Source organism: Falco cherrug, chromosome 1 (genome assembly GCF_023634085.1).
Source record: "Falco cherrug isolate bFalChe1 chromosome 1, bFalChe1.pri, whole genome shotgun sequence".
Classification (NCBI taxonomy): Eukaryota; Metazoa; Chordata; class Aves; order Falconiformes; family Falconidae; genus Falco; species Falco cherrug.
The window spans coordinates 125,848,271-125,989,701 of record NC_073697.1 but is presented as its reverse complement, the minus strand read 5'-3'; the positions used below and the strand labels follow the sequence as shown (position 1 = coordinate 125,989,701).

The 141,431-nt window shown below is 49.0% G+C and overlaps 1 protein-coding gene and 2 long non-coding RNA genes across 8 annotated transcripts; 2 read left to right on the top strand and 1 right to left on the bottom strand.

The window, feature by feature from the left end:
• Positions 1 to 39,900: 39,900 nt before the first annotated feature.
• On the bottom strand, positions 39,901 to 45,554 carry SOX9 (SRY-box transcription factor 9). Its single transcript, XM_055699558.1, has 3 exons — positions 44,632 to 45,554; positions 43,279 to 43,532; positions 39,901 to 42,674 (listed from the first exon to the last, which is right to left on the bottom strand). Exons 1-3 carry the CDS (start codon positions 45,060 to 45,062, stop codon positions 41,887 to 41,889), a joined length of 1,473 nt encoding a protein of 490 aa, XP_055555533.1. The 5' UTR covers positions 45,063 to 45,554; the 3' UTR covers positions 39,901 to 41,886.
• A 5,339-nt stretch (positions 45,555 to 50,893) lies between these two features.
• LOC114015156 (uncharacterized) lies at positions 50,894 to 82,590 on the top strand. 2 transcript variants are annotated; one of them, XR_003558920.2, is made up of 7 exons: positions 50,894 to 51,093; positions 71,377 to 72,495; positions 74,207 to 74,460; positions 75,717 to 75,763; positions 80,579 to 80,705; positions 80,864 to 80,984; positions 81,573 to 82,590. It is a non-coding gene; the product is annotated as an uncharacterized LOC114015156 (long non-coding RNA). The 2 variants fall into 2 exon arrangements; XR_008730333.1 differs by lacking the exon at positions 50,894 to 51,093 and adding an exon at positions 66,696 to 67,191.
• Positions 82,591 to 87,445: 4,855 nt separating this feature from the next.
• On the top strand, positions 87,446 to 112,202 carry LOC114015162 (uncharacterized). 5 transcript variants are annotated; one of them, XR_008730659.1, is made up of 6 exons: positions 87,446 to 90,893; positions 100,527 to 102,075; positions 102,792 to 104,790; positions 105,835 to 106,018; positions 107,329 to 107,600; positions 107,717 to 112,202. It is a non-coding gene; the product is annotated as an uncharacterized LOC114015162 (long non-coding RNA). The 5 variants fall into 5 exon arrangements; XR_008730660.1 differs by having other exon boundaries at positions 100,527 to 102,985; positions 104,577 to 104,790; XR_008730661.1 differs by having other exon boundaries at positions 100,527 to 104,790; positions 107,717 to 108,077; positions 108,727 to 112,202.
• The last annotated feature ends 29,229 nt before the right edge of the window (positions 112,203 to 141,431 follow it).

The following is a 141,431-nucleotide window of genomic DNA, read 5'->3' as shown; positions in this document are numbered from 1 at the left end:
CATGTCAATTATCACCTAACAAGTTGGCATATCTGAGAGATGCATCAGAGGCTGGATGTGCTGGTTTCCCACCTAAGGTAAGAGAGGTCACTTGCCCTGCCACCAGTCAATGGATCTTGCCATGTTTAAATATAATCTTGCTCGGGTACAAGAATGTGTCTAGCATCATGGGGCTGCAAGGTGAAGTCCTCCGGTGTAATGAGATGCAAAATACCTAGCAGTTTAATCACAATTTTTTGTGTCTCTTTGGAACCTTCTAGCATCTCCTGATTGCTTCTGACATCAGAAATGTTCTCAGGCTTCACCCCTCCACCCTGATCCAGAACAGCACTGTGTAAGTGCTTTGCTGGATTTGAGCTCTTCATTGCTAACCTGCAGCGAAGGCTGTGGGAACCGATGTGATCTGCTGATTCAGCTGCTTAAGAAGGAAATCTAAAGGCACCCTATGCATCCAAGGTAGCCAGACAGCAGGATTACAACACCTGGGCTTAAATCTGCATATCATCTATAGCTTTGAGTTGTAGTTCAAATGCTATTCTTCACTTTACTCTCTGCCCTTAAACCTCCTATTCCAGGGTGCGTCTTATTTCCATCTGTTTTTGGAGGCTGTTGCAGAGCTGAGGTGCCTGCATGCTGCTGAAGCACCACATCTCATGTATGTTCAAACACTGTAAGAATTTCAAAATGTGAGAATTTAGTGTGTCCGCAATCTTTATTATTTAAAAAGTAAGGAGAAGTTAAGTATCTGGAATCTAAAAGAGTACATAGCTTTGACTTTCTTGGTGCATACTAGGAAAATTATTATTTTTAAAGTTCAGGTTTTCTAGGAACCTGCATGCAGAAAAGTACCAGGGAACACGTGTTTGCTTTTGCCTTTTCTCTGCAATAATTCATCTGAGTTTGCTCAGGCTGGCAAAAACTGAAAGGGGGTTGTGACATCTGGACTAGCCTGATGCCTTTGCTCTGAGACCTCCAAGCAGAAGCCCCTGAACGCTCGGGAGAAGGCTCAGGAACGCAATGCAGATGGGCTGCTTTTGGGGGTTGAAACCCATGATTTTGTATCAGAAATAGCGTGGGCAGCAGGACTAAGGAAGGGATTGTCCCCCAGTACTTGGCATGGATGAGGCTGCACCTCAAATACTGTGCTGGGTTTTGGGCCTTTCACTACAAGAGGGATGCTGAGGTGCTGGAGCGTGTCCAGAGATGGGCAGTGGGGCTGGGGAAGTGGCTGGAGCACAAGTGCTATGAGGGAACTGGGAGTGTTCAGCCTGAAGAAAAGGAGGCTCAGGGGGGACCTGATCGCTCCCTGCAGCTGCCGGACAGGGGCTGTAGGCAATGGGGGTTGATCCTTCTCCCAAGCAACAAGTGATAGGAGAAGAGGAAATGCCTCAGGTTGCACCAGGGGAGGGTTACATTGGATTTTAGGAAAAAATTCTTGACTGAAAGGTCTGTCAAGGACTGGAAGAGGCTGCCCAGGGAAGCAGTTGAGTCCCCATCCCTGGAGGTATTTAACAGACGTGTAGCTGTGGCACTGATGGATGCGGTTTAGTGGTGGGCTTGGCAGTGCTGGGTTAACGGCTGGACTCGATGATCTTAAAGATCATTTCCAACCCAAACAATTCTATGAAGGCTTGAGGGAACACTGCAGCCTGGAACAGCTTCTCTGCCAGTTCTTTGCAAAGCCCAGGGCTTCCCGAGCAGTGGCTGCTTGACAGAAAGTGTGTGATGAGAGCAAGGCATGATCTGAACTCAGATCCTGCCTTTGGAATAAACAGTGGGCTGCTGTGCTTAAGCGTTCGCTGGGGGTGCAGTCACCTTGGGAGGCTTGTCCATCTTACTTAGAAGAGGCTTTAGCTCACAGATGACATTTGCACTGGGAGGCACTGGAAATGAGCCGGCGCTGAGCTTAGAGGGAAGCAGCAGTTCAGCTGGTTGCTGACCTCAGCTTTCTGACCAGGAAGTCTGCTAGTCTGCAAGATAATCTCCTGCTTGTGCCGACCGACCGGGCGAGGAGATGTACCAGCAGAGGTGGGACAGCTCAATGTTTGAGCCAGCCCAACCTCCACTCTGGTGTCTCTGAAGCTGCTTTTCTATTTCACAACATCACGCTGAGCTTCCCTGATGCCAATCCCAGGCTGAAGCGCCAGCTGGGAAGTCCCTTTGCTTTCTTTGCAGTAGATAATTGGGTTTCAGTTTGGGGTGCATTTTTCAATCAGGGCTGTGGTAGTTCATTCCCACATGGAAAGCGGATCCCGCACCTTCATTTCCCACTCCTTAGCAGGAGAGAGGACAGAGCCTTCACAGCACTGTCCCCTGGAAGCCAGTGAGAGGTTTTCTGCAGCTGGAAGGACCGATGCCCTCAGGCTCTGCAGGTTGTCCTGTTTCCCCCTTCCAGAGCAAGCCTGGAAACCCGGCTGGGAGCAGAGCAAGTGAGGAATGGTCCTCCAGGCTGCCCATCCATCCCGCCTGTCCTTGTCCCACAGCTGGCACCCCCCTTTCCTCCAAGCCACTCCTGTTCCCATAATCCAAATTTAAAGGAAGGAACGCTCTGTCCCTGGCAGAGGCTTGGCTCTTCTCGCTGAGGGGGCGCTGGCCAGGGAATGCCCTGGGAGAGGTGGCTTGCACCCATCGCTGTGCCTTGGCCCTCTGTGTGATGGGGCTCCACTGGTAGGTCTTACGCTGGTTCTACATCTGGCTTTTTCTTGCTTACCTGCTCTGCCAAGGTCCCCACAATTTACCATAGATACTGCCTGCAAGAAAGTGCTTGAGGTTCCAGATGTTCAGGATTTTTTGGGTGTAAAACTAAAATACTTCTGTCATTCTCAAAAGATTTTCTGCTTCAAAACACCTGAAAGCTGCTGCAGGTGCCAAGTTGCTCATTTATGTTGTGTTGTCTCTGAAGCACTGTGACTCTTTGCACTCTGGTGTACAAGCATCCAAAGCTGTCCTTTGAGAAGTTTATTGTCTATATACCATGGTTTCTCGGGATGAGTAACGAGCGCTTTTTGCAGGAAGAGGCAAAGAGCCTGCTGCAGCTGAGGGTTTGGTGCTGTGGTAGGGATCAGCTGTGCCGACTCCAAGTGTGAGGCTTTCCCATCTCTTAAGCAGTTGTTGGCTGCCTTTGCCATGTGCTACGGAGGGGAAACTGCCTCATCTTCCTGAATTTTGTACCTAATTAAATTCCAATTCTTGACCCATCAGATTCCTCTGAAGACAGCACTTCTCCCCTTGGCATCTTCCACCCAAGGCACCTTCTTCTCTGCTCCTCAGATGTTTGATCTGCCGTGTGGCTGCTTTGCCTTGTTCTTTCCTTTTTTTTTGTCAGACAATCAATCATGTTTTGCTTTCTTCAGACATGTGGGGGAGATCCCAACAAGACTGATGACAGAGAAGGGTGGCTAGTATTTCCCCACACAGAAAACAGTTCTGTGCAGTGCAAAGCACTGAAGCGATGCAGCTACTTTCTTGCGGGACGATGTGGCACACTAAGTAAGGGAGATCGTTCTCATCTCGCCTCCACCTGTGAGGCTGCAGGGTGGGAGGGAGATCACATCTGCTGCTGGATTAGGGTGCTGGAGGAAAGGGGGATGCTGTTGGTGCTGATCCTGATGCTACCATCAAGGCAGGCATTCTCCCCAAACCACACCATCCTGTTCTTGCCCATGCCAGGTCCCAGCATGTAGCTGGGGCAGAGCTCTGGTCTACCTACACTGAGGTGCTGTTAGGCAGGGGGTGCCAGATGCGTGCTGGGGAGAGGGCACACTGTGCTGTGTGGGATGCTGGCAGATGCTGGTTGCAGGTGGGAAGGCAGGGATGGAGGGTCTGACAATGTGGATGATGATTTGAATCAATGCAAAAAAAAAAAAAAGGAAAATATTGGGGTTTTTTGGTTTTTGGGGGGGTGGGGTGGGTTTTTTTGGGGTTTTTTTTGTTTGTTTGTTTTTGTTTTTTTACAATCTGTGTTTGTGTCCATCTCAGTGCTGAGTCCATGCTCAGCCTGTGGCAGCTGGAAGCAGCCGGTGCGGTGTCCTGCCATGCCGGCAGCGCCTGGACCTGTGCTGACACAGAAATACCAGTTACGTTCGTTCCTTTCTCTCTGCTCTGGCAGGCAAGTGCGGGCACTTCCCAGCTGCCCATCCTTTTTCTCAACGGGCTCTGGTGGTCCCTGCTTGGAAGGAAGGAAAGGATAAATCTGTGTGAAGCCCGTATTGCCCTTGGTCCCCAGCCCGTCCGGCTGGAAGCGGGACAGTGGGCGATTCCCATCCCCCTGGCCCTGCAGCCCGCTCCCCCTCCACAGCCCTGCCTTGCCCTTTTGTGGAGATTTATAGGGCTGAGTGGGCTGAGAACAAATGAGCAGACATTAAGGCGATGTGTTCTGCATACTAATGACAAGATACTGCTTCTGCACCTCGGGGCAATACTGGGTCAGGCCAGTTTAGCTGTAAACTTTATTTATGTGCTTATTACATTGAAGCTGCAGTTTGCTGGCCCGGGCCAAGGGTTTAGGGATGTGTCCGGCAATAAATTTTGTTTGTTTATTTGAAATGAGATGCCCCTTCCCTCCCAGCTCTTCCTCTCTTTCCTTCTTGGAGGGGAAAAAAATAAAAATCCCTTCTTTGCCATCACAGATTTGTGAGCGGCGTGGGGAAGGTGGGATGAAGAATGAGAAAGGAGAGGCGATGAACAAGCTTTGTGGGGAGCAGCTGGATTTATTTAAGCCTCGCTGCTGTAAGGAGGATTGTACCCTCCTCAGCAGGTAGCAGTTGGCAGAGGAGAGGAAAGGTCTTTTCATCAAAGCTTTGGGAAACCAGGAGTCCATCCCTGGCTCTGCCACTGAACCCTCTGGCCAGGCACGCTTAAGTCCATTTGCCTCCAGCCCCATCTGGTACCCAGGGCTCAGACATCCTTTTTTCCCCTCTGTCATTTACACCAGGGATGGGTTTTGTGTGCTGCGCTGGTGCAAGGCGTGGGGAGGTGGGTTTGGTTGGGGAGGGGACTTGCTCTGTGCTCCTGAGATCAGTGGAGAGATGGGTGGTGATTTATGCCCACAGCAAAGACGTTCTAAAACACCCTATTTTTATGGTATCCCCGCCGGCCTCCAGCCTGTTTCCTCCTCGTGTTACATCTTGTCTCTTGTGTTTATAAGCGCTCTGGGGGCAGGGATCGTCGTTCTCTCTTGTCCTGGCTCCGAGCTGCTTTCCGCCTCGCTCCATCATTCAAGGCAGTAAAACACATGGGGAACATGATGAATTTGGAGCAGGAGCTTTGCCCGCTCCTGCTCTTGTGCAGAGAAGGTAGGAAAGGCTCAGAAGAGAATAATTAGCTTCCGTGCCTTTTCTAGAGCCTCCTTTGAGATCCTCAGCCTGGCTGAGTCTTGCTGGTGTTGCTGTGATATAAATGAAGGATGCCCTCTCTGGGCTGGTGCTGGGACTTTTAAGTGGTGAGTCCTTGCAAGGGTAAGGGGTTATTTCACTGTCAGCCCCAATGGCCTCTCATTCCTGGAGCTGGATGCAGTCACCTGGAGCTGGGGAACAGTTGCATCAGGGCTGGAATGGAACTGAGTCAAGGCACAACTGCAGGCAGGGCTAACTGGGGAGGTGGGTGGAAGAGGCTCTGTAGGCCCCCCTCTCCTGTCTGGTGAATCCACCTCCAAAACCTCCCAGTTGGTGCCCAGCTCTAGGATGTGGCTCCCTGATATGATCTGATCTGCTGTCAGATAAGCCTGGCTGGGCCAAAATTCAGCTCAGCAAGCAGGCAAAGCCTCTCTGTACTGCTGCATCGACAGAGGTTGCAACAATAACCACGTTAAGCATCCAGCCCAGCTCATTTCTCATCTGTGAGGGTCAGAGAGAGTTTAGATTGTGGTGGGGCATCACACGCCTGGTAGGGGACAAACAACTACTACTCGAAAAAAAAAAAAAAAAAAAAGGACCCCCCCCCCCCCCAAAAAAAAAAAAAAACAACCCTCCCAACAATAAGAAAAACAAAAGAGCCACCTGAACTCTCCTAACCCTTCTTTTTGTTCCCTGGACAGAAACCTCCATCCCTACCAAGTCTTCCCCGGGGGAAGCTGTCCCAGCACTGTGGCTCCCCATTGCCATGCAGTAGCCTTGAGCTTTAAATTGGGGTGGACTTGATTTCCCAGGCCCTCTCGCCTGGCAGGGGCTTCAGATATCCCCGAGGTGATGGAGCAGGGCTGGGGCGCGGCGGGACAGCGGCAGCAGGAGGAGGGTCTGCTCGCCACGGGACGTGTCCGGGGGCCCTGGCAGAAGCGCTGCTGGAGCGGGCTCTCCTGGCTCGCAGCCTGCTCTCTCAGCCGGAGGTAACAGTCCAGCCACGAATGCCGAAGAGGAGATCAACAGGGGGTGGAGGAGGGATGAAAGAAAACAACCTTCAAAAGAGCATGCCCTGCTTTTTAAATTTTTTATTTATTTATTTATTTTTTATTTATTTTATTTTTATTTTTAAATTTATTTTAATTTTTTATTTTTTTATTTTATTTTTATTTTAATTTTATTTTTATTGAGGGGAGAGGTACTGGACTGGTGAGGACTTCTAATGAGCTTTCCTCCAGGAAGGCTGTTCTTTTGCATTGAATCCAGAAATGCTCTTGCTTGATGAAAATATCTGTGTGTGTGTGGTGGGTATGGCATTGCATATCGCTTTGTTTGTGCCTGCCCATTCTAACACCAGAAGACCGTGCAGCTCATAGGCATGCTGTCTGTCTTCCAAGCCAGTCCCTGGAGTGTTGTCTCCCTTCTTCATTCCCAGCTTGCTCCTGTCTACCACCTCTCTAACAGAAAATAATTTTGCAGCTGAGGCTGAGGTTCTAGACAGAATTAGGGAGGAACCCCTCTGTACTAAGAGTTTTCTGAATGCATCTTTTTAAGAGCTGCCCATTTTGTGTGTGTAATCCCGTGGCTGGGCCCGGGAAGGAGGGGGGTGTGTAGGGGAGCATCGCCTTACCGGTGTCCTGGAGTGAGGGTGGGTAGCACAGCTACTGACTTAATTCACAGATGAATCCTTTGCCACTTCTGCCATGAAACCTGAGATACGATACCTTTTTGAAATGGGCAGTTGGGTGATTTCATGCATTTCATATTGACTACTGCTCTGCAACATCTAAAACTAGGAGGTTGGACGTCCAGGGTCACTGTCCCTCCCTGACTACCTTCTCAAGTACATAGAGCTCAGTTTCTCCTGCTGCCCATCATTTGCAAGTCTTTCCCACTGACTTAAGTAAAAAATGGGCAGGATTTGTGTGTAACAAGCCCTGGATGAACCTCTTATTTTTATATTCGCTGTTGACCCTTAGATGCCCTATGAATTGGTTAATTCTCCAGGTGCTCCCAGAGCTCAGGGTGTCTTGGGGAGGTCCCTGGAGGGCTGTTTTACCTGCCATGAACTCCAGGCATGGACTCAAGCCCTATGCAAGAGATGGCCTGGTGGCTTTATCATTGTGATACCTCATCCCTGTATTGCCATTGAGACTGGTTGGCTTCCCAGTTAAACCCATAGGTGACCCTGCTTGTGGGGGAGAGGAATGAAGAGGAGGAGCATAGACAGGGCAGTTCAGGGCAGGATTGCAGTATCAAGAGCCCAAGGTGTGCTGATGGATGAGACTGGCATGGGGAAACAATGGTGGGGCAGAATTCAGGAGTCGGCAGACAGTCTCCACGGAGTCCTGCTCTCTAACTGCTCCTCATTACAGATCTAGAAAGCTCCAGTTGGGGTTTTCAGTTTCCCTCTCCCAGCGCACAGCCCAGGGCTTTGGCTGGGAGCCTCCGTCGGCTCATGTTTTGAGCATGAAGCTGTGTTTTCAGGTGAAACCCTACCCTGAGGAGGCTCTCCTGCTCCCCTCCCTCCTCGGCTGGCTGAGGGTTTGCGCTTTCCGAGCGGATGTAGGAGTTTCCTCCTCATGGCCTTCAGGTAACTTGCCCACCTGCAGCCTCTGAATTAAACTCAAACCTGTTTTTGCAACAGCAATTGCGGAACTAGGCTGGGTTTGCAGGAACTCCGCTTTCCAGCAAATCCGCCTGCTCAAGGAAACCTCCTGGCACCACCCTCCCCATGAAGCCCCAGGGGCTGTGCTGGGATGGGAATGACTGAGCATGGATTAACCCTTCCAGCTTTGCTTATCCAGCACATTTAGGCAGCCATCCAGGTCCACGTCCAAGGTGTTTGGTGCAGGGGTGCTGTGGCTGCACCCATTGCCAGCTCTGCACCCCGCAGCCTTCAGGGTGCAAACTGGGATGGGGAGGTGACGGCAGGGTTAATGTATTTTTGGAGAGGGAAATTTTCTGCTTTGTTGTTGGATGTTGGCCTCTCAGCCCCACTGAAGGGAGCTTTTAGCATGCAAATGCACTTTGCCTCATGCTTTTTAATGTTTTACTTCTCGTAATTGCCGAGACCGGTTGTAATTTTTGGACGTGGCTAGGTTTCCGAAAGGAGCTTCCCCTTGAAAGTGGTTCCCATTGCTGGTGAGATTTGATTTCTGCCCCCTCTTTTTTTGTCTACCAGGCTGAAGGAAGCACACAAGTTGCCCTGGCTGATGCTAGTGTCGGAAAGTCCTGAGGCACGATAGTGAAAAATAACACGTGTTAACCTTTGAGTGTTGTGTTGTATTATATTTTGTTGTTGTGCTTCTAGTACAACTTTGCTGGGAAACAATAAACATTTTGGGCCAGAACAGCTCATCAGCTGTGTAAGTGGCTGGAGCAGGTCCAGCGGAGCTGCACGGCTTTGCTCTCAGCGGAGGCTCCTGCCCCTCCAGCCGCCTGGGCGCCCGTTGGACATGACGCCTCTCCATGACACTCCTCGTAGAGATGAGCTTTCCAGAACTCCAGCTCTTAACCCTGAGCCTGGATTGCAACACCACAGCTCTCCCCAAAACCAGAAAAATATCGGTGCAAGCTGTCAAGATGTTATCGTGGATGTTGCACAACATGCTATTCCATAGAGGGCTTTCCTGGGGAAGCTGGGTGAGAGACGTGCTGTCCATCCATCCGTCTTCCTCACCGTCAAGAAAATTTTAAGTCTTTCTGGGCAATGTCAGCAAAATTTGCTGGTGTGTCAGGGGTATAAAATATATCCAATTCCAGCAAGTTGTGTGTAGGTGGATGAAGGTAGAAGAGAAGGTCCCATTTGAATTCTTGCTGAAGGGAAGGGTACAGCTGTATTTCAGCTCAAGCCTACTGGACATCAGAGAATCTAAGTGTGATGTGCCATACTGCAGAAAGCCAGTCTTCATGGGTTCCCCTGCTCCTGCTTTCTGCCTTTTCCCTGAAATCTTTGGCTCCAGAGCATCGAGAATCTCAGCTTTCATAAAAACTCAAGCTCTGACTCTCAAGGTTACAGAGAGAAGCATGAAAATGCGACTCTCCGAGGACTTGAAGCTTGCAAAACTCAGCAACGCTTGCAGGAAATTTGGCTCAAATTTGGTCCCTGGCAGTCAGGCGAGATAGACGTGGTGTCGAAGTTTGTTAGGAAATTTGCACTTGAGTGTTATGCAGATGGATAATTTGTCTGTCCTTGGTCTATGTGAGCTTGTGACAGGACCAGCACTGTGCAAAGTGAGTCGCATCAGGCAAGTGGCACTGTACAGGGTGTGAAATAATTCTCTGTTAATTGAAATGTGCCCTTTCCCGGTTGTTCCTCCGAGTGGGGTTTTGAGCTCCTGGAAGAGAGGCTGGGGGTCCTCCAGCTCCTTCCCCAAGATGCATTTTGCAAACTGAGAGCAGATGATGGTGCCTGCCCCAAGGAGCATGTGGTCCATGCAGATGGAGAGGGGAAAGAGGCACAGGGAGGTGAAGGGACACGCATGCAGTCATGGTGCTGCTCCGTGGCAGAAATGGGATGAGAAGTCAGTTTTGCGGGGCTCCAGCTGCTGAGCTCCCCGGGATGCCGTGCTGGCTGGCGAGGGGCCAGGGTTGTAGGTGCCTGTACTCTCGACTGTATTACCAATTTCCTCCTCTTTACAGTTATTGGCTCCGCCATCTCGATGCTGACCTTGTTCTTGTTTAACTTGGCTTTTGCTGTGGCTGCTGCGTGTTCCCGAGTGATGGATTTTTACCTTCGTGCCAGTTCGTTTGGGGGAAAGGACATAGCTTCACTGGCTTGTTTGGGTTGTGGGTCTCTCTTCTAAGGCCTGGAGAAAAAAACATCCCAGAGTGCTCTCACTCTATAAAATACAGCCCGGCAGATATTTTCTGTCCATATTGTGTTAGTGAGCCAGCACTACATAAGCTGGGATTCTGTACAAGGTCAGCATGAGCCCTGACTTCTCTCTCTTGGTGTGAACATTCAGCTGAGGCACCCAGATGAGCATGTTTCCTTTTTGCTGGTGGGCACTTCCAAGGTAATGCGGTCCTGAGTGGTCTGGGATCCACTTGGAGCTTCTGCTCTCCTAGGGATGACACCATCGTTAAGCACCTGAAGCTATGAGGGATGGTAGCGGTTGGTCTTCTAGCCAGGCAAAGGTTTGGAAGACCATAACCCTATGGGTGCTTGTATAGGGCTCCCAAAGGGATGACACCCATTGCACTGACCACAACACCTGCCCTTTGCTGGGAAAGCTGCTTGCTCCAGAGACACCCCCAGCACGTGTGTGCACCAGAGCCAGCACCCTGCCTGCACAAGTGCCAGTCTGAGCCCAGTCCTTTGATGCAACCTGTGACAGGAGGGGGGTGAAGGGAGAAGAATAGCTGTGTCTGCTGGACGAGCTGCTAAGGGTGGCGTGGAGAGGATGAAAGAGGGGAAGCTGCCATCATGGCAGTGATCACAGGCAGGCCAAGTGGCTGTGTGGGCAGCTGGGTCATGCGGGCAGTGACTCGGACCTACAGGGTGCTTCCCCCCCCCCCCCCCCCACTCTGGGACCTTTGGAATATGCAGTTTCCAGCTCAGTGGAGGTGGAGACAGAGAAAGCCCTGGTGAGGCTAAGCTGGCCACAAACAAAGTGTTTATAAAGATAAAGGGTGAAAACAGCTTTTTGGTCTCCTGTCGCCTTGTACAAATTCATGGCAAGTGCATAGGAGACAGGGGTGCAGGTCACCGTGGCCCTGTGGCGAGGACCTGCCCTGTGCACCCTGAAGCCCAAATGAAGGGGGACAGGGCATCGTCCTGGTGCCTGGGCAGCAGGGACCGTGCTGGTTGGTTGAGCCACCGGCATTTCCAGTCTAATGGTTTAGGGCCACCAAGTTCATTGCCTGGCGAGTGAGGACCTCAAAGCAGCAGCCCCTTGCCCTGGGCATCGCTCTGTGCCGCGGTGGCCGTGCTTTGCAGGAGGGTCCCTGCGGAGCCCAGGTGCCTCCCCGCCACCTCCGCCCCTACCCGGGCGTTTTAACTTGTTTCCTTTTGGCGGAGGAAACATGACTTTTCCCATTGATGGAATTCAGCCCCGACAATGCTGAGTGACACAGTTTCCCACTCCGAGCATGCCATCGTGCTGCAGCCGCTGCTGGGATGCTGGGTAGCCCTTTTCGGAGCCATCTGCATGACAATGCGGCGGTCTGTGCTACCATTAGCTGCCCTTTTGCTATTAGTACCTAATGAAAATGTAACCATGTTTAACCCCCCACAGTCCGAGATTAGCGAGAAAGAGGCCTAAGTGGATTTAATTCTTTTGTATGGTGAGCATCAAACTCTCCATTTTGATTGCTCTGTCCCCTCTTCCCCTCTCCAGCGGGAGAGGGAGGCAGGAAAGCTGTGTAAGGCTAACTCTATCCTCTCAGCTGTCCCCGGCACAATGGGCAAAGTATCTTTTGTGGCATTAACGGCTTTGGCTGGGGGCTGGGGGGAGCTGGGGTGGAGAACAATGTGTGAGAAGCTGAGACTGTGGGTTTCCCACACGGCCCAATATGTCTCCCCGCACCCCCCTCTGGGACAAGCAGACCTGCAGCAGCCCAGCCCACAGCTGATCCCGGCTTGATTGGCTTTTTTTTTCTATTTTTTTTTTTTTTTTCTTCTTCCTTCCCCCCTCATTGTGCTCTTGAGAGATGAAAATCCTTTCCTGGCGTGAAAGGAGAGGCGTGCCTTAAATCCCCTCCCTCGGACGGACCGGGCATGTCATATGACGGCCAAATCCACCGGATTAGTGTGTGTGTGTCTGCGTGCGTGTCCTGCCGGGGGCTGGAGGCGGGGGGCGGGATGCCCGATATCTATATTCCTTCCCTTCCCCCTCTCTCCATATTGATTTCTGCCGGGATATTTATTCATTGCACCTGCTGGCTGCTGGCCTCCCGCTGCCTGCCGGCCTTTCGCTGCGGTTTTGAAGATCCAACCTTGGGGCAGCGGAGCACAGTAAATTCTCGACCCTTTTCCCGTCTCCCATCCCCCTGTGTTTTCCCAAATCTGAAGTGGGACGGGTGGGAGGGGGCGTAAAGGAGCCATTGCTTTGGCTTTGTGCAATGGAAGGATCTTTGCGTGAAGAAGACCTTTTCCAAGGCAGGTGGCTTGGCTGGTGCCTGGGCTGGTTGCTTGGGGCTGGCCGGCGTGCCCTGCTCTGCTGGGAGGCTCTGCAGGACCAGGACCGCAGCCTGGCCCTCAGCCCCACCTCGGTGGAGACCCTCAGGTGCCCCAGCAGGCAGCAGGTCCAGACAAGCTGGGCGCAGTGGGAGGACAGTCCTGTCGTGTTTGTCGTCACTTGTGGGAACGCTGATGTTAAGGATTTGTGCCTGTGGGAAGTAACTACTTAGAGGGTCACCTCCTCCTTCCGCATGGGAAGAACTGAGGCAGAGAGTTCTTAATCGACAAAGCCAATGTCATGAGCAAAGTCAGATGTGGAGCCAAGAACAGCATTTACTACAACTTAATTCCTGCATCTGTGTTTTTAATGTCCCAAATTCACAACTGTCTTGGTTTCCCTTCAGGTTTTTTGACTTGCACTGTGTCATTTTGTGCTGGAATTCCTGCTTTTTCCAAGAAAACGGTTTTTACAGACCCCACCAGCCAAACCAATGTCTACCGCCTGTCCGCAGCGCAAGAACTTGTGTGCTCATGGAGGAGGTCTGCCTCGGTTGAGATGAGTTTAGCAACCAGGTCTGGAGCCTCCAACCTGTTTCTGTGTGCACAAATTCTTGCTTAGTAGGAAAGAAAAGCCTCCGTGGGACAAACACAGGGATGAGGGTGTGGGTGATGATCTGAGTCAGCATGGGGATGTCTGGCAAGTCTCAGTCCCCCTGTAAGGAAGGGGCAGTGGTGCCACAGCCCAGGACTGGAATGAAGTCTTTGCAGGTAGTTAGGTCTTGCTGCAGGTGAGGTTTGCTATATGTGCACATAAGTTCACTATATGTATGGAAAGCACCTTATTTCTAAAAAAAAATCGATCTGTTTGCAGCAGCCAGCCTGCCTGTCCGTGATGAACCTGGCACGGTGTGGCTGGCATCCCTGGGGATGGCAGGCTGGTGGGGATGGTCTCGGGGTGTGGGTGTGGAGGCGGATGGCTGTGGTGGTCAATGCTACCATGGTCAGCGGCCGAGGAGAGGCCAGCAGGGACAATGCTCTGGCCATCAGCTGGGGCGGATGCTCGGTGGGGATGCCAAGTAGCAGCGCTCTCTGGGATTACCTCCTCCAGTGGTCCCGCTGCATTGCACCATGGCAGGCACCTCTGGGCACAGGGCTGGGAGCTCCTGGGGCAACAGTTCCCCACTGAGGAGATGCTCCAGCCTGGTGACTTACAAGACTGGAGGCTGATCAGGGATGGAGAGCCAGGCCCTGGAGCAGCAGATGTGCCCATCACCGCCAGAGCAGGGAGGCTGTGGTCCTCAGCGGGATGTAGAGGTGAAGTGTTGCAGGGCTTGGTTGGGAGGAGAAGTGTGCGAGGGGGTGGGGAGGGCGGAGGGGGACGGAGGGGGCTGCTGCTTGTGTGAATGTGCCCCTGCTCATTGTTCTGTGGCTTTATTCTCCCGGCCTCGATGGGACTGATTTAGAAATCCTAATCAGGGAGCAGTCTCCGTGCCTCCCGAGTGTGACACAACTCGAGCTGCTCCGGGGCGCCTTTGTTCCCTAATGACAGCTGACTTCATGCAGCAGTGGGAACAGTTTGAGCATAACTCCGCACCGCCGGGGCTGGCAGCTGCAGCCTTAACTCTTTCTTGCCCACCTGCACGGCACAACGGGATGGGGATGGAGGGGGGGCTGGGGGGAAGCGTAGCTGAAATGCACGTAGCCCGTACAAGGATGCTTGGCTTCACCTCTAGCATCTCTCCTGAGAGTGATTGCAGCAAAGGGGGACTGGAGAGAATAAAGGTGCAGATATACAGTTCTGTTGGAAGCAGTAAGGGGAAGCAGCAAAGTCATTTTCCAGGGGCTGTCGCTGCTGCGTGGTTATTTTGGGTGCCTGCTGCAGGTATGCATTGGGAAGCAACTCTGACACCTCCCAGGGCAACGCTTGCTGCTGCCTTGGAGGAGGGAGGCTGAATTTAAGAAACTGCATGTCCAGTTTTGTTGATGCTTCGCGTTGGAGAATGTCTGCAGCCTTGGGTGAGCATGAAGTGGTTCCGTGCTGGCTGTGGGGCATTGACATCACTTGCATTGAAAGTAAAAGACATTGAGTCACTCCAAGATGTTCCCGGAAGAGATTTCTGGCTCTGCCAGCAGAAAGCTTGAGAGCAAGCGTCATCCTCACTCTCTTGGCCTCGGTTTCTTCCCTGGCAAAGAGGGGCTCGGGATACAATGTCCAGCACAGAGCTGTGTTATTTAGCATTGGAAATGTGCTTGGTGATGCTCGCTGGGCCAGTGCTAGCAACGGTTAAACCCTTTCCCCCTTTCTGTTTGTTGTCAAACCACTACTCTGACCTGGGAAAATACTTCTGGAAAATTACCCTTATTAAGGAGAGGCAGAGCTGGCTTGGCCTGAAGAGTTGCAGTCCTCTCTCCTGCACCAGGGCTTGGTGCTCACAGGGGCTGGGTGAGCCCACGGCAGCACTGCCCTCCTTGGCTCTGGCAGGTTCAATTAGCAAATGTGTCCATACCAGTTTCCCAGCACCTGTGTCCTCCCTGCCATCCCAGAATCCTGGCCGCCCATGCTTGGCCAGGGTCTCCCTGGTGACGGGGCCACGGGATGCTGTGCAGTCCATTTGTCACCAATTGTCACTGTTTTGTTCTGCCTTGTATGCGCACTCGATTGTGTCACGGGGGAGGTGAGGAGGAGCAATCAGGCCTTGTCTAATGGGCTGTGGTCTCCCGCTGTGGGGAAAAAACCGATGGTCTGCCTGCAGAGGGAGGGGGAAAGGGAAAGGCAGGCGCTGCAGCTGTGCCTGCCAGGAGCATCCCAGGTACTGCTGGGATGGGATGGCTCCTGGCACGGCTGCAGGGCTGGCACTGGGCAGGAAAATATGTTTGCATCGATTAGGTGAGAATTTAGGTCAAGGATGAATTTGGCTCTCTCCAGCGTGGCTGTATCCCTGCAAAGCTGGGGGTGGGTGGGAGGGGGTGTCAGCCCTTCTCCTCATAGTGCTGGCAGGGCAGTACAATGCACCCCCACCATCTTCTGTGGTGATGTGCATGGCTGTGGGATGGGGTTTGTTCCCCCTGGATCTCTCCTCATCCTAAGGGAAGCGGGTTTCCTGCCGGAGAAGCCCACCCCAGGCTACCCCTGACCAGTAAGGCTTGTGAGCTGCAAAGTCCTGGGGGGGTCCAGCTTCCCAGGTGAGGCTGCAGTAGGCTGCAGGCTGAAGATGGATTAGCACCTCGTTCAGACCTCAGCTTCTGAGCAATTCTTATTTCCCCCAAGTGTGTTACTGAAAGGCATTTGATGTATTATGGATTTTGGTATGCCTCTGTTAACATATGTCAGTTTTTGGCTGAAGATGTGACCTCGTACTAAACCATATACATTTCTTTCATTATTTTTTTTTTCTTCCCTTCCCCCTCTGCTCTATCGTCCCCAACTTACCCAAAGTGGCATGATTCATCTCTCCCTGCTTGGCTTCATCAGCCCCCTTTTTTTCTTTCTCGCCTTCCAACCTTAAAAGCCACCAGGCCTAGCTCAAAGTAGAGCTGTGGCCAACTCCGAGCCTCAGCACCCACACTCAGGTTTTTCTGTAAACCCCTAATTCAGACAGGCTGGCCAAAACGTTTACGGGAATTCAGGGAAGCTGTTCAGCATAGCTGTGAGGAGGTTGGGAAAACTTGAGCAGTCAACCCCAAACCAGGCAAGCTGAGGCGGTTCCAGTTTGGCTTCCAGACCTGGAGCTCGGCGTCAAATACCGCATAGGGAAGGGAAAAGAGGGTGTCCTTGGCAAAGCGTCAGTCGAGGCAACTGAAACCGCTGAGCTTTTCCAATGTGTGGTATTTGGCAGGTTGCTTTCCTTACTCCCTGGTGGTCATTGGTCCACGTCTCCAAACCACTGCGCGGTTCAGCTCACTTGGCTGCGTGGGTCAGGGGAGCCTCAGAGGATGGCTGTGTGATGGTACCATGGTTCCCTGCGTTGCTTTTTGGTGGCATTTTGTTTTTGGGTGTTGTGCCAGTTGCCCACCCAGACTTTGCCATCTCTGAGCCTGGCAGGAAGCTGCTGCTTGAACGGCCCTTTGTGGTGGTTGGATCCAGCTGAAACATGGCCAGGAGAGCAGGTTCTGGCCTGGAAAATTGATGCTAGTGCTGTTGACAGAGGAGAAGATATGCAGGGAAGAGCGGGAGGCTCAGGTGAGGTTGACTGAAGGATCAGGGGGAGGCTTGTGAGATTTTCAGTGATCCCTGTAAGCTCACCATCCACCAGTACCACGCTACCTCCTAGCGAAGACCAAGGCAGGGGGTTGAGAGAGCACCATGGGGCAGCCCCTCGTCCGCAGAGCTGGTGGGCTCCCTGTGCCAGGGAAGGGCACAAAAGTCCAGGAGCTTCTGCAGAAAATTAGTATTTTCTCTTTCATGCTGTAACTGTGCAATGCAGTAGAGCAAGTAAGGGAAGGACTTCCAAACTTCCAAGCAGGGATCATTACAGAGGATCCCAGGCAATGGTATATTTTCGGTCTTGGGCTTTTTCCTAAAGGAACAGGGATGTGATTGCTCCCCGGCCATGCTGTGGAGCCACATCTGCTCGGCATGTACCTCTCTCAGGTGAGGGCACAGGGACCTGCTCCCTTCAACCTCACAACTGCTCAACTGCTTGTGCTCGCTGTGGTGGAAGGAGAAAGAGCACGTAACTGCTCTGCCCTGGGGGGAGTTTTATCTCCCTTTTGGTCTGGGGTGAGCAAGGTGTGGAGCAGGAGAAAACCAGGCTCCAGCACTCCTCAGTATCTAAGTCATCGCTGAATGAGAACAGCTGTGAAAGTAGCAAGTTGAGCTCAAAGGTGTGACTTGTCATTAAGCGCATCGGTGTCTCCAGGGTATCTGAAAGGTAATGAGGTTGCCGAATTACACCACGTGTGTTGTATTAATCACACACTGCAGGGTGCTCTGGTTGCTCAATATGGAAGGACCCTCTCTTCTCCACTACTTTGTCCTCTGGCATATTGTAAATGTGACTTGGGGCCTTTTTTCCTGAATATTTTGGAAAGTTTGGGGGACTAGAGACACATCCGTTGCATGTACTTGGTCTCCAGTAGCTCACTCTGTGCCCTGGGGCTGGTCCAGGTGCCCTTGGTGCGGAGGGTGGTTGTGGGGCTGGGGGGTGCATGAGTGTGCAATGGGAGGAGGCAAAATGGAGTTTGGCTACGATTAAGTTCAAAAGGGAGGAAATAAGGTTCATATGGGCTGTTTTTTGCTTGTTGTTTTTTTTTTTTTTTTTTTTTTAATTTTAATAAAGGAAACTGCTGATGGTGAGCAGTGCCAACCTGGCAGCCTAGGCTGAAATTTAGAGGAGCTCTCCTTTCTCAGCCCTGTTTTTCCACCAGGTGCAGCACTGGGAAACTTGCTTTCTACCTGCGCCAAGCTACTCCCATCCCGCTGCTGCCAACCTGGTGAGGGCTGCCTGGGCTCATCGCTGCTTTTCAGGATCTCGAAAAGCCTTGGGTGATACCTGTCCCATTGCTGTGATGGCTTTCCACCCCTTTGGGCTTTCTCTTTCTGCCAAAGACAGCTGTTTCTCAAATTCCTCCTCAAACCATGGGTGGATACCTGTTGCAATACCTCGTGTATGAGAGGAAGTGTCAGAGATGATGCAAATGGGTTTTGTCAAAATATTTTTGGAGGGAATAAAAATAGCTCTGGAACCAAAATCTATTTCTGTTCCTGGGGAGGAGTGCCTGTTTCGGCTGTTTTCTACAAGTGCTGTCAGAACAGGGATGGAAACTGGAAATGCTCAGTTACGTCTTGCTTTTCAGATGACAATCACTTGGTTTCCCACAATGGTAGAAAAAGTACCAGAAGAAGAGGCTGGTTCCTCTCTGCGAACGTGGCTCCCTCAGACACAGCTGAGTCTCTGCCTCAGCTTCTGGCCAACCTCTTCCCTGCATCCCAGGGCAGAAAACTTAAAACCGGTTTGTTTTCAAAACTGCTTTTGCAAAGATAATGGAAAAACACCCCTCTGCGATTGTCCTAATCACACAGATAGAGAAGTACATGCATGCAGTAGGTCTGTGCAGGCTCAGCAGTGGCTGCCCAGCCCCAGGGCAGAGGATGCTGTGCTGCAGGGGTGGTACTGCCAACCCGGAGACACAGAGTGGCTCCTTGTGCGAAGCCCTGAGGCTGTTGATAAAAATGCATTTTTGTGGGGTCTTTTTAGCCATTTTTCATATGGTTTTTAAGCCATTTTTATATAAGTTTTTATACGTATCAGTATTTTGTCATCTTTTTTCTTTTGAGGGTTGGGTTATTTTTTATTCTGGCAATGTGTTCCCACAGGCAGGCTCCGTGTGCCTCCCCCAGCTCTTGTTGCAGGCAGGGGGGCAGCAGCTCCCAGCCCAGCTTGCTGGGACTGTGCACGCCGGCTGGTTGTGTTCTCCTGGGACAGGCGTCATCAGGATATTGTCCTTGGGGGGGATGTCAGGAGCCTTCCCAGCAGTCACCTGCATGTCCATCTCTGTGACCACCCTTCAAGGGCCATACCTCGTGTTACCCTCCATATGGGTGCACAGACAGGCTGAGGGCAAGGACTGTAACTCCAAAGGGCTCTCTGCATCCCAGGCTTCCGAGTCCCAACTGTAAATGAGCATTTTCTTTTTCCCCCTCTGACTTTTTATTCTGCCCGGGGAATTTTGCTGTGCATCCTTAGGAGGTTCAGAGGAAGGGTTCTTGGTGTGGACTGATTCAGGGGAAGCTGAAGCTCTGTGTGGGTAGTCCCAGATCTGTGACATCTAGGATGGTCCCTGCAACATTAAGGGTGGCCAAGCATTGGAACAGGCTGCCCAGGGAGGTGGTGGAACCACCATGCCTGGAGGTGTTTAAAAAACTTGTAGCTGCAGTGCTTAGGGACATGGTTCACTGGTGGCTTTGGCAGTGCTGGGTTAATGGTTGGACTTGATGATCTTAAAGGCCTTTTCCAACCTAAACGATTCTATGATTCTATGTAGAGATGGGCCCTTGTCCCATGGAGACAAACAGGCTGTGATGTCTATTTGGGAGAGCTGGGCAAGTGGCCTCCAGCGCATGTAGCTCACTGGAGAAATGATGGGCAATGGCTGGCTTGGTCAGAGCTCTGAGGGTGACTTCAATGCCACAGGTGTATTATCTTGAAATATATTTTATCTCTGGGGTAGAAAGCAAATGTTTTTTGCCCGTGACAGAACACCATTGGATACAAAGTGAAGGAGGAGGTAATAACAGGGTTTCAGGTGCTTACAACAGATTGATGCTGAAGTTACCCTGCTATTTCCATCGACACTATGGGGGGCTGCACCTGGGGTGGAGGGAGGCTGTGAGGGTTTGATGCTGGAGGAGGTGGGTTTGCACTTCCAGCTGTGGAGGCATAAGCCCAGCTGATGATGGTTTATGTGGAAGTGAGAGCCCTGCTCTAGGGCACGTGGATGCTGCCAGGAGAGCCTTCTGTGCATGTGGCCTACGGGGATGATGGCAAAAAGGGGGTCCCGAAGGATGTGGGCTGCCAGCTTTGTGCAGTTGCTCTCCCGAGAGCCGGCTCCAGGAATCTGTGTTTGCTTTGGCTGCGCGCTTCATGCAGAAATGGTAGTAATACAGTGCTCCGGGAGGAAGGAGGGGAGAGAGAGGAGAGGTCTTGCCTGTTTCCAAACATGATAATATGCCTTGTCCACGTGGAGCTGGAGCTTTTGGGCCATCCTCCCATAGGGCTGCAGCTGAGGTGTGTGACTGCGGGACGTGGACCTTGAGGACCATCCCTGAGTAAAAGGCTCGCAGGTTATTTTAGTTGACCTGGTTGGAATTTTTCAGCCAAAGCTTTTTTTGTGGAGAAAACTCTGGATTTGAATTTTCTGATTTTCAGCTGTGAAAATGGTTTCTCCTCCATCCTTCCTCCGTCCTTGTGGTTTCCCTTTTACTTCTCCATTTTTTGTTCCCCTTCTGTTGTCTCAGTAAAGGAAAAGGGGGAAAAATAATCCCAAGAACTGAAAAAAGCAAAAATCAAGAAACTGGAAAAGTTTGAAGATTTTCATTTGGCTTCTTATTGAAAATGAGAAATATTCCTTCATTTGAAGAGCTGGGAGATTTTGTTTCCTGTCCAGAACAACACTGACCTGTTGCTTCTGGTTTTGCCCATCATTTTTGAGTGCTGAGCAGGGTTAAGGCATCCCTTTTAACAGGGATGGCTGGAGGTAGTCTTTGAAAAAAAGCTGTTCTTGTAAGCGGCTGCCTCTGCCGTTTCAGCCCCCCTGGAGACCTCTGGGGAGAAAAGCATGTGATGTGGAGAAACCTGCTGGGATTGGGACCTCCGCACCCTGCAGCCCTGCTGACCTTATTACACTAATGGTTCAGGGAAAAGTAGGTGCAGCTAGGCTGAAGCAACAGATGCCTGGGATAAGTCCAGTTCAGGGAGTCTGCACATTGCAAAAGTCTTAAAACTGGGATTTGAACCCAGTTTATTGTCTTGATTTCCAGTCTCCTGACTCCTCTGTGGCGTCATTCGTCCCTTGGGGACACCTTGGGCTTAGGCAGTTGCTGACACTCTATCCACTTTGTTGTTCAGTGCAGTCTCTGGAGCCAGAAAGGAGCAGAAGCGGTAAATAAAAAAGGGAAAGTTTTTTACTCCTCATTTTTCAGTGGTATTTTTATGTCTGGCGCCTTGTACGAGCAAAGAAAGTGGTGGCCCATCTGTTTCTAGCACCATTAAAGGTATTTGACTGCATGCAGCCCTCAAAAATAAAATAAAAATAGGACCCTTTGGTCTGAAAATGTCAAACGCCCTTTCATCTTAGACGAACCCCAGCTGGGACCATATCCTCCCAAAGCTGAGAAGCAGGAGTGGGTTCCCACCAGCGTTCATCCCAGCAAAGGCATCTGCCCCTCTCCCCTCCCCATTTTTTTTTTTCTTTTCCCCAGAAGGAGGAAGTCAGGCACTTGAGGTTCATGCTGGCTGGTGACCTCTGAGTGCCGCTCCCCTGGACCTCTTCTCCGGCTTCTTCCCTCCTACTCAGCAGATGTCTTTGGGACTCAGGAGTGAAGAGGTTAAAGCCTCTTTAACAAGTGTTTGGAGGAGGGAAGTGTGTTTGACATGTTTTAGGACCAGACTTAGAGAGGGCTGTGCCAGCAGGATGCAATTAATGACTGGGAAGATTGCTACAATATGGGGTTGCTTTCTCCTCATCTCTGTCTTTCTCGCTACTTGAAGCCATAGTCTGTGTTACATCCTGCTGGGAGCCCATGTAGGCCTGCGGAGGCTCACCTCCTCTAGGATGTTCTGTAAAAAATTGGTGTTACCTCTGCTAATTCGGCAGGAGTGCACCTACGTGAAGAAAGTTTGTGTGTAACTTCAGCCTTTGGGAACTTGTGCTAATTAAAATAACATTTTAAAAGTTGTTTGAGATACCTACATAAATACATTTCCTTCTTGACATGAAAGATCTTTTTTTTTATCAGACTCGGGGATAGTGTAAGTCCTGCTGTGTTGGAAAAGGGAAGAAAAGGATTTTAATTTAGGAGAAAAGGCTCGTTATTTCCTTCATAAAATCTTTGAAGCTTATTGTATGTTTTTTGATACCATTACATGGGGGTTAATGTTGATACAAGGCACTTGGGTGCATGCTGTCCTCGGAGCAAGCGCAGGAGTGCGGGGCTGGCACACTGTGGGGTGCCTCTGCTGCTGCCCTGGCTGGTGGGAGAGAAATGGGGCCAGATGTGCAGACCTGCCCCAGTCCCGAAGGATGGCAGGGGCTGTGGGCAGTGCCTGGCAGACAGGCTTCCTTGGCCAGGTGAGGCAGCTCCAGCCTTTCTCGGCAGAAGAAGGAGGGTGTCAGACGTGACTGTGCCAGTGGGAGTACTTGCAAGAGTGTGTTTCAACTGTCCCTGTGTCTGATACCCGCAGAGGATGCGGCGCTTTTCCCCAGACCCAGGGCAGAGCCGTGCGGTAGCTCACCATATTTGCTCTGGAGGTGTTCAGTTCATTGTTTGGTTTATTGACTAAGGTGACAGCCATGACACTACCATGACATGATGCTCTTGCAGAAGAGTGGGGATACGTGTTGTGCCATCCTCCCTTGCCTCAGTGGAAAATTGTAAATCCAGAGATACTTTTCTAATTCTTTTCCTGTCCAAAGTGGTGTTGATCTGTTGGGTGAGGTGGCCCCTGGGACCAGCGTTGGCTTGGTGGGGCTGTGGAGCATGAAAACCCTTGGAAAACAGGTATGTAGGCAGCTGTGTTTCTCCAGCCTAGTTTTTAAGTAGGAAGGGCATGTCAACTGCTCCAGGTACAAGAAAAATAATTCTGTTTAAGACCTTCCCCCCCAGTATTTGAAACAGAACATTTTAAGGGCTTGTGAAGTTCAAAGGAGCTTTGCCCATCCATTCACACAACTTGTGCGTGTGTTTCCCTGCCGCTGGGTTCCTTCCAGGCCTCGAATGAGTCAAACCAGCTCTTGGACTACAGGACGGGTTTCAGCCGAGGACGCGTGCAGGTTGCATGTGTGGTCCAAGTGCCTGTGCTGCTATTCCCAGGCTGTTGGGCTCCTTACCTCACTCCTTGGTTTGGCCCCGATGGCTTCCTGCACTGCTGAGTGGATGGGTCCGGGAAGTGTGACCGCAGCTGGGGGCGCACAGGCAGTCGCTCTTCTCCCTGCTCCTTTTCATTGGAAACAGCCCTTTGAGCCAGGGAAGTGCTTTTTCCTCCTTCAGGCATTCAGACCTTGGAAATTTAGATCCAGCTGAGCCATGGCCACCCATTATGGGACCGGGTGACTTCTTTAGCTACTCTGTGCTGCACCTCCCAGCCTGGGGAGGACAGTCCTTCCTCCTCCTCACTCCTTGTCCGGCAGCCTGCATTCCTGTGGGGCTGGGTGGCTCCTCTCGCTCCATGTGGGGCTGGGTGGCTCCTCTCCCTCCACATGGGGCTGGTATGCCAAGGGCCTGATCTTGGTAAGAATCCCTTGGTGCTACTGGTAGTGTATAAATAAGTGGAAAAACCACTTGGTCTCCCTGGAGATGTGCTTAGGGTAGGGTATTATTTTTTTTTTGGCTAACCAGTCCTACACAACAGCTGTTGAGCAATCGTTCGTCCTCTAAAAACAAATAAGGAGCAAGTCTGGTGGCCAAATGTTGCAGGCACGTTGTAATGACTGTTAGCAAATTGCATTTGCAGTGTGGGGCTGCTTAACAAAACAGCTGCTAGGTTTGCCTCTCCTCCTGTGTAACATTAGTTGGTCACTGGTGTTGCTGAGCGGGGAGAGGGGGACTGTTGTGGAGCAGGCTGGAGTTCCCATAGGATGGTGCTTGAGGTACAAAGTCATCGTACTGGCCATGCTGTTCTGTAATACTAAAGGTCTGAGGTTTTGTATCCCGTGAGCGGAGGCTGTTTTTCTCCCACCTCATCTTTGCGCAGCCTGATGGCTCCTGGGGTTTCTGCATCTGGCTGGGAGAGGGATGTGGTGAGTGGCAGCAAAGTGACCGCATCCCATCGCGGTCCTCCTGCTGGAGATGGCACAGGAGCGGCGTGTGCTGTGTCTCATCTTCTCCTCCTCTCCTGCTTGAGCATGGCTCTAAGCTTCAGCTCCCAACCTGCCTGAAGAGCTTCCCAGGTGACAATTAGCCAAAGATTGGGTATTGCTTAGCACTGCTATGAAACAATAACTCTATTACTGGTTCACTCAAAAAAAGGCCTTGGAAATTGAGCCTGGGTCTGGTAAGGATTCTTGGTGTAACACCTGACATCTGGGTTGAGATGGAAAGTCTTTCCCAAGATAACTCTGCTACATATGGTGTTGAAAATGTCCTTAGCCATTTTCCCCTGATTATTTTCATTATTGTTATTATTTACTGGCATTTTTTCAGCCTGGATAATGGAAAAAAGCTGAGCTGATCTTGTTGTAATTTCCAGCCCACTGCGCTTCTTCGGTCCAGTGTACTAACAAGATGCTTTGAGGGTTTGCAGGTCTGCAGGCGATACAAGATTGATAGTGAAAACCATTTCTATTGTTTAGATTTGTTGGAAGCATTTTTCAGTTGTGAAAATGGCTTGGTTACAGTGTTGACAAACACTTCTGCTTTTCAGTAAAAAAAAAAAAATACTTAAAAAAGATGAGGGGAATGAATGTAAAAGCCCCATGCACAAGGTTGAGCTCCAAAAGTCTGTTCCTCAGGAATGGACCTGTGTGTCCCAGCGGCATTTCTTTCAGGATCTCAACACCTTCAGCTGCTGTAGTCCAAGTTCCTCCCTGGGGTGAGCAGAAGGTTTGCAGTGTCTCCACGTAGCACTTGCAATGATATTTGGTTTGGTGCTTGCAAGGGGCTCAATTAGAATTGCAGTGGGATTTTCTCTCATGTAGGAACAGTTCCTGATGGCCAGGGCAGTGGCACGTGAAGGGATTTGGGATCAAACTGATTTGGGATCCAGAAATCTGGCGTTCAGTCCCCGCTCGGTGACTGGGGTAAATCCCTTAAGCTCTCTAGGTCTGTGTTCCCTGCCTGTCACGGTTTCTCACACCCTTTATCAATTTTGCTTATTTAGACCAGGAAATATTTTAAATTAAAAACTGTTTGTTGCTTCCCATTTGTGCCTCTACTACCCTGCAAAGGAGAGCCCAGATTTCAGCCTGCTCGTGCTAAATGTACTGCTCATTAGCAGCACCCATCAGCAGCAGAGGCTACGTGCGAAACTCCCACAGATCCCATTAGTGTGGGTCCATCAAGCTGTTCCCTCTGCCGGGGTGTTGGAGCTCATTGCATTGTCCTTCCTTGGCACCACGGCCAAGCTGCCACATTGGACTCAAGTCCTTAGCTCCGCACGGGGCTTGGCTGGAAAATGATTGTATTCTCTTTGTGCTTTCTTGTACCAGGCGGTCCTAAAAACACACACAGGGCCTGACCCAAAGCTTGTTGGAAAAACTATATGGTGGCTGAGCAGAATTCTTGTTATTTTCTGTCTTTTGTGGTATTTGTTGATGCAAATTCAGGCTAAAACTTCAGAGGAGCGAGGAGCTGGTCAACAAACCCCAGCTCTGGGGATACGCTGGGTGTTTGCCTTGAGCGGTGGCTGGTCACCTCCAGAGCCCACGTGGAAGTGACTCCATTCTGCAGTCACCCACGGATCAATGAGGGTGATGGCGCTGCTGGTGGTGCCCAGCACCCAGGGCTTGCTGGAGGTGAGGGTAGTGGCTCTTCAGTCCCAACCTTGGTGTGGGGTACCGGGGGTGGGACATCTGCTGCTCAGAGGCGTTGTCCTGAGCTTGGGTCCGTCCGCTCCAACGTTTCCCTTTGAGTCTTGTGGCCCGTGTTCAAACAACTGATGCAGTTGTGTGTTTGCACTGTCAAATAACACATCTCCGTCTCCAAACACCCCTCTTACGCAATCCGTGCTCTCCAGTTTCCGCCCCGAGCAGGAGCAGCTCTGCCAAGCTGTGACCTAACTGCACCCAGGTCCTGGCGATGGGAGAAGCTGAAGCCTGTCCATGAAGTGGAGCTGGGGCTGTTTAACACTTTCAGTGCTGCTCCCACCTGGGCAGGGGTCCTGAGGCACGGGGCCATGGTGCAGAGCTGCTGGGGATTTTTGTGCTGGAGGTGGGGATTGGCAGTGCAATGCTTTCCTGCTGCAGGTTTGCGCTTAGGGAGAGTAGCGCAGCAGCAATTTATTCAGGATTGCGCTACTAATCCTAATATTTAGTGGTTTTTTTCTCCTTTAAAAAGTTGCTTTGATTGTTGCTTGGATTCTTGCAAATGAATTAAAAGCACAGAGTCGTCCTGTTGTTGGTTGTTCAGCTTTCAGCAAGCCTTCAGCATGCTGTGACGAGATGACCCTTAGCCAGGTGCCCATCTTTTCTAGGCTGGTACAATTTTTTTTTAAGCTCAACGTGAGGCTTGCATAAGGCTCTTAAAATTAGTGTTGCCTTTCAAGCCAAAGGGCCGGAATAAGGTTTACAAGCCATAAAAGCCTCTTATCAAAGTTGATTTCCTCCAACGCACCTTTCATCTTTTATAGTATTTACTTTTCAAATCCTTGAACTTAAAAGGATTAAACAGGTTAAAAGAAAAAAAGGAGGGGGAAAGGGAAAACAAATAAGAAGGAAGATGGATTGAGTATGGATTATGAGAGGCCTGTATAAAATATGAATTAGGAGAAAGTCTAAACAAAGAGTTGTCATTTTGTGAACTGCTGAAAGTTAAAGTGTGCAGGAGGTTTAACTTTAGGGAATATTTAATTTTTCTGGGTTATTTTTTCACTTTCCAAAATGAATGGAGAAGAGAGCAGCTGACTAGGGGGTGATGGGGAATATGCGTCGTTCTACTCTATCTTCCAACCTCTTTCTGTTCTGTGGTGGGACGATCCTGGGTGATCTACCCCAGCGAGCTCTTGTCCCGCTGCAAAATCATTTCCCATTCAAGAAACCTTGCAGGAAGGAAAACAAAGATCTCGCTGGCAAAGAGTTGCTAAAATAACAGGAGCTGTGAAAGGGATCAGTGATCTCTTCTTCTGTCAGGGAACTGGAAAGGCATCCTGGTGAAGTTGGGGACATTTCCAGGACACTTCCCTGGCCATCAGCTCCCCGCAGCAGTGGTCGGGTGAAGGGGCTCTGCAGGAGCAGGTACGGGCAGCCAGCCTGGGTTAGTCCTGCGGCTCTGCTGCCAGCTCGCCTACGGTGGCTGTTCCTGGAGAAGTGCCACCCAGCCCCGCACGCAGCCTTGTCCCCCTCCATTGTTGCTCTGTGCCTTTGTCCCAGCTGTCGACAATGTCCCCGTCCCCCTCCCCAGGCCTTTGCTTACCGCCCCTCCAGGGCTGGGCTACCACCGTGGCTGAATTGGCACCTATAAATGCTCTGAGATTTGCACCCGGACACTGCGCTGCTGTACCTCACCCACCTTTACAGGAGATCCTTGTCAACTGAGCCACCCAAACACGGAGGGGAAGCGCTGCCGGCAGCTCCTCTTGGCATGCTCCCCATGCCGCAGGAGCGCGTTAAACCTGCTGCCCCCGCCAGAAGGTTGCAATCAGGGGCTCAGCCGGGCTGGTTATGGGTCAGCGGCCGGGTCAGCCCCAGCTGCCGGCTCTGCCCACCTCGCTGAGGCAGGGTCTGGGGGCAGGCAAAGCAAACACGCCGCGGAGCTCCAGCCAGCAGCAATGCCTGACCTCCCCAGCCCCCAGCATCCGCGGAGGTGGGGGCTTCCTGCAGCCGCCAGGGTGGTGGACGTTTCAGTGGCTGCCTGTGTGTGGCGAGCAGAGCACAAAGCCACTGGAGATGGCCAAACAAAACGATGCCACCTTCAAAACAGATCCGTCTCACTTTTTTGGAGTGTTTTTTGGCTGAAGTGGTCTCCCCTTTGCTGCTCTAGCACCGTGTCCACCAGGCAGCTCCACCAGCAGCTGTGGCATCGACCAGTTGATCAGTATCAGGCTGGTCACAGCGTCCCCTCGGCTGAGCTCTCATTGTTTTAGCGTGGGTGGGAGCAGGCGAGGACATGGGGAGGAACATGTGGGTGTTGGTACCACCCTCAGCTCCTCCACTGCACTTTTTTCCTCTATTCCTGTTCAGGGAAGGGTCACGCAGCAGGAGGTTGCACAGGCACACACAGCCCCGCGGGACTGTTAATGAGTACCAGATCCTTTAACAACCCACTGATGTACAGGGTGGCCCTCAGCTGTTTTTTTGGCTGAAATCACTGGTTTTGTGACCGGCAGAGTTCTGCAGAGTTGATCAGCCAGAGATGTGGGGTGTTGGCATCCTCCAGGGATGTGGTTGGGGGACCTCCCCATCCTCCTCTCGCTGACTCACGCCTATTCACTTCTGCAGCCACATTTTAAATGCCACTGCTTTGGCCTCTGCTTTGAGGGAGGGTGAATTCTCAGGCTGAAACCAAAAAGCATAGCTTGGAGGTTAACAGTTAAGACCAGCACACCTCAGAAATGTCCCAAATACCTCCCCTGAGACTGCAACTGCTGTGAGTCAACCTGCTGCAGCGGGATCCTGAGTCAGGGTGATGCCTGTGGTCTGAAGGGTCACTGGCATCATGAGGAAAGCTCTGGGATGCTTGGGTAGTGTGAGGTTGTGTGCATTGGGAAGCCTCCTGTGATGTATATGCGTGATGTTTGCAACCCTGTCCTTTGCCGAGCAGGAATTACTGTGAGGGAGAGCAAAGAATGGCAAAAATAATAACCAGAAATTGGCTTAAAGCAGAGCTATCCTTCCCCGCAGCCCCAGTTTTCCCACAGGTTTTCTCTTTAATTTTTCTATCAAAAGCATTCTTGTTACTGTTACAGAAAATGCTGGCAAAGCATGTCGAGGGATATGAAAAGACATTGAAAATTTGGTGCCAAAATACCTGTCAGCTGGTGGAGGAGCAGAGGAGCTGGCATTCAGGGAGGAAAGTGCTTGCAGGGTGCTGCTCTGAGGAAGGATTAGACCTTCCAGGTGTGTTAATCTCTGACCATCCCAGAAGCATCCCAAATCGTTTCAACACATTTCAATTACCCGACTGCACTGCCTGAACAGCTCTAAACTCAGCCGCCTTTCACTTCTTGGTGGCTCTTGTTGGGGGCTTCTTATTAGATCTCAAGGAAGTGGATGGGAACCCAGGCTGGGATACCTCTGCCTCCAATCGGCCCCTGCTGCAACACTGTCCCCCCCAGCCCTGCTGCGAGCTGTAGTGCTTGCTGGAAGTATGGCAGTGCTCCAGGACAAATTACTGATGCTTCAGGAGTGGCTGCGGAGGCAGGATTTGGGGTTTGCTTTGTTCTGTTTGTCGGGTCTGGAGGAGCCCCTCTGGCCTCTGCTGCTTTGCTGGCTGTGGATCTTGCAGGGATGCACGTTTGGGACCCCAGGCAGCGAGCTGGCAGGAGAGAGGCTGTTTGCCTGCCTGTGCTGCTGTTTGAGGAGGGGCAGCTGCCTTTTGCAACAGATGCGCACGAGGTACCTGCCAAAACTGCTGGGGGAGGCAGGACCAGTGCAGGTGCTGCTTGGCACAGACAGAGCAAGGATGCCCGTGCCTTGGCTCAAGGAGGGGCAGTGGCGCAGAGCAGGGTGCCATCCCAGGCAGGCAGGGCACGAGAGGTACCTGGCTGGAGGGAGGCATCGCCCGTGCCAGGCTGCCCTCTACCTCGCTGCCTGTGCCCGGGCTGAGCTCCTTGCAGGCAGCATGGAGCAGGACCAGGAGTGCTCTTGGCTCTGCTGTCCTGGGGGTCCTGACACTGCTCGGTAAAACCCCCTCCAGCCAAAAGCAAACCTGGCAGTGGTGAAAGTTAAAAACTCAGTGGCCACAGGCAGCTTGGGTTTGCCTGCAAAGTGCTGGAAAGCAACCCTTTCCAGCCAGGTGAGGGGCAGGGGGGAGCAGACATGGCATGTTTTTGTAGTTAATGTTTTGGGGGTGGTGGTGATAAAATGCTTCTAAATATTCTCCCTTGGAGCAAAATGCTCTGACAGGAGGTTCTTAAGCTCTTTGCAAGAGTGACTGCTGCACATGATGCGCAAATCCCACTGCAAGTGAATGGGACTTTGCCCGTTAGGAAGTTAAATCCCTTCTGAAAATGGGAGTTGGGTATTTCTTAGAGCCTAGTTAAAATTTTACCTTTATTCTCCCTTTATGAGCTGATCTTTTGCTCTGCCATATGGCAAATGTGGCTGTTCTCAGTGGGGTAGGTAGATAGGGGTGTCTTCCCCTGGCTCTGCTGAAGGTATTTGAAAAATCTGCTCCTCTTAATTTATAGCGTTTCTGGTCCTTGGGAAAATGTGTCCTTATGCCTTTTACGTGCACCCACCAGCTCACATCTGCTGCCCAAGGAACAGGGGGGTGGTAGCTGAGAAGGGGAAGGTTCCAGGAGAGGGTGGGTTTAGCTGAGCAGGGCTCAGCACCAGGCACATCTCTGCTGAGCTGTCCTGGGCCAGTTGACCCATCGTTTCCCCAACCATCGTTACGCTGCATGAACTCTCCCAAGGGACACCGCCAGTATCCAGCTAGAGCAAACCAGACCCACTGAGCCAGCAGACAACCCCTGAAGACATTGACCTGGGAGCAGAAAAAGCTTTTTGAACCTTTTTGGCCGCATGTGAACTGTTAGGGAGAGCAGTGAAGACAGAGCCCATCAAAGATACATTGCTGTGATGGAGACTCTGCTTGAGCCCTGCTGTCCCTCGTGACTGGTGAGAAATGATTCTGTGACTGCCTGGGGTGGGGGTTTTAATTTATTTTAATGAGCTAAAAGTATTACACAGAAATGTGAAGCCCATGGTGGGATGGGTGCAGGGGAGCCCATGGGCAGATGGGGCTCTTTGCTCGGGCAGTGGTGGGACTGCGAAGGGAGCCCAGCACCCATCGATTAATTAAAATCTCAAACCCGTGCGCAGTCCAGTTTGCCTTGGCTAAAACCAGTGTGAGAAACTTCCTCGCAGCATTGCTGTGCTGTCCAGGCTGAAGTGTTGTCATCTGAGGCTGCTTTGCATGACAATGCCTTGGGCTCTAATTATGCACAAGGATGCTAATAGGCACTGAGCGGGCTGGATCTCCATGGGAAAACTATCTGTTTGCAAGGGGCGGGGGGGAGAAAAGAAAAAGAAAATCCACCCAAACAAAATAAACCATGACAGTTTGGGAAGGGAGGAGGAAAGGGGGTGAGGAAAGGGGATGGGAGGCAGCAGAGGGGTTGAGGAAGGCAAGTATGAAGCTAATAAGGCTCAGCTTTGGCTTTTTATTGGGGTCTTTTCTCAGTGGTAAGAGACATGCCTGTGCTGTGCCTCAGCAGCTCCTGCTGCCCGCGGGACTGAGGCGACCGAAATCATGTCTGCCATGCTGATATCTGCAGTGATCAATGATCTCGTGCAAACCTGGGTCTTTCTGGTTTCCAAGCATCAAATGAGAGTTGCTCTTGCAGTGCAGTTGGATCTCGGGTGGACAAGCAGGGGGGAACTGAGGCGTGGAAGAGCTCAGATTTGTCTGGGTGCCAGAGGTGTGCGTGGGAAGGCTTGGGGGATCCAATTCTGCTTTTCTTGTGTTTCCAGTGTTTTGCACTGCAGCATTCACATTTCCTCCTTATATTATCATCACTCCAGCATAGCTACGAGGAGCAATTGTTATTTCACTACTGAAGAGAAGGCAGCTGGAAATGAAGGGTCCCCCCCCCCCCAGCTGCATTCAGAAGCTGATCTTCCCAAGTTCTTTTCCAGGATGCCTTCTTGGCTTTTCCTTCCTATGTTTGCTAAGAATGTTTTGCAAAGAGTGGGATATGGGAGGAAGACAACATCCTCCACTGTGTCCTCCCAAGCCTTCTGGGCATAGTTTTCCCTTTTACTCTCCTACTTTGAGAAGGTTGAGGTGGCTTTGGAATGGGGAATGTTTGAAACTGGTCACGGATGGAGCTGCCTGAGCTTGGGTTTCCAGGACCATAAAGCAACAGAGATGGTGGCTATCCATCCGAGGTGGGGCAGTGGGACCTAGAAACCCCACGCTACACCAGCATCTGTCACAGTCTCACAGTAGGGCAAACGGGGTCTTGAGGCCTTAGGCTTGGCATCTTCAGAAGAGCAGACAAAATTCCTGGCTGTCTCTGAAGAGCTGTGGAAGGTGCCTGATGACCACACACCTGACACCTGCTCTGGGTTGTGAGAAAATATATGACAGACACATGGATGGAGGCTGCTAAGTGTGTAGCGTTGTTATTAGCCCTCATTGAAATGCTCTCACTTACTGAAAATGGAGAGCGTTAAAAGGGCCAGGTGCAAGAGTCTAAGGAGCTTAAACCTTTCACTCTCTGTTGGTGTTGATGGAGTCATCTGGCTTTAATGATACTGGCGTTACCCACTGTCTGCGTTTAAAATGGGGGATGGCTTTTTCATGTCCAGCTTACAGGGATTACTTCTGTGTTGTTTCTTTCTAACGTCCTTGTATACCATGCGAGTCCTGTGTGAGGACAGTCACCACCCAGCCACCGCCACCAGCTGCCACCAGAGAAAACACAGCTAAAAATACCTTGACAGCTTTTGCCTTGATCAGACCCCAGGCTCAGCAACCTTCTGTGGAGAGTGGCAGGGATGGAGCACGCTTACTTTACTGGGGTGGGAGGTTCTGCACACCGGAAGGCTCATCAGGCTGATGGCCAAGGTGAGCTGGGGACCAGAACAAGTGCTGGATCTCCGAGACTTCCCCCCTGCTTTGATAGGCAGGTATCTTACCCTGTTTCAGACACACAGGGGTTGTCTTCCCTGTCTGAAGTGTGGTCTCCAGATGCTGTCGACATAGATGCTGCTTGTGTCCATGAGACATCTCATCAGGGGGAGGGCTGGAGCCATGGGATGGCCCAGGTGCTGGGGCAGGTAGCTCCCATGGGGGATGACATGCATCTACCCACCCTAACCCAGTTGAAACCAGTAGGATCTGCTGGGCTGAGAGTGACTCTGAGTCCTTGAGCCATTCTCATGCCATCATAGGATGCTGGCCTGTGAGGAGTCACCTGCTTCCTTGAAATCACCCTCCTGCTATCTCAGTATCGCTGCATAATCCTTCCCCCCCAAACTGAGTGCATGCCAGCCCAATGCTAATGAGCTTGACTGCTCCCCCTTGTTTTGCATTGCATCACCGACAGGAAAAACTGAGTCTGGTTTGCTCCAAATCGTTGGGGTTTGGGGGAGGGAGAGGAAGATGTAAACATCCAGGGTGGAAAAATAATCATCTGTGAATGAAAAACTCTGGGTTTTACCCTGAGAAAAGGGGGATAGACAGACTGACAGACCTGATGACAGACCGAGCTCGAAAGCACCCTGGCCCCACAGTGCGGAGAGATGCCTTATTGTTTGATCTGGCTGTGAGACAGATTAGCAGCCCCAGGTGGAAAGTCATAATCTGCATTTAAATGGGCCGGTTATAAAAGGTAGGGAGCCCAGGAGCCCGCAGCATTATGCTGTGTCTTTAGGACTCCGTAATCTCTCTTTATTTTCTCCGCAGTCTGACCTGGGGGCACAGTTTCTAATTACCAGGTCACCCTGCTAATATTGTCATTTCCAGCCAGTGGGTGTGAAACCATAGCAACGCCACATTTGCTTCCAAGTTTCTAGAGGAATAAAATTTGCCTTTTAATCACAGAAAATGACTGGGTGTCTCCCGCCGCCCCAACTTACTCCTCACTAATGCAATTCACTATTGTTTTGGGTTTTTTTACAAAAAGATATTTCAGATGGGACCTTTTTGAAACTTCACCTTGTGGCTGTGGCCAAAGTCTTGGTCTGTGAGGTTGTAGGCTGTTTTGGGTGCCCAAACTTCCCTAAACATATGTGCTGGTCACCAAAGGAACTCCACGTTTTCTTCATAGTATGCTTTTTATCCTTAAAAAGTTGTGAGTGAGCTGGTAAAAGAGGGAGGAGAGGGTTTTGGACACAACTGAGTTCTAGGGATGTAACTCGTCATCGCGCCATAGGGATGTCCATGTAGACCTGGTTAGCTTGGCTCAGTCGGGAGGTGACCGCTGGGATGGTGGCTCCAACTCATGGATTCCACCTCCCAGCTTGGACGGCTTGGGAAAAGCCCATGGAGAATCAGGACGCAACAGGGCTGGTGTGGTGAGGATGTCCTATGCTCCGTGGCATCCCCTATGCATCTCTGGTAGTTTGGGACTTCAAAATCCACATCTCCCTCTCCCTCACCTGCATTGCAACTGCTGAATCAAAGCTGTGTTGACCCAGGTTTTTTGTCCTTTTGGAGCAGAAGGTAAAAATGTGACTGGGGTGGGTCCAGAGAGCTTCAAAATTTGGGGAGGTTGGTTTCCAGCTCCCAAGGGACAGGCTGGCAGCCCTGCGTGACACCTGGTGACAACCTGTCCCAATGTTGGGAGAAATTCTGGTCAGGTCTGGGCTGAAACTGCCCCTCAGACCTTCCTCCCAGCTCTGCACGATACGTTTACCGGGTTTCAAAAGCAGTTTCTAACTCTCAAAGTGAGTCAGACGTGAACTGGAATCACATTGTAAGGTGATTTTCCAGCTGACAGGAGTAGGTTAATTGTAAACTGTCTACTGAAGCTTTAAAACTCCTGTCCAGCCTTATTATTAGCAGTTTAAAATTTATGGAGTGAGACTTTGCTTGGTGATAGTTGGTTTCTGCCCAGACAACGTGTGCAATTAATCCCCACGCTGGGGGAAGGAAAATCAAATGTAAAGCTTTTGGTTGGTGGTTATTTTTTTCCCTCTCTCTGACACATCTCAGGGCGAGCAGGGGACCGGGGAGGGTGGCTGGGCAGAAGCCCTATCCTGCCCATGCTGAGCTGGAGGACCACGTCTAAGTCGTCACGTTGAGCGACGAGGGTTTCATCCTTTCCACTAATGAGGCATGTCACTTTGTATTGAAGGAAACTCCGGTCTGGGGACTGAAACTGTCCCCTAAAATGCTGGGAAAATAGACTGTGGATCTGAACTCCATAGGGTGCAGATCCCGATGGGGTTTTTAAGGAGGATGATGAAGGTGACGCCCAATCCAGGGGTTGGAGCTGACCTGCTGCAGGGCAGGGGACAGGGCCAGGTTGTCACTGTGCTGGTACCTCTGCAGCTCTGACTCCACGTGGGTGTCTTCTGCACGTGGCCATCTCAGGACGGCCACACGTTACTCAGCCTGTGGGTTTCCTCAAATCAGAGCTACGACCTTGTTAAAAATTTACTTGTTTCCAGGCTGAATAGCTGCATCTGTCTGGCTTGGGCAGCCCTTGGACCTGGTTATGCCTCTCTCTGTCGGGCTGAAGAGCTGTTATTGCATCTCCGCTCCCGGAGCGCTGCGGTTACAGCGCTCGTAAGCTGCACAGACTGAGCTCTCAGACTTTCTCCCCGTAAAATGTTTCAGTCACTAAAAACTGAGAGCAGCTCCCAGGCAGGTAATTAATTAGAAATGTGAATTTGGAGGCTTGTTTCCCTTCCCTTCGAATAGTTGCCGTTATTTCTTATTTCAAATGATTTTTATTGAGCCTCTTATAAACATGACTCTGTTTTAATGAAGAAATAACACCCCTCCCCACCCCAGCTCTACAAACAAGGTGTCTCAAAGCTCAAGCTACTCGCCATTGATGGCCTCAGCCTCTGCGTGCACATGTGTGCACGCACACAGAAGCACGCACACACACACATGCAGAATTAAACTGGCATTTCACAGCCGCAGGGTTGGCTGAGCAGCTCTGATCCAGGTCCCCACGCATGGGCCAAGCTCCTGTTGACTTCAATAGAGCTTTGCCTGGTTTATGAGCCTTCGGAGCGCAGCCCTGAGCAGGGGCTGCTTGTATAACGGCTGTTGCATGATTAGTATTTGTATTACAATAGCACTTCAGGACCCCAATTGCGGCTCAGCGCCCCATTAGAGTAGTCCTTGTACAAACATGTAGTAAAGCGGTGGGCTCTGACCCAAGGAGCTAACAATTGAGGTCTTTATGGCCCCTGAGACACCTTAGGATCAATTATTTATATTGCAGTAGCACTTACGGCATGTCTGTGCCCACGCTGATGTGAGCGGCTGTGGTGTCTGTAGCCTGTTCCTGGGAATTTTGGGATCTGCAGGACAGGTGGGTGACACTGGGCTTTGCTGCTTGACCTGCACTCGGTAACAACCCGTTCCAGCTCTGGAGGGGTTAATTCTGCACTGGAGGTGGCTTTACCTTCCTCCCTGGGGAGGAAGGTTACTGGGGGAGGAGGAGGGGTCCTCTGGAGCCTTCTCCTCCACTCCCTCGCACGTTGTTAGCATGGTCTTGGGTGTGATGGGTGCTGTGTGACCACTTGCTCTGGCCACGTCCAGCCCTCTGCCCTGGCACCACGGGAGCTGGTCCTGCAAAGCCAAGGCACGTGGGTGCAGGAGCGGTCCTTGCTGGTGGGTGCAGCCCCTGGGTGACAGCGAGCAGCCAGGCTGGGGGTGGCAGAGGGGACAGCAGTGGCTTAGTGGCCTGCAGCATTGCACAGTGCATCCTTGGCACCTGCTTCCCGAGCGATCCCACCTGCACCCCCAGCCACTGCCATCCTGATGGTGTGAGACAGCCTGAAAGGCAGGAGGCTTGTGCTAGAGATGTTTAAGGCTTTCCAGCTTTCCTTCAGTATCCTTTCCAATTCCTTGGACCCGTTTGTGCCTTGTGTCACTAAGCTCTCTGCTCTCTCCATCTTTTCCAGATGGTTTTATCTTTACGGCATTGAATCCAAGCACCTTAGTCAAATCTTGCTGATATCAGCCAAGAAAGCAGGGCTTGCATTTCGTCCCCCACCTTCCTAAGACATCTCTCCTGTGGAGGCAGCAATTCCCGGCCAGGGGTTGGGGAGTGCCAGCTGCTGAGTGTGGTCCGGGAGGGGCCTGACGCTGAGATGCTGGGGGGAACCCAGCTTGCGCTTTTCACTTTGACATATAAATCTCCACCTCATTTAACCACCTGACTCCTGGAACTGGCCCCTGAAAAAGGAAAAGAGAAACCCTAGCAAATCTCAGCTGACTCGCCGTGAGCCCGGCTCTGCTGTGATATATCGCTGTTCCATGTCCCAAACGCTACAGCTGGGCAGGAGCCGCGGCCGATCCCAGGATCCTGGCGCACAGCTGGCTGTGATCTTGCCTTCTCTCTTGGAGAAAGCTCCGGCTTTAATACGATGTCAACATGAACAGCTGGCTGAGGAAATGCAAATTGAAGCTACATTTCTGAGCAGCTGACACCGCTGCAGGCGGAGCTGTGTGTGGCTGTAGCTGGCCGGGCATAGAGCCCAGCCCAACGGGGCATTACAGGGACCCAGGCAGAGGAGAAGGGGTGTGCTGTGGGGCTCCCCAGGGCTGCTTTGAAACATTCCCCCCGTTCGTTTTGTTTTTTTGTTTGTGGGTTTTTTTTTTTATTTGCTTATTATTTTCTGACCCGATGAACAAAAAGCAAACTCCTTGCTAAGCCCCGGTACGGCACGGCAAAGGGGAAAGCAGCCAGGTGCACGGCTCGGCCTCGCTCTGCCCACCGCCACCCCAACCCTGTGGCTTTCTGCAGGAGCTGGGGGGGCTCCACCGGTGCCCCCCCACCCTGCCCTGCCCGCAGCGCTGCCCGACCCGCCGCGCAGCATTGCAGCAGCCCTGGTGCACATCTGTCCCTGCGCCCGCTTTACCTGCTGCGGCTCAAACCTGCCCTGCAGCATTGTCAGAGTTCCCTTGTATTCATTCCCCCCGCCGCCCCTCCTCCTGCTCTGCTTTCCAGCACAAAGTCCCCTGAAGCTCTGCAGCTTTTCCAGCATTTTTCTCTCCCCTTTGGCCCCCTGTGCAGAAAGCAGCCCACCCCTCCACCCCCATCCCCCGTGGTGAGGGGCACAGCCTTGGTGGTGGGTGGGCTGGAAGCTTGGAGCTGCCCGGGACCGTGTCCAGCTTGGCTTTCGCGAACGGAGGCCAAGAGTTTTAAAGCCCACACCATAAGCAAACAGTGCAGAAATTATAGGTCCAGGGTTGGGTCATGAGCTTTGCTCTTTTGGTTTCTTCCAAGGAAGATATCCCTAGGATGCTTCCGGCTGGAAGGTGGAGCTGGCTCATGGAGCGGGAGAGAGAGGGAGGTGAGCATGGCTGTGTTGGGACAGAAATGTCACCACAGACCCCAAGAGCAGCTGGGGCTTGCTGTGGCTCATCACAGCACTGCCTGCTTGCGATCATCCCAGCTCTGCCCTGTGCCCACCCTCCGCTTCTTACTGGTGCCAACCTGGGGGATGTAGACCCTTGGAGTTTGCAGGCAGGCAAAGGCTGTCCCATTTTTGGGATGTTTGCTGTCCTGTCGCTGGGTACTAGCCCACCCCACCCCCATGAGCATCAGAAGGACATTAACTGGTTTATTGAAGTGCCTACAGCTGGCTGCCGCTCTCGGTGCCCTGCCGGTGGTGCCGTGCCGGTGGTGGGCCTGCCAAGCTCTTCCTGGGGCTCCTGGGGCTTCCTCACCATAACTCCGGTAGTTATATTTATTCTTCTTTCCAAAGGAGCAGCAAAGCCCAAACTTGCAGCGGGCAAAGTCTGATCAGGGCAGGGGAAACCTGCCACGTGCTGCAGAAAAATGGCTGGGACCAAAGCGTTCCCACCAGCCGTGGTGGCTGATTGCACAGGTAAATAGTGACACTGACCCTAACTAATGCACAAAGTAAATGAATCTCTTTCAGTTAATTGGCTTAAGTGTTACTTGTAGTGAGAGTAAATATTTTACAACGGTGCAGAGGCTTTGCATTGCAGTCGTGAGCTCCTTGTGCTCTGCGCTGGGGCTGCTGCGAGCAGCATCCCTGCCCCGAGGTGCTGAGCTTGGCTGCTCTGGGGAGCAGGTCTGGCTGCTGGGGTCAGAGATGGGCTTTTTGGCCAGGTAAAGAGTATGGAGAGAGTAAACTTGGTGATGTTTGATCAGATCAGTCTGACGAAGTTTATCAGCGTAGCCCCTGTTCTGTGCTGTGCCCCGTGGGAGCACCCTGAGGTGTCCTGTAGCCTGCTGGGCTCGTGGCGTGGGGCTGCCGCGTGGTACCTGCGTCTTCCACACAGCCTGGGTCAAGTTATGACATCCTGGGGGAAGTTTTCATATGTGCATAACTGTGCCCTTGGAGGGAATGGAGGGGAGGGGACTCACACAGGTTTGTGCCGTCACCAGTGACCTCTGCAAGGATGCCCGCAGCCGGTGCACACTTCTCAGTGTTGCAAACCAGCGGGGCAGAGGACTCAAATGCTTCTCAGTGTGAATGCTTCTCAGTGTTGCAAACCAGTGGGGCAGAGGATTGGCCAAGCTCAGCACAGAGGTGCCCCAGGGCAGGGGTATGGCAAGTGATGCTGCAGGTTAAGGTGGGGCAAGGTGGCAATGGGCTGGATTGCCTGGAGCACAGCGAGCTGCTCCCAAGGAGCAGCAGGGTTGGAAATCAGGCGGTTTTGGAGCAGTGGTTTATCTGGGATGGGATTGATAGGAAAAGTAATGCCAGGAGGTGGGGGTGGGCTGTGTCTTTCCTTGCTGAGGTGCCTGTGCTGCATCTCTGAGACAAACGGTGACATTGGTCTTTGAGGATGATACATGTCCCACTTGGCTGTTTAGGGGATTTCAGCTTTTTTGGCGAGAAATTTTATAAGAATGACCTGAAAGCTCAGACCCCCTTGGCAGCCCCTCTCTGCCCGCTCACCCCAAACCGGGACGGCTCAGAGCAGACAACCCCCCGGCGCCTGCGGCCAGAGCCAGCATGGCTTGGGGACAGCCAGAGCTCATTTGTCACCTTTGGAGATCACCCCCAGAACAGCCAAGTCTGGTTTTTCCCATCTCCAAATCCCAGCGCTTCCCTACGCCCTGCCAAGGCTTCCCTCGCTCCGCTTACTCTCCGGCTGGCTCTGGGGACCTGCACTAGGGAAAGGGGAGGGACATACCCAGTCCCCCCCAGTGCAGCCAAAACCATCCTGGGGCTTCAGCTCATCCCCAGCTTTGCTCGAAGGCTGTTAATAAATCAGACACAGGTGGTCTGTTTAACTTTTGATACAATGTATATTTATTGCAAACAATAATATACAAAAAAAACCAACCAACAAACAAAAGGTAAGTTTCACAAAGAGAAGGATCTTGCAAACAAAACAAACAAAACAAAAACTTACCTAAAGACAAAATATGATTTAAATGACAGGTCTTTTAAGTTACAGAAATACTTTAAAAAGATCCGCTTTTATACAGAAATAGAAGGATGCCATATTATAAGAGTGCTTTAAGATTTTTCTTTCTTCTACTGAATCCCTAAAAAAAAAATGTTAACAAATATATCATTTTTTTAAATAAAAAAAGTTCGCTGTCTTTTTTAAAAAGCAATCCTTAACTGTTCAGCCACAGCTTCACCAATGTCAGTGTCCCCACGTCATGCCAGTTTGGGGGTGGAAGGCTAAAACGGGGCCGCCCCCGTGGCACAGCCGGGGCGATGGGTCTCGTCCTTGCACGAGCTCATGTGTCCCAGAGAGCTGAGGCAGAAAACAAGGCAAATGATTCAGTGATACGCTACATTTGCAATCTTTAGTTTGTACAAATTATTTTTTTTTCCAGTTTATCCTTAAGACAAAAGAAAAAAAAGGAAGGGCACAAGTTTGTACAAACCCAGGACACAGATTCCAAAAAGAATAATAATAATAATAAAAAAGAATTAAAGAGATAAATAAAGGACTGGTTACAGTTTAGACCATAATTTAACAGGCACGGTTACCTTCCAAATAATGCTCTGACAAATGCAATTGCTTTTGAAAGGACTTAAAATAGAAGGGAGGTTAAAAAAAAAAACAAAACAAAAACAAAATGAAAAAGAAAATTGTGATTTAAAACTGCTCTTCTCACAAAATAAATAATTTAAAGTATCTGTGATGTTCCGCAAGCAGAGAGGAGCCCCTGGATGGGTTTTGCATCAGGCCTGGGGCGGGGGGGGGGGGGCTGCACGGAGGGGGTCGAGCTCAGCCCCCCCCAGCCCAGGGACGGGCAGAGCTGGGGACAAGTGATTATCGCAGGGCTGCTTTAAGGCTTCGGGACAGCACTTTCTGCTGCGTGTGGGGGTTTGTTTGTGTGTGGGTTTATTTATTTTTTTTTTGTAAAAAAACCAACAACCACCACCTTTCTCTTTCTTAAGGCTCAAGGTTTTAAAAAATAAAGTTAAAAATCTCCTCCTGGCTGGTTTTGCTATGAGTTAGAAAAATAAAGCCTCTCCCACGCTCATCCCCACACAATCTCAGCTTGCAGAGCTGACCATCGCCAAGCCTGACGCCGGCCACTTCACAGAGCTTTGTTCCCAGTTAAAAGCACGCCGTTTCGCTTTTTTTATTTTTAGAGAAAAAGACACTTATCTATACAAAAATACCTCTGCAAGAAAACCTAGGACTGCTCCACTAAGTGTCATTTTTTAGCTGATGGAAAAATAAGAGCATTTAAAAAAATTCTCTAAAAAATATGTATAAATCCCCTCAAATTGGTAACGAATCATACACAGTACATACTAAAAAATATTTAAAATAGAGAATATTCCTCACAGAGGACTCCGAGTTTTCTCTTTTCTCCCCGCCCCCCCCCCCCTTTTTTTCTTTTTTTTTTTTTTTAATTACTGCTAAAAAAAATCATTACAAAAGTCCAGAGAATAAGACAGCTGAGCTGGTTGGTTAGAAATCTCATCTCCACACCGCGCCCGGGAAGCAAAGTTAAAGTCCAGTCCTTGGCAAGTCTGTACCGAGTTCTGCCGGTTCTCTAGAGCGGTCTGGCCGCTTCCTGGAGGATGCTGTAGCTGTAGTGCAGAAGGCTCCAGGCGCTCTCTCCTCCCCGCTAGCTTGAAGTTTAGCGTATTTTTTTAATTATTATTTTAATTTCAAAGAAGGAAAAAGTCTGCAGAAGTTTTCCATTCTTCTTGCTTCTTTTTTTTTTTTTTTTGTTTTTTTTTTTTTTTTAATTACTTCTTTTTCTTCTTTTTTTTCTTACTTTTTGTTTAATGGCTTTAGGGTCTGGTGAGCTGTGTGTAGACGGGCTGTTCCCAGTGCTGTGGGCTGTGGGTCTGGGGAATGGAGGGGACCCCAGAAGTGTCTGCAATGGGGGTGTACATGGGGCGCTGCGTGGGGTTCATGTAGGTGAAGGTGGAGTAGAGGCTGCTGCTCTGGCCGGCGGCGTGGCTGTAGTAGGAGCTGGAGTTCTGGTGGTCGGTGTAGTCGTATTGGGAGCGGGTGATGGTGGGGTAGGAGGAGCTGTAGTGCTGGAGGTTGAAGGAGCTGTAGTTGATCTGCTGGGGGGAGTGCTGCTGCTGCTCGCTGTAGTGGCTGGGGCTGAGCTGCTCCGTCTTGATGTGCGTCCTCTGCTGCGCCTGGCCCTGCTCACCGCTCAGCGCCGGCAGCCCATGCTGTGCCTGCGGCTGGGGCTGCGGCGGGGGCTGCGGCGGCTGTGGCTGCTGCTTCGACATCCAGACGTGGCCAGCCCCAGCGGGCGAGCCCGACGTGCTGCTGATGCCGTAGCTGCCCGTGTAGGTGACCTGGCCAGGCTGCCCGTGGGTGGCCGGGACCCCCGGGTGGCCGTTGGGGGGTAGGTATTGGTCAAACTCATTGACGTCAAAGGTCTCGATGTTGGAGATGACGTCGCTGCTGAGTTCGCCGATGTCCACATCTCGGAAGTCGATGTGGGGCGGCTGCCGGCCACCTTCTTGCAGAGGGCGACCCTCCCGCTTCAGGTCCTGCTTGCCCGGCTGCGCGTCCGTCTTGGGGGTGGTGGGGGGCGTGGGGGGGCCCTGCGATTGCCCTGCGGGAGGAAGGAAAGGGCACGGGCATGAAGGGGGTGTTGTGGCTGGGCACCCCTGTGCCCACAGCTCCCTGAGGTGGGGGGTGCTGCCGGACACGGTAAGGCCATTAATAGTTAACCCACGGTCTGTGGTTAGTTAACCCGGCTGGATAACAGCGCATTTGCTTTGGAAAGCGGTTGTGTAGGGTAACACAAACATCCTCAGGTGCGAGGAGCACAGATACGAGCCCCATCAGCACCGATGTATCGCGTGGGGTTAAATAATCCAACCTTCAGACCTCAGCTGCAAAAGTGGGGCTGTCTTCTGTTCCATTTTTTTTTTCCTGTTAAATACGGGTTTGCATTTCTCATGGACAGAGGGGGTGGAGGTGGCTGTAGGGGCTGGCACACAGGGGTGAGCATTGGTGTGCCCGTGCTGCAGGCAAGGCTTGTGGGCAGCTCTGCCCCTCCCGCGGTGCAGCCATCCCCTTCTCACCATGTTTCTGGGTCTCTCGCCTTCCCCACCGCCTCTTACCTCATCCCAATTTCCCCTGGTTTGGGATGCGACCCTCCTTAGGTAGCCGCGACTTACGCCCCTGCCCCACAGCACCCCCTGAACACCTACCCGAGTGCTCCCCGGGGGAGTGCACCTCGCTGATGCTGGAGGACGACTGCGGGGAGTCCGCCTGCAGCGCCTTGAAGATGGCGTTGGGGGAGATGTGGGTTTGCTCGGAGCCTTCCTCCTGCTCCGACTGCCCATTCTTCACCGACTTTCTCCGCCGCGGCTGATACTTGTAGTCGGGATGGTCCTTCTTGTGCTGCACCCGCAGCCGCTCGGCCTCCTCCACGAAGGGACGTTTCTCACTCTCGTTCAACAGCCTGGGGGGGACACGGATGGGGTGAGAGGTCAGTTGCAGCTTGGGGGGGCATTAGCAGCTCCCCCCCCCCCCCATGGCATTAACAGTAGCCCAAACCTTTCCCCTGGATCCCCCCCGAACAGCAATGCAATCCCCCCAAATGTTGAACCCCCAATCTGGGGCACATGCCAGTTGTTGCCCCCCTCTTCCTCTCCCCCTGCCCCCCTAGATTGCATTGGTGGCCAAACAAGAGGTGCAAGAGGCACGGCAGGGTCTGGCCCTTGCCCTCCCCACTCTGTCTGTCCCTGCAAGGGCACCCGTCCGGTCCCCGGGGTGCTTTCGGCGAGGGCCCCGTCGCTGCCTGCCAGGGCAGCTTTGCTTACTGCTTTCTACTCCTGCCGCAAGAGCGGCCGCAAATTTAGGATTTCCAGCCCCCCCCCTCCTCCTCCCTTCTGCAGTCACAGAGTAAGAGGCGGCCAGGTGACTCACTTTCCTTCTGTTTTTCTCCCCTCCCTGCTTATTTTGGAAGTTGGAGGGCACCCAGCCATGCACCACTCATCGCAGCCACCCACCCACCCACCCAGGGCTTGGCACAGCATCCCCGGCGCTTGCCCTGCGCCCGGCTTCTCCCACCCCCTCCCCTCGCCCCGCATCGCCTCTCCTCCCAGGCCAAGCTGATGCAATCCAGAAAAACCATCATTTCCCCTGGACAAGAGCACGCACAAACAAACAATCGCCAAGGCAGGCCCTGCTCGCCCAGCTGTGGAGGCTGGCTGGGTGGCAGTGGGGGGTCCTGCCAGCCCCCTGCCCAGCCCCCTCCTGCCCAACGGGGCCAGCTTCCACCCCGAGCATTGCTCAAGGGAAAGAAACCACTTGCAAGATCAGAAGGCAGCCACAGGGAACCACTTTCCCAACTTTTTCCCTACTATTCTGGCTTCTTCTATGCCAAACAAGTTTGCCAGCACATGCAAAAGTTTTCAGGGAGTTTTCCAGCCTTGCAGCCATCCTCTCCTTCCTCCTCCACCTCCTCTGGCTGCTGGAGTGGACTTTGCAGGCTGCAGCCTGGTCCCCCAGCATCCCCCGTTGCCCCGCCACTGCCCGGTCTCAGCCTCCGCACTCACCTCCAAAGCTTGCCCAGGGTCTTGCTGAGCTCGGCATTGTGCAGATGCGGGTACTGGTCCGCCAGCTTCCTGCGGGCCGCCTGTGCCCACACCATGAAGGCGTTCATGGGTCTCTTCACGTGGGGCTTGTTTTTGCTGGATCCGTTCACCCGGACCGGCATGGGGACCAGGGTCCAGTCGTAGCCCTTGAGCACTTGGCTCACTGCCTCTCGGATGCACACCGGGAACTTGTCCTCGTCACTCTCCTTCTTCAGGTCTGGGTCACCCTTGGGGAAGGTATTTTCTTGGGGTCTGGTGTTCTCCGTGTCCGAGCCGGATCCAGAGGGGCAGGGGGACCCGGCCGAGTCATCCGACATGGTGGGGCTGGGGGCATCGGAGATACATTTGTCCTGTTCTTCTGTCATTTTCATGAAAGGGTCTAGGAGATTCATGCGAGACAGTGGCAGAGGGGGGAACAGGGGATGAAAAAATAATAATAATAAAAAAATCAGGTGGCTAAAGGGCAGGGAATGGTTAAAAATGTAAAACTAGGAGTGACCGGAGTCTCCACCAGTGTGAAGCCCAGCTACAGAGAGGAGGGAGAAAGCTGGAAAAAGTTTGCAAAAGTTTTTTATTATTATTGTTTTCCCCTACTCGTCTAAGTTAAAAAAAAAAAAAAAGACCCAAAACCCAACAAGGGTAGGAGGAGAAACTTTTGAAAGTTGCAGGAGAGAAAAGTCAGGGGGAAAAAAAAAAAAAAAAAAAAGTACAAAAAAAATTAATAAAAAACCCAAAACCCCGGGGTGGCGGGAGGCCGGGGCTGGCTGGGCAGCGCGGGGCCGGGTGGTCGTCGGTGGGCAGCGCGGGGCCGGGGCGGCCGTCGGTGGCAGCGTGGGGGCGGGCGCGCCCCGCCGGTCTCCAGCGCGGCTCTGCGGCCCGCGCCGCGGCGCGGGAATAAATACTCTGCGCGGCGATTTCGGCTCGGGCGCGCTCCGCCAATGGGCGGCCGGCCCCCGGGGGCTGGCGCGCACGCCATTGGCTGCGCCGCGCCGCGGGGCGGGGCCGGCGGGCGCGCAGTGCCGCTCAGCGCCGCGCAGGGGGCGGCGGCGAGAGGGCGGGAGGCGGCGCGGCGCCGCGCGGCCCTTTGCGCGGGTGCAGGGTCGCAGGCGCGGGACCTCCGCGCCCCTGGGCTGCGTTGCGCCCGCCGCGGTGTTTTCTGGTTTTTCAGCGGTTGTGCGGCCAGCACGGGGGACGACACACGCGCACGCTCTCCGCCGTCTTTCCGTGGGTTTTCCCGTCGGCGCGGAGCGGCGGCGGCGGAGCGCGGCGCCGGCCGGGGACTCCGCGGAGCGGAGCGCGGCGCGGCGGGACCCGCGGGCGGTGCGCGCTGCTGTCCAGAGGGGGCGCCAAAAGCCCAGGAACGGCGCGGCGGGGGCGGGTAGGGGGGTGGTGTCCGCGCCCGCTGCGCCCCCCGCCCCCGCTCAGCGCAGAGTCGGGGGGGGACACGGGGGGCGTGGAACCGAGAACACCCCTAAACCCACGGGGGTTGTGTCGGGGGAGCTGTCGCGCATCCCCCCGCGTCGCCCCCGCCCCGTGTAGCCCCCCCGCCGATATTGCTTCCATAACGTTATTCTAGCCCGGCGGGGCCGCCCCGTTGCTCCCCGGCCGGCCGGACTGCCCTGCTGCGGGGCGAGGGAGCGGGCTCTGCCGGCGGAGCCCGTGCGGGAGATCCGCAAGGGGAAGGAGGCTGCCCCCGGCCCCCCCCCCCAAAAAAAAAAAAAAAAGAAAAAGAAAAAAGAAAAGTTTTCCCGGGGTGACCAACTCTTGGCATCGAAACAAAACAGCGCGGGGGGGTCTCCAGGTTATCTCTAGAAAAATGCAAATATTTCTGTTCCCAGCGAAGCGGGCAGAATGTGCCTTCTTAGCTGCCAATCGCTTCCCCGAGCCCGTCAGAACGCAGCTTCGGGGTGCTGGCAGAGGGGAGCGGGTGCCGGGGTGGCCGGCAGAGCAGATGGCATCTCTCAAGGTTTCCAGGAGCGGGGGTCTCTGGTGAGGATGGGACCTGGGCGCCCCCGACCCGCGTCCCTCCCCCGACGGGGCTCCGCCAGCCCGGGTCTGGGGGCAGAGACCTCCACCGCCTCCCCCGGCACCGAACACGCAGGGCATAATTTTTCATTTCAACTCGAGCGTTAAAGTTGGTGCTTTATCGAAGCCGCTTTAATTTGCTGCTTTAATTTGCAGGCTTTGTCCTGGTGGACAAGCCTGGGGCAGCGGCCGCCTCTGTAGCCGGTCCCTGGTGTGGATCCCTTATCACGATTGTCACCGTGACCTTAATAAGTGGGTTTTAAAGGTATTGGAAATGGCACGTAAAAAAAAAGTTTGGGTTTTTTTTTTTTTTTTTTTTTTTTTAATAATGCAAAAGGCAGTGGGGGAAGGAGCTCTGAATAAATGCGTTTGAAAGCAATCACCCTGGTAGACCCTGCTTGTCCTTGCTATCTTTCCCTGAGATTTTTTTTTTTTCCTTGCAAACTTTTGGAAACTAGTTTTCTTTGGGTGAGTTTAAAGGTAAGTGTCTGTCCTGCTTCCAGAGCCTTTGTCTGAAAGAACAGGGGAATGAGAGCAGAGGGTGGTTTTTCTTCAGGAGCATTTGGGGTTTCTCATGCCTGCGACACTGAAGACGGTTTTCACAGCGTTACATGCCTTTCACTTTGCTAAATATGCAGTAGCCCAAGAGAAGATGTGCTGAATTGTGTGTCGTTATTTGCAGTGAAAAAGGTAAAGCTATAGCAATGCTTTAGCTAAATGCTAAAGGACATAATTTTGAAATATTTTCCCTTGGCAATTTTAGCTCTAGGCTAGTGCGTGAGTGGAATTTAGCTCAACAAATCTCTTTTAATATATGTATTTGTTATAGGAACATCAAAGAAAACTCAGGCAGTAGATTGTTCTTATCTCAGCTGGAGCTGCTGTAGCAAAAATCTGAACAAATGTACCTGGAGGAGAAAAATATGGTGACAAAAGATTTTTCCATGGCTTTACTGCTGATTGGCAAAGATAAACAGAAAAACAATTTGGGAGGATAATTGATTTAATGAAAAGCGTAATAATTAGAACGCTTTTCATTCTGAAAGTCCATCTGCTGAAAGGGACTCTGCCTTTTCATTAGAAAAGAATCTGTTTTAAGAAAAGAAAGTGGTTTGACAAGTATGAACAATAAACAAAAGAGAAATGGAAATGAGCTTTCCAGTTATGTTATCACATGTAATTTTATGATTTCTGAATTATTATTTCTAATTCCTGTTCTATGGGCTATGTAGACAATATGGACAAGTTGATTAATCGCAGTTGTTTTGCAAGGCTAGAAGTTTCCTTTCAAGTGATGAGCTGTTGCTGCTTTTACATCAGGATGGAAGTTTTCTTTTCTTTTTAAAGAATTAACATTGTTTTATCATAAGTGGCAAGCTCGGACCGTGGCAAAGATTTTCAGCAAGAAGCGCGTGGATTGTAGCCCTTGTTTGATGGGGTTTTCTGCCTTGTGCTAAACCAAATCACCGGTTTTTAAGAAACAATCTGTCCCGGGCTCTGAGCAGAGAGGGAAGGAGACAGGAGTCTTGGTAGCGAAGGGAATAGCACCCACCTGGGGTGTTTGGGGAGGTTTTTCTCTTAAACATTTAAAGTATGATATTGGTGCGCATCAGATCTGCGGTGCTGAAATCAGTTATATTTTACTGGTGTCTGGGGGGATGTGTGTGCGTGTGTATTCAGCTACCCCTTTGAGCTGGATTAAGTTTGCTCCTTCCTAAAGTTGTGTGCCTCTCCTCCCCGCTGCAGGGGGTCTTACACCCCCCCACCCCCCAAGGGATGGGTGTTGGATGGGTGCTGGCTTTGCTAGGGAGGCTGTGATGTCACCCCATCCCCTCTGACGTCACACAGGGCCAGCAGCACCTCTGTGCTCAAGTCCATCTCCCCCAGTCAGTGAGAAACCCAAGGAGAAGCTGGGGCTGCTTCCCCCTCCAGAGAAACGCTTTCCCTGCTCACATTTGCCATGGTGTGAAACGGGGGCAAACCTGCAAGGTTTGGCTTGTAGTGGAATTCTCAAAAAAAAAAAAGGCATTCCTGCACCAGATTGCTTAATTTTGATATCAAAACTGTTTTGATGGCATAAAACACGAACACCACATACGATAGTGCCTTTGGATTTTTCTGGGACCGTCTGCTCTAGTGGTTTTGGATGGCGGCTTTCGGCAGGCAGGTCCTGGGGGTGGTGCAGCGCAACTAATTGCAGCGTAATTATCGCTCCCTCCTATAAAAATCACTCCTTCCTCAACAATGACATTTTATTAAAAATGAGAATTAGGCTGCATCCCACCAAGCACCAAATAATTCCAGCAGCCAAACAGCCTTTGCGTGCTCTGGGTTTTTCCTCTCTAAGGAACGAGGGTTGTGAGCTGGGGGGGGGGGGGCAGTCACCCCCTTGGCTGCGGCTCAATGTTTTTACGTGCAACACAAGATATTCATGTTTTAGTTTTCTTCCATCACCTTTTTCAAGTCGTGGTCAGGTCTCCAGGGCATGTATCTCCCATATTTCCGATCCAGGTGTTCCTGCGTTGAGCGACACGCATTTCTTTCCCATCTCAAAAGCTTTACGGATGCAGGAATGGAGCTTGCACCTGGGTTTCCAGTGTGACCTGCCCAAGGGCCATGGGATCAGCCATGGTCCCCAGGACATGAGGCTGGTGTCGAGCCCCTTCCAAGGGGACCCTTGATGCCACGGAGGAGTTGAGCTGGTCCAGAGGTGACCTCGCGTCGGGGCTGTTGGACACGCCTGCCCCGGCCTCCTGTGCAGGGTTTGCAGCCTCCGCCTTGCGCAAAGCTGTGGTCCTGTGGTCATATCTATTTATTTTTCAAAAGCCCGAGCATTTCTCAGGCACATTCTGACATGTCCTTATCAGAAGGTCATTGTACAGTAAAAAAAAAAAAAAAAAAAAAAGAGAGGGAGGAAGAGTGGTAGGGGGTAGGGGGTTGGTGATGTACTGGGGGCAGAATTGTTATGCATTTTGTAAATTTAGCTAAGAATTCCTTGACACTGTATACTTACATCATTATTCTACTTAAAAAAAAACCCCACAACTATCTGTTTCTCCAGCTTGTCATGATAATATACCGTCCTCAAAAGCTTGAGCTGGAGACAATAGGGTGTGTTGATTCAAGCTTGGCACGTGCTGACCTGGGAATGGGTGAGGAAGCTGAAGGATGGGCATTTCCCGCCCCCCCCCCCCCCCCCCCCCTCTTTTTCAGCGTGTAAGGTAACAGAGAGTCTGAAGACTCTGAGGCAAGTGCCTGGAAGATATTTGCTTTTACAGTGTTTTAATTCATGCCTAAAAATACTGTCTCGATGGACTCACTCTATAGAATAAAACGAAGGAAATTCAGAAGTTTCGGAAGAACCTCAGCGCTGCTGTAAAATGATTCTGATTATTTACAAGGGCTGAGCTGGGTGGCAGTGTTAATTTGACCCTGTCTGTCTGTTTTAGCTATTAAATAACTGCACACTCATTGTGGCTGGTGAAATAGCATCACTTTAAATAGCATTAAGATTTACCACTTAAAAAATAATCCTGGGAACATGAAGCGCCTGGGCGCCAGATCCTGCTGAGGTGCTCAGGGTTAGGCTGAGCCTGAGGGACGGCAGTAAAGTCATTGTCGTCTTTTGGATCAGAGAAAAGATTCCCCCCCCCCGGAAAAAAACTTTGAAAATGCTGAAAATATGAGAAGCTGAGAAAAGGAGGGAGAAAGATGGGGATTTTTAACTTTGCTACTAAGAAATACCAGTGCTGATGGGCAGCTCCCCAGTTTGCTGAGCTGCTTCCCCAAAGGAAAATCCAGTGACGGATTTATCCTCGCTCACATTTTGGAGTCCGGATCTCCGAGCTGAGCAGCGCCGGAGGAGTTGGAACACTCCCTGGCTCCGGCGCAGGCTCCACCATAGCAAATAGACATAACCTCGCCGTTCTCTGCTGCTCTTTCTCCCACAGCTGGAAACCACCGCGCATAACCTTGTACTTCACAAATGCTCTTTGCTGGAGATTAAAGCGATACGTTTTTGGGTTATTTATTTATTTATTTATTTGCTTGCAGTGTTTGGCTTGAAGCTCTGCAAACTTGAGTAAATGGAAAATTTATCAGGCTTAGTTAAAGTGGAATGGAAATACCCTCCCCAAAGTGCTGGGTGTTTCTCCTGGGAGAAAAAGAGGAGAATTATTATTATTAATTTATTTTTATTTTTTCGAGGTGCACCTTTAATGCGTGTGAATACTTTTGGCCTGATCAGTGATGTCTGTTGGTCTGCTGCTGGCTGCGGATTTGCCTTGTTTGCCAGCCCCGGCATCCCCCGGCCGTCCCTGCGGAGCGGTTGTCAGCCAGAGCTGGAAGCAGTTCTCCATCAGATGCTAAGATAAATCAATCTGGTTCGAATCACTCAAGGTAAACTGATCAAAGCCAAAAGTAAAGCTCCGGTAATGAGGACAAAAGACGTAGTTTTCATTCATAACAATACCGAGCTCTCCAGAAAAGGAAAAATGCCCTAAAGGAAACGCTGGCAACATGTGGTCAGCAGCATCTTCTACCCATTTTTTCCCGTTTTTTCTTATAAGTGCATGAGTGCCCCGCTGTCAGCATTGCCAGCACCGCACATGTCCCTGTGCCTGTGCAGGGACGTGCATGGCAACGTGAAAGCTCTTAGTGAGTTTAAAGAGAAGTAGGATTGCTTTAGAAGGTATAAAAGCTGCTTATAAATTAAAAAAAATAAAATATTTCTCCACCCAATTATAAACCCTGGTGGATTCTAGTTAATATACATATATATATATTGTTTTGTTTTGAACCATTAGTTCCTTACAACATGCTCCTATAGGCAGCAGTTTGGGTATAGTGTGGAAGCGAACTAACACGCTGTGCAAATCGTACATGATGTTTCATAGTCACATACAGATAAATAAATGGCTGTAATTTTAAACTGGCCCTATTATGTTTTCCAAGCAATAGTTCAAATTACACAGCCCAGCAACAGCTTACAAGAAATCCATCAGAATTGGAAGGGGGAATAAAACTGCCATTCTCTCTACCTGTTTGTGCAGCTCCTTGCTAATGCGGGGAGAGCCTGACTGTTTATTTGGAGAAGTAAAGTTGTGGAAATATACTTGGAGGGTGTAATGTGGACAGCACGTGTTTCTGGGAGCTACCTGAAGTCTGTGTCCTAATGGCTTGCAGATGTCCCTGGGTCACTGATTTCCTATGGGCCAATGAATGCGGCGATGCCCAACCCTCCCACTCTTCAAATTAAAAAAAAAAAGAAATTATATGTAAAAAAAAGGGATGGTGGATATGGTGGTGGTGGTGGGGGGGTGGGTGTGCAGGCATTTGACTTCTGGAACTTGTAAAATTGTTTGTTTGGGTTGTTTCCAGCTCCCATCCCACCGCTGCTCCTGAGTGATTTGGAAATTCTAGCTGCCAGGTCCATGTTCGGGTGGAACGATGATTTATTTGAAAAATAGAGAAATCTGCTATGGGATCACTTTTAGTTTGCTCAGGGTGGGGAGTTTATTTACACTGGGATTATTTATGTAAAAAACCTGCAGTTTTCTCTACTGAGTAATAAACAGGGATTTGTTTTAGTTATATGTATATATCTAAAGACAGACTCACGTATGCATGCACTCACATATACCGAAAATATGTATATCTGTGCCTTGCTGTTCCTCTTTTATGCCAAGTGCGTAGCTGTGTGCCGGAGCGCTATATAAATATTTTACTTTACATAGAACAAAAATCTTAAGACGTGTCTAAGAATTTAGATAAAAACTTGTTTGTGTTTTGTGTTGCATTTCTTCCTTGGGGCTGCTGGAAGCGGGGAGAGCCAAGGGTGTGCTCCGGGCCACCCCGGTCCCTCACCGCTCGGTGCCTGGCTTTGTGCACGTCCCTTCGGGGATGGGCACCCACTGCGGGGCATGCTGAGACAGGGTTTGCTCTGCTTAAATTTAGTCATATTTTTGCCCTGGTCTCTCCGCCATTGGATGTGGCTGTGTGTCTCCATCAGTTAGGGACAGGATGTGGCTGGGAATGAGTGCTGAGTGTTTTCCTAGCTCCAAGGATGCTGCTGAGCATGGGACATCATTTTCCAGTTCCCCACAGATGCTGAGGGTGCTCCGTCCCAGGGAGAGAGGGACACATCACTGAGCAGCTCCCAGGCTCCTTTTTCCATGGGAAAAGCTTTTCAAGCCATTTTTAAGGTGACTGGTTTTGATGGTGGCGGCTGGACGGCATTGCTGGGCACCCAGGGACTCAGGGCTGGCACCATGCTCCTGGCAGACCAGCACCTCTGAGAGGTTCACGGTTGCTTCACCCATTTCATCCTTTTTTGGCCCGTCCAGGTGATTAAGAGAGTTTCGCGGGGTGGGTGTCCAAAGGGACTGGGGTAAAGACTGTGAGCTTTATTTAAAAGGCACCGAAATTAAAGGCTGATTTTAAATACCTGCCCTGGGGCTGGACCGAGGTCCAGGTCCCCATATGGACCCACCTTGGCTCTGGTGCTGGGCAGCCGAGACAGAGCTGCTGTTTGAATTTCTCTGTAAATCACTATTTGATCTGTAAACAGAACTAACTTTTTTTTTTAAAAAAATATTTATTTAACAATGAAATTTTGCAGCAGTCTACAAGTCTGATGAAGAGCAGCTGGGGGCACTGGGGGGTTCAGCCTGGAGAAAAGGAGGTTTGGAGGGGACCTGATGGCTGTGCAGCTGCCTGACAGGGGCTGGGGTGTGTGTGTCGGTCTCTTCTCCCAGATAACAAGGGACAGGACAAGAGGAAACAGCCCCAAGTTGCACCAGGGGAAGTTTAGTTTGGATTTCAGGAAAAATTTCTTCACCGCAAGGGTTGTCAAGCACTGGAAGAGGCTGCCCAGGGAAGCAGTTGAGTCCCCATCCCTGGAGGTATTTAACAGACGTGTAGCTGTGGCACTGGTGGACGCGGTTTAGTGGTGGGCTTGGCAGTGCTGGGTTAACGGCTGGACTCAATGATCTTAAAGGTCTTTTCCAACCCAAATGATTCTATGATTCTGTGATTTATTCCATTTTGCTTCATTTATGTACCAAAAAAGAAGGAACAGCTGTCGCAGGCATGGTGCGCTTACGGTTAAAAGAAAAACCAGCATCACACTCAGTGCGTTCAAAGCAATACAGCAAGGCGGAGTGTGATAGAAAAACAGAAATCGGAGGGCAGGGAGTACTGGTTTTTCTGCGTCTGCCTGTCTACCTGCCTCTCCTATCTGTGACAGATTAGAAATATGCACTGGCCATTTAGCTTGGCAAAAATCATACTTTTTTTGCATGAACATGAGAAAAAAAATCATCCTGCTGCTAAGTGGGAAAAGTTTATTCTGAGAATAACACCATCCAGCTCCCAGTTTTTTACCTAGAAATGTTTGCTATGTCTTAATAATAACACAGAAAGTCTCAGACTCCATGACAGAATATCATTATATTTTCTGGTTTTAGGAAAAAACCTATTATAAATATGTCTCCGAATGGTGTATATATACCTTGGCTTGCAGTTTAATTTGCTGTCAGTCTGAAACCACTCTTTATCGTAATCCTGGGTTCCTACTCATAACATACGAAATGATTTTTAACTTTGAAGAGAAGGATGAAAACAGGTGCTACCTTCACAAAAGACAGACAAAATGCCGCTTTCCCGTATCCCGTATCCTGGGCGAGGGAGCGGCAGCCTGCAGCTCTTTGGGAAACCCCAGTAAAAAAAAAAAAAAAAAAAAAGACATCCCCAATTTTAATTTATTTTTATTTTTTATTTTAACATTTAATTCTGAAGCCTGCACTTGAGAATTTAGGGCTACAAATTCTACTTGCCACACTTATCCAAAATAAACTCTGGCTGAAGAATAATATTTTAGTGGAGTAAGTGAAACGGCCGCAAAAGTAGCATCATGGAAACGTACCTTCGTGTGGAGCATGACTGCCGGCTTAGTCCCGACTCGCTAAGCGCTGTCTTTTACAGCCACTTACGCTGGAGAGACTTTACTGGGAATTCAAGGGGATCCAGGGAGGGAGATGACTTTTAATGTGGTGTTTTTAAACACAGCCCAGGTGCTCGCAACCGACTGTTGTGATCCCCCACCCAGTCTGTCCTCAGGTAGTTAACATTCACCAAAATATTGATGGCAGTTACCTTTCCTGCCAGCTCTTATCTGAGTGGGCTTGAGTAGGACTTTGGCAGTGCCTGAAAGGAGGTATTGTTACCTTAGGGAAAAAAAAAAAAAAAAAGAAAAAAAGAAAAGAAAAAGGGGAAAAAAAATAAGCAAAGAAAACTCAAAGAGCCAAGTTGAGAAACAAAGGAGGATTTTGGATCCGTGCTGGCCAGGACAGCACTGCTCTGCCAGTCCTGGGACGGGACTGTCCTCATGCCACCGGCCCCGGGGCCTGGCAGTGGGGAGTGTTTGCTCTTTATAAAACAGTTGGGTTGGCTTTTTTTTTCATCCTCCTGTTACTGAGGCTTCTTAGCGTCCCTTTTGTGTGCCTGAACTCAAACCAAACAAAGTATGAGCGTGTATGTGTGTGTCTCATCCTCCTTCACCAGCACCCTGCATCCTCCTTTTGAACTCCTGCTCCAATTTCAGCCAAATTCGACAAAGAGGATGTTGAAGAGATCAGGTTTTTTTGGTAATTTGTGAAGATACAGTACAACATTGCTGAGAAGAAGAATGGCAACGTGAGCTTCCCCTGTACTAGACCTCAGAGAATCCACAGATGCTGAGGACTATCTGTAGGAAGGCAGGCACCTGTCTCCTGCTGCCCGTACAACTCCTCATGGGCTTTTTATTTAGCTACTTGTCTGTCACTTTTATCTTTTGGGGTCTAACGGTCCAGGTTTGGTGTCCAGACTGAATAATTTCCGAGATGCTCGTTCTCTGAGACAGTCTGAGCAACAGTCCCTGAGAAAGTGATGAATCTGAGGTCTCCAAAATTACCTGAAACTACACAGATAATGCCTACATTTTTTCTGTACTGCTGGGGTTGGAGAGATATATCTTGGGATAGGAGAAAAAAAAAAAATATCCCCTGAAGAAAATAAGATCCAGTCTTACTGGTCTGGCAGCATTCGTGGAAGAAAAAGCCAGGAGTACAACTGGGTGGCTGTGGAGTGTGTCCACACATGAGAGGGGACCTCTCTGCCTTGGTAAGGCTCTTAAGGCAAATCCCAGAAATTATTGGACTGTTTTAGGGGAATCTGGTGGATTGCGCTAAGGAAGCCCGTGCTGTGACCCATTCACTGCCTGCCTGGTGCTGCCACCCTCAACTGGGAGCTCTGCCAGGGCACTCAGTGCATCCCTCCCGTGCGGGCTGAGCCCTGGCAATCAGCACCTGGAGTTTGACCTTGCAGGATGCTGAGTGCTTTCAGCTGACTCTGTGGTGGGATTGTGACCACTCGGTGCTTTATAAGCCCTTTCTTTTGCAGGGGCTCATGATGGCCCCAGGAAGGCTTTTTAGCAGAGCATTCAAGGTCCTCGCCTCAGCTGAGAGAATGAGGCTGTTTGCTCCCACCACGTGCCATTTCTGCAATCAAGCTGTTCCCTGCCAGCCCCAGATGCTGATTAATTTTCAACATCTTGTGCCTGACTTGCCTGATCTGAGACCGTTGACTCACAAAACAGGAAAGGTCAGTTTGAGTAACATCTAACCCAAGGCACCAGGCTTCGCATCCAAAACAAACAGCTGTCGCAGGGATGCGGGCTCGCTGCAGCTGATTCCCATGTGAGGAGAGGGCAGGTCTGTGTCCTTTCTCACCGTGCTGGCATCCCAGGGCCATCCTCCCCTCCAACAGTGGGAGGGGGAAGGTGTGGAAACCCTCCTGGGTTGAAAAACCGGGAACATTTTTGCAGAGGGATTGTTTCAATTAATTAAAAAGGGGAGGGAGAGCAATGATTTGCACAAATCTAGGAGACGGAGAGCTTCATTGTTTGTAGCGTAAGATCCTGGCTTCTAATCTCCTTTGCACAAGGTGAGACAACAGCCTGTGGCTGTGGCTTGGGGAGTGTTTTGTGTCCCAGCACCCTGTGGGACAGCCAGGCTGATGGGCTCACAGGTCTGCAGAAAAGGGGGGGACAGGATTCTCAGCACAGTGTCGGCTTTCCCCTGTGTTTTTCTGGCTTACAAAGAGCTTGGCCAAGGAGATCTACAGTGCTTTGCAAAATGACCATGCCCTTGCTTGCCCTGGGATGGCTTGTTTGGTGGAAAGATGTTGTTAGGGATAAGGGAGACCGGAGTGATGGAGGGATGCGGTGGTAGGTGTCAGCTGTGGAGTGAGTAATTTCGGAGAGCTACCTGCTCTGCGGAGGTCCCAGCTATGGTGGTCTGGGGCTCTGAGTTTCAATAAGCCACTGATAGCTCCCTGAAGCCCAATCAACCAGGTGGTTCCTTGCAGTCTCCAACTCATCGAAACAGAACGCTAATTATTAATGTAGCCCATCTACAAGATAGTGCGCTTATAAAATACTCTATACATGAATTATACCTATAGGGTATAAAATACCCTATATGTGAAACACTGGGTTTGGTTTGCATGGAATTTTAAAGGAACTGTTTTGTTGTGGAATCTCTGGACATGACGTAGTCACAGCAATCCTTCGCTTTAATGGCCTGACAAGATCCACGGGGTTGATGACCTGTGATGAATCTCCAAACTGTAGTGTGAGTGCGTCCTCCTCCTCTTGCCTTGTGCTTAGAGCTGCATCAGTTGAGCAGCCTTGGTCTGGCCGTGTTCCTGCGGGTAGCTTGGGTCTGTGTTACAGCAATGTTATAGGAAATGGATATTGGTGTTTTATGATTTAAGGGAGGCAGAGATACCAAACTCACCCCAAAGGTTTTTTTCCTGATCCAGCTGCTAATGCAGCAGCCTGGGAAGGACTGCGTATTGCAGAGCTACATTTGACCTGCTGCAGAATAGGGCTGGAGGAAAAAATACATCCACGTTCCTTAGCTTGGGAACTTGGCCTTGGCCTGATGAATAAGGAAGTAACCGAGTCACTGCCGTAATTGTGCGGTGTTTAGACGTGGAAAGGGATACGGCATTTCCACAGTAATTCCTGTTAGTGCTCCTCTGTCCCTCCCACCGCCTCCAGATTATATTTCTAAATGATCTAGGATGTTAGAGCAAAATCAGTAGCTGATTAGCCAGCCTGCTTGGCTGCAATCACACCTTTCAATATTAATTACCCACTCCTTGAATCTGATGGCGTTGAGCATCTGTGGTGAGGACTGCTCAGTGTTCGGTGCCGTTGGCTGAAGACGAGGATTCAAAGGGACAAAGTGCCGGCACTCGCCCAGCCAGCGGGAAATGAGGGCTTGTTTGCAAACATGATTGAGGAACACGACCAGCAATTCCAGTGGTCCCAGCCTGGAAGCGGCCGGTCTGATAACGCTGCCCTGGTTGAAGGTCACGGGGGAGGCTTTGCATTGCGAGGGAAGACAGAGAAACAAAACTGTCCCCTGAGGGGCTGGGGTTGCTGAGCTGGTGGAGCATTTGGCATCAGCAGAAATGCTGCTTGTCGGGGTGTTTTTCTAGGGGAGGCAGTGGGTTTTGCTGGTGCCGTTTGGCTCTGGGTGAAGGTGTTCCGCAGCTCAGGCCGAGCTCCTGGAAATCCGTTTGAAGTCCGGTTGGAAAGAAGTGCTCCAGTGGGTCCTCTCCAGGCTCCAGCCCTCCCTCCTTTTTTTGTAGGTTGAAGCAACATCTTTTTTTATCAATTTTGGTTCTTTTACTAAACAAACTCCAAAACTGGGCAATACAAGAAAGACTAGACGACCGTATTCACAAAGTTTTCCCCCAAAGCCCAACAAGATTGCTGTATGCAGACTTGAGCTAGCGTGGGTTGCGCCAAACTGATTTGGTGTCTGACCTCATCCTGCTTCTCCATGGTAAAATTTCTTCCATGGCAGAAGACCAAGAGCCAGCCCCGGGCTTGTGGCCACTGCAGGGGACAAACCTGGCTGGTGGTGCTCACGGTGAAGGTCCAGGACACTGATCTTTCTGCTTTTGTGCAGCCGGGAGCGGGGATTTGAGGTGAACGCTGGCAGGCTGGGGCTGGGGGCTGGCGTGGAGCTCAGGTGGTGCTGAGACCTGCACATGGCATGTTCCCATCGCGGGGTTCGGGCAGAGTTCGGTGCTGGGAGCTGCGGGAGACAATGCAAATCCCACCTACTCCGGCCAGCTGTGTGTTTCACCCCTGGTCTAACTGCTTGTCTGCATATCACAATGAGCCTCAAAGCTCCTGCATAAAATAACATTTTATTATTACTACTAATAATAAGTAGAGGTAATTTGTGATTCTTGAAACTAGCCCAAGCCACCGAATTCAGATCAAGATCTGACTTCAGCCTCCTGAATGTGGGGGTTTGGGCTCGTCCCTGTGCGTGTATGGGACCAGTTGTGAAATTTGGAGTTCAGCTCCCAAGTCCCTTCCTCCTGCCCCTGAGCTTTCAGAGCTGCGGTCTGGCTGCAGGCCAGTGCTTAACCATTACGAAAAACCTCTCTATTGAAGGGTGTGCCACCTGTCTCTCTCTCTCTTTAAAATTATGATCTTCAGGAGGGTGAATTGCATTAATGAGATCTGCCGGTAACTGCAGGGTGATCAGTAGGGTTGGCTTGCAGTGGCCGGGTTTGCTGCAGTGGAGAAAGCCATAGGGGCTGGTGAATGCGTGCGAACGGCACGGTGTGACCTTGTCGGTCTCTTATGGCCATTTTTGTGTGCTTTGTCTGCTGGAGAGTCCCAGCCTCTGCAGTGGCATTGGCACAGGCTGCAGGAATGTGGTGAGCGGCAAATGTAAGAGGTTATGGCTGGACTTTTCAGAAGAGCTGAGTGCTGGGTGTGACACAAGACCATGCTCCGGTGCTGGTGTGCCACTACTGCGCACCTGGCTCAAGATCGCTAGAAATAAATTGCTCCCGTCCTATAAATCCTGTTCCAAAGGTGGGGTGAAGGGTGGAGAAACCCTTACTCTGTTAGCAGAGTAGATGGGTGAAAGCTTTTCCCATTACTGGGGCATTCACAAAAGCTTTCTCTGGGTTAATTCTCTTCTGTCCAATGCATCTATGTGACACGTGCCCACAGGGCAGTCCTTTCTCAGTCACCATGTCCATAGGCTTCTCTTCCTCTCCCTGATCATCTTCTGTAACAGCTCCATCCTTTAGCAGCTCCTTCTTTTCCCAAATGGGCTTGAAACTGGCCAAAGGGTCGGCTTATCTAAATAACTTTTGAAGCTATCAGAATGACAGATCCATGGACACACAGAGGAAAACTCCACAACTTTTAGAAAAAAAGTAAAAATAAGAGGCTGAGGTTGCAGGTTTTTTTGTTGCGGCACCTTTCAGGTTGGGTAACCAGCACCTTTCTGGTCTCGTCTTGGGGTTTTTTTAAAGATCCAGCAAACAGAGCAAAGGTGTTACATGTTCAAGAGCTGCTGGGGAGCGGCTGTGTGCTAGCGGGGAGCGCAGTGCAGAATCTGCCTGGCCCGTTTACTGTACTATGGACTCCACGTGTGTACTGGGGTGTCAGTGCCAGCACCCCCTAGGAACCAGTTCGGTGGCAATGGTGCAACCATCAAGCATGAATCTCTCCTGCCTTCAACGGCAGAAATAAGCTACCACAGGAGAAAGCTGAAACAAGCTCTTGCAGTCATGCAGCAGGCCCATCCCAGAGGCAGCTCAGTGAGTTTTCCAACCTCCATCCTTACCCAAAACCCTGGCAGATCATGGATCATTCCTCTGCAGAAAGCAGACTCCACCATTGGCAAATGTGTGGTAGATGAGCTTTTGCAATACAGGAGGGTTTGTGTCATTCAAAACCAAATTATTTTTTATTTTTTTTTAAAAAAGCCATGACCAACCCATTGGCGTTTTCATTAATAATTTTTAAAAGCTGTGAGCGTACAGCCTCTTCCTTGTTCCAACAAGCGTGGGTGGGAGAGGGTTTGCAGCCCAGCCTGCACACCCGGCGCAGAGGTGGGCGAATGAGTGCAGGCTGGCTCTGGCCGAGCATTGGCTGCGGTGCAGCTCTGCTTCCAGGGCTAAGGAGAAGCCAAGCCAGTGGGAATGCTCTCCGGCATCGTTTTCTGCCATTCACAGTAATTTTTATTTATATGTTTGCTTTTTCACATGCAGATGGGCAGCATCAATGGCTCAGAGCTGTGGTTTGCATCCCAGAGCCAAGCAAGTCGTCTTGTCCTGGCTCAGCCTTCAAATGAGCTGGCTTGCCCATGTCTACCTGGGCTGTTGCTATCTCTGCAAAGTGGGTAGTTCGTTCCACAAGCTTCCAGTAGTAGGTTGCTGGCTGTTTGCATCATAAACTAGTGTTTAAAGTGTGGTTACAGTCAGAAAAGAGCCAGAGAGCAACTGTAAATTTGACATCCTACAGGTTTTTTACTATTTATCCCTTGTCAATGGCTGTCCGTATCAAATTTGCTCCGTTTATGAGTCATGGTGAGATTTCTCCCTCCCAAACTCAGCGTGGCAACTGGAAGCTGCTTCCACTTTTTGTTTTGCATGGCAAAAGGAAAGCATTGGAAGGCAAAGGCACATGCAACCATCATTGTTTTGAGTCACCAGGCTGCCAGGGCATGTGCTGGACCTGGCTTAAACCAGTGCCTGCTCAACCATGCCCTGTCTCAGTTTATGTGGACTGGGTGACCAGGACTCCTCTTCCAGTGGGTGTGGGTTTGGGCAGCTTCTGAGATGGCTACAGACTAGGTGGTAGGTGATCCGAAAGAAGACATAAACCCACATTGAGCTGGCAGCAGAGGTCTGCCCATCATGTTTCCAGAGAGAAGTGGCTTTTCCCCAGGAGCAATCCAGCTGGGAGGCTGGTGACCATCCCACAGCAGAGGGCTCTGCTGTGGGAGCTTTGGCTTGGAGCAATGGAGACTTGGACTCCACTCCACCATCAATGGATTTTATTGTCCTGTGGGGTTTTGCTCCAACACTTAATTCAGCAGCTCCATTCATTTTGATCGGTACGTACATATATACCTTGGCACTTGGCTGCCAGGACAGGCCAAATGGTATTACGCAGTCCCGGCCAAAAAGTACAAGGGCGAGGGAGGGAGGTTGCAGAAAAATTCCTCTCTTGCTCGGGTGAAGTTCCTAGAATCTGCGGGGAAGTACGGGGCAAGGGTTGGCACCGGCACGGCGGCCCTGCCAGCTTGGACAAGGGCTTGAGAAACTTCTCAGCTTGACTTCGAACTGCTCCGTAAAAAATTCAGGACAAACGTTGGAGGTAAACTGCTAAATCATGTCTTAAATCCCTTCCTCCGGGGTCAGATTCCACTCCCGGCTGCTTACCCGGCACATCTGGAGAGGGGATGCGAAAGTCTGAAATTCACTCTGAACACCCCTCCTTTCCCTTCCCACCTCCTCCCTGCCGACCTGAGGCCTCCTTGAGCGTGGGCAGGGGTGGGGGGAGGACACACACGGTGCTAATTACTGTCCAAAATGTGGGTGAGTTACCGCTGCTGAGCGCACAGGGCTGGTTTTGTGCACAGAGTTGGGTGTGGGCAATGCTCTTTCTTCACAAAGGTGAGACCTCAAGGGTTTGAAGTCAGAAAAAGCCCCAGCCCAGCTCCTCAGATCCTTCCTTAGTGTTTTCCCTTAAGATTTGTATTTTCTGAATTGGAAGGACTTGTACAGAGAAGATCCCTATGTGGGTGTTGGGTGGTGATGGGACTCTGTGGCTGAACTTGGTTTCCACTTGGAAGCAGTCAGGTTTGAAAAAGCTACTGTAAAGAAATGGGTTTGGCATTTGGTGATAATCAGGGCAAAATCAGCAGCAGAGGCGACAGATCTGGGGAAACCTTATCCATGGTGCAAGGTCAGATAGTTTTGGTGGGGTTTGTTTATGTAGTAGTGTGGATGTTTGGAACTGAGGGACATCCACACATCTTGTTTTCTGTTTGCTTTTAAGCTGGTACCCAGTCCTTATTTTCTATCTCTTTAGAAACTGGATTTTTTTGGCATCATTGCCTGTACTGCTCCACACACATAGCGATGCAATGAGATTCCCAAGGACCTGCCATCTAGTCTCTAGACAGAAAAAAAGAATTACAGATGCTGTGTTGCTCTGTGGGATGCAGCAGATGGGCAAAGCATTTTCTGCAGGTTTCTGTCTGTGACTGAACAGAAAGCGGTTCGTTATTATAGGTCTGCAAAAAATTAAAGCCGTCATTTTTCCTAGTCTGCCTGAAGTTCTGAAGTCACAAATTAATTTTTCTTTGGCTTAGGGCAAATTGTTGGCCTCCTGGGGCTCTGTTTGGATGGGCTACTGATGGGGACAGTAACCAAGTATGACAGGGCTGCATGTTGCATTTCCATCTTCTTTACAGAGCCTTGCTTTCTAAAAATTAGGTAAGATTTATGATTGCTTCTTTGATACACCAGCCAATAAGGAAAAGTGTCTTTAGCCCAACTTAAGAAACAATGAAAATATTTTTTTTTTTTTAGTAGAGAAGTTTCACTTTATGTAGTATTTCTGTCCCAAAGAATGCAGGTGGAATGGCCTCACCCCCTCAGTCCTGGGGAGGATCAAGCCATGAAGTGAGGAAAGTTGGTTGGTTTTTTTTTTTCCTTGAAAACCTGCTGATCCCCCTCTCTCTCCCTTGGATAGAATATTTTTATGCCAAAGGTGGATGCCTCATTATTGAACAAATGTCAACAAGGTGTCCTCCAAAGAGCTGAAGTCCCGTTTTCCAAAGGGTGCCTGGTCAGGGTTGCATCGGTGGCTTGGGATTTCTGCTTGTGGGTCCCACGGCAAAGCAAAGTCATTTTGGAGCAACCTCAGGCTTGGATAACTTCACAGCCCGTGTCTGATTGCAGACTCCCCGTTTGAAAATGGCTTCTCAAGTCTGAACTTCTATCCAAATTTTGAACAATATTTACATCATTTTTTTTTTTAATTAAAAAAACAGAGGTGATCTGATGTTTCCCATCCGTTTGGCCCCAGGTTGTTTGGCACTGGAAGAGGATGGGCCAAAACACCCAGAGAAGGACAATTCTCACAGCACCAGCTTTCCGGCCTGAGCGCCAGGAGGAAGTATGGAAATCTCCTGGGAAATTCTGTTCTCTTCTCATAGGATTCCTAGCCCAACTTTCCATTTAGTCCAAAGTTCTGTGGGAAAAATTATATATGTATCCTTATGTGGAAAAAAAATAATATGTGCAGACGCTTGCATGTTGCCTTTACTGTGTTAATGGAACTGGCCAGTTTTCGAGTGCTGTGGGCAAGACCCGAGTTCACTACTGATGCCTTTTGTTCCAGTAGTGCTTTAAGATAAATGTTGCAAATATTTTTACGCAGTTTCTTGCCTTTTTTTTTTTTTTGTTGTTTTGCCTTTTTGTTCTGTGAGTCTTAATTTTAGGAGCTGCCATAAGAAAAAACTTCCTTTCTATCCTGCCTGTGTCCCAGGACTTTACCTGGCAGGGATGAAGAGCAGGCTATTGGAAGTAGGTGCATGGAAATTGGTGAATATTGTGCGGGTCTGGGTTGGTCTGTGCCTTTTGGTAAACAGCGAGGAACTGGCAGGGAGGAAGGGCAGCGGTGGGCGTACGGCTCTCCAAGCAAGTAACCCCCTGTTCCTCCAAGAAGTTCCCTCCCCTTAAACCTTCATCATCCTCCTGCCACTGCCAGGCTTTTCGTTTTGACTTTTCCTTCAAGACCTGCTGCAAAAAGCTGGAAATCCCGCTAGAAACGAGCAGGGAGAGGGAGCACAGCCGTGGGAAGAGGCTGCATGTGCAGAAGAGGGTGAGGAGGAGGATGGGGTGTGATGAAGGGTCAGTTGCTGGAACTGTTGGCTCGGGGAGGTGTCTCTGCTTCTCCCAGGATACTGTGTTAAACAAACTGATAGCCAGCCGGGCCCCTCCAAAAGCCTTTTGCTGAAACAGGGGCCATGCAGGTATTTGGGCACTTTGCAGACACTCCTCCCGGGGCTGTACCGCCACGGTCCTGGGGTCCCGATGGGGTCCTGAGCCTGTTTAAGTGTCCAAGGAGCTTTTGTTTGCTGTTACCCCTCCTATTACTGCTGCTCACCCCCTCATATGTGGGGGACCTTTTTCTCTGCCCTGGGGCTGTTTTGCAGGAGCTGGTGCCGGTGGGTTGGACAGTAAGGGGGGGCTGCTGGCTGTGGGGCTTTTTTGGAGTATTTTGCTCCCGAGGATGGCACCGAGGTGTTCCCCCATGTCGGGTCCCAGAGCTGCCCTGGATCCAGCTGCTGGGTCAAAGAGGGACCCCTTGTAGGAAGGCAAGTTCTCCCCAGTGCCACCCCATAAGGCCAGAGAGGCACCTTTGGCACTGTCCTTGACATCTTTTGTCACAGTGCCGATAAAAAGGGATCATGGAAAGTGTGGGAAAGTTGCCAGGGCTGGCTGAGCCTGCCCGTCCTCCCCCGGGCACTACCACTACCTGCTCGTGCTCCTGGCAGCTCCTCTCCCATGTTTGGTTTGAGTGTGAAAGTCCATGTGAAGAACGAGAGGAATCCTGCTGGGTTGGGATCCAGGGACCAGCTGGGGCTGGGACGCTGGAGGTCCTCCTGCGCTGCCCAGGGCAGGAGCTTGTAGGACCACCCAGTGCAGGTGGGGCATGATGGCTGTTTTGGGATCATATCTTCAAAAGATCTGGTTTTCATTGCTCCCCTGAAGGGCAATAGGGCTGGTTGCTGGAAAATGGAAGCACCCTCTATTGTGTGCTACTGAAAAATATCTGCATTTATAAGCAGTCAGTGTGTTCCTGGTCCAGAACTGTTTGTCCATCTCATCAGGGTCTTAAAAGTGTTAGGCAGGAGTCCCAAATGACTGGCAAAACCTGTGAAGTCCAGGTGCAAGGCATCTTATTTTGCAGCTATTATGTTTTTAAATCAAAGTTCTTTCAGTATCTGTATCTGCCTGTGGTTAATGGGTTACAGATGCAAACTGGCACTTCCAGCTCCTGACCCGAGGTGCCCCGGCCAGGTCTCATGACTGAATCGAATGGGGCCAAGAAATATCAACAGGCTGGAAAAGCACCAGGCTCTCCACTCCGAGGATATTTTCTTTAAAGCTCCAGCTCCTGGAACCGTGTGAATCCCTATTTTTTCCTACCTGAAAGCTGGATTTTGGTGGAGGCGAGCCACTTCTCTATGTGAACATGAACTGTGTGAAAGCCAGATGCCTTTTCATTTCTTTACTTCCATTTAATGAAGGAATTAATTATATTCTAAAGTGACTGTTTGATGAAATCTGGGGTCAGCCTCCAGCACCAGCCTGAGCCCAGATCCTTGGGGCTGTTTGTGCATCCGCATCCCATGATGGGGCTTGAGGAGTTGCTAAAGGTGTTGAATCACCCGGAGCTGTGTCTTGCTGTGGGGTACAAGGCAAAATTCCTTCCCAAAGCACGTGTGGTGAATCTCCCGTGTTTTGAAGGTATTATCCCCAGCAGGCCGGCACGGCCAGGGCAGGGGTTGGCCTTCGTTGACATAGAACTGGTTCACGAGTGCTGAAACATGCTGGTGCGTGGTGGGGAGCACTTGGCTACATGAGCTAATTCTCATCATACCCTGCAAGACTCGGCTGTTTTCTCAGGCTCCTCTGGGAGTGGTGGATTAAGGGCCAGGGTGTGTTTGGTTTGGAGGGTGTAACTGTTTATGGACATGCGTTAGAATGGGATATTCGGAGATGCCGAAGTAAGCACAAGTCCTCTAGAAATCAGCTGGGGACCTGTGCTCCTAAGTCACTTCGTCCCTGGAAGAATCCCATATTTAGTGGATATGGCTGCTTGGGGATCAGGTTACCTCTTGGGAGGTAATTTTTATTTATTTTTGTCACAGATGTTGCTTTAAATACCCCCCCACTCCCGTCGCGTTCCCTGGTTTTTGTGAATGTGTCTGCAGCACAGCTGGGTGCTGCTAATAAATCTAAAATAAATGAATTACATTATTAAGAAAAAACACTTCATGGTAGACAGCTCCTGATGTGCTTTTGGGCATTTCCTTTTGGCTCAGGCTTCGCTCCCTTTCTCAGGGTGGAGCCTGAAGTTGCTGCTGTTTAATGGCAGTTTTACAGCGAGGGAGGCAAGGAGGGGCAGGGGATGCTGTGCAGGGTGCTGGGTACAGGGCACGGTTCAGGTGTCCCATGTCCTTGTTGCATCATCTCAGTGTAGTATGGCTTTGCAGAGAACAGGTTATGGAGAAGCAAAAGGTCGTCCATGGAGTTTAGCAGGAAGTAATGTGAAAACACAAGATTTTTTTTCCTCCTGGTTTTACCAAAGTCATTCCAGGATGGGGTCTGTTAGCTTTACAGCAAATGAAAGCAAGCCTGCATCCCTGTGCAAACTCACTCTTGTTTAATTAAGGTGGCCAAATGGGCATAAACTCCTGAGCCACTTGCTCTTTATGAGCAGCTGATTTCACTTTAGCTTAAGCCTGTTCCTACCCAGCTGATGTGAAGGAGCATCCCTGGAGCCAGTGGTACCAGGACACCCAGCACGGATCAAAGTCACAGGTGAATTTAGAAAGCTTAAATGGTTTTGTGTTTAGACCGGCAGTGAGCCGTCGGGTTTTGGGGCATGGCTTTGGGGACTGGGTCTAGCTGGAGCACTTGGTACCTGGCTGGCAGGGGCAGCGATCCCCCCTGCCCCTTGCCTTGGTCTCCCTTTGAGGAGTGTTCAGGCTCCCCCGTGCAAGCCTTTGCTCGTTCCTCTTGTAACTGCACCCACAAGGAAACCTTCAAAGGCTCTGTCCTATCAATTTTCCCCACCATATGTTCTCATTAAAAACTTTATTGTGCACTTTATCTTAGGATTATTTGCCATCAATTAATAAAACATGTTGCAAGCTTCAAATGAACATTCTCCCCTCCCTGCTTCCCTTGAACGAAGGAAAGGACAGAGAAATATGAAAAAAAAATTACCATGACAGATGGTGTTTTTTAACCTTTCTTTTGTCCAATCTGGAAAAAAAGAAGGTTCTCAGAATATTGACATGGGTTTTTAATTATGAGTTACATCACTTGAAGACCTAATATGAAGCTTAGTGAGCTCAGCAGACAGACTGTCAGCTCGAGAGACGTTCACGTGTTAAGGTACATGGATGCTGACACACAGGCGCGTGCCGGAGCAGGGCTGCGGGGTGATGGTGTGGGTGGCTGCAGGGTGACAGTGTGGGTGGCTGTGGGAGTGGGTCCCCCTCCTCCTCCAGGCACCAGGATGGGCAGGGAAAACTGCAAAAGCCACTCCTGGAAGCAAACATTTGGCGACTGCTGTGGCCAACAGCTCCCAAAGGCATGCGTTGTTGGCAGCCAAGATGTCCTGCCGTCCTTGGCAGTGGGTGCCTGGTCTTGTAGGTGACGGTGGGCTGTGAGGGAGTTTAAGAAAGTGGCATTTGGGTTTTTTTAAAAGAGTTCCTGAAAGGAGAGCACCTCCCTGCTGTGCTGCTTCACATGGGGAATATAAGGGGGAGGAAGGGTGATGTGGAGGGAGCCTGATGACCCCAAACTAAAGTGTGACCCTCCCTCCCCTTTCCCACTTGATGAGATCAGGAGCGTGGCTTTTCCCTCCTGTTATTTGCAATTTTGAACCAGCGACAGAAGCTGATTCCTGGGGCCAGCAGCGTTGGTGGTGGGGAGATGGGGTGGGAGGAAAAGCAAATACAACGTCTACCAGCAGTCCCCGTGGATGCTGCTGGGCTGGTACACCGTGTACCCTGCGGAGCATTTGCTTTGTGTCTGTGCCTACCAGGGGAAAATAAATATAAAAATAATGCGTACAGATGGGTTTCTTATATAAATAAATGTCTGGGGAGAGACCTGGCTGTGGGTAACCTGCTGGGAAAGGCCTGGTCAGATGGGAATTGTAGAGTTAAACACTCCAGTCTCACTTGGATGTGTCTGGGCTTTGATTTATACTCCTGATTGGATGTTTGCCTGGCCTGATCAGAGAGCTTGGGCAGCGGCTCGTGTTGACACTTGGTGTTTAGCTCTGGGTAAAGTTTAAACAGGACTTATCATGGCTCTGACACCTCGCGAAGGCTTCCCTGGTTTAATAGCATGCTTCATGCCATCTCTTGCGTAGACTTTTTACCGCGTTGCTATTCTAGATATTATAAAAAAAAAAAAAAAAGGTAAACTTGCAAAATGAATTCATGGAATATCTTATTTGAGGCCTCTTCTAATTTTAAAATAACACCATTGCCCTTGAATCATGTGGCCGTTTCTCTACTGGATTACGCTGGTAAAATATAAAGGCAGGAGGAGTGATCTGAGGTCAATGAAGCTGATCCAGCCTTCCAGAAACCGTTAACTGCACTGCTCATATTGCTCACATTTGCCCCAGAAGCAGTGTTGGGCTCTGCTGGGACTAAAGCAGCCTCGCATGGGATGAAAGGCTCGTTTTGGGTCTCTAGTGTTGCAATGAGACTTCAGCTGGGGTGGGTCAAAATGGTAACTCTAATCTGTGACCATTGCATATTTTCCCCCCCAGACTGTAAAGGTTTTATCCTTTTTTGCTTTTGATGGGAATTGCTCAGATTAACAGCTGTCAGTTTTTTTTTTCTCTCTCCCTTGTTTCTCCCATTAGTAGCAGGATGCTCTGGGTACCTGCTCTGGGTGCAGCTTTGGGGGCTCAGATGGCCAAGGGCTGCCCCTAGCTCTGCTTGCACCCTCCTGCGCCGGCAAAAGGGGATGGGTGACTATATTTATCCCACTTACCCCAGCTGCTGTCCACCTAATTTCAAACTCAAGGGCCAGCAGAGAGGTGCATTGGCAGCAGAGTTTAACACAGCCATTCTCAGTCTGACATGGGCTCTGGCTTTGGACAAAGCTTGTGCTAAGTAACATTGAACTAATTTAATTTTATGCTTTGTTTTTTATGAGTAACAATTAAGAAAAAAATCAGTGGAACGTAATTACAGCACCTTGAAGTGTAGCTTTACTGGGACAAAGGCTGAAATGAGGTTACAATATGACAGCCTTTTATCTCAGATCTGATAGGGGTGTTATTCATTGTATTAAAAGTTTGCCAAGAGAGGCTTCAGTGAAAATTAACCCGTGTTATCACAGTGAGTAATATCCTGGTTTTATCATGTGGAATAAATAAATAACATAGACTTTATGCTTTTGCTTAATGAGGTTACACTGAGTGCAGAGCGAGGAGACACTGTTAACTCCGATGCAAGAAAGCAGTGATTAAGGCAAGATGAAACTGGAACAGAAAGTGCCCCCAGTTTTCTTGCACAACGGCAGAGCTTGTATTACTATTAATTATATTATGCAATGGGAATAGGATGGAATTTGGCTCTATCTAGTAATAGACTGGGGTCAAAAACTCTTTGCAAACATTTCTGTGATGCTCCTGACACCGTTTTCTCACCTTCACCGGTCATGGTTGTTTGGCTTGGAGCCATCCTGCCAAAACAACCCATCTGGGCCAGCCTGGGGAGCCTTCTCCACTGGGTCTTGCTGCTGCCTTTCCCATCTGTATCAAAGCGATGTGGTGTATCAGCAGTGCTGATGGCAAAAATCGCAAATTGGGGTCATAGGGTCTCTCAAACTGGAAAGGACCCATGAGGATCATTGAATCCAGCCTGTGATAGCTGCGGTCTGCTTGGTCACAGCACATGGACCTGGCTTGCTTGAGCATGTACGATGGGCCAGGAATGCTGGACAAGCACTTTCCCCAAGGAACTGAACTTTTTGAACTGAATTGTCTTTAGGTCAATAGTTAAACTCCATGGAACATGTCTGTGATAGCAGTGGGAGCAGGGCTGGCAAAGTGGCTGAAGCCAAGGGAAGGAGAGGGCTAGTGTTTGGCTGGCTGCCGTGGCACGGTGCTCAGGGACATCCCAACTGATGGCATGTGCTGGTAGGGAAGGAGGGGATGCTCACTTGTGCTGCCAGCCCAGGTTTGGGAATCAGTTAGCCTGATTAAGAGAGCGTTGCTATGGGCAGAGAGATGAATAGCCCGATTCTGGACTTCATTAGCCAAGAGCTTGAAATTGTTTCATGTGAACAAAAGGATTGTCCGGGACGTTAATCCCTTGCACCTGTCTAGCTTTGCTCAACCTCGCTCTGCCTCAGCCAGGGTTGCATCAGCAGACACGACACTGCAGGCAAGAAGAAACCAGCCGCAGCAGAAGAATTAACCATGCTTTTCACTCAACACACTCGTGGGATGGAGAGCCGAGCCATGCCAGATGGGTTTGAACTCCTGAGCTGGCAGAGGAGAACCTTGGCACCTCCTGGGCACATCCAGCCTGTGGGTTGGAGTGGTCTGGAGGGGGGGGGGCGGGGGGATGGGGTGGCCGTGCCCCCGGGGATGCCTGTCCCATCGCCGCAGCTCTGCACACAGAAAGCACGGCAGAGCCTGGGCTCAGCACCGCTCCTGGCTCCAACTGCACCCTGGTTTCCCTTCCAAAAAGGAATGTTTTATTCCCCCTCCAAAATAATTGAAGAGCTTAAAAAAAGCAAGCAAACCGCTTGTCCCTTCGTGCCAATGGATGTTAATAATACCAGGAATACTGTTATCCTCTGGGCTATCATCATCTATAATACCTGCAGAAATCGCTTGGGTAGTTTTAATTATGTTTGTGCCTTTTCTTTCAGCTCTTGTTATCTCTTGGGTTCCTTAGGGCTGGGGGAAGGGTCACAGCATCGAAGTAACTTCTCTAAAGCGCCTTTGTTTTCCCTGCGCAGGTATTAAGTTGATGGCACAACAATCCCCAAGTACATTAGATTCGCTTTCCTGCCCACCCCTGCCTGAATGCAGAGCTTGTGCGTCCCCCGTGCACAGAGCGAGCCTGGCGTGGGCAGCCCGAGGAGCGGGCCCGCAGGAATGCAGGTGAACAGAGCCAAATTGTTCCAGCCGCGAGAAGAAGGGAAGAGAGAGGAAGAAGGAGAGAAAGGAAAAGCAAAGGAGAGAAGGAAGAGCTGGGAGGAGGGGAGTGGAAATAATCCTTGTCTGTGCGTGGTGGAATTTCTCTGGAGATATTTGCAGGGCAGTGTGGTTAAAAAAAAAAAAAATCCTTAGAAAAATAATAAAACGTCCTGCCTTCCACACATACCCGTGAGGGGAGGTTTTTGTCAGTGGCCTCCATGGGAAAGTGATGTTCGAGAGAACAATTGCTGGGCTGTTGTACCGCGCCTGCCTCTATGAATGAAGCTTAAGAAAAGGTGTCCTTGGACTCTTGCTAAAACCCATCATCTTCTCCATTCCCTGCGTGTGCCCGCTCGCTGCCGCTGCCTCCTGAAACAGGCCAACAACTTATAAACAAAGCAGTATAAAAGATGAGATGGGAGTGCGCTCAGCCTCATTTCCTTGCCGGCAGCCGCCAGTTAGCTGCTCGTCCCTGCTGCACTGTGGTGGGGTGCCAGGGCTGCGGCTCGGTGGTCCCTGCTCTCTGGGGAGCTCTGGCGTTGCAGAAAGCAAAGTTGAAGACAGAGGCAGGGGGAGGGGGGGCGGGGAAGCTGGTCCTGAACGGGGTCTTTGGGGCAACTTGTCCTTTGAGGTGGGCCAGGCAGTCCACGTGAGCAGCACAGGTGCTTTCTTGCTAAGGAGCAAATATCGGCCATGCCTCCGCCTGGCGTGCTTGCATGGCTTGCTGCAGCGTGCTCTGAGCTGCAAACTCACCGGTGAACAGGAGGGTTTCTGTAAGCACTGCAGGGACATGGTCCCTGTGACAGCCCCGTGTTGCTCCGGGGAGGCTGGATGTCCATGGTCTGCAGAGGAGCCCTGGGATCCCCACCACAGATGAAGAGGATAAAAAGGAAAAGCATGACTTTGGAATGGCTTCGCATAAACCCTCGGGTGTGTAGGTATGTGTATGCCTCTGTGTGTGTGTGTATGTGTGTAAGTACAGCACGTGTGCCTTCCCGTTGTTCCTGGCCTGGCTGTATTATGTTCAGCCCATGCAAAGACTCTTAATACCTTTCTCCAACCTGGAATGGGAAGTAAATCAAGTTTTTCCTGCTGAGAGTTTAGCTTGTTCAAAGGATGAACTATAGGAGAGCATAGTTTGTCAGGAGACCATATAGCTGCATAGGGTTTCAGCAGCATTGCTGTTGGATCCTCTCTCTAAGCGTGTCTTCTGGAGCAGGACTGAGGAATGGAGCTGCAGGGGTCCAGGGGGAGGAATGGTGGTGGCAGAGTGTCACCTGGTGCCTTCCCATCCTTACTGAGCTTTCCTCTCCGGTGTGCTCTGTTTTGTTAAAGGGTTTGACTCATTTCCTGAAGTTCAGCAGGTATTCAGAAAAGATACAAGTAAAATAAAAGCTTTATTAATGACATAAAATACAGATTGGTGTCGTCGGTGTGCAGGTAAGCAGCAGAGTGTACTATAGACTGTGCAAGTGCAAAGCTTTTATGTAATATAAAGCAAAAAATTTATGGTGATTGTAGTTTGGGGCCTTGCATATGTTTTTGGCTAAGAAGAATTTAAGTTGCAATGAACATTTAGAACTTCAAGATTTTTTAAATATCTCCTTGTAGATTTTGAATATTTTTTCTTTTCTTCTGATATCTGTTACTTGGTGTTTACTCAGTGATGGTGCCTCTCAGTGCTGCACTTTGTGTTACGTATTTCTACAAAATAGTGAGGTTAAAGTTGTTAGAAATGTATGTCCTCATTAGCAGAATGGAGGGATGACCCTGGGCACCTAGGAAAGCCTGGCCTGGGGGTTAAACACAGGCTCAGGTTCAAAAAAAATATTTTCCATTTCTGCTTATGTCTTGTGCTCACGGCAGAATACGTCACATGTCCCTCTGCCTCAGTTTCCTATCTATTCAAGAAGAATTACGGTAATTATGGACACTCCCAGCAGTGGTGAGATAGGGGCGGTGGGCAGAGTCTGTGCGGTAAGCGTTGACGTGTTCACTTGGGCGGTAGCGATGGAGCTGCAGTTACTGAAGTGCCTCAGGGGATCGCACTGGATCTGCGCTGTGCTGAATCCAAAGGATCTGTTCTGAGCACCACAATGAACAGAAACTGGTAGTGAATGAATCAGAGGTGGAGGGAAAAAACAATTTCCTTTGAGTTTGTCATTGGTAGGTGTTGGGGGGAAAGTCTCCCGTTGGTTTTGTTAAAAAAAGAGAAAGAAGCAGATGTAAAGGATGCTTCTCACACCGGATCTGCTAAAATACCGCATGCAGCGCTAAGCTGAGAAATCATCTGTCATCACACTCCCATACCTAAAATCTACGCAGGCCATAAGCTCTTCAGGGCAGGAGCACCTTACCCCTTTGGTGCTACTTGCTGGGTGCAGTGCACCACAACTGTGTAGCTGGTCACACCTCGAGAAGCAGCAATGCCATCTCAGCGCAGCATCGCTGCGTAAGGCAGCTGCCGCTTGCGCCCAGGGGGAGCGTTGCAGGGGTGGGGGATAACGCCTCCCCACTGGGAACCAGATGTTGGCAGGAGTTTATTTTTCCCTCTATACAACAGTGGGCATCCCTTACCTGATACCTGGCGAGTGGGTTTCGTTCTCACAACGGCCGATAAAGTTAAAACAACCTTTTTCTGTTTTACAGGGAAGAAACCAAATCAGAGGAGCAGCTGTGGGACTTGTGCAGCCCCCTGTGAAAAATGGGAGAGACCACGGAAAGGAGAAAAGCCACCGGGTTCCACTCCAGCCCCTAGTTTTTCCCTTTATAGCTGGAGGGATGAAGAACAGGCACGAACAGCACAGATAAGCGGCTGAGAGCCCTGCTGCCCTGTTCAGCCTTGCTGCACCCCTGGCAGCTCCTCTGGCCGAAGCAGGTTGGACCCATGTCTGGCACGTGGGGTGGGTGCAATGTGGACCTGAGGCTGATGCTGGCTCGTTGCCATTTTCTGTTGGCCAATAACTCCAATATTATTCTTCTGTAGCGTATTTATTTACTTCCCCCCACCCCTGCCCCACTGGAGAACAGGCAGCACTGTGAGAGAGTTGAGGGACTTGCTGCAGAGTGGGTTGGGTGACAAGGGGAGCCCGACTGGCAGAAGCCCGAGGCTGTCATAAAAGAAACTGAAACAGGAGTGTTAACGCTTTAGTTGAGTTATGGAGAAATGGGTTTACTGTTTGAGAAGAAATTGCGAGAGTAATACATCTGGGAGCATGCTGCGTCCCTTCAGAAGCTTGGGAGCAAGTGGAGGCTGGAAGGATGCTTGGGAGCACTGGGGGTGTGTGTGCAGAGAGATGCAGAACTGCAGATAATTTCAGCTGGAAAGGACCTCTGCAGGTCTCCAGTCCAACCCCACTCAGAGCGGGGCCACCCATGTTGGGCTGCTTAGGGCATGTGCAGTTGAGGTCTGAGTATCTATGAGGATGGAGATCCCACCACCTCTGTGGTCATCAGGACGGTATCTGACCACCCTGATGGTGAAAACAATTTGTCCTAATGCTTGTGACCACTGTCTCCTGTCCTGTCCAAGAGCAGCCTGGCTCTATCTTCTCTGTACCCTCGAATCAGACAGTTGAAGACAGCAATAACTCACCCTCTTTCTAAGGCCAATCAAACCCAGTTCTCTCAGCTTGTCCCCTCCTCTCTTGATGTCTTCTACTGGACTCAAGCCAGTGTGTCCATGCCTGCCTAGTACAGGTGTCGCCCAAGACTGGGCAAGGTACTGCAGGTGTTGCAGACAGTGAACTGGCTTGGGTGGGCTGCACGGGGCTCTGTCCTCCTCTCTGTTTCACAGCTCCAGTTCTTCCAGACACTAAATGACATGCTGGCAATGGCAGCCCTTGTGTGTACTTGAATCTATGATGCTTGACATTGTTGCATCATGTCACATGGAGGAGGAAAGGAGATGTCCTCTAGTTTAGGTTTCTCAATCCACATGATCCTTCAGCTGGTGCCTACCTGCACCACATGGACTTGGAGTGTTTGGTTTTGGTGTTCTGGTCTAGTTCCTGATGCCTTTAGGAGAACATCTTCAGCCAGCGTGGTCCTCTGCTGGCACGAGTCAGGTTAACTCCACTCAAGTCAAAAGCTCCTAGAACAACAGTCTGCTGGGAATTATGAATAAATGCAAATAGTGTTTGTTTGATTTACTTTTCAGGTCTGGCCAGGAAACCTTCAAGTAGCAGCACTTTCCCTTTTAAGCAGGTAAGTGCTTTTTTAAAACATACACGGGAATGTCTGTGCTTCTCTGTTTATCACTATAAATCTTTCTGTGCCTGAGCTTTTAAATAACCATTTGCACAGTAACTTCATGCTCCTGAAATTCATGAATGTGAGGAGCTGATGGACCGAGCGGCTGCCGTACATGGTGGGACACCTACTCCAAATGGGAGAGGGGGAGAGAAACCACGTGGGGAAGCGGGTGATGGGGAGAAGAGGAGAATGGGGCTGGAGGAGACCTGGACAAGCAGTAGATGATGGTTGAATCTCTGGTCCAGGCTGGGGGGCTGATCCCCGGTGCTGATGCATGGGAGGTGGGGATATTGGTTCACGGGAGATTTATTTCATCTGGGGAATCTGAGCTGTTGGGGTGAATGCGAACGTAAGGAACTTCTCTGGGAAAAGATGGCGAATGACCAAATCAGCTGAGATTTTTGGCTGAACTGTTTTGTTCTAAAATTCTATAATTTTTTTAAAAAGTTGGTTTTTTTTTTTTGTTTAGTATTCATTTTTTCAACATTTTTCCATAAAAGGCAGGAACTCTTTCAGGGGAGGGGGAGAAGTAATCCAACCTCCAATTTTCTGTCCCAAACCAGTTTTGACCAGCCATACCAACAATGTAACCATCAGAGAGTTTTTTTACCCCCCCTTCCTTAGCAAACAGCAAGCCAAGTATCATTTAAAAAAAAAAAATCACCAATAAAAAAACATAGCAGCCTTTTGCCATCCATGGCTGGTGTATTTTTCCTTTGGAAGTTGGCCACCCCAAGCACACACAGGGCTCTGTGTGAGCCTCCCTCACCCTCCGAGAGAGCAGAGGAGAAAAACTCCCTGTGACTTGGATGGGTTCCTTATGGGGGGAGGTGGGCTGGCGGGGAGGGGGGCGAGCGCGAGGCAGCATTTTGAACTAAGTTCCTTTTTCTATTTTATTTAGATTAGGTTCTGCTCAGCAGGGTGATTTCTTAATTAGAGCAGCCCAGTCTTGCAGGCCTGTCGCTCCAGACCCCTGCTCTGCCTTCTTAAGTTTCACGAGGGAAGTTGTCGTGCCTGATTTCCTGAGCTCTAATATTCGAGCAGTGTGCGGTGATTTCAATGGGAGGAAAAGACATGTAATTTAATCGTCTTTATTAGATTTTGGGCGAAGGAGGGGGCAAAGCAGTAGGAACCGTGTCCTCTGCTTGTCTCTTGACTTTCTCTTCTGCTTCTAGTGGCCAGAGATGAGATTTCAGGGGAGAAGCAGCAGAAAATCAGTGATCCTAAAAGACCATGTAGTGATGGACTTTTTGTCCTGAGGTTACGAGGTTTTCCTGAGCTGTAGCTGTTATCTCAGTCTCAGGCAGATCCATGACCCTGCATGGGTCTATCATGGGGTTATTAATGGCAAGCTGTGATTAAAACTTTGATTTTTAATCCTCTTGGTTACGTGAAAGGGAATTCTGTCCCTCCAAAGGGTGTTGCTGGAGTGGGGTGAGAGGCTGGTGGAACGGGTTCAAGCAGAGTAAATGGGGGAGCAAAATGTGGAATTTTGTGAATTTCAGGTGTCTTCTGGGAATCCAAGGTAGGCAGGCAGCGTGTTCCCGGGGGGAGCCTACCTCTGCCGGGAACGTGGTATCGCCATTGTGCCACGGGCACAGCTCTGTGCAGCTCTCTCTTCCAGATAGCAGGTGAGAGCTTCCCCCAGCCCCCTTGGGCCAAGGCAGGGAAAAGTTTTAAGAACAAAAATGGGGGGATTTTTTTGAAACTAGAGGTGGTGAGGAAAAAAAAGGCTTCATTCCATGGTAGTGGCTCAGGGGGTTGATTCTTCCTGTCATCCTTGCTAGGCAGAGGCGATGTGGGACGGCAGCAGGGATGTGCTGAGGGGCACTGGGACCTCTGTGTTAAGGTGGATGGTGGAGGAAGAAATATGCCTGCGCCAAGACCTGTTCGTGCTGACTGCCTGCACATACACACCATATATGCCCAGCCTTTACTTAATGTAAATCAACGCTAATCCATTGATACCAGTGAGGCTGGGCTATTTTAGCCACCGAGAGCCTAGCCTTCCGTATCATATGCACTCAGCTGTGACTTCGTAGCTTAAAAAATATTAAGCAATGCTCAGCGGGGAGCAAGGGGTGTCACATTCACATTTAATTCAAATGAAATAAAATTCTGGATTTTTTAATAAATCCATTTTATGGCTGGAACAATAGCGAAAGAAGACCTGGAGACACCGTATTCTCTCCCTCTTACCACATGGGTTTGAGTTATTATTTTTCTAGCTGGCCTTATGAAAGGCTGCCGTGGAGGATGGGAGAGGTTTATAACTCAGTAATGGGCTTCTCGCCTCAAAGTGGTTCCAGTCACTCTCAGCTGGGTTTGAATGGGATGGTTTTGATTACCTGCCATCAGCGTGCGAGAGCCCATTGTGATTGTGGGCAGCACCTTTGCAGTGGGCAGCAAACGGGTGTGGGGTGCTGCGGGTGCAAATGGGGTGATGCTGAGCCATGGAGGAGCTGAAGCACAGGTGGCTGCTCGCACCCTCCTGGTACAGGTGGTGCTTGGGGAGAAAAGCATCTCCTGCATTATCCGAGTTTGGCAGTAACTTTAAAAAAAGCCCCCTTGTTTGGCTGAGGGGGTCACTTTGCATTTGAAGAAGGACCTGCATCACTGCAGCTGTGACTGTATCAGGATGGTGTGTTTAAAGTGTTGCATTTGGTGGGTTGCATGGTCTTAATCATGGGTTTTAGCAGCTATTTATCTGCCTTTGCTGTATCTCCCCACATGCAGCTGCTCTGTGGGCAGCAGTGCTGCGGTGGAGCTGGCTCCCTCGTTTATTCAAGGAGGAAGAATTACTTGGAAAGCTGCTTCTTTGGGGACGGTGATGTGAGTCAGTAAACCACTGCATTGTCGCCTGTGGCACAGCAAGGATGGTGGCTCCAGGGGGTGGGGTATGGTGAGCAGTGGAGGGTGAGGTTTGTTGTGATGCTGGTGCAACGGGAGAGTCACTTGCCAGATTTAGGGAGTATTGTTAGGTCTTGGGGAAGACCTTGTGTAAATGCTGTGTGGGATGTGCTTGTCTGAGGACATATTCACAGTCCTTCCCCCCGCTCCCCCGGCATGGGAGCCAGCACAAAGCTGCCCTGTGGAGCAGGGATGCTTTTCTACAAGGTGTTGCTTGAAAAGCCCATGATACGCTGTCCCCAGGCAGGCAGGCTGTGAAAGCAGCTGCAGGTGCCAGGGAAAACTTCTGGTAGTACATCCTACCTGTGTGTCTGCATCATGGAGGGACCAAAAAAAACCCCACTACTGCTGGTAAAATAAGTTCCTTCAGTTGTAAGCTGTGTTTTCGGGGGAGGCTGGAGCAGCTTGGTGCTTGGAAAGCAGCATGCCTCATGAGAGAGAGAAAGAAATTACAAATTAAAACCAGAAAGCCCTTTTCCCTCCATCTCCTGATGCCTTGATTCAAGGTATGCATAATCATAATCATTATTTTTAAGGGCAGCCCCCCTCCACCTCCCAGGGTCTATGTTATCTCTAGAACCACCCTCTGACTTTTTATTGCAAAAAAAAGTCAGAGGACACTGGAGAGAAACTGTATCTGCTGGGAGGGAGGCAGCTTCAACCCCTCCTCCTCCTCCCTGAGACCATCCGAGCTGCAGGGGTAGGAAAGGAAGAGGAGGGAGTGATGAAGGTCACCTTCCGCTGCCCCGGGAAGGTAACGAACCCCACGCAAAGGCCCAGGTCGAGCTCTCCAGAGTCATTATCGCAACAGGCTGCGAAAGGTTAGGGAGGAAAGAGCTTTTCGGAAGTCTTTGCCCACTAATTGATTGCGAAGAGCGGAAGGAAGGATGTATCGAAAAAAGCAAAAGCCCCTGCGCTGTTTGTGACCCCCTCCCCCCTTCCCGAAACGTGCCCAGCCAGGAGGCAGCAGGTTGTAGTTTTGACTGTAACAAAGAAGAAGGGAAATCAGATTCAACAGGAGCAGGGTCTCCTTTCAGTCTAATGGCAGATGTGGAAAATGTTTTCCAGCATCATTAGAAAGGATGAAAAGCCCTAAAGGCTGGCTGGTGCCCTGTCCCTGCCTGGTGAAGAGCGCAGGGGGGACGGCTGCACCGGCTGCCCTGGCTGCTGCCTGCAGCTCTTGGCACGTAGCACAGCATGCCTCCTGCTCGCCTTGCCTTGCCCACTGGCACCTATGCCAGTGTGCTCCAGCCCCTCCGAGCCACACGTGGTGGTCCTTTAGGGTAAAAGCTGCCCCAGCATGAGTAGATGCTCATGTAATGCACGGACCAGGGGGCTGCTCTGATAAAACCCCATTTGAGAAGGTAAGTGATGGTTTTAGCGTGAGTGGGTGGGAGTTGTGCCCACAACATTTGCAGCTAGGTTTGCAGCTAGCCTGAAGCTGGGATGAAGCACTGAAATGCCAGTTTGAGTCACCCTCAGCCCATGCACAGACAAAATGCGCTGCAGCCACAGCACAGGGGCTGAGTTCTCAGTACCCATCTATGGGCTGAAATACGAGGGGATTAGTACAGAGCTTTTCTAAGAATTCTCCTTCCCTGCAGTGCATCCGCCCATATGTTTCTGCAGCCTTGAGACCAGCCCATGGACAAGGTCTCAAGATGTTTGCCAGGGAAAACCAAAGTACTAGGTGTTCCGCGGAGTCCCTGGGGTGGTCTGCCTTGCATGGACTGGACAGAGGCTGAAGAGGAGATTTCTCCTTCTGGTTTAGCCTTAGAGAAGCTGCTCAGCAATATGCACTGGAGGGGACTGTTTGAGAAGGAAGTCCTTGCAATGATTGGGGCTTTCTGGCCATAGGTGAGATGGTGCCCAGAAATGAAAGGCAGCTGCAGAATTTGCCTCCTCCCAAGACTGGATGAAACCAGAGCGCTTTAAGACAACACAGCGCAAGAATCAATCCGCTCAAGTGGCACCAAAGGGTTGTGTAAGTATGTTGAGTATCTCCTGCAACAACATTGGGTCAGTATCTACACCAGGAAGTCTAATTTCCTACTTCCTAATCAAGTTCTTTGAAAAGAAAACAGACAATAAATGCCATCCTATAACCGCTACCTCTTCTAAACCTTTCCGTCTGCCTTCCAGACCCAGGAGAAAATGCAGTGAAAGAGATGAGCCAGGCTTCTGGGGAGCGACCTCTTTGTCAATGCTAATGAGTGAATCCTGGTGCAGCCTCAGGACAGTAACTATCATCATTGTTATGCTGGTAAGGAAGGAAAAAAAAAAAAAAAAAAAGGGAAGATTTTTAAAGCTGACAGGATTTGCCCAAGTCACCTGGATAAAATTGGGAACACTCCCTGACCGATCAGGAACAGACTGAGACTGGAAACCAGTTGCCTTGATGCCTTGCTCTAACCACTAGACGACCCACCCTGTATGAGCAAACGGAATAAAATTTGAAAGAAAACAAAAATCTGACTTGAAAAATGTGTTCCGCATAGAACCAGAATGTTCAGCGGAGAAAAAAGGATGCAGTCCAAAGTTTTACTTCCAGGCAAACATTTCAAAATGGACTTATAATGTACCCTTTCATTTAGACTTTATATGAAGGTTTTACTTGAACTTGTAATGAAGATGGAAAAATCCGAGGTTACCATGGCTACTGGCACTTTGCCTAATACACTCAAATCTTTTTCCCCTAATAAAATAGATTTCAGACCCCCCCCTATAAAAAGGGAAGAGTTAAAGACCCTATAAACAACTGTAGGACTAAGAATACTATTCCATGTAAAGCAGGTTCTGAACATCACGGCAAGGTAATTATGTTAATTCTTTTTTTCTCCTCACCAATTAGGCCCCCAAAAACCAGAGTCCAGCTCTAGATGGTTCTCCTGCTGGTAACTAGGAAAATACCAGGAATGAGAAAATTGAGGAGTGGCGAACGAAGTGCCTGGTACTCTTTCTGGGGTGTTCTCCTGTTGGTTGGAAATGTAGGAAGAAACCTGGTTATTTTCATGGCTCTTGCAGTCTGCAGCTCCATCCCAGCTGTGACGGACCCTCTTGGGAGGTATTTCAGTTGTGCTGGGTTCTGCTCAGCACTCATGCTAGCAAAATTCAAGACAGCTCAGGCTCCCCGGTGCTGTACAGCAGTTGCTGCTGGTGAGATGATGCCTATTTGACCTAAATCAAGGACTGGACTTGAGATCTTGTTTGGTTAGCATACACATTTTTTATGGTTTGGGTCTTGGCTGGGGGACAGAGCTTGATGCACACCTTGGATATAGGAGGCAGAAAACAGCTGGGAAGAGGTAGAAGAGGCAGCTTGTAGCCATCTCCTCCTGACTATTTGCAGCTCCCTGGCTGAGCCAGGAGAGTTGGATCCAGCAATGCTGTTCTTCAGCTTGGGCTGCTGCTTCTTCCTGGTGTCCCTTCAGGTACATGTTCTTTGTTGGCAGGAGCAGAGGCTCTGGCCATTCCCTTGTCCTTTGCAGAGCAGGTCTCTTCTTTCCCTGATGAATTCTGATGGGCTTTTGTAGCTTTTGCTGTTGCAATTTCCCCTGGAGATCTTGGTGGGAGCTGATTTGGGCCATGCAGGAAGGTGGCTGGGCTTTGAGGTCTTCTCAGAGGAGACTGAGGATGCTGAAGTTTCAGGGATGTGGATGGCCAGTGTGTGCACATAGCTATCACTGGGGCTGGTTGAAAAATGGTTGTGACATTTATGTGGGTAGGAGACAGGCACAGGCTGTGGAGATGAATGATAAAACCCTGTGGAGTTGTCCTGGCCCTGTCCCTGACAGGGAGGTGGAAGGATCCGCTGATGCTCTTGTTCTCTTTAGGCTTTCGGGGGATCCTTTTAATGCAGCAGCTCTTTGGCTTTTGAAAGTGGTGGCTGTCCGCCAGCCCGATTTATTTTAAACATGTGTTTCTGATTTGAAAATGTCCAGATCTTGAAATCTTTAATCTTCTCACACCTAGGGATTTTTTTTGTTTTGTTTTTGTAAAAGGCTGAACCACGTGCACAGGTTAAAAAGCAATACAGACTATTTAAAAAAAAAAAAAAAACACCAAAAAGAGAAACAGTAAAAAATAATAAAAAAACCCCAGCTGGCAGTCTTGTATTATCAAAGCAAGATGCAGCATGGTGATTCAGTGATGCCAACAAATAAGGCTTTTGTTTGTCTCACCACCGTAATCACCAATGAAACTCCCTGAACTTAGTGCTGAAAAAGATCCTAATGGATCCCTCTCAGATGAAAAAACCCCCGAAGTATTTGTAAGGCTGAAGCAGGTTGTCTTCCCTTATGTTTAAATCCAGTCCAGTTCTGGTGTAAAACTGGAAGGGTTGGGTCTCCCAGCTGCTGAAGGCTCAGCAGGGCAGGAAGGCTTTCCTCCTTGACCTGGGATTTGGGAAGGTCGCTTGATCTTCCCTGCCTCTGCCATGGAGGCGGAGAGGGGAGGAGGTCAGGTCAGCCCGGGGAAACCTCTCCTGGGGAGGGGACAGGAAGGACTCGGACATGAATCACAGGGAGGACTTCAAAGGAGGTTCCTCCCCTCCCAGCACAGGAGGAACAGCTTGGGATGAGCCCTGCTCCACGCCGAGAGTCCCCAGGACGTTTTGCATTAGTAGCATATGATGGAAATCAAAACTGACAGATTTAAAATGTGCAAGGGGAAAAAACTTTTTTATAGCAACCTACAATTAACGTGCGGCTCAAAGGGGCTATATATACAAACGTCTAACCAAAGACACTTGCTGCAGAAGGATGTTTTTTTCTGGCATATGGCTTATTTAAGATCTAAACAAGTGATTAAACTTTTAGCTCTGCAGAAATGCTCATCACTTGCCAAACTGTTCTGGGAGTGCTACTGCTGGCCTCTGCAGCCTCCCTCCTGCTGCATTTTCATGCTCGTTTGCGCGCTGCTCCTTGCACTGCTGTAGCCTCTGGTGCAAAGGTCTGGGCAGAACAGAGTTTAATTCAAAGCGTGTCTGATAGATGGTGTCAACAGCTGCCTTGCGTTCTCTCCTCCACCATCCAGAAACATCCCTCTGGCCCCTGAGCACATCGCACTGTTCTGCTGCTGCCTGTACGGTTGGTATGGATTGATGCTAAGAGAGGATAAGTGCGAGGTGCTGTGTACCTTTGGCGGTACAGCTCTGCAGCCCATGTGGACACAGCAGCCAGCATCTTCCTGTACATCTCCTGGGGATGGTGGGAGGAGAGAGCCATGTCCGTGTTCCCTCCATGATACACACATGGATTGGGGATGCTGCTTCTTCCTCCTTCCCATTTCACTGCGGCTCTCCTCACAGCAGAAGGGCTTTTAAATGTCTCCCTGTGCACAAAGAGTTAAGGGGACTGTGCAGCTCTGAAGATAAGAAACAGATGATAAAGGTTAGAGGACGGATCCCATTTCCATTATGCAGCCTATAAATGCAAACTAATTAGAATGCAGCCTTGTTTCCAAGAAAATGCAAAGAAAGGAAAAAGAAAAAAGAAAAAAGAAAAAAGAAAAAAATCCCCCTTTCCTCCCCAGGAAAGAAGCCGACTGAGCACCAAGGGGCTGAGAATATGGAATAACTCAGCTTAGAGCTGGAAAATACACATCAGCCAAAGCGTGCAAGTGGAAGATTGCTCCTTAGCGCTTTCCTGGGAGTGCTGGGAGGTGGCTGAGGAGGTGCTGGGCTGTCCCAGCCCTCTCCTGGGGAAAAAAACTTTGGGATTTACCCTATTCCAGCTGCCTTGTGGGTCTGGTAGCAGCTGATTCCTGCCTAGGTCGGACCCAATGCTTCATTGTGTTGGTCTAACACTTAGCTGCAGAAGGGTGGGAATTCAAGCAAACACGGTGGGTTTTGGTGTGCTATGAGATTTTAGAGCACCAAATGCAGGAGGCTAGCACAGATTCAACGGAGTTGTTGCCATTTAAAAAGAAAGCACTTCAGTGTGTGCTAGTTACGCATGTTTATTGCTGTTTACACTGACACACATACCTGCTGGGCTCTTGTCTTACTGAGGCAGAAGGGAAGCATGCCCCTAAAATTTTTGCTGACCTGGTGCCTAGGGTGTTTTTGGCAAAAAGGGTCTAAATACCAGTTATTTCTGGGACTTTAACGCCACCTATCCTTAACCATTCCCTGAGAAAAGAGTGTAGGGAGCTTACCTAGTGACTTAGAGACACGCTGCAGTTTCCCTCTGCGGATCAGCTCAATGTGGCTGTATGACCACCATTGAGTTTAATTTTTTTCTTTTGTTTTCTTTTTCTTTTAAACTTTATTTTTTCTCTCCTCTGCAGTTCATTAGCATCTTCCCTTTCCTTGCTTGCTTTCCCCCCCCTTGCTTTCTTCTGGAACCTAGAAGTATTTCACTGTGGCTTGCCAAACGATTTCTATCTCAGTGAAAAAGAACTTGCTATTTCCTGAAAACCTACCACTGTTTTCTCTCTCTCTCTCCCTCTCTCTAATACATTCTGAGTATTGAAACAAATCCAGGTAACTTGATAAGAAGTTAATGAAAACAAATGAATTCTGTTTTGCGAAGGTGCGTTGAGGAGAAGGGCAGCAGTGTTTGCGAGGGAGGGAATTGTCTCTGCTGAAAAGAGATTTCAAGGGACATCTGGCTTTAGAATCCTCCCGTGCCAAATTCTGAAGAGGAGAAACGGCAAAAGAAGAAGCTCTGTAAATTTCCACTTGTGTGGGTTTTTTTGTTATTTTAGACATTGTTTGTGAGAAAACTCTAGGATGATGTGGTTTGGTCAATATAATGTGATATGGTTTTGCAAGAGGGACCGCACTTTCCGCCTGATGAACCCCAACCTCCCAAGGACCTCGGGATCGATGCTTCCAGCATCAGTCCTGGCAGCCCCCTCCAACCACTCATGGCACCCTCCTGCCCAGGCTCCCCACAGCCCAACCCACCCCAGCACCCTGTAACAACCCAAGGAGAACCATGGCCATTACTGCTAACGCCAGTAAAAATCCTAATGTAGCCCTTATCCCATGGACGGTTGAAGAGCTGAGTCCCCCAGGGATGCAGGGGATGTGGCACCCCACCGTGCTCTGGCTATTGCTCTCAGGCCAAAGCGTTTCCAGCGCGATGGGGATGTCACCATTTCAAGGGGCATATCGGTAGGCTTTCATATTTTCTTTTCCACTGAGCTATTTTATGAACTGCACTGGAGCACACTGGGCAAAAAAAAGAAAATTAAAAAAAAGGAAGAAAAAAGGTCTTCATTTAACCAGCTGATTCTTTTATTAGGCTGATTTTCAGCTGCATTCTACCTTTCAGCACACAGGAAGTTTAGATTTTAAGAAGTTTATTTCTTTATCGTGCATTCATTTCCGAAGGCTTCGCTGTACTTCAGGGTAGATTTCTGTTTGGTTTGGGACTTGGAGAAATGAGCTTTTGAACCGATCAGTTGTGGGATAAGGTACTCTGTTTGTTAGATGGGTTTCTGTGTTGCATAACTCACAAATATCATCCAGCATTTAAGAAAATGGATGATTATTTTTTTCTTCACCCCCTCCCCCTCTCTAGTCGTCCCCATCTTCTGTGTGATTTTTTATGGTCCATGATTGGAAGCAAAAGGTCTAAAAGAGAGAGGAAATCAAGCCCGTCAATAAATGCTAAAAATATTTAGTGTGGCAGCCTCTGTATTTTCTTTTTTGTGAAACACTGATTAATATTCAGTGGTTGAAGGTTAATACCCCATTCATTTTATTCCCTTTACATCCTCTGCACAGCAGTTGCTGCTCCAATTTCGACTTCTAATTCATGCAAATCTGGTTCCAATCAGGATATTAGTAACTCACTGCATAAGCAGGAGGAGAGTTTAAAAAAAAAAAAAAAAAAGAAGAAATCACACGATTGTTAAACTTATCTTTCAGTCCAAGCCTATACACACACAGGGACACCCCAAATCCTGAAGGCTGCTGTAATGAAAGAGTGTTTATTGTGCATTTCTCTTCTCCTTTAAAATATAGAGAGAACATCCACGTAGAATTTTTTTGGCAGGCTTAACTAAAAGTTATTGTTTTGATACAGGAGTGAAAGTGTCTGGCCTGGGTTATGAAGGAGATGGATAATAATAATAATAGCTCATGCTGAGCTTGAAATCTAAGATTCAATGCAGGGACAGGAATGATCCAAGCTCAGGTGAGTTTATTGAGCCTAGCTTTGTGTGTGAAATGTCGAGGTGTGTGAATAATGCAGAAAAAAAGTATATTTGTCACCTCTCACCACCCACCACCCCCTTTTTTCAAAAAAAACCCGTGAGTGCAAAGCACTTTCCATTGGTGAAGCGGCTATTTCCAGCCCTCTGGTGAAGGCTGTGGCTGCCTGTGCCCGGCTTTCCATCCCCTTTGGAGGGCGATGGGGTTCTGCATCCCTGTGGTGCTGTGTTGTCAGGATGGGCTCCACTGAGGGCTGCAGGGGCTGGATGCGGGTCCTCGGGTCCTGTGAGGTGAACCCCGGCTTTGCCCTGGTGATTGCACCACCGGGGCCAGACCCTGCCGCGGGCTGCCTGTCCATTGCCTCCCCACGGGACAGGGGGTGCCGGCAGGACCCGCAGCCCGGGGAGCACCACGCTTCCAAGGCTGGCACGCTGCTCACTCGCAGGGTGGTGGCACACGGTGCCACGGCACTTCCAGCATCTGGTCAGAGCAGACAGGCCACAGCAAAGGGCCTCCATAGAGTAAACTGCCTAAAGCCCAGCGTATTTATCTTGGAAAACAGGCAGGGTTCGGCCTTCCCTACCAGGAATCCCGGTCGAGGCCAGGAGCCAGGGTGGGAATGTCAAAACCTGCTGCCGGTGCCTCTGGGGGTGAGGGAGGATCGGGGTCGCCCGATGCCGCAAGCCCAGGGATAGGGGCAGCTTTGCCACTGAATGGTTTTAACCAGACTCAGGGTGCTGTGAGAGCCATGGCACGCGGCCGTACATCCCCGTGGCAGCGTGCGGGCGCTCTGGTCCCTGCAGCGGTCCCTGCGGCTGGGCTGCAGCTCTGCCCACCACTATCCACTCGCGAGCAGTTCTGCTGCCCTCGAACACCTCTCCAAAGTGGGACTGGGGGGAGGAGCGGGGTTATGATTTGATTTAGATGGGATAGAAGGAAGAACTGTTTTGTGAGGATGGTGGCGAGGCGCTGGCACAGGCTGCCCAGAGCAGCTGTGGGTGCCCCATCCCTGGAAGTGTCCCAGGCCAGGTTGGACGGGGCTGGGGGCAACCTGGCCCGGTGGAAGATGGCTTTGCCGAAGGTGGGTTGGACTAGATATTCTTCGATGTTCTAACCCAAACCATCTTACAATCTATGGCAGGCCTTAGCCAGTGACCAGGAAGAGGTGTCAGTCCAAGGTCTGATCCTCACCCATGCACTGTTGGACTGGGAGGCACCCATGCATGCTGTGGCCCCCTCGGACCCCCAGGAGTGGCTGTGCTCCCTTCTTTTGGAAGATGCTGCTCCTACAGCATCTTCCTCAAAGGCAAAAGCATTTTCTGCCTCCATGGATCACTGGTGACTTCAAGTTTTAAAAATAAGCAAAGGCTCCAGCACAGCCCTGCACGCGATGTCTAGCCAAAATGCAAAACTTTACCACAGTGCACAAGTGGGCTGTGTTTTTCCGACCAGGGAACAACGTTAGGGCCCTTTCATCACCTTTCCTTTGCACTTCTTTTAAAAATGATTTAAATTGGAGGCAATAGTACTGAACCTCTGACACTCAGACAAGACTCCCTGAATCACACACTTAAACTGCATCCATTTTCTGTAACCACTTTGCTTGCAGCTTTTGTGGTTTGTCCTATTTTTTTCTCCCAAGCATTTGTTCTTTCCACTCTGTTTGCTATTTGTGCCATCTTCGTGAGATTTCATTTGATTTTTTTCCCTCAATATAGGAGAGAGTGCTGGTGACCGCTGGGGTTCATTTCCCAATCCTAGTGTTGATGCACTCCAAAAACCGAGGCTTGCTTCCAGCCCTTCTTGAGCACTGGCGTTAAAGATGTTGTGCTGAACCCTCAGTCCCTGCGTCTACCGCTGAGGAGAACACACAGCAGAGGAAAGTAAAATTCCAGATTGCTCAGCAGAAAGGAAAAACCTGCTTGGAAACCCCTCTGAAAAGGGGCCAAGCAATAATCTCATGCTGTGTGGGTGAGAATGGCAGTATCTCCCTTGGATTTAGATGGAGCAAGAGCTGCTCGCACCCACTCAGCATCCAGCCTGCTACATTTACAGCCCGGATTTTGAACCAGCTGAATGAAAATACTTGTGGGCAGCAAAAATAGCCAGTGCTGAAAACTGGTGTCTGCTGAGGGTGGAAATTGCTGGGAGTTCCTCCGTGGCTGCAGCCGATCATTAGAACCTGTGTCATAAATAAGACGCGGTTGCGTGGTGTGCCACGGCCGGGCTCCCTCCCGCTGCGGCGGCACAGAGCCCGTGCGCCCCGGCCGCAGCCCCGGTGTGCTCGCTGCCCCTTGGCCAGAGCCCTGCTGCCGGGTGGCTCCGGGGATGCTGGTGAATGGCTCCCTGAGAAACAGGCCTTTTTGGGGGGCTAAAAAAAGATGCATCGTGCATTTTTCCATTGCATCAGCACAGTATGCAGTGTGATGGAGGAGTCTGTCACCCCAAACGTTAATGTAATTTCTACTCCCTCCCTGGGAGCACAGCTCTTAGTCTTGCGATGCCAGGTAGGAATGGGATTATGTGAAGCCACTGGGGTTACTGCAACTATGGTGTGTTCACAAAGCAGAATTTAGCCCTTATGTGTATGTAAACGTGCCATGCAAATGTATGCAAACTCAAATTTTATATGGCAAGTATATCAGCTGGCAAGATATAGTTAAACAATGTAATCTGGAACTCTGAAGGAAAATGTTAATGCTGTGCAAACCTCCTGCTCTGGCAGTGGGAAAGGCACTGGTGGCAGAGTGAGCACCAGCCTCCTGGAGCCTCCTCCTGTGGGAAGGACAAGCGGGTTCATCCCCTGCCTTCAGGCACGATGCCCTTCAGAGAGCAAGGAGGGGAGAGCTGCTGGACGTTGCTGTGGGGATGCAGAGGATGCTTTTGCATTTGAAGAGCCCAGCCTGAAGGGTCAGAGCAGGACCATGGAGCAGACCCCTCCTCGGGCTCGCATGGGCTGGCAGCCACACGGGAAAGCGGCTCTGCTCCCCGCTCTGCTGTCGGGGGTCCTGGGAGCAAGGGGTGTGCAGCGGCCACGGGCCAGCAGCCAGCAGAGGGAGAGTTGGAGCGTGAAGCGTGGCTCTTCCCAGGGTTTGTTTCCCAGGAGTACTGGTTTTGAAAGCTGTATGTTGCCTTTGGATTTTAGCAGCTGTAAGGAAGCCCTTTGCCTCTCAACAGATGCTGTCTCGTGCAAAAAATGGTGATGCCATCACCAGTGTTTTAGTTGGCAGAACCCAGTGCCAGTAAACTGGGTGATCTGGTACACGTCCCAGTCTCATCTCCTCCCGTCTCCTGCTCTAGGAGTGGAGGGAGGAGGGATGGGTGCATGTGCCCTGTGCATGCAGCAGCTGGGGCTGCTGCCAGCGCTGCTTTGCCTTAGCAATATGAAAGAGAAGGATATGCCTGGCTTTCACCTGGAGGTCTCTGGGGTCCTTTGATGGACAGTGCTGGGAAGCACAGGATGACACAGCCACACCAGTAGCCACATCGGTCACAGGGGTGCCTCAGGCTCCCCCCTGCCTGGGCTTCACCTCTCCTTGCAGCACAGCAGAAGCACTGGCCATCAGCTGTTGGTACCTCGGTACTGACTCATTCATTTTTTGGTGCTTCCAGGGCTGGCTCTCAAAGCCCATGTGGAAATGCTTGAGCAGCCATTCTAACCTTTGGGCTGCAATAATTAGCCTCACATGGCATCTGATCTGCAACATGTGGCCTAGGCCATTACTTTGCTTTAGCTGCTTGTTAGGCCCTAATCTCTGTTTGATTTCAAGGTGAAACCGATTTGAGTTTCCTGGAGTTTCTCAAACGAGCTGCAGGGGTGCTGCCCCCTTCAATCCTGCTTGTCTCCCCCAGCTGAGCCTGTGTCTGGAAGGAGGAAGGAGTCAGCGATCACCTGCTGAACCCGGTCCTCTGGGTGCCGTCCCCGTGATGCTGCAGGGAAAGGAGGCGACACTTGGTTATACTGGGTCCTTGCTGATCTGAGGTATCCGTGGGCTCACGAAGGAGCAGGTGAGTCACCTCAAGAGGAAGGTTTGAATTCTGCTTGCACGGTCCTAGGTGGGTACATTGTAAATTAGCTACTTGTTGTTACAGATGTTTGAAGCTTTCCATGTCAGCTTTGCATTTGGTTTCCCTTCTGCCCTAATTGAGACCAGAAATCCAATTAGACAATAATCCTTTCCTTTTTGAAGTCCCTGGCTGCAGTGTCACATAATCTGAGATTGTGGGTGTTGTGCTAGTGATGGGACCAACTGGCCGCAGTGAAATCCTTCCCTGGTACAGATGATGAAATGCATTTTTCAGATCCATCCATCGCCATCCATGTCAGGAGTCGGCATGTGCTGTACTTTGCCGTTCCTATTAGGGCCAGCAGATGTTCAAACAAGGGGCTGTGGCATGCACAGCCTTCTTGCTGTTACTGATTAGGCATGAGCCCGTGCCCCATGTGGAAGGGACGGCTGCTGCTTGAAGTGGCTCGTATTTATTTGCACAGATGCTCTGGGTGAAGGGAGGTGGGGCAGATATTTCAGCGAGGCCCCTTTAGGCAAGTTCCCCGAAAGAAGCTTGTTTATAAATGGCATTTCTTTGATTCAGAGGTCTTGGGGGCAGTTATGAGCAGCTCCTCTTAATGCCAGCTGCAGAATGGCTCTCCCTGACTGTGGGATGAGTCTGTAATGCCTGTCCGAGGAGCTGGACATGGCTTTGTGGTTCAGCACAGTGTTGCTGTCAATTAGTCGGCTCCTTAAAATATAGTAGTGCCCTGGAAATTGCTATCCTTACAATGCATTCAACATAGGTGTTATGTATTTTTAGTAGGAGTATATATATATGTAGCGTATGTGTATATATGCAGTGTGTACCCACCTGTTTACAGACATACACTCTTGGTTTGGTGTATGTTTTGCAGAGACTTTGAGGAGTTCAGATATGTTTAGAAGTTTTTTTCAACATTAGAAGTTAATGCTCGTGTATCAGGCTTAAGCACCGTGCCCCCAGTGGTTTCTGAGCCTGAGGGATGTTCGCAATGACCATTCGGAGCTGGAAGGGGGTTGTGCAAGCCCCGACCTGGCCAGTCAGCTGCAAAACCAGACTGCTGCCCAGAGGTGCAATCAAACCCCATCCCTAGGCTTCCAGTTGCAAAAGCCAGCTGGTAGCTTGGGTAAGTGTTGCCTCGCAGTAGATGAGCTGCTTGGGGCTTGCTATTAACCATGGGTTGGAGCTGGGGCTCTGAGTGTGCTGCGCGGAGCTTTTCAGCCCAGAAGCACAAGAGCTGCAAAGCTCGAGCTGCTCAGATCAGCTGCATCTCCCTTCCCTCCTTCTCTCCTTCTGTCTGCTACAGAAAAACAGGAAGCTGCACCAAATTAGCTCGGCAGCTGAGCCTCCCGAAAGCCACAACATGGCAATTGTAGGCATCACTCAATTGTTTTTTTCTTACCCTGCAGCAGCTGTGCATTAGGACAGCAATTTGATTTGGTGTCTCAGCCTGGTATTGTAGAAGAAAGAAAGAAGGGGGAAAAAAAATTAGGGGGAGAGATTTTGAGCTCTGGGCCTCCCATTGCGTTTTTTTTATCCTTTTGCCATCCTGGAAAAAAGAATCAAAAATAGCTCAAACCCCATTTTCCTGCAGGATTACATTAGGCTGAAGAGATGACAGAAACAGCACTGTCGGGCTCTCGATGCTTTCATGCCTCATTGGGCAGGATGGAGTCGTGCCCCTGTGCAGGGAAGGGTTCTGGTGGAGCCGGGCTCCGGCCGCAGCGCCGAGGGCTCAGGGATGAACCTTCTGCCAGCAGGTTTCCCCAGGGAATGCAGCTATGGCCATGTCACACCTCCCACGGCTTGGCACGTCATCTGTAGCGACTTGCACACTCCAGCACCACTGAAGTACTTTTAGACGGTTGTTGCGTGGCTGTGCTTTTGTCTGAATAAAAAAAGCCCAAACAAACCTAAAAACCCAACATAGCATAATGTAATAATTTCAGATGGGACTGTTTCAGCCATTAATTTCAAGTATGTTTTCTTGTGATGGGCATCAACAGCATCAGTGGTAGAAAGGATGTTCTTGTACCTGGGAGATCAATGTCTGCAGGAATGATAATGTGATGGGTTGAAGCCCAAATGGTGGACGAGTGGAGGTTGGGAAGGGGGAAAGTCCAAAATTTTGGGGAATCCAAAAACCTGTGCAAAAGGAAAAGACAGAAAAAATGGGTCACTAATTCTGGGAAGGTTTGTAAAAGCCAATTAAATGCATCATCTAGAAACACAAGCCACTCTATGCTGGTTTGGAAAGGAACAATTTGCCCCAAAGGGGCACGAGGAATTTCAAGGGAAAAGAAATGAAGCCTCATGCAGTGGGACACGCCTGCACCGCTTGTGCTGCTCTGGCTCATCCTGTCTTCAGCATGACGATTCTCTGTTAAAAGGGCAATTGTGCTTAGTTTAAAGTCATTTTAGCAAGGCTGGCAGGCCAGACAAGGGTAACACAGAGAGATTCAGCCTTTATTTTACCAAAATTTGGGTTTTTTTCTCTTTTCTGCACTTTAGTTGTTTCCCAGCCTGCTGATTCCTCCAGCCTTGCCTTAAAGCCCTGATTCTCAGCTGGCAAAATTCCCCTTATGCCTGTGATTTGACCCATTATTTGACTTGTTTGCTTTTGGCTGTTCTCCAAATATACCTTGCTCCCAGATGCCTCCATTTGTGGAGGCTTTAGATTGAAAGCTAACTATGCGTATTGATGAGTTAAATATAACCGCAACACTTATTTTCTGGGGGGAAAAAAAATACTAGCAGCTAGTGAAAGGGTAGGAAAAGTGTTTATGCAGGATGCGGACCGCAGTGCGCTGCTGGTTTTGGCTAGTTGAGGCTCATGCAATGTTACCCTCTGATAGGGACCTGCTGCTCGGTGTGGCCACAGCTGCCAGCTCCACAGCGATGGGATCCTGAGCCGGAGCGAGTGCCCACAGATCTGGACAGGGACCCAAGCGCTGTCACCTGGGGCTGCCAACTCCTTCTTGCAGCTTTGGGCAAAGCAACTAACACAAAGCGGAAGCCCTCACGAGGACCAAATTCTTCCCCAGCCTTTCAATTAGCTTCTAATCCCTTCGCTCCCATAAAATCTCAGCTGCAGGCTGCCCCTGTTTGTGTATTTCCACTGGCCACGAAAGCCACCTCCCTGAGCATCTGTCTATGCGGTTTAGGTTGAAACCTCTCTCCGTGCCAATGGCCACACCTCTCTGCAAAGAACATGTAATTGCAAACTTTTTATTTTTTTTTTCTTCCTTTTCCTCCCATTTAATGTAAAACAAGCAGACACCCGTCACCATCCTCTGCTTCAGCTCTGATGCAAACTTTTTCCACCTGGCCAAGTCAGGCATTCAAAAAATATAAATAAATATAAAAATAAAAAGGGGGCGGGGGGGTGGGGAATAAAAAAGAGGCCGTCAGTAGAGATATTTTTAAACACATGACACAGAGGAGTGTGACACACTTGGTGTTCTCAGTGGGTGGGTGCAGTGTTATTTCATGTTATTCTTGTCGCTGGGCCCAGCATTACAAGTGTACACGTTATTAGTGGTGACTGATAATAGCGTGTGGCACCACTGATTGGTTCCAACCTGCCGTGAGGGTCCGGAGGGCTGCGGCAGTGTGTGCCTGGGAGGGGTTGGTGGGTGGGTGTCCAGCTGCAGCCCCGTGCCGATGGTGCAGGTGTTCTTTATGCCACTGAGCATCATTAGAATGGGGAGGCTCCAAATAAGGGGCATTTCATTGCCTTGCTCGTACCCTGTTCTGCTTGGGCATGTCCATCTGAGCTGGCATTGCTGCAAGTCCATCTTTGCGCGTCCAGTTGTTCACCTGAAGGGTACTGGTCCTCAGGTATGGGTTCTGGGGATGGAGGGAGCAGGGACCACGCGTGTGCGGGAGTCAGGGAGGTGGTGGTGAAGGTGGCAGAGGCTGATGCCAGCCAACGTCTGACAGACTCTTACATGAACCCGTGGTTTTATAGCCCTATAAAAGGCAGCTGACAGAAAGGTTCTGATTTCGGAGGCTCCAGCTGAGCTGGGAGGAGCCGGCCTCGTCTCCGGCGCCGGAGCTGTGTCTGCTGGTGCCGAGCCCCGGCCGTGACGTTGGGGAGGGAGAGCCAGGATGGGATTCCCAGCGTGCTGGAGGGCAGGAGCTGCGCGCTCACCCCAGCCATCCCCGCAGCCCTGCCAGCAGTGCCGAGCTGCTGCTTTCCTGGCTCTCCTCTTGGAGACTGTGTGCAATGCTTGGAAGGGACTTTTCTAGCACCTTGCTCCACAGGGTGGGCACATCTCCCTCCCTTCTCTGGTTCTGCTGTTGGTGGCTGCGCTGCAGGTACAGCAGTTTGCAGGGAAGGATGAGGCCAGCTGAGGTCCTCGGTCTCCGTTTGTCTCCAGCATGCGTATGCCAGCACGATGGGCAGAGCTGGTGTAAAGCAATACAGCCGCACGGTGTGGTCCGCAGCTGGGTCCCTAGCGTGGCCTCTCTCGCTCGCGGGTTTGCTTTCTCTTCCCTGCCCGCTTCTCGCTGCATCCACTCATTTCTGGGAGACACTTAAACACCTCGCTGGCGCCAGGCCAGGTGACTTGGCTCGGGTCCCTTCTCACGCTCACCGCTTTCTTGTGGATTGCTGCCACCGTCTCTGGGGCTGAGCCCTCGGCAGGACCACGCCAGTGATGGAGCAGGATGGGCACAAGGTAGAACTACAGGAACAACATCTTTAAGATCCACTGACTTTGAAACCTTGAAGATTTCGAGCCAGGGCAGGGGCAGGGCTGGGTATGCACCTTCTGTTCCCGGTTACACTTGAGACAATCGCAGAATGCTTGCTCTCAGTGCAACATGGCCTGGCGTGTAGGTTTATTGTTGGACTCAGGGATGCTCCATATGAACCAGACTTAGCCCTGAGTTACCAGCTCAGAAAACAGGGAAGTGTCCTCCTCATCCCAAAGCAAAGGCAGCAAGAAGAAGCTACAGACTTGGAAAAAGGAGAATTAACCTTCTAAAAAAGTTAAATTTCTGTTAAAGACTATAAGACATGGATAAAAGGAGAAACTAACCCCTTGGAAATGTTCGAGACAGGTGTGTTCTGTAAAGCTGGTAACTGGAGGGAAACTGTCTCTTGGCCAATTTCTCTATGAAAGATGGGGAAACTCGCTGTGAAACTCAGCCTGTGGGATGTGCTGCTTCATCACCTGTTATCTGTGCAGAGGTGCAGGGCCAGCTTGGAGGCTGCTGCACCTCGGCTGGGTGCTATGTCACTGGAAAGCAGGGAAAGAAAATGAAAAGCAAATCCCTGAGCCTTCCCTTTCTCCCACTCAGCCTGCCCAGGAATCTCCGTGGTGCTCCTATGCCTTGATCCCCCACCACGACCAATGGATCCTGGCTCTTTTTTTATGGAGACTCCCCACCGAGGTAGACGCTAGTTAAAAGGTTACTACCCAGCTGTGAAATATGTAGACAGGGTAACAGCTAAATGGCGGAGTGACCTCATATCTCATATTTATTGACTAAATGTGGCTTGAACTAGTCACCACTAGTAAAATAAACCACAGCCCCAAGTACTGCAGGATTATTCCATGGCAGACAGACTCCTGGTTCCTTGTCACACTCTTTCTTTCACTTGAAATAATAAAAAAAAAAAAAAAAAAAAAAAGGCAAAACCGTTGTTATTAATCACATTTCATTTACAAGGTAGGTCCTGCAGCAACCCTTTCAGTGCAAGCTTACTTTTTCCTATGAGAAGAGCTGGGAATCTCCAGTTTTGCACTGAGAGGGAGCGAAAGAGCTCTCTGGATTATGTTTTTGCCAATGTCTGCCTCAACAAAAAGCTTGATCAGCCTAGGACAGAGGTGTTAGGCTTTAACAGAGCGAGCTGGGGCCAGGTGGCTTTTTTGTGACATCTGTGTCCATGTCACACTTGCTAACTCAGTGATGAGAATTAGCTGTGAATAATCAGGGAACTGCCTTAGGTTTTGTCTGCTTGAAGAAGTTGATGTTGTGTAAAGGTAAAGTGATTAATTTCTTACTTCTATGGTGAATTAAACCCATTCAGTGTCAGAGATGTCTCCAGCCAGTCTAAACCCTCTGAAGGCAGGAGTGGCCATGCCATGAGTATTAAGGGCTTGGTAAGTGCACTGGGGGCTGCAGCATGCAGAGGGGTGCATTGGTAATGCTCCCAGAAACAGGGAAACTCCACTTTCACAGTCAAAGGGCCATTCAACTCCAGCTTCTTTTGCACAGCGCCCAGAAGAGATGGGGGAGAACTGGGAAAAGCTGCAAGGACTTGGTTTTTCAGCTTTGCGGTCATGACAGTGGTTGCCCACACTCAGCATAAAGAAACAGGAGAAAATTATAATCAAAACACTTGGAAGCATCAAGGTGAGTGGGTTTGTGATTCTGGGTGCTGTTGAACCAGGAAGCAGAAATTCAGTTTGTTCCATTCCCTGGCACCCTGATTGCTCTTGGCATCTCTGTCTTGCCATGGCACATGCCCTTTCCACCAGCCCCTGCCACGCTGCGCCTGGCCTGGGCACTGCACCTGGCTGTTGCACGCACAGCATCACCTTCCCCAGTCCCACGAAGTCACCGGCTGAGTGACCCATTTCTTGTTGCCTCCTGACCCAAAAGCCTGCGGGGTGTCGTAAACTGTCTGCGTTGTGGTTTATTAGCTCATGGCTGTCTGCGGGTCCTGGGGGCGGTGGGAGCCCGGTGCCACAATAACGGTAGTCTGGGCTGGAAAAGCCACAGCACACTGCAGGTGTTGCTATAACGTACTGCCCGGGATTACCTTTTTGGTCAAAACCCATGATGCAGTGTTTCCCTTTGGAGATTTACATGCACATGGAGGGGGGGATGCCGAGTATTGGAAAAAAGATGGACTTGGCACTGGGGTGGGATGCAGATGTTACTGCGTGAGCCCGTGTCAATGTGAGCTGTAAACTGCAGGCTCAGAGCCGAGCAGCTCTTGGTGGCTGCCTTTCAAGATGCTAATGCTGCAGAAATTCCGCCCCCCCCTCGCCCATCCTTCCACTCCCCACCCACTAATTTCTCAGCTAAACTATTAAAGAGCTTCAAAATTCAAGGGCTGACTGAGAATGATTATTTGGAGGTTGCTAGTGATACCTAGATACCTAGACTGGTCAAAAGTCTTCTTGGTCATGTTACCTGGGATCTGATACTAATTGTTATCGTGGTTAGTTTTTCCAAGCTAACGTGTAAAAAGATAACGAGGGTCAGAGAAGGGAGAGGAAATGGCCTCGTTAATGCTCGGCAGAGATAATCGTTCCTGCTTCTGGCTGGGGGGAACTTTGCCGGCAGAGAACAACTGGAGCATCTTTCCCCACTGGTGTGACACCCATTCGTCCCTATAAAACTGGGTCACTGAGACTCAAGCCCTCTCTCTTTTTCCTCTTTTATTTAGGTAGGAAAAAGTAATTGTCTCCTACTGTCTATGGTAATATTTTGGTAGGGGAATAAATATCAAAAAGGCATTATAAATGTCCTGAATTACCGCAGCACTATTGCAGAATTCTGCATTTAGGGAAGCTTCACAAATGGTGAAGCTGGTGAATTGCTACTTTTCAATCAGAAAAAAAAAAAGGCAACTTTATTGCTTGCTTGCCTTTATTATCCTTTGATTTGTTTAATTTCCTGTCTCTGACTTGAGCAGGACACTGGTTTGATTTGTGTGTCAGCTACGTTTACTTGACACATGATGAACAGGGTTTGAAGACTTTGTTGGGGCATTTGTGCTGTTTGATTTCACCTGTGCTTCTGGCTGTCCCAGTTCTCCAGCGCTGAACCCAGCCACCTCCAGGCTGGGGTCGCCGACCATCCTCCAGCTCGGGGCTGGAGCCATCACGTTTCATGGTTTCCACCTGAGGTCATAAATCATGCCGGAGCTGGATTAAAGCTTAGGTTAGATTCACTGGCAGTTTTGCTATTTTCACTGAACCTTGCAGTGATTTGGATGTGAGCTGAAGATTTATGCGTATTTGCAGAGCCCACGGTTCCAGGTCAGGGCTTGGACTGAGGCATTACCAGGGAATCATTGCTTCCCTGAACGTCTTTGGTGGCCTCATCTGAAGCAAGAGACATTGCTAGGAAAACGTTTCCAGTGCTTATCTCCCTGCTGAGTATCCTTCTGAGAAGTGAGAGACTTGATAAAATAAGCCCAAAAATGCTGATATAAACATTGCTTAGGAAAAATGTGATCTGCCCTCGTTGTGCTTAACTCGGAGAATATCGGAGCCTGCATGTAACAATGCTGGGGGGAAAAGCACATGGGCAGATCGTGAGCAGAAAACTAAAAGTGGAGTGCAACATAGGTTTTATTTTCCTTTACTAATCTCAGTACATGCAAATGGGAGTCATAGATGGATGGGCTATCTCGGGGAAACCCCAGCTCTGTGTCCCTGACATCAAGATAAATGGGCTGACATGATACTGGTGTTTGAACCAGGGTGATAGCCTCCAAAACATCCTGTCCCAGAGCAACTCCCCTCTCAGGAAAGGTAACTTGGATGGTCTGTTTGTTACAGCTGTTCCCTTTGCCGAGTGGTTCCCTGATGTGATGCACGTTGCCTTGTAATTGTGGCTATAATTTTCCTTTCTATATTCATCCGGACATCGTTGCCAGAGCTCAGCCCGCTGATGGGACTTTGTTTTGACCTCTGGGCAGGGGGACCAGGCTTTGCATGCTCCCCTGGGATGCTGCGACCTGAGACACCTCATGCTTATCCAGCTCACACGTGCCAGCCCATGTAAGCATCCATATGCGCACATGCACACGCGTTCCCTCGCCGGTCAATCTCCAAATCTGTTCTGGAGGAATTGGAGCCATAACAATATGGCAGTAAAAAATAATGAAATGCCATCATAAAAAAGATGTGGAAAAGCAATTATTTATTTATACCTAGGGAACTAGGAATAATACACCTGTTTCGTAGGGATGGCTGGCACAAAGCTGGCATTGCATAGTGGTACTTAATAATTTTTTACCGCACTTTATAGGCCCTTTCCTGCAATTAATGCTAAATAAAATCAACATTTCTCCAACTTGAGTTTCTGGCTCTCATTAACTCCCTTCTTGCCATTCATCATCTCTTTCTCTTGCAGTATCTTTTTTTCTTTTGTATGTATCTTGTGAATTTTTCTTCGCTCCTCACCTCTCAACGCTCTGGCCTGTGGCAGCTTCAAAGAGCAGCACCCACTCTCTAATTGAATTAACTGAGATTTCCCAGCCTGGTGCAGGATCATTCCAATCCACAGGGTTTAGCAAGGGCTGCTCACCCAGGCGGAGCGTAGTCACCTACCCAAGGGGCAGGGATGAGCCCCAGAGCCCTGGCAAGGGGCTGGGTGGCAGCACCCTCCCCCTCAACAGAGCCCACAGCTGGGAGGGTGGCAAAGCAGCCTGAACCACAGGAAACCCATGGAGGACCAGATTTACAGCTGATGGGTGGCAATGCAAGAGAAAGGCTGGAAATGTAGACCAGCATCTGCTCAAATGAATTGGTAGATAAATCAATGCGGGAAGCAAAATGCTATTGATGGTGCTGGGAGGTGATTTCAGGATGAAACTGAGTTCTGCACTGAATTAATTGTCTTTCTCTGTTATTTCAGGAAGGAGAAGCTTCAAGGACTCACAGTAACCAAGAGCCACTTAGAAGTGCTGGAAGATCTCGGTGGTGAAGTGTTTGTCCAGGTCTCAGGAGATGTGAGTTTTCTTGGTCTCTTGCTTTTGCCCCCATCCTCACATTTCCAACTGATTCCAGATTATGTGATTTCAACACTTTCCTTTGTTGTGAACTCGGAGGACGATGCACCCGGGCAGGAACACTGATAACAGGTAGGATGGAAATCCTGAAGAAATAGAAATTATTTAAGGGTCCATTTCACACTTTTAATATTTTCATATTGCAAATATCAGGCAGAAGTGTTTAATGGTGAAAATGTCCCCAGTCTGGTTGATACTTTCTCTGTTGCTTCACTTGATCAGGCAATTTTTCTTTCTGCTGCATCTCAACCTCATGCCCCAAATAACTTCTCTTAATTCCCACCCTAAAAAGGAAAGTGGGAACATTTTTGCTTCATTAATCCCTCCCTTCTGATTTTAAAATTGTGGATTTTCTGGTTTTAGTTTCTATTCCTTCAAACAAAACACACTCCTGATTTTTCACACAGAAAAATATTTGGGATGAAACACCCTCCCTCTCTCAAAACCTCCTACTTGAAAATGCATGGATTTGTTCCTAATGCCACTAAAATTATTTACTATATTTATTATTTGTTTAGGTAGACAAAGTAAGCTGGGAGAATAATAAAAAGGGGGGATTTCCCTGTGCCAGTGGACCCCAGGTGAGAAACTGACCCGTCACCTCAAAGGCAGGAGAGGATCAGCTCCAAGGACGCACACCACAAAGCCTGAAACTGGCATCACCCAGGGCATTTGCAATGGCACGGGGAGCCCTTCCGAGCCTTCCATTCATTACACCGAGAGTTTTTTTTCTTTTTTTAATCAAGAGCAGTTGCAAACATGCCTCAGATTGCAGGACGGCTTTATCTGCCATCTAGTTCAGATGTGGGGAGGGCAGGGGGAAATAGGACCCACATGTTATCAGCTGATATATGAAATAGAGAGAGGATTATTAAGGAGGATAAAGGCCACGAGGAAAGAGGAGCCGTGCCTGCTGCTGAGACCCATCTCTCCCTCCAAGCCTACGCTCCCTCCTCTCCCTCTTCCCTACAAACTCCAGTTAAATGATGAAAGGGCTGGTGTCAGGGCTTCAGAATTTATGTGGATAACAGCGCAGTGAGGCCTGGCATTAGAGAATTAGATCCACGTGTTGCTCCTGCAGGATGATCTATGGGCAGGTTTCTGGGGATCAGCAGAAAAGTGAAATATGACGGTGGGTCTCTGGCTGGCTCTAATCTCGCCCCGCTCCCACGTCCCCTACCTGCCGGCGGCTCCTCCTGGCTGTCTGCTATTACCCAGCCCACGTGCCCGGCTCCACCTTAATTACTGCTCTGTGGCTTGTGGATGCTCCTCTCGGGTGGCCTGTCCATGAGCAGTGGCTTGGGAGCACCGGTCCAGGGCCAGGTGTCCAAGGATGCTGCAGCCTGGCGTGGGCTGGACCCAACAGAGAGATCAGGAGCCTGCGCAGCACCCGGGGTAAGGCTTTTCTGAGCTTTTGCAGAGGCTGTGGAGTTTCATCCAGCAGCTCTGATGAGGGCTGAATGTATTTCCACAATATTTCTGGCAGCAAATCTGCAGCTGTGGCTGGGCACAACCACAGCCTCTTGTTTGCAGAAGCCCATGCAGCCAAGTGCATCAGGGAAGGGGGGAGGTTTGGTGTCAGCATCTCTGCTGGTACCCAGATTTAGTAGCAGGTCTCCCGAGTATCCTTTCCTCCTGGAGGAGAAAAGAAGGGAAGACAAGCTGGCAGTGGCGCCATCCACACAGGAGGGTGGGAGGGCAGCCTGGCTTAGCTCCGTCCCACTGGTGGGACTGCATGTGCTTGTTCAGCTCACCGTGCAGGGAGCTGTTGTCCAACTGCTGCTCTTCTCTGGTGAGCTGCATTCAGACCTGTGGTGCAAGGTAGCGTCTCCTGCCCCAGGACCTGTTTCCCTGCAGGCTGTGGTCCTCCTTGTGCGAGTTTGCTTATTAAATGCATGCCCCCCCACATCCATATCTGAGGAGGCAGCAAGTGGGTATTATACGTCTCTGAAATCTGATTAAACTCAACCTAGACATAATATTAATAATTTAATATTCCCTTGCATATAATATTTTCACTTGCCTCCCACATAGCCCAAGTAAAGGGTTAGAGATTTGCCTCAAATAATATTCTCTCACTGGTTTTCTACTCTGACCTTTAACCTTTCCAGATTTTCCCATTAAAACACAGAGGGAGAAAAGAAACAAGATCTTGTCAAAAAGGAGGAGCTACTGAACTTGTGACCATCATTGGAGCGGGCTCCCCCACTGCTGGATTTGGAATGTAAGTGGCCTCGTTGAAGTCTATCACTACTGAAACAGCCCTCTTCCTCCTGCTCTTCTTGAGGTTAAAGCACCCGTGCTGGTAAGTCCATCCTTGCTCCTGTCCCCTCTTCCATCTGTCCTGGTCTACCACACTCCTACAAGGTGACGGGTGCTGAAGCTGGAGCCAGCATCCCAGGGTTGGTGGCAGGAGAGTGCATCCCTTAAGGACTTTGCAAGCAATAATCCTATTTATACCTTCTGGTCCAGTGGTTGCCTTTTTCATGAGGGCAGGTGACTGGTGACTCCTGCCTGACTGCACCATGAGCCAGGCTTGCCCAGCAATCAATGGTCACTCCTGATGTCAGTCGTTCCCCTTTTTCTGAATTAAATGCTTGCTGAATTGTTTTTGAGAGTTGTTTCAGGCTCTAGCTCCAATTTTTTTCAAGATCAAGCTAAACGCCTGGTTTTGGCATTGCTATTTAGGAATTGTCTTGCTTAGACTCTGCTTGAGTTTCTCTATCCTCAAAATAGGGCTGACGCTAATTGCCCATTTGCAATGCATTTCCAGACGCGTGGCTGTAAAGTGCTATATGAAAAAAACAGGCATTGTTATTATGAAACCTTCAGGAAAAAAAAAAAAAAAAGATTCATATAACTCCACGGTCATTAAAACAAACCTTATGTGGATGGAAGAGACCAGAACTGAATAAACCTTGAGCAAACACAGCCTTTCACAATGAAACACAAACTGGTTTTAATCAGCAGTGCCAAATAAGTTTTATTTTCTGAGGTTTCTTTCCCCCCTCCCGTCTCCTTCTTTTAATATTAGCAATTGCAGAAGAGCACTTTGGTCTGATGAAAAGAGGGGAACTTTGCCCGATTCCTGGTCCTAATGAATATCATTTTTAAAAAACAACAACAAAACACTTTGCTTGGGCTGGCTGGGTCTCAAGTTGCTTTCAGCTACACTAGGATCTCAGCCAGCCTTTCTGAGCGTGTTACCCTGTGGTTAGAGCACCGCTATGGCAAATGCCCATAGATTTTGGACAAAACTGGGTTTAAGCCCCATCAGATGGTAAGAGAGAGCTGACAATCACCTCCTTGTGGCCACACAGCAATTTTTCATTCTGCCTCCCCAAAGCTTCTGTGTTTGTCTGGGAGACAGGAACAGCTTTCTGCTCAGAGGGTGATGAGGTTACGCATCCTGAGCTGTCACGGTGAGTCAACCGCCTGGAGCGGTGGGGTGCCTGCAAGGCAAGGATTGGGAAACGCCCTCGGAGGGGAGCCCGGTGCTGTTCGCTCATCTCTGCCTGCACTGAGGACCTCTCTCCAGCAGGACACCTTCCACACGGGGATGTTCTTGCAGCTTTTTAAGTGTCCTGGCTCCTCTATGGGGTTGATAGCTTGATTCTGAAAAGGTCACCATCCCCACCTTTCACCAGAACAAGACAGTCTCCGACTGGAAGAGGACAGGAGAGCTAATTTTCGTTACAATAATGACACCTATCTGTCTGTTTATTCCTTTGCCTCTTTCCTCCATCCAGACTTTAGGCTCTCCATGGACCACCTGCCTAATGACTGGGATGCTGGAGGCTGGGCTCATCAAATACTTACAAATAGTTACCCCTGCACAAAGCTGACCTGGTGCTGACCACCCAGCATCACAGACTTTCCATTTTCATGTATTCCAGGCGACTTCAGTGTCCAGGGCAAAAAGCTATTGCAGAAGGTCATGTTGACATCTATTTTTGACATGAAAGGTGCCAGCTATAAATTACTAGTGGTGGGATTCATCGAGGAGAAGGAAAAGGGGACTTCCCACTTTATCTCGCTTGCCTCACACCAAATCCAAGCTCATCTCTGGGATGAAGGTGGAGACTTAGCATCTTGTCAGCTGTCAAGGAGGTAAAGCTGGGAGAAAACAGTCCTGTGATTAGCATCCTTGCTAATGCGCACCTTATTTTGTAGTAAAAGTTATGAAGTCTGCTTGCATGTTCATTTGTACGTACTAAATCTGGTGACATGTCTTGCAATGACATGTGTGGAGGATGTCTTTTTGGATGAAGCATGAGTCAGTCTCGTTCCTGCATGGGAAAATTCCAGTCGATGCTACTTTCACTGTCTGGAATAAATGAGCACCCTCCTGGTGATGCCATCAGGCCACGTGAGCACCAGCCAGACCTGGAAACATGCAGGTTTTTGGTAGCTATAGGAGTCTAATATTGTGTAAGTCGTTGGCAAAAGTGTGTGTATCTATTTGCAATCTGTTGCCTCCTGCTAACAGGTTTAGGTCCAGATCAGTAATGGTATTTAATCACCTACCTCTTTGTAATTACATTGGTATGTAAAGTTTTAATTATATTTTGTTCTCAGCTGTGCTAGGTCTGTCATTTTGCATTTGTCACTGGCAAAGACTGTGCACAAAGATGTGCAGTAACTTTAAAAAACCTGCCAGTTCTTAGTGATGCTGAAACCTTCATTTTTCTGCTCAGCTGGTGAACTTGTATGTGCTAAAGCTGGTGATCTCACAAAGCTCGCTCAGCCTCAGGTTCATAAAAATGGCACAGTCATTGCACTGTCAAGAAATATTTTCAAACTGTAATGACAGTGCCCTACAGCAATTTCCTTCTAATGTTGCTTGAGATGATGACAATGACTCATAAAAGCTAGAAGTCTCCAGATTCTTTGGCTAGCAGGATGTCCTGGTGATGCTCAGAGGGTCTCACACTTGGGTGGGATTTTGTGTCTCATCAGCCCAAAGAATGAGTGCATGGTGGCTGGACTAGGCTAAGGAAAAGAGACAAGGAGATAGCAGAGATCGAGAACAGAAATGGTGATATAGCAGGATGAGTTCTGGATTTTGCAAGCAAAAGGCATATTCCTCTTCATTTCTGCATGGATTTATTTATTTATTTATTTATTTTATTTCATTTTATGGCACTTCTGCAGGCACCAGTTCAGGGTCACACAGTCTTGTCACTTGAGGAGAGGGTGGCAGGCTGCCCTGTCCCATCCCCAGTTTTCTACAATAGCACTGGGCAGATTCCCCAGCAATGAGAGAAGGACAGCGATGCACCATGCGTCTGTTGGGTGGTTGAAGTTCTCAGAATCTCTGCTGGAACATGACTAACAGGTGAGCTGCAGAAAGGTGCAAGAGAGACACTGCACAAATGCAGGAGAGTCTTCTTGCCAAAACATGTGCAGCCTGATGAGACAGGGACAGGGCAAGCAGCAAGGAGCCGTGTAACCCCGTCCCACTGGCTCGCTTCAACCAGGTCCATCCAGTGCTCTTGAACCACTACAGGTGATAGTCTCACCTATGAGAATGAACTTCCGAACATGAAGCATCAGCAGTACATCAGCAGAGACAATTCCTGGTGACAGCGGGTCGCATCAGCCAGCCTCTCCGCTGCATATGTCACAAATCAAGTTATTACACGCCCCATCCAATGTGACTCTGGTGTTACTCACCGTGTTTGCTTTCCATCCAACTCCCTGCTTCTGCAGAGTAGAACCAGTCGTGCCAGCTAACAAATGCCATCTAAACGGTGTGGAATGGACTTCTTATGTGCTAGATATGTTAGGTCATGTAAGTCCTTCCCAAGGGGTATAATTAGAGATCACCACACCCGCCTTACACATGTTGAGCTTGACAAGGCTTGTTGGGCTGCAAACCCCTCAGCAGCACAAGTAAACAGCTTGCAATGAAGCCTGCCCAGAGGGCTGGCTGTTCCATCGCGGCGGCGCATCACCTGCTGCCAAATTCATGGGCCTGAGATGTGGAGATGCCTGCCGCTGGGTTTGTGCATAACAGTCACGACAGCCAGCTGGGCGATGCTCTCCGCTCACCACCCGTTCCCATTTGCTCACTGCTTACATGTTGCAACCAACATGGGCTTGGAGGTGACTTGTAGCGCTCTGCTATAAAATATTACTAGCAGGAAAATACCCTTTTCTTTGCACAATTAGTTTGGCCATGAAAATTTTCTATTTTAAAAAATCAGTCTTTCCAAACTGAAGATATTTTGCTTTTTCCATTGCTGCAGCTTCCTCCCATTTTCCAGTAGCATAAATAGAAATGGATTATTTCTTTTTTAACTTCAGATTCTTATTTTGTGAAAAGACAAAAAAATTGCAGAGGTAAATGCACTTGGAAAACCCTTCATTTATTAAAAAAAAAAAACCCAAAAGTGATCCAACTCGGAAGGACGTTTCCAAGAGAATATGAGAAAATGTAAGATTTGAAAAGGAATTGCCTTCTTTAATTGACAAGTGGCAGAAAGGAAACTGTTGTTCTTATTGAAACACAGACCAAACCTGCAGCTTATAAACTTTCTGTTGATCTCAGGCTTGTGGTCCCTGGTTCTTTTTGCTTTTCATCTTTGCATCTGGTTTTTTTCTCCCTCTTATTGCCATGCCTGACTCCTTTTCTCTCTCATGTAGGATGTTGGCTTCTCAAAACTGATCTTCTGTCAGTTTTGAAGTTGTGTTCTCGATCTTACATCCAGAGTCAGTGTCCTTGTATGAAAATATCCCTGCATCATCAGGATATTTCAGCCCACAGAGGCTGTTCATGCAGCTTTTTCTGAAGTGTTTGGTCCAGGCCACACAGATGCCTGGTCTGTGCTGATGCACGCTGGAATTACCCGTGTTTCTAGGGCAAACATCTCAGAAGATCTCTGATCCTCCAGACTAAAAGACCACATCCTTAAAAGGTGAGGAGGATCCCTCCAGTTAAGCTCTCAGAGGGAGGGGGAAAAATCCCGTATTTCCTTTTAATTTATTTATTTTTTTTTAACTGCCCTTCCAAAAAAATAAAATAAAACCCAAGGCGCATGTAGGTATGGAACAGAGCAGGATGTTAAATACGCAACCTACGTCAGCAAGGAGCTTGCTCTTAATCAACCATCCACCTGGAATACCTGGGGGCAAGGAAGGAGGCTGCGGGAACATGTTGCAACAGATGAAGGCATCCCGGAGGAGAGCTGCCACCCAAACAGCCAGCAGGAAGGTGCCTTCAGAAGCCACTTGTTAAACGTCTCCTGCTTGATCCCCACATGACAGCACGCCAGAAGCAGGATGAAAAAGTTCATTCCAATAAGTCCCCCTCCTCATTCCAGCAGGTTTATTATCCTAATTGACTTACGGCACTCGCTTCTAAATGAGCCTGCTTGGAAATGCGATCGGCACCGGTAATTTTCCACTTTATGGCGTACTTTATAATAAATAATTTAAAAAATCATAAATAGCAGTAGTATTAGATCACTGGCGCTCATGAACTAGCCTTAGTTTAAAGTATGGTGTAGTAAAGAGAGGCTTTTTTGATGATGCTAATTTTTGATGATGATAAAAACTGTGTCTGTGTAACTCTTTTGCCATAATTAAATTATTGCTTATAAGAACTTTTGCTTGGTCAAACAAGAGAAAAAAACCCCAATTATAATAATTCCACTTCAGTGTTTTCCATAAGCTCCTAGCCAAGCTGGCCAATAACTAAGGCAAAGAGTAGGGGGGAAAAAAAAGGTATGTATTGTATACTTAAAACTTGGCTAGAAATGACCTTTTATTGTCTAATTTTTTTTTCCATGCCTAAGTTGGCTACTTGAGACAAACTTATTGCCAAGTTTCTATAGTGTGTTATTTTCCTATATGTTATGTGTTTGAAAACTTTAAAATGCTGCCCTCCAAGTGTTTTACAAAGGTTTTGCATGGGCAAGGGTGGAGGAGCCTGGGTTTGATAGCATTACTGATGAAGATGCCGGTGCTAAAAATCTAGATCTATTTTGCTTGCTTTTTTTTATTTTTTGCTTCCCTCCCCCCCCTTTCCTGTTCCTCATGCAGCCCAACATGGCAAGACCTCCAAATGGGCTGTGCTAACAAATGCAGCTGAAGACAGCCATGTGATGTTAATATAAACCTCCTCTGTCAGCTTGGAGAGGCACCAGGCAATCGCCCAGGAATGCTTTTTGCAGCGCCTGTCTCTGCTCGGTGCCACGCGGTGGCATTTGTCAGGCGCACTCAGCCACGGCTCTCGGGAGGGTGCGGAGCCTTTTCCCTCTGTCTGGGTCACCATAACATGTGTCATGTTGTGTCTGAGCACAGGGATGATTTTTAATTAAAAAAAAAAAAAAAAAAAAAAAAAGAAAAGAAAAGGAAGCAATTCTGGCTTACAAAAACCAACCCCAAAAGCTGTTCCTGTCATTCTGGTGCATCCATAAGGATCCGGCCATCGCGTAACTGATACTTGAGTCATGATAAAAAAAGAAGTGCAGCTGTCTTTACATTTCAAGGGTAATTTCTCTTTGAGTCCCTCATTAAAATCACCACACTGGAATAAATATAAAGACCAGGGGCTTGGGCATATTCTTATTTGGGATCATTGCGTTTCAGAAAGGAAGAAAAATAATTTTAAAGTTTGATGCAATTTTTTTTTGTGGTTGTGCAGTTTAAGTTTGCGTTTCACTGCTTTTGCCTCAGAGACATGTTTAATTTCTTTTTTTTTTTTAATATTTAATTTCATTTTCTGTTTTTTATGAAGTCCCACAATGTTTTCTTTGTGGTGAGCTGCCATGGTGTTACCAATGCATCTGAAATATTACAGGCAGAAAGACAGCCACTTGAAAGCAATAATGAGGGCAAGTCTGTCCTAGCTTTTATTTCCTCTATGTATTTTGTCCTATATAAAGTTATACAAAGGATAAGGCTTTCAGGCATCCTGATCCTGCAACTGCTTATAAACATAGTTAATTTTATTATGCAGTGGCACAAACTGAATACATTTCTAACAGAGAGGTATAATGTCTAGCTTTTGAACATGGTTTAGAAATCCAGCTATGGAAAAGGAAATAAAAGTTCAATTTTCAAATGCATCTTGTGACACCAAACATCTTTTAAAACCCTACCGCAAACGATTTAGAAGCAAAAGTCCCACTCAATAAGAGAGAAGCCTAAATCAGTCAAACGTGGCAGAAGGTGATTACAGTCCTGATGGATCCTTTTCCATTTTATGGATTGTGCTATTTTCATGTTCTTATTTTCACTCTGCTGATGGACTCACTCTTTGTTAGCACATTGGTAACCAAGTGCGTATGTAACTCTGCTATGTGCACTGCTGGCATTTGTTGGGTTACTCAAAAGTAGGTCAAATCAGAGAGGACTGAAGGAAAGTAATGGAGACCAAATTGAGAGAGGAAAGGTCATGTGCAGCACGATGAGCGCAGATGGCTTATTATCACTAGGACCATGTGGCAGAATCCAAACTCATCTCACAGTCTGTTTTCATGACACAAAACTCTTTCAGGGACTGCTGAACCTCTGAAAGTATCTGGGTACGTTCTGCATCATGTTCACACTTTGCTGACCTTGCAGAAGCCTCGGAGTAGTTGCAGTTTCAAATCTAGCTTTGCAGACAAAGAGGTTTAGTGCGATGCTTGTGGTGGGATGGAGATCCCATAAATATTTCGGTGTTTGCCAGGTCTCTCAACCCAGACTCAACCCGTTTCTATAGGTTTTCAGAAAGCAGATGAACATTTTGTGGGTCCCACCTTGCTGGGAATCTCTGCAGGAGTGAAAGCAACTCAACAGGAGCTCTTCTCTGTGGATCAGTCCTCACCTTACTCCTGCTCAAAGGCTAACCAGAAAGCAAGCATCAAGCAACTGAAGGATTTACATTGGAACTGGATCCCCATGGATCAGAACATGAATAACACCTCCATCCCCTCCCAAAACTTCCAAGCCTGACCTTTCACAATCCCCATTTCCTGACCAATGACTCCAAAGAAAATAGAGCTGCTAGTTGGTATTTAATGGAAATCTGCGCAAAACTTGTCAAAATACACCACCATGCCTGTCAGATGCCTGGGACAAGACCTCTACAGTAGTTTCCAGAAACCTAGTGCAATTACTTACATTTTAAATGATCTTTAATTGTTGCATGCGAGCTACAGAAACGTTTTTCCCCACGCTGAAGCAAGACCTTGCTATTAGGAGTCACCCCATAATTGCAGCTTTAATAGGGGGACTGCAGCAGGTCAGCCACGGAGGTTAGCGCCGGGCGCAGCAAGGTGAGAGCGGCTGCTCAGCACCAGTAAGTGGAAGTGACACATCACGATGGTCCCATCAATTATGTGGGGGCAGTTTGGAGTGTAAACTTTTTAGTGAATCTAATTACCTCGCCAGATGTTTTAATCCAATCTCCTCGCCCCTCCTCTGCCATCAAATAATACATTGTTTTTTGAGTTCCTGATGTGAAAATGTCACCTTAACTAGGGAATATAGGAAAAACTTGGGGTTTTTTTTTGTGGTTTTTTTTTGTTTGTTTGTTTGTTTTGTTTTTTGTTTTTTTTTCAGGACCTGAGCATTCTTTTGCTACCTGCGAGAGCAGTCAGGTTCATGTGTGACTCGGTACTTGTGGAATTGCACTGAACCAGAATGAACACGCTCGTGGATTGATAAGGGGGTCATGAAGGGTGCAAGACTGATGAAAAATAGATGAGATGATGGTGTAAGTGTGCTCAAGAGCTGAATGACAACTGTTAGTCCGGCAGGGTTGCACTGAAGCAGGTCTTATCGATAGCATTAGAGATGCTGCACCAGATTTTCCGAGGCTGTTTGCAAATTGACCACGTTCCTGTTGACACAAACCCTTGCAAGTGCAGCTAAAAGCAGCCCCGCTGAACACTCCTGATCTGCTCACAGGCTGTGGTCAGATGGGAGCATGAAAGGAAACACTTGCCTATGCATCCAGGAGAGCAGAAAATAGGAATTGACTGGGCATGCAGGTGCATGATATTACCTTCCAGAAGCGTACGGCAGGGAAGGAACCTAGCAGCGCTGGGAATGACATTCCTTGTCATTCAGTGAACTGTGGTTTTGGGTTTGGTGGGAAATCCGCGTGTGCAGCTCGTTGTCCAGTCCAGCCTTAACGGCAGTGCACAGAAAAGTCTCTGTCTTTGACAACTTCAAACCGTACCATGAAAAAAACCACAGCCCAAATCAGAGGAATCTCAAACTGTTCGTTGTTAGGACGCCAGCTGAATAATTTGAAGGTCTTTATTTTCACCAGCTTATCATATCAGTAGTTGCTCATCTCCACTTCTCGCCCTGTCCTGTTCCCCAGGAGGAGACTGCTCAGGCTTGCACCAGGCACAACGTTAGCTGCGTGCTCTTGGGGTGGAACCATGCAGAGCAAACAATGACAGAAGGCTGTCTGTAAAGACTTCAGCACGTTAGGCAGTGGAGAAGAGCCCAAGTTTCCACGTAAAGGCCTGAACGTATAACAATGATGTGAAACACATGGAAAATATGGAAAATGTGGAATAAGTAATAAAATTATAAATAAAACAAATACAATAAATTGGGAATGCAGTTTTACTCATAATGATTTGTGTTCCTAGTAACCCAAGACTCCCTTACCTTTGGAAAATTGCATGTTTTTCCAACAGGGGAGCTGCCTGCAGGTAACAGGGTTGACGGGTTGTGCGGTGGGTTGGATCATCGAACAGCTCAAGTGTTCAGCAGGGACTGCTGTAGCCTTGCATAAGCCCTTTCTCTGACAATGACTTGCGTCATGATCTCAGGGAAAATCACTTAAGCGGCAGTTAGTGCAGGAATTTTGGCCAGAAATGAATCTTGGCTTGTTCTTGGTGGAGAGATTTGCCTGGCGGAGTTACCCAGATGCATCGCGCTGGGCCTGCTTTTTTCCTGGGGTTTGCTTGGTTATTAGTGGCAGCACTTCATGCACTTCCCTCTATGAGTGTGGTCTCCCAGTGAATCCCTGTGGGTGTTCTGGTGGGATGGGGACTCCACTTTGTCATTGCCATGAAAGCTGGCAGGTACTTCTGGATCTCATACTGGGGGGTTGCCTGCAAAAATCTCCACCTTCATAAAATGCTCATACAGAAGCTCTCTTTAACGACCTCAGTATCTTTTCAGCTCCAGAAAGGAATGGTCAAAAGCTAACGCCAAAAAAAAAATAAAAATAATTTTTAAAATTTAAAAATAATGCTTTAACCACTGCTGATGCTCTATCATTAGACCAACACTAGTTAGGGTTACAGAATAATTTTATCAAGTGTATGAACTGTGGCTTCTATTTGTAACTAGTCAAAGTTCTGTTGGGGTCCAGGGGCCAGCACCATTAAGGGCACCTGTAGCAAAAGCCAGTAGGACAGAAAGAGTGATAGAGCTGGACTCGGTTGCCTCTGACCCTTTGTCCTAATTAATTAGGTACCAATTTAGATGTGGTCTATTGGGAATAGCTTTGGCATAAGCCAAAGGATAAGGCTTAAATTCATGACTTTTGGGTGGAAGAATTGGTATCCAAATGGACCATCTCAAAGGGCAGCAGAAGCCCGGAAGAGTGAGGCAACTTGCTCAAAGTCATGATGAGAACAAGAGTGCAACAAAGTGCATTGCCATGGTCTGGGACAATGAAATGCTGAATTATATGAAACTGTCCCTTTGCTGTACATCAACAGTTGGAAAAGTTTCCTTTGATACCACTATGATGATTCATTTTGCTGTGCTAGCAATGGGGGAAAAAAAAGGGGGGGGGGGAGGGGGGGAGCATGAGCAGTGTATGAATTGTGGCTATTCTTCGAGGTGAAAGATCTGAATTTCCATTTCCCTGTGCCATTAGGACTGATATGGGTCTGACTGGCCAGTATACAGTGAAAAAGTCCCTCCGTGTGCCAGTATTGAAAACTGTTTGTGCATTAGTTGGAGTCTTTGCCAGTGAAATAATATCGTCCCCTTTGTTTATTATATTGAAACTCGATAAAAGAAAGCGTCGGAGGAGGAAAAAAGTAAGTTTGCGGTGTGAAATGAATGTTCTCGTCTGGGCTCCAGGATGCAGCCATAACGTCTGTGGCATCGGCGGGTGTCCCATGGCAAAAATCAGGTTATTGTGCTGCAGCTGTAACCTGGGGGTTTGCTGTGAGAGGGACAGTCTGTGCTTTGCCAAGGGACTCCCCCACTCCATCAGTTACAGGCACCGTCTTCTTGCAGGGGCATTGCCTCCTGGGCTGGTGACGATGGCTCAGACTCTGGTAGGTAACTCAAGTCCAGACCTAGGTGCTCCACACTGTTATTCCCGAAAAAGGCAGACCCGAGCAAGCTTGTTTTGAAGCCCAGCATTATCTCGGTGTCCCAGCATTCAGAATAGATTCTACTCCCCCATTCTTTTTCTGAAAAAAGTGACCGCATGTTGGAGCTATTCCTGGATCCAAAACTAGCTTTGCTGCATTGAAAATTGGCAGAAAAGACCCCAGACAAATGAAGTGTCCTTTTCAAATCAGAAAGCCAGACTCTGTCTGTTGTCAATATGCTTGCAAGTTGATGGAACCCCTTTACAATACAGTGGCAAGAAATTACTTTAAATTACAAAATCAAAGCAAAGTCAAAACAGAAACGACACCCCTGCTGCCCCAAGCCCACAAGGTCCCTGTGTACAAAAAAGGATAATAAAAATCTCAGATGGCTGAAATGCTGTGAGATTCCAGAAGTATTAAGCAACATCAATTTGTGAGGGGGAGGAAAAGTATTAGTCAGATTGTAGATGCTTTGGGCCAGTCCTCACAATTTTATTTCACATCTGTAAGTGTTAGCACAGAGGGCTCTTACTCTATGACAGGGGACCTAGGTGTTAATGCAATAGGAACTGCAATAATAGCAACAACACAAACGCCAGTAGAAATATCGGCATCCACCTCACCCAGCTCAGTGCACACGTCATTGGTACTAGATATGGCACACAACAGCACACAAACAGACTATATTGATTTTTACCTGGGCAGCTACAATGTGGGAATGCACGGATGGATATGGTACAGCAGGAAGGCACCCACAGCACAGCACAGCTGTATTTCACCTTCCTGAGCCCGAGGGGCTGCAGCTCAGGGATGGAACAGCCAGTCCCTATGAAATTGTCTCTTTGTATTTCTTTGGGTCCAGCACCTTCAATATTACCCGCACCATCTTTCAAGAATTTGTTTTTCCAGAAGACAGACACTGGCTACATGAATGAAACTAATAAAGGTTCATTTGATAATGAGGATCATTCATGTTTCATATTTAGTTTTTAAAATTTCAGAGGGTATTTCAGATCATAGTTTTTAGTATCTCTGTAACAAGAGCATTAGAAGCTGCTTAAGTGAAATTTGAGATTCACATGACTCCAGAAGCTGGAGTTTTACAAAACAAGAAAAGGACCATCCCTCCACCCCGGCTCACACCATGATAGTTTGAAATATGGAAATATAATATTGCTTTCATGAAATGCTGTAACTGGTCAGCCAGTCCCTTCTCTCCTGTACTGCTCTATAGGATAGATGTCTGTCCTTTTCTCCTTGAGATGAAGGCTGTGATAAAAGGATACCCCAACAATTTAATATTATATGGAATGAAAAATAAAATATGGAATACTAAAGAGAAAGAGCCCCTTCTGACATCAGCTGCAGCTTGGTAAAGTTTGAGAGCAGGGCATCCTAAGGGTTAAAGGAAGAAATAGTCTCCCCTTCTAAGTGTGTGTATATGTGTGCATGCACAAGAGCCCAGCTTAGCCTTTTTTCCTCACCAGCAGACAACACACACGCACACACACACTCAGCATGATCCAGGTCACTCCGATTTCAGGGGACTTATTAGCTTTACAGTGTTAATAGAAGCCAGTCTCCAACGCGGGGTGGAGCGGCGAGGTGAACCAGGAGGCCGGGAGGGGGAATTTGCTCTCCGAGGTGTTGAGTACTAAAAGTGGCAGCAACTTCTGACAGCTCCTAAAAACAGCCTTGTTGTGGCTCGCTTGGTTTCTGGGCAGAGATGCCTGTGAGCAGAGCTGGAGAGCAGCCCCTGATGCTGCTCAAGGACCTTCCCTCCCACGGCACGTGTCCCAGAGGGCAGAGAACAGCTCGCTGGCTTTTGCATGGAAAGACAAACACATGCTCCCACCCAGCCTTCGAGATGGGTTCACAGGGGTGTTCTCCTCCTAATGTATAGCCCCTTAATGTACAGCCCAAGATGTTACTCAGTGTGTTGGGAAGCAACGGAGAGTGCGGAGATGACAGATGAAGAGCGCTCTCACTTGCTCTGCCTCCTAACCCAGGCAACCCCTGTGATTTTCCGTGCTGGCATGTGTGACCTGGGATTGCTCCCCACCCTTTGCACCTGCGGCTGCTGCCAAGCCCCTGCGGGCAAACCCGCGTCCCCGCTGCCTCCGTGCCTCCGGGTGCTGCGGCGGAGCTGCCTGAGCATGGCGAAACCACGAGGTGCGTCCCAGAGAGGCTGTTTAATGCACCATGTGTTAATTAGGGACAGTTGTGGGGTAATGCATGCGGCAAAATGCTCATTTGCTATGCAGTGAGGTCTTTATGCTTTTAAGCCTTTGCTCTTTGCTCTGACACTATCACAATTAATTGGACATCTGAGGTATTGCCAGTGCCGTGCGCTGGCCGGTCTTTAACCACCACTAAAAGCTGAACCTCCAGCCCAACCCCAGTAGCCACAAATAGATTTATAGTTCTTATGTACGTGAGACAAGGGTGTGTGTGGGGTGATAAACAAAACAGAAAAGGGCATCATCCCTGGTTGCAGCTCTCCAGCACATACGAACAGCCTCCTATCCCAAAACTGCCGGTCCAGCGCTGAGCTCTGCAAGCTCCCCTCCAGAAACACCTTCTCCCTCCTGCAGTTGCATCCTCCTCCCTTCCCAGCATCCTGGGAAGGATGGCTCCAGCTTCTGGTAGGAGATCTCCATCAGGGAATTAGCAGCCAAGGAATTGCCCTCCACTGCAGGCGTGTGGGAGCTTGGGTAATGTTCTAGTACTATCAGTCACATCACTCATATTTACTTCTTTTGGCCCGATTCTCTGCCTGCTGAATAAATTTGCAGCTGCAAAGGCTGAGCTCTAGTCAAAAGCTGAAGGATTTACTTCCAGTTATTGAAAAGTTTATAGCTGGGAATGTGAAATTGCACAGATTCTGCTGCTGGCAATGCATTGTCCTCCTCTTCCTCCCCCAGATGCTGCTGGGTTAAGGGGAATATTGCATCACGGACCACGTTCAGCTTCTCCACTCATCTGCAGTGACAAATCCCACCTTAAACGTGTCTAAAGGCAGTAATTCAGAGGCAGAACTCGTTGCTGGTGCTGGGAGAAGAGAGCGGTTCATCGCTGTGTGCACAGCAGAGAGCTCATGGGCACTGAAGATGAGTTGGGATGAAAAAATTCCTCCCTGTGTTATTCCCAGCCATCCCTGTCGTTTCTGCTCCATTAACTCTGGGACTGGCCCAAACATCTTCGCTGTGAATGCGTGTGGCTGGGGGAGGGCTCACCAGCGCCCGCTGCAGTGAAGAACTCTGGAGTGCTTTTATTTGACTAAAAAGGGTCATTCTGTACAACTTTAAATTCACAAAAGGTGAATTATGAACGGGTTTGTCTGTGGTTTTGATTTATTATCAATAGGGAGAGACTGCGCTTTTCCGGGTAGCTGGATCAAACAGGACCAAGCCCTCGGATGAGACACTGCCTTCTCTGTGCGTGGTATTACTGCAATGCTATAGCTCCTGGTTCATTGAATTGCCCTGTTACAGCTCAATGCTACTCTAAAAATACAATAAAATAAAATAAACAAACCAAAAAACACAAGCCCCAGAGCAAGATGGTAGCATAGGCATTATATAAACGGAATATAAAAAGCAGAGAGCTGGGGAGGGAAAAGGTGTCTGAAGAGCAAAACAGTTTGCCAAAAGAGAGGAAGATGTGGCTGAGCGTGATGGAGAATGCGGGTATCTCCACCTGAGTCAGCCTCAGCATCACCACTCGTGAGCACCTTCAACCCCCATGGTTTGATGCCACATGGCAGAGCAGAGATTCACAATAAGAGAAACTAAATCCTTGCAGCTGCTGGTCCCAAAATGCCCTCTTCACTGCCCACCCTGCTGTCCCTGGGACACGAGTCTGGGGCTACGTGGGCCAGCTGCGCTCGGAGGGTAGCTGCTCCCTTGTTTTCCCCTAAAGCACGCTCAGGCCCAATGGTGCTGGATGCTCTCCCCACCCTTCAGGACACCAGCCCTCACTCAAGCTGTCTTTATTTAAGCAGTTGGCGTTTCACAGATTACTTCCAGGCCCCTTGAGACTAGAAAGTCTTTTACCTCCTCTGGCCCTGAGACTATTCCAACAGCTGTAACTATTTCATTTTTAATTTACTTGATACAACTTGTCTCTGCTTAATCCATCAGGACAAGTTTGAGGGTTCCTAACCCATAAATCCAAAGGGGGGAGGGTGGTGGGCTTTGGGTGGGAGGCAAAAGAAGGGGGGTGGGGGGGTGGGAAAATAAAGAAAAAGAAAAAAATGCAAAGGATTTTGAAAAACTGTATGTAAATCATAGCCAAATATATTTTCCTAGCTTACTGCAAAGTGCAAGACTGGACCCAGCAAGACAGCCAGGTCTCACCTCAGTGCTTGGGGCTGAGGCAAGACCTTTGCTTTTGTCATGGTGACATATTCCACGACACTTAACTTTTTCAGCAGCTTAATCCTAAATCGGACTGGAATGGACCTTAAATCTTTTTTTTCCTGCGGACAAGTTCCCTTTGCTTAACACAAACACTAAAGAGCAAAAACTACTTTGCATCTCTTTTACATAAATATACACAAAAAGGTTTTACATCATGAACTTCCAAAGGCAAAACATCCCCTCCTCCAGGTGCCACTTTCCCTCCGTTCCCACTGTCAAAGGCTCCGTGCTCTTGTTTGGGTGGGTGGTAGGGCTGCTCTAAATCAATCAGTTGACATTAGGCTAATGTCTAATTAGCTATGGGTGGGCATGTGCTTTGATTATAGGAAGAACCCCAGGCAATGACTTGTGCTTGTAAGGCCCACTTCTACACATATCAATCATCTTATGACATGCAGAGCAGGAGGGAAGAAAAATAAGCTGCAATAATAAAAAAAAAAAAATCTACAGAAAGAATTCTGAAACACTGATGTGTACAGGAGTGTGTAGAATCGTGTGGCTACACTGCAGTTACGACAAGAGCGCACTCCCGTACATTGGCATTAATAACAAGAGCTTCTCTGGCTTAGGAAGATGTCCAAGAAATATTTTTTTTCTTTACCATCCTCTGATTTTAAGCAAGGAGAGAGGTTTCCTTTTGAAGGAGAGAAAGGTGAGATGTGTCATCCCAGACAGACTTGATACTACTAAAGCTATTTTGAGCAGAGCTAAACAGACATCTCTCATCAGTGTAACTCCTCCTTTGGGAGATGTAAAATCAGGCTGCACTGCCCATGCCTGCTGCTGCGGTGTCATGGCCATGAGAGGCCATGGGTCTCTCTTTCTCCTACTCCTTTCCAATAGCCTGGCTCTCATGAGACCAAATTTCTCCCTGGGCTGCTGGCCATATTCCCCTTCCCTCCCCCAGGTCTTATTTTGCCATGATGAGGGCCATTTATCTGAGGGGTTTTTTTGGTTTTTTTTAATTGCACATGACAATTTACCAAGGCTTGCCATCTCTGTGTTCTCTGTGTGTTTGCTGCTCCCCATAACTAGCTCCATCTCACTTTCTTGGTAGTCACCCTCTGTCTCCAGAGGCTACCCAAGTGTGGACAGGAATGTTGCAAAGAAAAAGATGATGCTGTGAGAACATCTCAAGTTGGAGAATTTTTCTGCCTCAAATGAAAAAAAGAAAAAAAAAAAAAAGGAAAAAAACCCTCCACCCTCTTCAAAAAACAATGTCTCCATTTCTCACTTTTAATTGTTTGATTTCAGTCTGTGTAACAATGCTTCAGTTTATTGGGAAAGACAAGAGGGATTTTTTTAGAATTACACGTAGGTATAGAAATCGTATAGGAAAGGTTCTAATTATAACTATTAAACTCAGAGAATAAAGGGATACAGTATTCCTAGCTCGCTCGGCGGTTAGGAGTTATGCAATACTTTCTGTGCTGTAAAATGTGTGGCAAACGATGTGATTTTTTTAAAGGAAAAATTATTTTTATTTTATTAAACTCACCCTCAACATTGTTCTGCTTTGGGTGATTGACTTCGCCTCTTTCCTGAAACATTCTACGCAGAGCAGATGGGGAAGAGATTTTTGTGAGACATGCCAGAGGTGTACTTTAAATAATAATAATAATAATAATGCTAATAACAGTGAAAGTCCTCTGATGTGCAGACTCTGATTGCTTTATTCCTGGCTCCTCCTGTAATTCACTGAGGCCACACTTCAAAATTGCTGGGTGATGATTGCCCAGGGATTAGGGATTAGCATGGTGGCTTGACTGCTGTCAAAGCCTCAAAATAATACACAGATTAAAAGAATCCAATTTTCTCATCAATAATAAAGCAGATTATTTTAAAGCCCATGTAACCTCTAATGGAAAAAAAAAAACCCAAACCACCATACAGCAGGTAATGAGAAGGGACAGATTTTCTGAATGATCTCATGGTATCTGTCTCAATGTTAGTTTGTCTGATTTCTGCAGAGAGATTTAGCAATATCTATAGCATTCAATAAAATTTCAGAAGATCATTTAGGCTGGAAATGTCATTTAGTATGCACATATTGGGAATGTAGAGATAAATGTAATAACTAAATACAATAGAGCTGATCACCCACAGCAAGTAGCTTTCTCCCCTTCCAAATAAAAAAACCAAACCCAGCAAAAAAAACCCCAACCAGGTATGAAAGGGAATGATTAAACAAACAAACGAAACAAATCAAAGTTTTCCACTGAAAGTTACTCATCAAACCTTGAACTCCTCCCTGCCTTGTGGCAACCGAAAGCAGCCAGAGCTGGGACTGGAGGAATGGCAGTAGCTGGGGAAGGCAGGGCTCAGCTCACATCTCTGCTGAGGAGACACCATGGGTTTTCCCAAGGGGGAAAAAAATGTCAAAATAAACAAGCACCTAATAATAATAATAATAATAAAAATAAATATAAAAGCAACCTGAAATAAACAAGGGCTCTAAGTACTCTTAGCATTAAAGTAAAAGGGGGAATAAAAAGGGAAAGATGCTGAAAACAGGTCAGTGGGCATCTATCTGAATTACATGCAGAACACACGGACATCACTCCTAGAAATAATTCAGTAAAGAAGCACCCGTGAGCGGTGCTCAGCCATGTACCCCTGATGCAGCTGTGGCTTCCCCAGCTGCCCCTGGCTTTGCTCTCTTGGACTCTAGAAAATACCCGCTGACCTTGAGCCTGTGTGTGTGTGAAGCCCTGAGAGCCCGAGCCCACCAGCGTGGTGTGGGCTCGACCCACCCGAATTCAGCTGGTGCCTCTGAACGTCTCGCCCTGAGCTGAGCGTGACCAGGCTGCCCAGTACTGCAGCGGTGCTGGAGGGGCGACATCTGGGTGCTGGCTGGCTCAGCAGAAGCCCTGGGTTTCCCGAGGGACTCGTGGAAGGCAGAGGGAATTAAAAAACAACAAAGAGAGCGCGATATTTTCAGAGAAGTTGTGATGTAGGGAAAGTGTTCACATTCTACGTTAACATCCCTCAGCATAACAGTAATATCCCAGGGCATCAGTAGCATTTATATTATATTATTATATGATACATTACATTATATTCTATTCTATTATCCTATCCTATATAGGAGAGTGCCAATATAGTGGTCCCAAGACCAAAGAAGGAATTGATCGGGAATACCAGCAACCAGACTGCTTTTTCTTTCGCTGTGTTGCAAATGAATATGTATTTTTTTGGTCAAGCACTATCACGCTGCTTTAAGCAGTTACTTTGTCTTGCAGCTTGTCTGCAGGGAGGACCGCTGCCCGGCGGGTAGCGTCTGGAAATGAGAGTGAAGACACCTGGATTATGTTAATGGTACCGCCACTGACTTAGGGCTGACAGCTCTAAACTGGGAGGACAGCTCTTCTAAGTGCTTATTGTCAGAGCCTGAATTACTATTGAAAAGGTTTTTCCAACAAGGGTTTAAAACAGAGAACAGAGGAGAGGCTTTATCAGATGACAATAAAATCCAGCTGGTGGTGGGGTCCAGCTCTCGCGCGTTGTGCACGTTCTCACCTATGGAGGACACGGAGGAGGAGGTGCTTGGGCGATGACCACCCTTATGGCCATCTGAGAGAGCGTGAAGGAGGCAGAATAAAGAACCCAAGGGTACCTGTGCGTCCTCGCAGCCACATGAGTGGCCCTGGAGCTGCTTTGCGTGTTGATTCACAGCTTTGAAGAAGGTCCCAAACCACAAATCCTGCAGTGAACCACTGCACCAAGCACGTTTACTCAGACTTCATGCAGGGAGTTAGGTTTTTTGTCCATTATTCTATTTATGACCAGACATAAAAATAATAACGCCTTCAGCTGAGGCTACACAACCACAATCGGTCAATTCAGTCCACAGCTTAGACCTTCTCCTGGATTCCCTTCTGACTTCAGACTTTCACTGGACAGTTTCTGAGAACAACTTTTCCTGTCTTTGCTCAGCGAAGAAAATCCATCCCATCCTGGCAGGCGACAACCTGGATGCAATTTCTCACATTATAGGCCTGTTCTGTGGGACTACAGCAATAAATATGCCCAGAGATGATGCTGTTAGCATCAGAGCTCCAGTTGGTGCCGAACACACATTTTTTCAGCAGATCAGGTGTTAGGAGGTAGCACATCACTTCTGTGACTTCCCCATGAGCTGCAAAGCCTCTTTGAGGACATTGGTCTCCATCTGCAAAGCATTTCACAGTAACAGGGTGTCTGAAACGCCCACAAGCTGGAGCCACCTCGCAGAGCTCAATGCTGGAACCTCCACTGCAGCACACGTGTCCCCTGGGCAAGGACATGAGAGCCAGCAACAAGACAGGTATTTGATGCAAAGCTCAGCACACTCCTGGGAGAGGTCCAGGCTGCGTAGGCAACTAAATATAAAGAAGGATGTAGCTCTGGGCAGGGGTGTTTTGGATGGGTTCTCCTGCGTGGCAATAAGAATAGAACAAACCTGGCTTGCTGACTGCTTATCTGCTGGATGGGGCTTTACTAAAGCCCACTTGTCTCAGAGGTATGCTGTCAAGCCAAGAGTTAATCTCCCAGGTACAAAGTTGGTATTCAAAAATGCTGGAGGCTCATTTGGTTGCAAAATCTCAAGAAGCTTTGGTACAGGAGCAACTGGGTATTTCAGAAATGACCACAGAGGCAGATTGTGGTATGGCTCTACACGGTGGGCTTGAGGTTCCAGATGCAGTTTAACGCATCCTCATCACCAAGAAAACCACTAATGCTGAAGTATTTAAAAAAAAAAAAAAAAAAAAAAGCAGCCTGTGTTTCACTGCTCCATAGATTTCCTCTCAAGTTGCTAATTACAAATCCTACAGATTCAAGCAAAATGAATTTATGGCTTTAAACGTGTCACGACTTTGAATTGCGCTAAAGAAAGTCCAGGTTACAGTTTTTTCTCCCAGATCTCATGTTTGCTCATTAATTAGTGCTAGTTTCAGGAGATTAGATGGCTTTTTAATGTTTCCCATGTAAAAAGAACATCAAGTTTTTTTGTTTTGTTTTCCCTTTGCAAATGGAAAAGGAAAATAAAGAGACCTTTTTCATTTATACGCAGCTATTTTTTAATTTTCTTTTGAAAAATGTTGCCAATACCTAGAAGTGTCAAATTCTAACACACAGGGGGAATAATGTTGTTTTTTAGCTGGTAATAGTCTGTGTTTTTGTGGCTGACTATTGGGAAATTTTTAACATATTTCTTCATCCTGTATTTTCAGGAGATGAGATGACTTTTGAATGTTTCAGGGTAGAAATCCCATTTAAGAAGTACATCTTATTCTCAATAACTTTGAGGATATCTTACCTAGAAAGCAAAATTAATTACATAATTGCAACTTTTTGTATACATGTCTTTATGTTCATTTATCAACCAGAAACCTGACAACACACGTGTTTGTATGGAATTCAACTACTTGCACACTTTGCTCAGGATTTCAGTGGTGTGTTGTCAATGCCTGGGACTTAAAGATGTGCGAGGGGATGCAGCAGCCCTGTGGCAGCCTGTCCCATGTACTGCACCTGCTATTTTCAGTGATTTTCAAAGCACTTGCAGTATCGGGTCATTTAGGAAGAGCATTGGCCTTGCTGGAGGTTGGGGAGTTTCAGCACAGCTGGACTTTCCCAGCAAAGGGCTCTCAGAATGCATCAGCCCCTGTGCCTTCATAGAGCTGGAAAATAACCAGTGAACTAAGGAATATTTCAGGGCATCGCCTCAAGGCGGCTTGGTTTTGGTAAAGGTAGTGTGCAAGATATATTTCAACTATGGCAGGGAGCAGGCATCCAAAAGACCCGGCTGAGGAGCACCGGGCGGGTGCCCTAGGGCTGACGCGGCTGCTCTGCCCAGGGCAGCGGTGCCAGCTGTAGCTGTGACAGAGGGGCAAAAGCTCATCAGACCCACCCCAGGCACTGCTCTGAGCTGTGGAGCTAGCTGAGGGGGGAGAGAGAGGTCTTCTCTGTGCTCTCAGAACCTGACTCCCAGACACCATGGGCTTGACTTTGTGCAACCAGGAATTCAGAATTCTGAGCTCTTTTGCTAGTGCTTCCATCCACACTGCAGCATCGCAGCCTGAGCTTTGGCGTCTGGGTCTGATTCTGCTTACTCTTAACTCAGCAAAGCCCAGGAAAACCTCAATAACTCCACGGAGGTTTCTGCTTCAGGCAGTACTGTGAGAATCAAAGAATAAAACTGTGGCAACGATGTGAGCTAGGCAACCCTGTGAGGCAGAGATGCTCTTGTAAGCACTGATACTAGCCCTTGCCTGGACCAGCACACAGACTGGGATGCTTACGGCAACGCCCTTGTTCCCATTTGTGTGTTTCACTGGGCATCTCACACATGCATCTTTAGCCTGGTAAATGCTGTATCACAGCCTGTGAGATCAAAGGGGCCTGAACACCCCATGGAATCACAGCCCTTGTTCTCCGAGTGCTGGATCAGCTTCTCAAAGCTGAGAGCACCACGCAAGCCCTGGGACACGCAGCACCCCCACCTGCCCTCCCCTCCATCTCCCCACCAGCAAGAGCCCCTCCAGCAAGGCGGGGGTAACCCACGCTGCTGCAGCTTTGCCCTGCTGCTCAGTCACATCTTTCAACATTTATTTTATGTGACTAAGGACACAAGTCCATGCCTATTTCTTGATCCCACTGTGCCTATGAAACAAGCCTCTCTGGGCAGTTTCCTTCTGGGAGTAAACTGTCATTTTTCACCACATAAAATTTTATAAGTTTCAAGCAAATGGAAAATGGATTTTTTTTTTTTAATATCTTTTTTTTCCCCCCCCGAATGTTTTACGGCTGCAAAAACAGAATTTGTGGTTTGAACTGTTAAGGTTTGATGCAGAGGGCTATGGAACCTTTTATGTAACCCGCTGGCCTGAATAATTATCAAAATATTTTGCTTTCCACTCTTTCTAAGCCTCTGCATCAGAAAAAAATAGTGTATGCAACCTTTTGACCACAAAATAATAATACTAAGAAAGCCCCCTTCAGAAGCTGCGCTCGCGGGGCTGCCGCAGAGCTGCCCTGGGGAGGCTGGTAGCTCACGGTGGCAGCCGCAGTGCCCAGGCTCATCGGTCCTTGGTGGGGAGAGGGGACCTGGGGGGAGCGAGCTGGGGCAGGGGGAACAGACCCCACCTTGAGATGGACCTGAGTGCAGAGCAGCCGGTCTCAGGGAGGAGGAAAGCACTCGCTGCTGAGATTGGCGAGATGCAGGGAACGGCCACGTCTGGCTCAGCTGGAGGGACCAAGGCTGCCGACATCGGGGACAACTTCCAGATTTTCAAAGCATAACAGCGTATGCAATTTATCTCTCCAAGAAGCATCTTAGATCTAGTTCATCTCCTTTACCCTTCAGTCAAATACTCTCGCTGTTATTGCTATCAGCCTGACAGGAACATTTAGAATCCATCACCCAAGGCACGGTAAAACCCAGTATCTGCAGTTCCAAAGCTTATAGACAGATGGCTTTTGCACACACTCACAGTGTCAGAGGTGGGGACAGATCCCCAAACCCAGTGCCTGGTACTGGGAACAATTCTCATAATCAAACGAACAAATACCAGCAGGGAGGAATTTGTCCCTGTGCTCCAGGGCAGAATCAGTGCCGAGAGCCCCATCCTGGCAGGGCGCAGTGCCCTCTCCGCTCTGATCCTGCCTCTTCCCTTTGCCAGCTCACACAGACCTGTGTGGCAGGGGAATTGTAACACTTTTCAAGCGGACAGAGCACAAAGCGTGAACAACTCCCCCATCTCCAGGGTCTGGCTGTTATTTTATTCCCAGAATTACTATAGTCTCTGAAAGAGAAGGCATCGCACTTCCACTGCTCCCTGCAACTCTGCTTTTCACTGGTTTGTATTCACTCATACTCTAGAATTTTAAATGCTTTTAGAGTAAAAGTGTGGATTATGTATTTCTGCATAGCAAGTAGGAAATTGCTATTTCCAATCTGACCCATTAATCTAATCTTTAAATAGAAAGTTAGGGGTTTGATCACATTAGATTTTTTTATTACATCTTTCCTATCCTAGGAAAGATACTGGCTTTATTTTCCTCCAAAATTCTTCAATCCCCTCAGCTTTGGGACAACATATTTTGATTGCTGAAAATCCAAAAGAAATGTTAAAACTTTTTTAAAGTAAAAACAGTCAGCAAGAATGACAACATTCTATCTGATCAGCTCTCACAGATACAGCAGTCACTCTTCCTAAAACCTAAAGATGCCAAAGGCTATTTTAAAAGCTCTGCCTGAACTCAGCTCCTTTTGATGCAGTTTCTATCATTAAAAAAAGTAAGGGATGCTCTGACTGTCCCAGGCAGCAGGAGGATGCCCCATCCTCCATGCAGCTGATGTGCTGCCAGTTTGGGTCAACCCCACAAGCAACATTGATGACATTTTGGACAAGAATTAATCAGGAGTGGTTTAGTTATCACCGATTTTACCTTGGGGCAAGGGAAATGGGCTGGCTGACCTCTGAGGGTCACTCCCCATCCTATAGTTCAGGATTTTTCATGCCCCCAAGGGGGTTGAGGGTTTTAGCTCTGGCTCCTGCAACCCCTCCCTGCATCCTCTCATCCTGGCTACCTGCTGCGCAGGGCATGGAAATAGATTGTGATATTTGGCTTGTGATATCCCTCAGAAACACAGTCACATCAAGTCTGGAATGAGACATCCCCTCCAACATGAAGGTATCCGCTTTCCAACCTTTGCAGAATTATCTTCCCCCCGCTCCACCCCGAGGGGGTTAGGTGCTGGCACTCTTCACTTCCATTTTTGCCTTCAAAGCAAAACAAACCCAAGGAAAGCAGTTTCTCTTTTTCTGTTGAGCACTGCTGAGCAGTGAAAGGTAGGCTGAGGACAACCAAGACTGTAGAGGTTACCAAAACCTTTCCACACGTGTTGAGCAGATGTCTGCTCTGCACTAAGGGTTTCCTCCCATGACATTACTTGCTCTCCACATTCGCTTTGTCCCACACGCTCTGCCATGAGACATCATCCATAGCAAGCTTCCACAGCCTCTCCATGCCACCCTCCTCTTCCATATGCTGAAAGCTGGGAAATGCAGGGGGATTATGTGGTGAGCTGCCCTTAGTATGTCCCACCTGGAGTAGGATGGGAAGAAATCAACCTTTTCTTGGTGTAAATCAGTGCAATTTGGTCAAATTCTGGGACTGGGGCAGTTTGTATGAACAAAATGAAAAAAAGACACTTCAAGCATAGATTCCCCTCCTGTACCCAGCATCAGGCTTTGGGCAGTCTTCTGCATTACAGCACTAATTAGACAGGGTTGTTAAGGAAAGGCAATGGTGGGGGGACAAACTGGAGGTTTGCCACTGATCTCATTCTTGTGGGGACTCAGAGGATGATAAGGATGGACAGAAATCCCAATTAGATAGCTAATTTAGCTCCGTGAGTAGATTTTAGCCTTTGGCCCTAGAGTCAGAAGAAGCACTCATTGCTCCTGGGTTTGCCATGCTCGGCTGATTATCGGTTAATTGGGGCTTTTCACTGAAAGGCCTGGAAACGCCAGCTGACCTAAAGGAATGTGCCTTATGTCCTGAAGCCATCCCCACCAGCTCTGCCTCCCTCCTGCTTCACCCAGCAGTTAAAATGAGCTGAAAAACAGCTGGGAGAATGGCCAGAGGCCACAGCCAGGCAGAGGAACAGGGATCCCAGGGGATGAAGAGGAACTTCAAAAGGCTGGTGTCAGTGGGATGCTCCCTTTCCTTCTGCTCACTGTGCCTGAAACCATGCAGCTGGGCACAGCCAGGAAGCCCTACCCAGTTACCCCAAGGGTAACCACAGCACTAAGCGAGGCCCCCAGCACCCCCAGGTCCATCCCTGCTGCAGCTGATGCCCGCCAGGGTGCAGGGCTTTGCAAAGCCCCGTGGTCACAGCGATGCTGCATGGAAGGAGCAGGCAGGGTGGCATTCCCGCTGTCCCCATTTGCGTTCCAGTGGGACCAACTCCCACATTCACACAGACCCTAGAAGCAGCTTCCAAATCACCATGTGAAAGCTTGTGCCAGTCCTTCCTCCCCCCTTTGTCTGGGGGTCAATAATATACAGTTACTATCTTGAAGCATTTTGTGAGGTTTTGCTGAATCTTATTAAAAAACCCAAACACATATCTTCCTCTCTGCAGGAAATCTATGGAAATAGCTGGGTACAACTGACAGGAGGTCAGGTACAAAGCTCCGTACCTTCCTTTCCTTTGATTTCTAAGTCAGCCAAAAGTGTTTCTTGCTTCCGTGGCAGAAGTGCCATGTCCAGAATAAGACCATTTTCCTCCTTTACAGCACTAATCAAGAGGTTTATATGTGTACAAAAACATATTCCATAGCTCCTAGGGCTTCCTATAGTGTTGCACACCTCAAAGGTCTATTTTCTGAAGACACTGAACCATGCTGTGACTCACAAAAGGGGGATCGGGGTGCAGAAGCAAGGGCAGGGAACAGGTCGTTTCTTCCAGATGAGCTCACCCATGACCAAGTGGGGTTTTGCCTCAGAAGGATCCAGCACATTTTCTTTGTACTTGCCTACCAGACATGATAAAAATCTTCACTTCCAGCCCCAAATATGCTTGAGTCAGTCCCAAGTGTCCCCCAAGTGAGGCTCCCTTGAACATCTCTGTGCATGTGCCATTCCCTCTACACACACAACTACTGATTTCAAATAGTGGCTTTTTTTTTTTTTACTTTTAAAATAAAAAATGACCAGCTGTATTCATTTGTAATGTCAGCCTTGAGCAATGTTACATATTTAGAGGCAAGTTGAAAATTTTTATGAGAAAACATACACAGTATAAGCGATATTTTTCACAATGGAGCAATGAACCCTGAGCTTGCACACCTGATGCTCTTTAGTATTCCTCACCTTCGTGAGCCTTGGACCTGAAATTCAGATTTTGGGACCATTATGAATAACCATGAAGAGCAGAAATCAGTTTTATTTTTATGGGGAAAGCCAAAAAATCTTTCCACGCTTGCTTACCTTCAGAGCAGGGAGTTCCAACCATAACACTGCATGCTGGGAAGCTCACAATCAATAACAAGTGCTGGAAATAAGGGTGCTCCTCCCTCTTCTCCACTGGGGTTCAATGTGAATCCTTGTGTGTCTAACAACTTGTAGTCTTACAAAAAAAACTCTGTTCCACAGGCTCACAGCATAAGTTTTTTAGCCCGATTAGTGTTGTGTTTTTGGGTTTTTTTTTTCCTCACCAGAGTAACTGGATTTCATCTCCACACAGCACTGCCCAGTTAGAAGTGGGTTGCAAAAATACCTACTTTTGCCAAGATATCCTAAACACCATTTTTATAGGTAGAATATGCAATCCAGACCCTCAGCTGGAAGAATTTGGCATTGCTCCAGCAAAGCCAGTGCAGGAACACTGATTTACACCAGCACAGGAGCCAGCCCACCGAGTTTCTCAGCCTATTTCATTATCTCAATCTTACTCCATCATAGTGTTTGGGTTTCAAACCCACCATAGGAGGAAAAGAGCTGCTTTGGATCATTGACAGCAATTAATCTGCCTTTCCATAGGATGCTATTGCCATTTCAGGGACTCTGAGGATATTTTTGATTCCTACTTGCAAAGGGACAACCCCAAACTGCTAGAACTAGAAATCCCTGCCTTGTTCTTCTGCATCTTTCCTGAACTTGCTGCTGTCCCTCCTCTGCGGGCAATAGGGAAAAGGATGGAGATGGGTAAAAAAAAAAGTTTCCTTTTTATGGAGAGACTTTACAGTATTTCAGGAAATAATGATCTCAGTAAAACCCAGACCTCACTGAATTGATGGACAGCCTCAGAAACAGGCAGGGAGGTGCCAGAGTCAGAATCCTAGAGAGAATAAGGCCTTCAATTACTGCAGTGATATAATGAATTAATTTATGACTGTAGCCAGACAGCAGCGACAGCAATATTGACTGACTTCACTGCAATCTACATTGCTGACTAATGCTCATATCAACACCTACAGCAACCAACCAGCCACCAGCCCCTTTGCTGGCTGAGATTTAGCTTGATTTCTCCAGAGAGAACCTTTCCAGATCATTTGAACTAATTGAGGTAATGGAGAAATTGTTCTCATGCCAAAACACTTTCTCCCCCCGCCTTCCCCCCCCCCCTCCCCCCCCCCCCCCCTCTTTTGGTAAGATGATAATATTTAGAAAGCTTCTGGCTACTACTTAAAGGAGCAGGGGCAGCATCTTTAGGAGTAGCTCAGAGGCTTGGTGCTACACCTCATCCTCCTCAGGGTGCCAGGAGCCAAATTGCACCCCAACATCTGCTAAAGCAACTGGCAGCACCCCTTTAGCAGCAGCACATTGCGCACTAATTACAACAATTATCAGCAACCAGCATTTACAGCCTCCCTGGCCACAGGGGCCAAAGGCAGCAGCAATGTGGTTTCGATCAGGGCTGTCAGAGGAGGGGATTCGTGCTGCCCTTTGCCTCCCACCTTGCACAGAGCCCCCCCGCTTGAGACCGCGGCTCACCCCTCCCCACGGGTGCTTGCACTGCCTGGGCTGGGGGATGCTCTTCAGGTGCAGCTAAACACCATTTAATTCTTAATTAGTGCCTCAATTCACACAGCCGGTTCCCCTCAGACTCAGCGGCTGTTTGCTGGGGTATCGCTACCACAGCGCATTTAACAAAGGCACTCCGAGCTGCTGAGGCTTCCCACAACACCCCAACCTTTGTCACCAGTTGTGTAACTCAACACATCAAGAATAGATTGTTCTGGGGCAGCACACTGAACAGAAGCTTAGATAGCCATCTGTGACTAGAACTGCTGCTGCACAAAAAATACCCAGGTAGGTCCTATGCGAGTTTGGGATCTTGGCAGGACAGCACTTTTGGAAAACATGTTGCCTCTTGCAAGTTGAGTAATACAGGAGTCCTTGCCAGGCAATCTGGATTGATCAAGGTTAACAGACAGATTGCTCCCAGCAGCAACCCCAGCCCTTGGAGAAACACTCCGTAAGCAAGCTTCCCGCGTGTCCCAGCCAGGCTGCTCGGATGCAGGGCGAGAGACATGGAAAATAGGGAAGCAAACCAGGGAGCAGACCACACCGGGACAGCAGGCTTCCCCTTCGGGGCAGATCCCCCCGTCCAGCCAGGCAGCAGCATGAAGAGCTTCCTGGAAAATACAGACGGGAGTTCAGAGGAGGGAAGTCTGTTCCTGCCTACAAGGGAATTTGGCTGAAGTCTCCAGGAGACACGCTGGGATGGAAAGCAAAGCCAATAGTGGGGATCTACCCCAGGCTGCTCTAGGCAGCACCATCCTTGAGGTCCTTGCCCTTCAGGATGCATGGGCTTGTGGAGTTAGAGGACAGAAATGCAACACTGGGTGGGCCAGCCCAGGTTTGGTGGGGTTTTTTTTGGTTGTTTTTTTTTTTTTGCTATAGCACAGATATAAAATGCTCATTTTCATGTTTCATAACTTTTTCTTAAAGCACATTTTTGATTTGTGTCCAAAGACATAGCAACCCCCAGATGAAGCCTGCTGCCTGTGTGTGTTTCTACATGAATGGAGGGTAGAGAGAGAGAGATTAATCCTAATCTCCACTGAGCCAGCTTCCCCCAGCCCATATTCTCCTGTAAACTGACTGCTACCAGGTACCTTATTAGAAATTGCACCAACTGTAATGGGCAACATTTGCAGAAAATAAAAATAAAAATCAGCAGAGTGCTACCATTCTGCTCTTTTGCTCCAAGTGAATGTTAATTACACAGGACTGCCACAACTAGTATTAATCATACCAGAGTGTCTAGAGGCCTCTAGTGTCCAGAAGCTACAAGAACTAGGCCAGCACCTCCACGCAGGCAGAGACATTCCTGTTCTAGAGCCACATTTAAATAATCAGGACAAATGGGATGGGCAGAGCTACCTGCTACCTGTAGGAGCCCAGCTGAAAGTCATTGCTTTGTTACAACAGATTGCTTACTCAGAAAATGACCCAATCATGGATAGGTGCTTTTCCAGTACTTACAATAAATAATTCAGTACACAGTGCTGTAACTCCACAGTTACATATTCAGCTAACACGAGCCAGCTGTGCTCCTCCCTGCATGGGTGATCCATGCAGCCCACAGGATCAAGCAATAACCAAAAGCACTGGTAGCCAGAGAAGCGTGTTCAGGGACAGTATAGGCAAAGCCCACTAAACCAGCATGTGCCTGGTGTTATCTACTAACACATGAGGCAAGAGAAATCCTTACTTTGGTCATATAGGAGACCCCAGACACACAGATTTCCCTAGATGGAGGTCTTTGACGTGAAAGAGAATTGGATCTCCAGTGTTGGAGGGACTAGCACTGAAGGCAGAACCATGCCAGAACAAATGCTTCAAGCCGGGGGAATGGGAGAATTGGGAAATGACATTTTTATTTTTGTTTGCCATTCCCCATGCAAATATGCGGGCTGTCAGAAGTATCTGTTACAGGAAATAAGGGTGGCAGAGGCCCCCTCTCCTCCCACCTGCCCATCCCAACAAGCTGTGCTCCCCTTCTCCATTGGTCCCACATGAAAATGCAGATAGATGCCACTTTCCAAGGAGCAGAAAAGGCTCCTTCTTTGCCAGTAAGTCAGAATAATGTGAATTTAAAAGAGAAGGTGGGGGAGGGGGCTCTAACAACTTATTGTTTTCCAGAGCTGCATCAATTAGCAAGCATCCCATGGCCAGGGGGCAGGAGGGGAGAGAGAAAGGAAAGGAATTTCATGCACTGACAGAGCCCCAGTCAGTGGTAAACGCTCCCAGCTCCTGCACGGAAAAAAACCCCAACTTTCATCTCCCCTCGCTCACTCTTGGCATTACATCACTCCAAGTGCATCCTGGGCAATATTGTTATGCTAATAAAGCAGCCCATGAGACTGGATTCTCCTGTGCTGGGAGAGACATTCCCACCAGGTCCTGGCACTCCAACTTATTCAAACCGTGCTGAATTGCCCCCAGAGAATAAAAAATGCAGGCTTAATTAACTAACGCTCTCCGTTCCCAATCCCAGCGCGATTGTTGTGCTGGCTGTTCTGGTTGCTAAAGAAGCCGTGCCAGGGCACCCGATACCCGGGCTGGCCTCAGGACCAGGGCTGCTGGACCACAGCAGAGCTCAGCCTCTCCTCTCCTTGTTTTATTTATTGCTATTGTGGTGCTGCGGGTGTTGCTTTTCCGTGCCAGTGGCTTGCAATGCTCACATCAGTCATGGAAAAATTCAGGACCCTTATGCCAGTTTTATTCCCCTTTCCTTGTTTTCACTATTAGGTGGCTGTCTTTTCCGGTTTGGATCTCTTAAAGAGCTTTTATGACTCTGGACAAAAAAAAAAAAAAAAGCCAGCTTTTACATCCAACAGCATCTTTAATAGATTTTACTAGCTGCCTATGCTACTGAGTTTGGAAAAAAAGTTGCATGCTTTAAGGCAGAAAAGCAGGAGTACCATCTGGCCTTCCCTGACCCTCTCCCCAGCCCTCCTAGGAAGGAAAAGCAGGCAGGAGCTGGCAGGCGATGCAGACCAGCAGCTGAACGGCACAACCAGGACAGCGAGCCCCAGGGAGGGGCCAAGACCCTCCGGGCCAAGTCCCTTCCTCAGCTCAGGAAAGCAGCTGCTGTTCTGCAGGGTCCTCTGGGAAGCAGCCCTGGGTGGGGATGGAGCGAAGGCGTGTGTGCATCACCAGGCTTCCCCGGGAAGGGCTGGGAGCGAGGGGATGGAGGGGGAGCAGCTGCTGCAGTTTGGTGGGCCTTCTGCTGGTCAGGCAGGTGAGGGCTTTGCACGAGGGAGCAAGGCACAAATGGGAAGACTGCTTCCACCCGGGCAAGCAGCCAGCCCAAGGGTGCACGGCAGGGCTGGCTTCTCACATATGCACTGCAACTTCGCTCTTGTTTGCTGGCTGTGTCCCCAAGCAGCCCCCACTTTTTCGCTGTGGCAGAATCCATTCTGAGAGCAGAGGGAAAGCCCTCAGCTACAGCCTGTCCGTGCTGGACATGAGGGAATCTCACCATTTGACATCATGCCTAAGGAACCGAGCTGCCTGGGGGGAAGGCTTTGCCTGCGCTACGAGCCCAGCAGCCCCAGTGAAGGGGGGTCCTTGCTGTAGAGCTGGGCAATGCTCACAGCAGCTTCTGTTTCAGAGCTGCTCAGCATCTGACTTGGAGCTTGTTGGCATCTGCCTGCAAACCTGCACAGCCTCAGCTTGGAGGCTGCAAACACGGAAGGAGAATGTCAGGGATACTGGCTCTGTGGGAGCGAAGGGGGCTCGCAGCAGGGTGAGGGTCCAGGCACTGGAAGTTATCGCAGCCCAGGGGGATGAACCTCTCACATCTGCACAGCTGGGGCCCTGCCCCTCCAGTTAACCAGCAATTAATGCTGGAGAGGGCACTTGGTGTGCCATGTATTAGCTTATCTCAAATGGCAGATCAAGGAGGAGACCACTTTAACCAGGGAGCTGGTTTATCTCTTAGGGAGAAGCAGAGTACTTCTGCCTCTGTCCCCTGCCCTTGTGATTTATACTAACCTGACATTTGCATTTACACCAGTAAACCAGGTTCTGACAAGAATCTCATTAAATGTTGCAATAAATCAGTTCCTCTGACAAGTATCTTTTTTACTGCTTTTGGTAATGATAGGTGTATACCTATTCTGGGACTTATGCGCATGCACGTAGACACACAGATGCACGCACACACTTACGCACATACAAACACACACTGAAGAAAAAACAAACAACAAACCAACTTGGCTCAGCATCCTGAGAGGCTTTCCAGGGATGAAATACTAGTCAAGCTCAACAGCAGGCGAAAAACGCAAGTTAAGAGTTATAGACAAGGGAGAAGAGAGGCACTCAATATGAAATGAGATGGGTCACCTGCCAGAGGGATCCAGGGATCTCTTCCAGACCACAGAAGCTCCAGAGGCAGCAGGCTATTGCACCCACCATGCTCAAATTGTGCAAAAGTTGGGACAGGGCAGGAGCCAGATGGCATATGGATACGTATATTTATAAGAAAAGCTAGAACTAAACCTTTTAGAGATTACATTCAGAAAGTACGCAGATGTTAAAATGAGAAAGAAAAGCCAGTTAAAGTTGGTCACAGGACAAAATCAAATGAAAATAAACAGTTTAGAAGCAGCAGCTACAGCCCTTACAGGAGAATAACTCCATTTTCAAATCCTTGCAGATGCTATTTCAAAGACCAAGCATGAAAGAGCCTGATAAAGGGGAAACAATTATCATGGGCAAAAGAACAAAAACACACACAAAACCCCCTTCTTCATCACTTACCAACTGTGGCCTGATGCTAAGGACTTCTGGTTCAAGCAGACACACAGCAGGTATTTGAAGCAAGCTGGATGCACCCCAGTCCCTCAGGAGCACAGCAAGCCAGCATCTCTCTCCAAAAGCCTCTGCAAACCCACAGCTGCTACACATGGCTTTATTTACACACACTGACATTTCCTGCAAGGTACTGGCTTTAGGTATGGAGTAAGTAACTGCCACCTTTATCCCCTTGAGGAGAAAGTTCTACAACATTGATTTCACCTGTGAAATTAGGCACCCTGGTAATGAGAGCTCTAATCCCACCCTCAATAGTAACTTGCTACAGGTTGAGCCTTTGCCTGATACCAGCATTTGGCTCATGGTTTCCCATTACAAAAGCTGTTGGATGGTGAAGGATAAGAACGGGCGTTAATTCTGCCTATATATCAAGCCTTAAAGTCTTGAAGAGTGTAGGCTCTCCATCTAGAGGATTACCGAAGACCATGGGGACAAGGATCCTCCCTGAAGGACCTAAGACACGGATGGATCATGTCCCATATCTTTTCACTTGCCAATCACATGACGCCTCCTGACTAAATGAAAAGGTCATTTCCCCATTTTGCCATAACAATGTGGTCTAAAAATAAACTCTTGCCTTAAAAAATATCTCCGTTGGCCTTAAAAAGAGAAGGGGGGGGGGGGGGCCGGGGAAGAGGAAAAAAAATGAGAGAGGCAGAGAGGAAGAAAAAAAAAAGAGAAGTCATAAGTTGTGCTGTTCTTCTTGCCAACATCCACAATCCCTCTTCCAAATAACCTCTCATTTACATGCATGTTTATTTAGTTTTCATGGCTGTCTGGAAGCCAGAACTTTTTTCCCCCCTTCTTGTCTAAGACAAAGATGCGGAGAGGTAGAGAAATGTAACCTCCATTAGTCAAACACATCGCCACGACCAACCACCATGGTGGGTTTTCTGACTGACCAAACAACCAACTCACACGTGCTGAGGGTTTATGTACAGGGAAGCTGTTTTAAAAAATGAGCTGATAAAAAACAAAACAGAGGGACATGCATGAGAAACAGCCCTTCCAGCTCCCTCCTAACATCCATAGCAACATTTCTGAGCTTTTTTTAACCTGGCCCTTGCTTTGTGGAAGGTGATATTTACCCTGAAAAGCTCTGCATTGGTTTCATTAGATTTCCTTAAATACGTTATTTTGTTTGCCATTATTAATTACATAGCGATTGTGCTAAATATCTCAGGGAGCCATCGGAACTAGATAATTCATTAACATAGGGTCTGGAAGTGTTCTAAAGACACATGCAGAACTCATGCTTCAGGACAGAAAAGGATTCAGATAGTATTTTAGAAGGACAAACTGCTTTCTCTGAGGATCGAGAAAGAACACCATTGACTTTTGAGACCAACAAAATCAGCACTGGAGTGTGAAATGGAGTAGGTGTAATTAAATATTGAATAGCCTATTGATGTTCTTTCCTGCTATTTAAATCACACCCTATGTGGCTCTCATTATCCAAACACATATGTTTAACTTTGACCGTGCAAATACGCCAAAGTGGAAGTAAGAGAAATATCCACGCATAACAAAGCTACAGTGCCATCTTTATGGGATCAGACTGTCTGCACCCTATTTTCTTTTTCTGTAAGAAGGTGCTGATCTGTGTGGTCTAGAAGATGATCTCCCCAAACCTTTTATTATTTTTTTCAGTGATGGTGCAAGAATTTCAAAAGCACATGGGTGACAGGCTGGAAATGGTCGCTGCCAGTGACACCTGAAGGACAGCTCAGTGATGGAAACCGGTCCACATGCTCTGTAAAGTCTTTGCGGTCCTTCAGAGATCACTTACCATGATGAGCTACTGGGAAGAAAGAGTGGAAGGGTGAGTTTCCATAGCGGTTGAATTTCCATAGCGGTTATTTTTAAGCTGTCATAATTCTTTTGGACCACCTGATGGACTGAAACCAGAAACTGCAATCAGAACCTATTGCTGTAATCCCAGGGTATCAAATCTGGGCCTTGATTTATCGTTTAACTCCGGCCTAGACACAAAAAGGGCAGATTTGACTGCTTGGGGATGCCAAATACACAGGCAATTTCTGAAATTCTTAGGAAACTCTTTCCTTCGATGTCTTTAAGCTCCATCTGGCTGTGTCAGCCTAGACAGTCAAGAAGTATTTTGGTTATCGCTACCTACCTCTTTAAGGATTTTCTATCTAAGAGTTTATTTTTCTTTGGATGGCTAAACCTGTATAATTTCCCTGATGTGGGTGAAGCTCTACTAATATAAAAACACTTATATTCATATGGCTTATTCCTGTATGAGAAAAGGGAATGAGCTTAGATGGTATAAGGCACCCTTATGCTGTCCACACTACAGGATATGCTGCTATAACTGTATGGGTAAAATATCACAGCCTTAGCCAACATAATTACACCAGTACAAAAGATACTTGTGTGTAGACCAGAGCTACATGTGCAGCTTCCTAATACTTTCATATGCCACTTTTGGCCAGTGTTGTACCTGAACTAAAACACTTCGTTCAGTCAGGTCCTTGTCAGATCCCAAGCAGAATGGAAAAAAACGGCCTGTTTACCTGGATCAACAGATATTTCTGACATGGAAAGGCAGAGCCAGAGCAGGCGGCCCAGGGCAGTCCCTTCATCAGAGGAAAGCGTCCCCCTCTCATTTTGCTGGTCGATGGATGGATGATCTAGGACTCTGCTCAAGACAGGGGTTGAGAGTAGAAAGGGAGAGGTGTCACAGGGCAAGAAAGAGACCCCATCTGAAACTTTGGATCATTTTTTGCTGTTTCTGGGGCTAGCTGTTCTCTGCCTGGCATGTTGCACGTCAGCCACTCTGGAAAAGAGAGTTTTCCTCTGAATAAACATTTGAGAGTCACTGCAATGGGGAAAAGGCCATGGGAGGTGGGAAGAGGAAGGAGACCTGCCTGTTCTGCTCTTCCACGGGCAGCAGCTTCAGAACGGCTGGCACTGCTGAAGGGCTTTGTCTTTCTGGGAGAGGACCAAGGGCAACTTAGCATAAGTCTCTGCGAACTTAGGAATTAAGAGGTTCTATCAGACTTTCCATGTGCTTTTGGGCTGTGCAGATTTTCTTGGGATGTGTCTCCCTGTGCCTTAGCTCAACCTCTTCAAAATGGAGACAGTAGTTAAGTGAACTGCTTGGATTTTGGCCAAACAGGCTGGAATACACTGAAGTCATCTAGTCACGGAAGTTAAGTAGCCTCAGGCCCCTACCGCGCTTGGATGAAAGGCCAGGCCAAGCCAAGGGGTCATGGTGGAACATTAAACCAAATAAATCAAACCAGCTGGGAGACTCCATTCGCTCTCAGCGTTACTTTTGAGTTGATGGATGGGGAGAAAAAAGAAAGGAGGAGCTCGTTCACTTGCTCTGCAAATGACAGCTGCTCGCCTATCTGAGTGGGACAGAGAGCATGAAGATCAACAGCTACTATCAATCAGTTGGTCCCGGGGTGGGGAGAAGGCTGGAAAAAAACATATTGGATCCTGAGAGATGGAAAAAGAGGAGTTTAGGGAACGGTGGTGTGCTGTGTCCATAACGGCAGCGAGACGTGGAGGCTGGGGACTGCCCGGCTGGGCTGCATGGCTCATTGCTGCTTGGGGCACCCTGGAGCTGACCCCCGGGGCAGGACTTCCCCGCGTTGCCGTCCTCAGCCTTCCCTGTAGCGCCAGGTATAATGTGATGTGACAAACGCTGAGTGTTTGAGAGCAGTCAGCCCAGCTGTAACAGAAGGGCCTGAAGGGCACTCTCTGAAGACAGCTTCTGGAAGTGTGTAAACCACTCAGCAGAGCATCAGGGAAGAATAGTCCAGGCTTGGTACACATCAGAATGAAATAAAAGAGACTGAGGGAAAAAGCAGAGCAGAAACAATTGCTAAACTGGATTTCATGCCCATGGTGCTGTTCAGTCAGTCCCTCGTATTAGCAGAGAAGCTGGTTCTGGTAACATGCTGCTGCTGTAGGATGCTCTTATTCCCACAGGCACTTCCACACCATGTGCATGAACAAGGGCTTGAATACAACACTGAGCAAGACCCCATCCGGTAAGGACTCATGGAGGGCAGTTGAATAGAATTGAGTTATAATTTCAGTAGGATGGGATATGTAATAAAAACAACCCCTTGGAAATGGTTCTGAAGAACCAGCCGATGCTTTCATTGGGAGGGTCAGGTACTGTATGCATCATAAAAAATAATCCTGAAAGGACTGTAGTAGAACTGAACCATGCGAGCTGGCAGAGCAGTAACAGCAGGAAATGTTGAGATAGTTCCTTTTCCCAGTCCCAGTATGTCTTGTTATTTGTCTAGGAGCTGCTGAAATTATTCTTTGAAGATGTGCCTTAGGAAAAGCTTATTATTGTTCAATCTGAATGAGACAGAGCCATTGAAATCTCACTGCAAAGATGAGCACTGTATTATGGGGGCAAAGACATCTTTACCTCTGAAAGACCTTCAGCTTAAAGTGCCTTGTTGCCTTTTGCCTGTATCTGTACGGTGGCAATAGTAACTCGATGCTGAAAGACACCTGTGGCTGAGAGAGAAAGCCAGGGTGCTTCACGCTGTCAGACTCATTCAGATCCAGCGTTTTTCCAGCATCACAGAGCTGTGGCTGAGTTACTCGACTAGGTAGACCTAAGGGCTGACCTAGTCTGGAAGCTCTTTATGCGTACAACACCCTTGGCTTTTTCGTCATGGCCTTTTTGCTTTCTGTTGAAACTCCTTCCCCGTAAAGTCCTGCCTTCCTGTGGATTCCCTATATTCACCTCCACTGTGGCTGTTTTGTACTTCTTAGCACGATGCCCTTCGAATGTGGAAAAGTGCCTCTGATCTCCATTGCTTCTGCCTCCCTGCATCCTGCACCTCTAGCCACCTTCTCCTGTTGTGCCTCTTTTAAGCTGAGAAAAACAAGGGGCAGCACATGTTTGCCCGTCTGTGGCACTGTCCCTGAGCCTGCACAGGGAACGGTAGCAGGGCCTCACCTCAGCTTCCAGACAGCGTGCAAACCCACTGCGGGTATACTCACACCGCAAACGTGTGTCAAACCTGAGCTAGCACCCCTGGGTGATCGCTGTCCCCTGGCAGTACTTCTTTCAATCTCTCCTCAATTGTGCCGAGTGCATTTTTGGGGTTATATTATCACTATACGCATAAAAGAAAATCGCCGTCATCACCAGGCTTGTTGCACACGCTGCACAAAGCACCTACCACTGCGTATGAAGGAGGGGGGAAATATGAACTTCTGTGTCAGCACACACTTCAAAAATTGTGTTAGACCTACAAGAAAAAAGTGAGTCTAGTCCATGCAGAGGCATAGATACAGAAAAGTAACCCGGACTTAGAATTTGGTAAGTTATTCATGTGTCAGATTTGCAAATTATTTCAATTTCTATGTTAAGTACCTAATTGTTTGATCACACATAGAAGCAGAGAAAAATACAAACGCAGCATTTGCCTTGCCTACTACCGTGAGGATCTCAAGTACAGAGTAATTAGACTTGGACTCCCCAAGTGTGGAATTAACAGTATGTTTGGGTTAAACTCTTAAGACAAATCATAGCTGGGACTTGTCTCAGCTTCCCTCTGCCCCCCCAGTGTAACCAGCCTCTGCGTTTGAGAATATTTTGGTCTCCAGTTCTGTTATTCTATCACTTCTTATTATTAGAAGTTTTTCTCATATCCCGATTGGTAGAAAATGTCATCATCGATTGCCAAGAATAACCTAATATTGT

Excerpts from the sequence above, each read along its gene's own strand:
- SOX9 (XM_055699558.1), bottom strand. The coding sequence starts at position 45,062 with ATGAATCTCCTAGACCCTTTCATGAAAATGACAGAAGAACAGGACAAA. Across the intron at positions 43,533-44,631 it reads ACCCTGGGCAAGCTTTGGAG|GCTGTTGAACGAGAGTGAGA; the intron begins GTGAGTGCGGAG and ends TGTCCCCCCCAG. Across the intron at positions 42,675-43,278 it reads CTCCCCCGGGGAGCACTCGG|GGCAATCGCAGGGCCCCCCC; the intron begins GTAGGTGTTCAG and ends TTCCTCCCGCAG.